Source organism: Lytechinus variegatus, chromosome 1, assembly GCF_018143015.1.
Source record: "Lytechinus variegatus isolate NC3 chromosome 1, Lvar_3.0, whole genome shotgun sequence".
Classification (NCBI taxonomy): domain Eukaryota; kingdom Metazoa; phylum Echinodermata; class Echinoidea; order Temnopleuroida; family Toxopneustidae; genus Lytechinus; species Lytechinus variegatus.
Window position 1 is genome coordinate 33,056,018 of NC_054740.1, and position 110,022 is coordinate 33,166,039.

General features: G+C 35.6%; 6 protein-coding genes and 1 pseudogene across 6 annotated transcripts; 3 read left to right on the forward strand and 4 right to left on the reverse strand.

The window, feature by feature from the left end:
* The first annotated feature begins 3,386 nt into the window (after positions 1-3,386).
* On the forward strand, positions 3,387-34,459 carry LOC121411837 (bifunctional epoxide hydrolase 2-like). The gene is made up of 19 exons (XM_041604711.1): positions 3,387-3,693; positions 10,126-10,210; positions 16,865-17,021; positions 18,014-18,207; positions 19,181-19,303; positions 21,044-21,112; positions 22,087-22,182; positions 22,721-22,799; positions 24,185-24,219; positions 24,679-24,705; positions 25,275-25,360; positions 26,905-27,019; positions 27,851-27,922; positions 28,214-28,256; positions 29,326-29,428; positions 30,018-30,087; positions 30,806-30,886; positions 31,812-31,870; positions 32,897-34,459. Exons 1-19 carry the CDS (start codon positions 3,455-3,457, stop codon positions 32,982-32,984), a joined length of 1,821 nt encoding a protein of 606 aa, XP_041460645.1. The 5' UTR covers positions 3,387-3,454; the 3' UTR covers positions 32,985-34,459.
* A 4,410-nt stretch (positions 34,460-38,869) lies between these two features.
* LOC121406417 (histamine H2 receptor-like) lies at positions 38,870-39,886 on the reverse strand. The gene has a single exon (XM_041597444.1). It carries the CDS (start codon positions 39,879-39,881, stop codon positions 38,886-38,888), a length of 996 nt encoding a protein of 331 aa, XP_041453378.1. The 5' UTR covers positions 39,882-39,886; the 3' UTR covers positions 38,870-38,885.
* Positions 39,887-42,862: 2,976 nt separating this feature from the next.
* Positions 42,863-48,412, reverse strand: LOC121430372 (annotated as a pseudogene).
* Positions 48,413-59,310: 10,898 nt separating this feature from the next.
* On the forward strand, positions 59,311-61,276 carry LOC121411852 (cannabinoid receptor 2-like). Its single transcript, XM_041604736.1, has 2 exons — positions 59,311-60,040; positions 60,669-61,276. The coding sequence occupies exons 1-2, from the start codon at positions 59,762-59,764 to the stop codon at positions 61,257-61,259; spliced, it is 870 nt and encodes a 289-aa protein (XP_041460670.1). The 5' UTR covers positions 59,311-59,761; the 3' UTR covers positions 61,260-61,276.
* Positions 61,277-62,490: 1,214 nt separating this feature from the next.
* LOC121411847 (histamine H2 receptor-like) lies at positions 62,491-64,138 on the reverse strand. The gene has a single exon (XM_041604722.1). The coding sequence runs from the start codon at positions 63,613-63,615 to the stop codon at positions 62,491-62,493; it is 1,125 nt and encodes a 374-aa protein (XP_041460656.1). The 5' UTR covers positions 63,616-64,138.
* A 3,442-nt stretch (positions 64,139-67,580) lies between these two features.
* LOC121411861 (protein YIPF6-like) lies at positions 67,581-85,720 on the reverse strand. Its single transcript, XM_041604747.1, has 7 exons — positions 85,677-85,720; positions 82,373-82,495; positions 81,060-81,138; positions 78,100-78,142; positions 74,844-74,975; positions 74,250-74,410; positions 67,581-71,855 (listed from the first exon to the last, which is right to left on the reverse strand). The coding sequence occupies exons 1-7, from the start codon at positions 85,707-85,709 to the stop codon at positions 71,725-71,727; spliced, it is 702 nt and encodes a 233-aa protein (XP_041460681.1). The 5' UTR covers positions 85,710-85,720; the 3' UTR covers positions 67,581-71,724.
* A 3,029-nt stretch (positions 85,721-88,749) lies between these two features.
* On the forward strand, positions 88,750-108,690 carry LOC121411871 (arylsulfatase-like). The gene is made up of 8 exons (XM_041604758.1): positions 88,750-89,004; positions 93,554-93,754; positions 95,021-95,170; positions 97,659-97,771; positions 103,546-103,768; positions 105,753-105,917; positions 106,262-106,565; positions 107,013-108,690. Exons 1-8 carry the CDS (start codon positions 88,812-88,814, stop codon positions 107,443-107,445), a joined length of 1,782 nt encoding a protein of 593 aa, XP_041460692.1. The 5' UTR covers positions 88,750-88,811; the 3' UTR covers positions 107,446-108,690.
* Positions 108,691-110,022: the final 1,332 nt, after the last annotated feature.

Genomic DNA, 110,022 nt, shown 5'->3' on the forward strand with positions numbered 1-110,022 from the left:
AATGTACATTAAAAGTATCTATGACTCTCAGAAGGGAGGGGGGCGGAAATCCCCCCCACACCCCCTGGATTCACCACTGGTCCCAAACCAGATACATAATTATACAGAGTGCGTGTGCAAATGCCCGGGGGGCCACTTACATTGACAAGTGGATACCATGCATTGATTCAATTATATCTAATGATATTGATTATATTGATTTAACCTAACATGTATGTTAATTCATATTTAAATTACTTTCAAATATGTATTTTTTTTCTTCCAATATTGAATTTTGTTCATGCTATTGTTTATTTAAATTGAATCAATCTATTATTTGTATCATTTTGAAGAATGAAAATAAATTTGAATTTGACCAAAAAAAAAAACACGTAAAAAGGATGTCTTTTTCACGATAGGGCACGTTACGTACGTAATAAACGTGATAAGGGTATCAAAAATACAAAAATAATGAAAAGAGGGTATCTATTTCGCTAGGAAAGTTACGTGTTTAGGGTCAAATTTGCGGAGATGATATAACAAAGTTAAAATATTTTATAAAGGATGTCCTTTTTGCCCCAGGGGGGGCCACTTCCATTCACGAGTGGATACCATGCGCGACCATGGGGTCTCGAAAACCCTATAAACACGTAATTTCCATATTCTGAAAATGCACCCCTTAACAAGTATTGGCGTGTGAAACCCTACCCTTAACAAGTATTGGAAACAAAACGATACTCTTAGCAAATATTCCCCGAAATGAACCCCTAAACAAGTACAGGAATGTTTTATTGTTACGGGTCCTTCGGTCTTTACCTTATTTGGTTTAGTACGATCCCATCTTCTACACCTCGCGCAAAACGGACTCTAAACACGAAGTGTTGGGGCAAAAAGGACATCCTTTATAAAACATTTTAATTTTGTTTTATCATCCCCGCAAATTCGACCCTAAACACGTAATTTTCCTAGCGAAATAGATACCCTTTTTTTCATTATTTTTGTGTTTTTGACACCCTTATCACGTTACGTACGTAACGTGCCCTATCGTGAAAAGGACATCCTTTTTACGTGTTTTTTTGGTCGCGCATGGTATCCACTCGTCAATGTAAGTGCCCCCCCCCCGGAAGTGGCCCCCGGGTGCAAATGTCCCATCAGTTTGCAGTTGTCTATTGTATGAACATACAATGTATTGACTATGTCGCTAACTGATAGAGATATTCCCCCACCCCGCTCACTTTGCTACCATTTTCTACGGATCTTTCCGGGATCTTTGCATGCATAACTGACTAAAAGACAATCTCCAGAATCTCAGTTGCGCCATGCACTAAGTGCATTGGGCGAAGAATGAAACAAATTATGAAAAGGATAAACTCGGTGAGCACTGCCAGAAATTCACCTAACCATCATTTCACACACAGACACACCCATATCACCTCACCCATTCACAAACAGCACACCACAACCACCCACACATATATATCCACACATTTTTGAGGGGCTCAACATTAGCAAGTAGGATCCATGACATTCGTAACTACTGCGCAAATAATTTTTCACTAACTTTTCAAAAGTAAGTGGTGCTCACTAAAGCGGAATTATCTTTTCGACAGTTATAATTATCGTCATTTGCTTTTAATAAATGGATCTGAACCAATGTTAAAATGTGGAAAATCGGCTGATACTGAGGAGTGCTTGAGAAACAGAGGGCAAAAATAAATGAAAAAAAAATCAAAACATGTTGCAATCGTTGATCTAAATTAAGGTTGAAGAAGTTAAAGGGATGGTCAGGGCTGGAAATATTTGTATTTTAATACATAAAGTAGAATTCACTGAGCAATTAATGCCAAAAATTTCATCAAAATCGATAGGATAACAAAAATTGAAATTCAAAGTTTAACAATATTTTGTGAAAACAGTCGTCATGAATATTCATTAGTGGCTAATGATGTCACATCCCCTCTTTCTGTTTTCTTATGTTATTACATATATAAAATCGTACTTTTTTTCATTATTTCATACTTGTGTGAATACTAATATGTCTCCCTTAGAATGAAATAAGTTGCAGCATTATATATCTAATGCACTAAATCAGTTGTCAATCCAATTTTTCTAGTTCCTGAAGAAATTGAATAAACCTATATTTCATATAATACAAAAGAACAAGTGGGGATGTGACATCATCAGCCCACCTATACTCATGACGACTGTTTTCAGAAAATATTGATAACCTTTAGAATTCAATAACTTTAGGCCTACTTGTTATCCGATTTTGATGAATTTCTGCATTTTGCTCAGTGAATTCTATTCTAGTTATTAAGCTATAAATATTTTCGAGGACCATCCCTTTAAGAAGAAGAACTCAGAAGAAGACATGCCTAGAACTGTTTCACCGGAATAATTCAATTTTTCAAAAATTTAATAAAGATCGTTATTTGTTATCCGATTTTGAACAAATTTTCAGCATTTTGCTCTGTGAAATTTACTCTATTTATATCATCTTCAGCCTGGACCATCTCTTTAAATTGAATAGGGGTTTATGAAGTTTTTCCAAGACGTATAGGCGGGTGAGTTGATGTTAGGGTGGATTGGGTGAATTGATGGTTAGGTGTTTTTTGTGTGTGTTACCCTTTTTCACACGTTGTTTGATTCTTCAGCAACTTGGTGAAACTGATATTTAACGACCTTCTGGAAAATTGTCTTGTAAACTCTTGTAGTAATGTAGTCAGTCATATAAATGCAAACTAAAAAGGTACCAAATTGAGTGGAAGCTAGGACTCAACTCTATATCATATCAATATCAGTCTGTTTCTGTTTAGGATAAGTCCCCGGTAAAACTCGGCAGGCCAGCATTTTTGCTGGTTAACGCAAAGCTGGTATACAACCAATTACCTAGGAAACATAAACGTCTATATATACAGTAGGTTAATCATAGTCATAGACCTTATATAGACGACATACATTACACATTTTTTTTAAATGAAAGTGGAGACAATATGGCATTTCCTCATAAATCTATGAAGAAATGTTCATACGTTTGACAAGACAACTTTATTCTAATGCCAATGGGACATTTTTGAGACTCACTCTGTAGTAGGTTCTACAAGCACCGGATTCTACATAAAAACAAAAAGCCCCGCCCCTCCATTTACTTTTGATATGGTACGCCAGTGGTACAATTACATTGGTTTTGAAGGTAATTGTTTATACCTCGTGTGCTAAACGAATGTAAAATTTTAAATGTTTAGATTTTTACTACATTTTACAAGAACATATATCACCAGGGAGTCTTTTTGTGATAGCATAGGACAATTTCAATATATCTACCCACTTCAGTGCCCTTATTTTTTGCCTATTGGCTTGCCGTAGATCGCTTGAGCAAACACGTGCATTTGTTTTCTTATTTGATTATCGGATGCGTCTTAGATTGACCTCTCACTTAGTTTTTTATGCGTTACAATAGGGATTTTGCGATGCCATGACTCTGCAAATTGCAAGGACTGTGCTTCTTTCCAAGGGCAAAAGTACGCGAGGTGTGCAATTCTTAGCAATAACACAAAAACACTGCTCATTTTGGACCGATAGACCGTTTTCATCAACGTCAAGAATGACACAAAATTCGAAGAAAAAGGCCGTGTTATTTGACCTGGGAGGTGTCCTGTTTGAGCCGCCGCAGAATGCCCTTCGAAAGTACGGAGAACAACTTGGATTGCCCGGGTGAGTATCGGGCTAGGTCCACGTCCAGCTAGCTGTTTTTCGCGAGTTAGCGATCTATTGCCAAAGTTCAGTGTTTGTGTTACTGTTTGCTCTAATAATTCGCCATGTCATGACCTAATAAGATAAATATATGTGTGAAAGTTCAATCAAATGAGATATGAGACAGTATTTTATAAAAATAAGACAACTTTGATGAGACAATTAACTTAGTTAAGTAGATCTAAACAGACGTACATTATTTGTTCTAATCTAAATTCTAGTTCAAGTTCGTCTTTAATTATTTATCCATATATTGGAAATTTGTTTTGTTCACAATTTTAAGTCAATTAACATATGTAATAATGCCGTATTAAACATATAAAACCATTAATACATTTATAAGAATTAAATCCTTGCATACACTGAGTCAGTGAGTGACTGAGTGCCGTTGATGGTAGCTCGAGCTAAAAAGTAAAGCCGGGGAAATAATAGCAGCGCCATGTATCCTCTGGCAAAAAAGTGCTTAAATCCAGCTATTATCATTATTATTATTATTAAAGAGTAGATAGACCTCTACCTGTTTACATAAAGACTAAAGCCAAAGGGAAAGCCAGAACTAACAATTTAATTCCAAAAAGTTACTGTACTGCCTCCAAAGAGGTTTCAAATAGCATGTGTATTATCAGCATTTCATTACAGTTTTAAAAATTCTTTCCGATAATAAGAGCATGAAGCATATTAAATCCTAGACAGCTGGCAGCCATCTGTTTAGAGGAGTTTTTTTATCATTTTTTAATTTTTTTTATTTTCTCCTTGTACACAGACAGCTGGCTAGCATGCCGCTGCCATTATGGGACTTACGATGCAAATTCTCCCGATGGGGCTCATCGATTTTTGTCTTTATTTCATACAAATATATAAAAAGAACTTTACCAAAATAATAGTTATTATTCCCTTTTGGCCTGAAATGCACCTAAACGGGGAAAAATAAACTTAAAAGGGGAAAAAACAGCGACTTACTTTGGCTGTCGCGCAACTTCACTTCCCTGTTTAATCAAAACTTAATTCATAAACATGTGGCCATTGAGTCCCTGTACAGATCGAGCTAGAACTTCGGTCTTTGTATTTGGCCAGTGGAGTTCAGCGGAACAACCAACATACAGAGACCGTAGCTTTTGGTCTAGTTAAATCCTAGACCAAAAGCTTCAGTCTCTGTATTTTGGTTGTTCCACTGAATTGCGTTGGCTCCACTCACCAATACATAGACTGAATAGTTGTCGGCCTGTTCGTATAGACAACATATCAGCATGTACACTCGGCGGAAACCTGATTTTCTTTTTTTTTTGTACATACATGCAAAATGTCACATAATAAAGAAATTACATCCAACTTGACAAGAAAATATATAAAATTCAGAAATATTGTAGGCCTACCTTAGACCGCAGTTACCGCTAATTCTTTTTAAATGATGATCAAAATATTGGTCATCCTTGACCCTTTTGATAGTCTTGTAAGTTGCCATCTTAGATGACGTCATCATCCTTCCAGACGTCTTTACCCGTTGCCATACATGTATATCATGATTCGTGCCGCTGCCTTGCGTTTGTCTATGTGTGTGCGTTTAGAACTTGTCGCTTGCATTGATTTGCCAGGATATCAAAAAATTCTTATCGGAAAGCCTTCATAAAAGCCTAAAGACGGCAATGAATTTTCAAACATAAGGAATAAATCATTGGGGGAAAAAAGAAAGGAAGGAAGGAAAAAGAAAGAAGGAAGGAAGGAAGCTCAAAATTAAAAAATCATCTAAACTGTTAATAACAAGAAGACTCAAAACGAGTGCTGACACAACCAGTTATGAAAACTAAAAAATTAGATCCTCCGATCACATCACCAAAGCAGTAATTTGAGAACAATTTCACTTTTTTGTGATTATTTTGGTGGAAAAACTACTTTTCATGTGAGATTGTTCACTCTGATTCATAGTTTGTTCACTCTGATTCATAGTTTGATGACTCACAATAAGTTAGAGAACATGAAGAAATAGGAAGTTGATTATTATCCATCCTTCATTAATAATTAAGATACATGTAGTACTTTATTAGCACAACTTGCCACAATCAGAATACTATAGCAGGCAGAATTAAAAATGAATTGTTCTTATTTATTATGCAGTGCATATCAAAAAAAAGTTTACACTTTGAAAAGATCTTTATACATTTGTAATATCCGGAAGATTGTTCCACATTTTAACATTGGTACAGGTCCATTAAAGCAAATGACGATATAACTGTCGAAAAATATTTCCGCTTAAGTGAGCACCACTTACTTTTGAAAAGTTAGTGAAAAATAATTTGCGCAGAAATTTGAAATAGTTATGCGAATAAAAGTAGACCTTAATCATAAAGAACACATGAAATTCAGCTAGTAAAAGTGATTTGAAGATATCTTCTACATTATTTGACTTGTTTCCTTGCCCAAAACACTTCGAAGAGTGCATTTTGCCCCACCCCACTCCCCCACACACCGAGGCAATCGTGACGATATTTGCTTTACACTGAGCTGTGATTTACATGGAATGGCTTAAGCTTGATTTTCATTTTGTTAGTCATTGCTAAGCTTGGGAAAAGTGTGGAGAAACAAGTATTAAATGAAAAATGAAATGTAAACCAACTTTCAATGATAAAAACTTAGTGAAAAAATGCTAGAGATGTCTGATATAAACTTTTGTTCAGATTCAGTTATGTCCTCAGATCCAGCTGGCACAAATAGGGTAAAGGTTGTGCTTATTGAGTGTTGAAATTTCAATTTGGGTGGCAAAATTGTCACAATATGCTTGAATGCATCCGTTTTATTCCAATTGACTAAAAGTGCAAGGGAAATGTATGATAAATCTTTCGTAGTGTCAATTTGATTTCGTCCTTTCGACTTGACACAGCAAGAAAACGAGCATTTCTGCGCGAACAGATTTCTGCGAGCTTTACAGAAATGGACAGTGCTCACTCAAGTGTAACATTCTGACAAAACTTTTACTTTCATTGGATAGATGAGACCCAAACCCAAGATTATATGTGAAAAAATTACCCACGTGTTGTGTATTTTTTAATTTCCAGGACTTTTTCAAAGTGTAAACTTTTTTTTGATACGCACTGTATAGTGAAGCCTTGTTGCGCATTTGAAACTAAACTAGTTCAAATGCACAACATGGCCAGTATGCAAGGAAGCTGATGATTTTACCCTCACCAAGTTTCGAAATATCTCTTGTTTTTCCTTTTGCAAACATGGTTTCACTTCTCTGTGGTCATAAATTTGCTATTCATTTGTTTCTTCTTTATCATCAAATCTTACTAACGGGAAAGATTTGAAAAGTCTATAAAATTTTTGTTTCAAATTATGATGTCTATTTTTTGGTGTTAATAGATGCTCTAAGGTCTTATCTTTCAAATGCTATTAAAAAAATTTTGTTTTGTTCATGCTTGAGCGAACACGGAATGTTTTTGTCTGGGGTTAAAAAGGAGGCTTGCGCCAAAATGGCATAAAATTATAAATATGATGATCGGACTTCTTGCTAATTAGCAGACTTCCTCTTATCCTTTTCATTATCTTTGCCATAATTTTCAAATCATGCGGTCAAAATTCATTTTCAGATCTATTGATTTACTTAAATTGTTCTGTTGTTGTTTCGTTTTTTAATATGCTCTTTGTTAGCTTTGAATATTCCTTCTTCAAGCTAAAACAATTTTCAACCGAAATATGGGAGAGCGTGGAATTTTTTCAAATCCTTTCATTGTGTGCTACAAAGGTTATGGTCCCTTTTGAACAGTGCCACACAGATGGGCGGGGGCTCGGGATGCCCCCCCCCCCCTCAATTAAAACAAAATCATGAGCAAGAAAAAAAGTGGACAGGAAATAAAAGGAAAGATAGAAAGTAAAATATGATATGATTTTCTGAATATTATGTCAAAATCTATCACAAAATTTGATATAATAAAAAAGTGGGAATATTTGCGTGCTCACTTCGCTCGCTCACAACTTTTTAATACATTTTACCCGACCTGCCATATCTAGCTCCTTCAAAATTGACTCAATACACCATTGTCATTGAAAGACATGAATCCCTTCCTGTGTTTCCTGTCAAGCAATTTAACGTGCCACTGGTCAAAGAATCAATGACCCCTTGAAAAATACATTCATGTCTTTTAAAGGTACATAACATAATTTGTTTCATATAATAATAGGATTTGAATAATCACAAGTTTTTCCAATTAATGCAAATCTTCTTGCTTGGGTTGACAAAAAAAATCTTATTTTCTCAGTTACTTATGAAGGAAAATTAAAAGGTAAGAGAAGTTTAAATGAGAAAACAAAATAATTCAAGTAATAATTCACGTAAATAAATAAATTTGTAAATAAAATTTGACAGCATAATTCAAAAATTGTGGCACAAATAATGAAAAGGTCCAGAGGAACTCTCCTGATTAGCAAGAAGTCTGATCATCATACAGTATTACTCATATTCTGCAATTCTGGCGCAAGCCTCTTTTTGAACCCCCAACAAAACGTCCCGTGTTCGCTCAAGCATGAACAAAACTCATTTTTTTAAATTGCATTTCAAAGATAAGACCTTAGAGCACCTATTAGCACCAAAATATAGACATCATAATTTGAAACAAAAATTTTATAGACTTTTCAAATCTGTCCCGTTTTTTTTATACGCACTGTACATACGATAGATAATTCTATGCATTTCCTTAAATGCAATAAATTTTGTTTATGTCATGGTACATGTACAGCGGTGCTTCAAAGTTAATGAACGTCTCAAGAAACGCTTTGATCTGCTACAATGAGCTGCAATTTTGGTGAAAAGCTGCCGCAGAGCGCTGTCTGACCATCGCCTCTGCGCGAGCGCACCCGGCGGAGGCCGCGCTAGCTGCAACATGCATGCATGCCCGTTCCATAGGGATGCATATTTACTCACTTGCTGGCGATCAGTTCCAAGGACCCCCGTTTTCACAAACATATGTAGTTCCGAAGCACATTGCGAGGACTCTCCTTTTTACAATAAGCCCGCTCCAGCCAAGTCCCTGTTTTTTGTCTTGCCCGTGGCACACCCCTACGACTTTTTTGGTCGAGTGCCCCCCTCGGTATATACTTAAGCTTGGTTTAGTGACAAACATTAAACATCATTAAATATTTTACATCATAAAATACAAGAGATGACATATGACATTAAAAACCTTGAATGTTATAACTTGAGTATTTTTTACATGCGACTCTATGGGATTATGGTATTGTAAGGATTGAACATAAATAACTTTGGTTTTCAGTGGGCTAAACCTTTGATTTTGGTCTCATTTTACAGGTAAGTACAACAGGTAAAACAAAATACTTCTATACACATCATATTACAATTGAATTAATTACAATTTCTTTGAAATTTAAGTAAAAAACTTTTAAAAAATGAAATTTTACTTATTCAAAATTTACGTAACTTTGCATATCAAAATGACTTTTATGAAATGAATGAATCCGTTTAAGTTATATATCATCTGGAAGAAAATTTCATGAGCAATCCAAATATGGTAAGTAATTAATGGTAGGGGCAATGAAAAAACAGTATGGATTTGAATTGAATTATATTCAGGGTCCTAAAAAGTCAAAATATTTGCTCATAAAATATGAGTTTGTCACCCTACCTCACTTTTAATGCCATTTTTGGAATCCTCATGAAAATTTCTTTCAGAAAAAGTATACTTTTGTTTGCATACAGTAAATATTATGTTATGACCATTTTTATGCTGATGGGTGAGCAATAATTGGATTTCAGCAATGTAAAACAAATGGGGCGAGTTCATGACGCATGGCCTTATACGTCTATTGTACATTGTATTCTGTGTAAAGATACTTAGAATGGATCATTATCTAGCCCATTCATGCACTGTGCTGTACTTAGCTTACAATTGCACATAATTTTCTGCTATAGGAAAAAAAAAATCAGTCACTACTCATTTATAAGGTTGTGCCTTATTGGATTATAGTCCAATGTTATTCAGATTTAATTTCTTTCCCCAAATATTCAAACAGGTATTTCAATTGTCTAGCATTCTTTTTGACCAATATTTACTTTATTGAAAGCTTGTTTGCATACTTACAATTAACCTTTCAACATATTTATCAAATATATGCTTTGGACCTACACAATGATGAGTTAAGGTTTCAGGTCAAGATCTGTGTGATCATATCTGAATACTGCATTAATAAGAACCATTTGATACATACAGTAAATTTTAGTAAAAAATAATTTGTAAATACAATGTATGATTACCGGTAGAATGTTTCCATCATAGATTGCCATGCACACTGTACATGTCCTACACAAAGGTGCTGTTCAAGTCTGCCTGATCATAATATAGACAAACTTTGGTTTTCTGTCATTATTTTGCCTTCTTTCAACAGTTCTTTTCTAGAGAAAGCCATGATTAGAGGAAGGCCTGATAATGCTTTCTGTCGGATGGAACGAGGGGAATCTACTGCAAGACAGGTAAATTTCAGGATATGCCGATCATATTGCAATGAAATGGATTTTTTAATAAAAAAATTGTGAATCAATGAAAGAAGTCAATAAATTCCAGATGTTATCCAAATTATCTTTCATGTAATTCACCCTTGAAGGTGTTTCACCAACATTGGTTGTCTGACTAGTTGTCATATCTGACAACTTTCCTTGGTTTTAATTTGCTAAGAAGCATAGTTGTCTGACATTGGCAATTGTTTGATAATCAGTTCTGACAACACTATGAAATGTTCCCTTGGAAAATAATCTTTAAAGTGCCAACTCTATTCAGTTTCTGTCCATTCAATGCATCTAGCCATTTACAATTAAAAGGATAATGTTGAAGAAAAATAAGTCAAGAAATCATCTCTGAATCTTTCTTTTTGATATCAAGATTAAAGGAAACTTAGGGTTATGGCAATATGGTAAAGATAATAATAAGTATAGACCTTGAATTTGTATGTTTGGTGTAATTTTTTTAGATTTTAATTAAAAAAGCCTGCTAAGAATTTTATGGCTATGTTAATTAATGTTAATTTTTTCATATTAATGTTTATGATTCAAAATTCTTGCAGCATCTCAGTCAGACTGCAGGTCCCAAGAAAGTGGCTTCTTTCATCCAAGCGATATTCATGACTTGAGATGTTTTCAATTTTTCAATTTCAATTTATTTCATTCATAAAAAACACATAAATATACAGTAATAAACAAAAATATCAAAATAAGAATGTGGAGACAGCTTAGAAGAACCAAGTCTTATACAGTGCTGCCACCAAAATGCAAGCGCAAACACATTTTAAAATGAACATTTTAACATAACTAGAAAATAAAGATGATAAATACAAATACAAATTATTAATATTCCAAGACAAACCCTACACGATACTTGAACAAACAAAGCCTGATAATCTTATACACTGTAAGTAATATTTGTGTTTAAATAATCGTTTGAAAGAATTGAGTGATACACTTAATTTAATGTCATCAGGTAATGCATTCCAAATTTTAGGACCCTTAAAGAATATAGAATTGATACCAATATTGGTTCTCTCAAATGGCAAGTGAAAATCTAATGGCTTTCGCATATTATACAAGTAAAAATCAGAATTCAATTTGAAAAATGTTGAAAGACTAGATGGTATGATTTTATTAAAAACTAAAAACATGAAAACTGCAATATTAAAGTCATTCATATCAAAAATATTCATTAACTTCAATTCTTTGAAAATTGGTTTAGAATGGGCAAGATAATTGGCATGAAAAACTATTCTTATGGCTTTCTTTTGTAAGAGAAATAATCTCATCATTGAATAATTTCTAGAATTGGCCCATACAATATTACAATAATTTAAATAAGGTGAGATTATAGCATTGTAAATCATCAATAAAATTTTACGTGGAAAATGCCTCAACCTATAAAGTACGCCAATGCATTTTGAAACTTTGTTACAAACTTGATTGATATACTCATGCCATAACAGTTTATTATCCACAATCACCCCAAGAAAATTTATAGATGTAGCAACATTTATTTTAGTACCATTCATTTCAATAATAATGTTATTGTAATCAATTTTCTTATTGGTGAATATCATACATTGAGTTTTATTTACATTTAAAATCAATTTATTTACAACAAGCCACTGAGATAGTTTGCACAACTCATGATTGAAGTTAACCATTAAATTATTAATATTTGCGTCAGACATAAAAACACTTGTATCATCAGCATACAAGATAAAATGTAATTTCTCAGAAATATTGCATACATCATTTATGTAAATAAGAAATAATAAAGGTCCCAGGATGGACCCCTGAGGCACTCCACATCCTACTGTATCTAATTCAGATTTAACATTATTAATAAAAACATATTGTTTACGATTAAATAAATAACTTTCAAATAAATCTAAGAGTACACCACGAATACCATAATTTTGTAACTTATTTAAAAGAATATTATGATCTAAAGTGTCAAATGCCTTACTCAAATCCAAAAACAACCCAAATAATATTTCTTTATAATTAAAAGCAGTTGACACTTTACAAACTAAATCAGCTAATGCAGAGGATGTGGAGTGCCCGGGACGGAATCCATACTGGGATTTAACAATAATGTTATATTTATCCAGAAAATATAAGAGTCGATTGTATATACATTTTTCAAGTATTTTTGAGAAAACAGGTAACACAGATATAGGTCTATAATTTGAGACATTAGCAGGAGATCCATTTTTAAAAACCGGAACAACTTTGCCAATCTTTAATTGATCCGGAAAAACACCAACAGATCAAACAGAGTTAAATATGTTGCACAGAGGATAGCAGATAATATGTATAACTTTTTTAACAATTGAAATATTTATTTCATCAAAACCTGCACTAGACTGATTGTCAAAGCTAGAAGTGATTTTTATTATTTCACCGGGGGTGATTGGATTAAAAAATGCAGTATGAATATTACATTTTAAGTACAGTGTAAAATTATTGCCAGAGGTATTGCACTGTATATTATTAGTTAATGAGGAGCCAATCTCAATAAAATATTTATTAAATGTTTGTGCTTTTATGAAATCATCAGTAATAATTTCATCATTAACATTGATATTTTCAATATTGTTCTCTTTACTTTTTTTACCCATAGCTTTGTTAATAATTTTCCAAGTTCTTTTTAAGTTCGTCTTTACTTCAAAAAATTGATTTTCAAAATATTCCCTTTTAACACGTTTTATTTCACTATTAACTTTATTACGGAAGGATTTATACGTCCGTTCTCTATACTCAGTTGGATTTCTAATATATTTTTTATATAATAGAAACCTTTTATGACACATTTTGCGCAAGTCTAGATTAAACCATGGCTTATCTTTCCTAGATTTATTTTTCATTTCGACCTTTGGAAAACATTCATTATAGACTTGCATAAATTGATGCAAAAAATTATTATAACTAATATTTGGATCCTCATCAACTGTGTGCCAGACGACATTTTCCAATTTATTTGTGAAATCAAGAATATTATGATCATTAACGACACGTTTAGTTAATTTGATTTTTTTATTAGGTATAATAACCTTTGAGTGTATACAAAATATGGGGAAATGGTCGCTAACATCAGCAAGGAAAATTCCACATGACACATCATTTAAATCATTAGTGAAGATATTGTCAATCAATGTTACAGATTGATCCGTAACTCTGGTTGGATAATGAATAGTGGGATAAACAGACTTTGTCATAAAAGCATCCAAAAAATCATTAACATTTGAGCAAGAATCGGCATTATACAAATTAAGATTGAAATCTCCAATAAAATATAATAATTTGTTTTCGCTATTTACATTTTCTAAAAGAATATTCAAGGATTCGATAAAATTAGGAAATGATGAATTTGGAGGTCTATAGATAACATTAAATAAAATATTCTTTGGGCAAGACTTTATTTCTATGCAAATACATTCAATAGATTCAGAAAAAATATTGTATTCGTTTCTATGTACAAAGTTAAAATCATTACGAATAAAAGCTCCCACACCACCCCCTCTACGTCCTGTGCGGGAAAGACCTATAAATGAATAACCGTCAATTTTGTAGTCAGAATCATTTTGTTTAAGCCAAGTTTCGGTGATACCAATAGCACAAAAATCTAAATCAATGCAATTTAAAAATGATGTTAAACCATCAATGTTTTTCTTTAAACTTCTACTATTTATATGCAAACATGAAAATCTATTTTTGAAATTAATAAAAGACTCGCAATCTTTTAGACATGTATTGAATTCCTTTGGCAAATAATAGTTTTGATTGGGGCCATTAAAAGAATCACTACCATCAATTGGAGACAACAAATCATTGATCCTTGATAAATCAATATCTTGTAAACATTGTTGATAAAAAATGTCAGGCATTAAGTTAAAAAACATAAAAAAACAACAAAACAAACAACAAATATAAATGAGTTAACACATATATAATTACCAATATAGTTGGGAGGTAAAAAACAACCGAAACCAAACCAAACCACCGGGGATCTGTTCAAAATAATTGTTTTGTCTAGAACAATTTATATCAAAATGTTTAAGTATAATTGAATAAATACAATTGAAGAGTCAATACGAGTTAAAAACAAACAAGTAATCAAACAAAAAACTCAGTCTCATTTAGCAAGAAGCAATCAGATTACAGTTTGTTCAGATCACTTTGTCTTCTAATAAGTTGTCTGTCAAGTTTTCCGCCCTCATTTTTGACAATGGCGAAGACACGACCATCAGATGTCCAGGAAGACGTGACTTTTGGGTGGCGAGAGGTCTGAGTTAGAAGATCGGCATTCTTCTTCGTCAAGTCTTCGACTACCACCACGCCGGACCCTTTCAGCCTTCTCCGATGTTTCATCATCTGTTGCTTTGATTTGAAAGATGTGAACTTGACGATGATGGCAGGAGACTTCGAGCTACTGTGCGATTCGTCCCTAGAATTCTGACGATTCGGGAGTCGGTGGGAACGGTCGATGTCGACGGCTTTCATCTGGACGCCAATCGTCTTCGCGATATCAACCACAACAGCATCGGTGTCCTCCTCGGGTTTCACCTTTACTCCGAGAATGCGTATGTTGTTTCGACGCGAGTATTGCTCGATGTGATCCAGCCTGTTTGAGAGTTCGTTCACCTTATCTGCACTGGCTTCAACCTTGGATTTGACGTCATGGAGCTCGTGAAGTTTGACGTCGATCGCCACTTCAAGATCGTGGAGAGCAGCGATCTTTTCATCCAGGGCAACACGCAAACGAGACTCCATTTTCAGAAGATCATCGCTGATTTTTTGCCGCTCAGTCGCCATGGCTGAAGCCACAGCCTTTTGAACTATCATCTCAAGATGATCTGGGCTAAGAGCTCGGTCAGTGTTTGACGACTTTCCGGGTGGTGTGAACGAGCGTTTCTTATTTGAAAACCCCGTTGTTACTGGGGAAACTGGCTGGGCTGAGTCCGATTTAACTCTAAATCGGGTATTGTGTCTTTTCACAGCATCGGTAGACATAATGAATGAGTTACGTAACGACACAAGTAAAACGTTGAACAGCTCTCACACAGACTAGTACAAATTGAGTCACATAAAAACGTCAATGTGGGACTAGAAAGGCAAGTAGACTCTTCTTCTTCTTCTTCTTCTGTGTAGTCTGCTTCCTTCAATCCTGAAGATTCTTGCAGAACTTGGTGAGGTGTGTGTCACAAGGACTCTCTGTATTACAAACTACAGTGAAGGTACAAACTGACTCACCAATATAAATTCACAATAATGCAAGTTCTCCCGGTGGTTAGGAACAGATATCAACACATATATTAGTCCATTTTAAGATCCACAGATGGATAGTCCAATAAAAATAAAACGATGCAGTAAAAAAGAGAAATATCTGGAGCTACTGTTTAAAATTTTAAGCAACGCTGTTCAAACCCGTCATGAGGTTGATGTGCATATTTAATGAGGTTGATGTGGACCAAAACAACTCTTTTCATTCGGTCATTGCTGCTCTAATTGTGCATTGAATTTCATGAATTTGGTAACATTGTAAAGAAAAAGAATCATTCTTTCAGGTCATGTGTTTGGATTTATTCAAATATTTTGTAATATAGGTTAAAACATTAATCTGAAATATGCTACAAAATAAATATTTTCACCTGACAAAAGCTGCTATTTTCACACTTTATTTTTGTTTGAGCCCAAATGATTTTTATATCATGATAAAGCTGAATATGTATGCTTTGAAATGATATAGGTTTCAAAATAAGAATTGGTTTAATCGGGTCAAGATCACACTTTTCATTTGCCAAGTACATAAAGCAGTTTGAAAACAAGAATACTGCACTCTGATTGGTCAAAGAGACCACACAATGGCAAATTCCAACGGTCCCAGTGCCTGGGTTCGTGGGAAGGTCACACTTCCCATGTGGTAATCTCCTCAAATACCCCACGCCTGTTGTTTTGTGAACCTTATCCAGCCAATCAGAACTCTGGATTTCATGCAAGTACAAAATTTCAGAAATCTCGTCTTGTACCTTGGTGGGAAAAGTGTGATCTTGACCCGATTAAAAGGTGCCGCATATCAAGAGTGGCATTGTGAGAAAGTACAGAAGTTCAGCTTTATGGTGATATAGATATCATCGAGGCTCAAAATAAAAAGTTTTGCACAATTTGCAAAAGAAAACAGAGGAAGAAAATTCAGTTTTGAGGCACATTTTCAGGCCAGAAATTTACTTATTTAATAAAATATTGTATACAAAATACATGACCAATATGAAAGAGTAACTTTTACTCTATCTGATGGTACAATAATGTTTCATTTAACTTGAGGTTAAAACAGGTAAATTCTTAGAGAAAGAAAATCTCACGAATCACGAGATTTCGCAAGGAGGAGGATTCAGCCACGAGATGATTTGGATGAATCTGGCCTTTTTGCTCATTAGTATAGGGACCTGCGGTCTGACTGATCTGCTCATTCGTATGTGCATTATAATCAACTTTTCAAAAAGAAATTTTCCACTATTCAATCTCATGACAGGTAATAACTTTATCTGTAATGAAAATTAATGTACCACAATGAAATGCAGTCTATCATATCATTTCTCTTATGATCATCTTCCAAACCAGTTTGCAGAAGAGTTCAACAAGGATTGTCAGGATCTGTCCAAGGAAGAAGGCCAGGAGCTTCCCAAAGAGTTCAATGCTAGCAGCATGTTTGATACCTTCATGAATATTAAGATGGTCCCACAAATGCTGAATGCTGTCACTGTCCTCAAGCAAAATGGTAATGCGGGCTTGAACCTTGCATCATGCATGTAATTTTGGTTGTCTCAAAGTGCATATTGTTGTTGCAAGTATTATTGAGAAGGGGGCGGGGAACTCAACTCTATTATTGTACACACGGCAACCTATGTTTAAAAAAAAAAAATTCTCACTAATTCTCTATTAATTTATTGGTCAACTATACCCTATTAATATAATTTCATGTTTTCTTTCGAATTCGACCATCTAAACAAAGTTAAAATTTTATTCCACTTCCAGAAATATGCCACTCTTTCTGTTTTTTTGTGTGTGTGCATTGAAACCCTTTCGTCACACACATATCTGGCGAGCATTTCCTGAAATGACTTGTAGGATGTTTTATCTAACAAGTTGTGTTTTATTCGACAGTATCCATAGTGACAGCTCTTCTTAGCCAATCAAAATCAATGAAAGTTGTCAGATCTGGCAATTTGTCAGATAACAAATATTGATAAATCTCTGCCCAGGCCTCAACCAGCAAAAAACTATGTTTGTACAAGAATATAGTTGAGTGGGCCTATTGGCAGGGCAGATTGAGAGAGAGTGTGTGTGTGTGTCTGTATGTATTAGGAGTAAGCATCTTAGGGAAGGGAAGACTTTTTGATTGGGGGGGGAGTGGTGTTTCAACCATTTTTATAACTGATTTCATTGTTTCTCCTTTAAGTTATATATGATTTATGCTTGTATCAAGTTAGTGAAAAAAGTCAAAATATGAAATGTAAAATATTATATTATGTGTTTTGAAATGTTAAATTGAAATGTTATATATTTTTGTTCATGGAATCAGAATAAAACAGTAAGGAAAAAAAAAATCTTAGATGGTTAGGAATTGTCAAAAAAATTTATTCAGTTTACTTGATTCATTTAAAATTTGTTATTGTTTTTGTTCATCACTTGTTTATTGCATCTACTTCAGACTGTTTTTGGACAGGGAAGGCAACATAATATTCAGTTCTCTTTTTAATCTTATATTAGGCATAAAAACAGCAGCAGTTACCAACAACTATATTGATGATCGAGAGAAGAACTCAGTAGGTGCTGGGGTCATGACGGCTCTTAGCTCCTTCTATTTTGATCACTTTGTTGAATCCTGTCGGTTTGGGAAACGTAAACCGGACCCAAGTATCTTCAATGAAGCTCTAAGGAAACTAGATGTTCAGGCACAAGAGGTTTGTGAAAAATTTGAAAAAAAAATTGACAGTGGTTGAGAAAGTTCATAAATTACAACAATTGTCTCATTATTATTATTATTGTTATCATTATTATTATTATTATTAATGTTGTTATACTTACTTACTTACTTGGATGTTGAGACGTAAAGCAATATGCTTATGTGCCCCTCGTTGATTTTCTTATCTTTGGTAAGGTCTGTACTTTTCGTTATCATTGTTATTATTATTGTTATTATCATTTTTTGTTTATTGTTTATTGTTTTTGTTTTATTTATTTATTTATTTATTCATTTATTTACTTGGCATAAGGAACATATACAAGCACTAGGTTAAGGAGAGTCACATGAATACTGGGAAAGGAAAAAGATGTATAACAGGTTTCCTGGGAAAGTGGAACAATGGATTTTAATAGCTTTGCCTTCAAGATATATTTTTGGATTTTGCTTCTAACAAAGAGAATGATACAAAGATCATTGGTTTTGTGGAAGCTGTAATTTTGATTCCATGCCTATATTAAAAATTCAGTAATATCCATATTTCACAAATTTCGGCTACAGATGCAAAGAGTTGTGTTTGGAATGACTGATGACTTAAAATCAAGTGTTTTGCTTTTCATGTGACACCTTGTATGACACTGACAAATAGGGATTCTGTAACTCAGCTGTTAGGAGAATTTTATAAAAAGATATATTGATTGTTTTAGCTGTCAAAATCAGTTATATCCAACATTCACCATATTAACAGTCTGACACCTGTGTCTCTCAGCCAATCAAAACAAGGGGAAATTATCAGATCTGACAACTTGTTAGATTCAACAACGTTCCATGATTTTGATCGGCCGAGAAGCACAGTTCCTATCATGACTGCCAGATAAAACATTCTTTGTGAGATCCTTTCATCAATCTTGTAATCACTTCCAAAATTGCAATGGCTTTTCAAGATACTCACAGTATTATCTGATGTCTTACAGACTGTGTTTCTGGATGACCTTGGACCTAATGTAAAAGCTGCAAGAGAAATGGGTATCTCAACCATCCTTGTGAAGGATCCGTCTGCTGCCCTCAAGGAACTACAGGAAGTCACCGGTATAGACGTAAGTCAGACGATAACAATAAAAATAATAATTTTACTCTATAGTAGGAAGTGGACATAAGATCAAATATTAAAAGTGATCAATGATGATAATGAAAGCTGGATTTGTAATTAGAGTGCCTTTTCCAGAGTTTTAATTTTAAATCAGTAAATTTTAAAACAGTAAATTGCCAAATTGTCTACTGCCAACTCGTCCACTCACCACATGATCTACTTTCATTTAGTCTAATGCCATTCCGTCCATCAACATTTCATCTAATAACCATTTGGTTCAATAACCATTTGATCCAATCATCACTTCGTATAATGACCATTTCGTTTCATAACCAGTTGGTCTACTATCCATTTCATATTCATTCATTTTTCACAATTTAACACTTCGTCCAATGAGACCTAATGATGTATGGACTAAATGGCTATTGGACCAACTGGTTATTAGATGGAATGGCTTAGAATTAATGAAAGTAGACCATGTGGTGAGTAGACGAACTTATGGTAGACCAAATGATAGTAGACGAGTTGGCAATTGGATTAATTGGCATGAGACAAATTGGAAATAAACCGTCTAATCATATACTATTACAGAAAGCACAAAAACATAACGTTCATGTGCGAAATACTACCATAACTACCCATCCAGAAAAAAAAAGTAGAACCTCTAATCCATCTTTAGGTCATATTCTGCCCAGGATGGACATATGCCTTGGGGCAATTTCATATCGCTGTTTGTAGGTTATACCCTTTTGTGCTAATTGAGATAACCTTAATTTTCCCTTCTTTTAACATTATGAGAATGTGTTTTCTGTGCCCCAAATTAAATTTTGAAAAATATTGAATTTTTAATGTAGACACTTTTTAGTAATGAGAATTTTAGTCTTCAAATATCTGATTTCAACTTCAGCTGATGGAAATCAAAATGATTAAGAATCTGATTAAAGACGCCCAAGAAAATGTTACTTGTCTGCTTTACACAGTAAAAATGCTGTTTAAATTTTTTATACAATGTTGTTTACTACATGAACCTTACAGTAGTTGTTTAAACATTTTGAATAACTATTAAATCTTAAACAACAAACTTTAAATTTGAGTGTTTAATTCTCTACAAATTAACCATGGTTGTTTAAAGTATTGAACAACTTTTTGTAAAGTTCATATAGTAAACTGTGGAGCGTTGTGGCCCAGTGGATTAGTCTTCGGACTTTGAAACAGAGGGTCTTGGGTTCGAATCCCAGCCATGGCGTAATTTCCTTCAGCAAGAAATTTGTCCACGTTGTGCTGCACTCGACCCAGGTGAGGTAAGTGGGTACCTGGCAGGAATTTATTCCTTGAAATGCCACCGCGCTGTAAAAGGCTGCGGGGCTAAAGCCAGGGTAATAATTTCCAATGGAGCGCATAGGGACGCATTTGGCAGTGATATGCGCTATATAAGCATGTTGGTATTATTATTATTATTAACAGTGTGGTATTAACACTTTTTATTTCATTTCATTTTTCATTTCATTCGTTTATTTCCATTTTCAACATTTACAGTTTCTTCTGTACATGTTGACATATATGAATAACAAAACATATTTCAAATATTCCTGTACAGAAAATTATATTCATGATTATTACAAATCAGGTTGGAAATGGAGGAGGCTGCTAAAAAGCGGAGCTTGTAGAGTGCAGCCTCCTAAACTGTGATAGTCACATCCCTTTGAAATAAAAACCCTCATTTATTTTTTTTATCTGCAACTTCTAGGTATTCCAAGAAGCCAAACCTATTTCTGTTCATCCGGACAGGGTTCCTCATTCTTATGCCACAACCAGGGTAAGTTTTGTGATTTATTCAGGATAGCAAATTATTTGAAGCTTTATTTATTCTGTTCTTTAAATTGGCAACAGTTCTATAATTGTTACTTAATATTCCTTTTTTCAATTTAGGTTGACATGTGTAACATATTTATATCTCACAGTCAGGTAGAGATTAATGAATAATGATTGTAGGAGTTTGATGTCAATCTTTGTAGAAAAAAATTGTGATGTTAAAATTTTCCACAATTTTGCTAATTTGAGGACATAAGTGATTATTTTTCTTGTTGATAAATATTTCATTTTAAAAGTTTTGAAAAAAGTTACTTGTGCAGTATACATGTAAGTGGGCATAGTATATGTTTTACTTTCATTTCTTTTCTATATTTCAATTTATTTTTCATGTAATCAAAGTATTTTTTTGCAGGAGTTTCTGCATTTTATTCATAAATCAACAAAGCAAAATATAATGATACAATAACAATGACATAAATGAGTACATTTTGTGTGACAATTGAAAATATAAATAATGAATAAGGCTGAAAAATACATAAATGAAGCATGTAAAATAGTAAAGTGGGTAAAAATGCAGGGGCCAGCTATAATAAGCAGGTAACTGCTTGAAACAATAGCAGCCATGAGGGAGAGCTACATGGGAACCGTAATAGTATAATCCATTAGATAATGATCAAGGACTTTGAAAATAACAATGGCGATTGTACAAACTTAGAAATGTAGAGGCATGTTCCAATTTTTATCATGCACTTTCTTCACTTGTCATATCTTTGATTATTGTACAGTAGTTACAATAATATAACTGAATGAATAAATATTAGGCCTATGTGATTAATCTCATATTGGTATACCCCTTTTTGCTAATTAAAAGAAAATGGATTTTTTTTCTTCCCAAAATTACATGTATTTTCATGTGGTAAATCATTGTGGACAATACAATGTAGATCTAAATTCAAATATATTAATGTTTTCCTTTAGAGTGGAGTAAAGTTCCATTATGTTGATGTTGGTAGCGGTCCACCAGTCATCTTTTGTCATGGGTTCCCCGAATCATGGTATGAATGGAAATCTCAGGTAAGAGGTGTCCTATGGCTGAGGTCACTTATTTACAGTTACATATCTCAGGTTTAAATCAGTTATTATTTTGTCATGTCTTGTCGTGATCTGATTTAAGTAGGAGTTGATATTATAACATGAATTTCACAATCATGATGGAGATTTCAGGACAAAACAAGTACACCTACAACCATACCATGTTGAATATATTGGTTCTTCTGATCACTGAAAATAATGCTAATGTGATGCTTTTTTGTAAATGGTCACGTTTTCAGCCCAGGATGTGAAATGGCAAAAATAATGAATTTAACTGAAAGAATATACTTTGGTTGCCAATAGTACATGAATGTTAGAAAGATTATTTTTATTTCCCAAGTTTTATTCATTATTGAATCTCCAACTTATTCTTCTCTTCCTAAAGAAATAACATCAAAATCAATGTGATAACAATCTTAGAATATGTTGATTCAGATAAAAGAAATAAAGAAAATATCTATTAAATATTTGAAGAAAAGTATTCATTGAAAAGAAAATGAATATGATGATGTTTTCTTAGATCCCTGCTGTAGCTGCTGCAGGTTTCCGTGTGATTGCTATGGACATGAAAGGATATGGAGAGAGTAGTAATCCACCAGGTATGAATGTTTGAACATTCATTTTGTTTTTGGACTATTTTTAATCACTCTTTGTAACAAAGAAATCCTATATATATATGAATGAAATATGCAATGGACTTATTTTGTACATGTATGTTGCAGGCTTTGATAGTTATACAGTGCGTCCCACAAAAAATGAAACTGAGATATATCGATGATTGGTTATATCTTAATCACAAATACAATAGAAAAATAAGCTATCATTGTAAAACGTAGAGTCTCCTCTTTCATCTGAAATAACCTAGATTATTCCTCATTCATGCATAAGTGAGTAAAAATAATTTGAAGAAAGGATACCAAAAAGTCACTTGGCGGGCAGTATCTGGGTTTCAAAAGGAAAATCATATTTGTAAAAACTTCAATATCTGGTCTTTAATTTGATACTTTAATTGCAGAAAATGGTCATGAAATGGCAAAGTTCTGTTTATGTGAAATAAGGTTTATATTTCAATAATTTCCTAAAATGAAGAGGTTTTCAAGGAGAGATCTCAGAATCACTTGACACTCCGCTTTGTTGACGATCAGCCAAACATAAAGTCTTGTTAACTGTGCGATAGCTTTAATAGGAAATCAATGAAAACATGTTTGTTTAATGAAATTGTTGAAATACAAGCGTTGTGTCAACAGAACAGAAATTTGTTATTTCTTGACTATTTTCTGTGATTGAGGTGTCATATTAAAGGGCAGATAATGAACTTTTTAGGCATGTGATTTTCTTTTTGAAATTCAGATACTCCCCACCAAATGACTTTTTAGAATCCTTTCTTCAAATTGTTCTTGCTCACTCATGCCTGAACAAGGAATAATCCAGTAAGTTATTTTAGATGAAAGAGGAGGTACTTAGCTTTACAATGATGGTTAATTTGTCTATTGTTTTTGTGGCTAAGGTATGATAAATCTTCGTTTCATGTTTTGTGGGATGCACTGTATTTTGCAGTAAATTGTGTGGAAGAGTTGTGGTGTAGTGGTGGTGTAGTGGTTCTGGCTCTGGCCTTGTAAACAGAAGGTCACATGATCGATCAAATTCCCCTCGTGGCCTAGCATCCTTTGTCACTGTCCTCCCAAGTCCTTAATGCATACCCTGTAAGATGTGAAAGTCATTGTAGCTTTTCCTGCATTGTATATGTCTCAATGGGGACTGGCTGGTCTACTTCCCAGGTTATTGAAGATGTGCACAAGTTCTGTGTTGGAATGACTGATTGAATCCGATGACCGGGGTAATATATCATTAAGTGCTTAGATGCATACAATGTATGCCATAAGTGCTTTATAAATAACCAAAATATTATATTTATAATTATTACGATAAAATCCTCTCTTTTCTTTTGTTATATTTTTTATTTTTTTGTTATATCTTTTTTCAGAAATTGAGGAGTACACAACAGAAAGGATGTGTAAGGTAAAGTCTTCTGAACAATTATTTTGATTTTACAAGAAAGCATTTTAATCTAATATGTCTACTGCTATTCTACAACCTCTACTCCACATTCTTGCCGGGTTTACTTTGCTGACTTCACCAACTTGAAACATTACATGTGCAGGAGGGAAGATGGGAGGGGGAATAACTACCAACTGTTACTGCTGGACACACTAATATTGGTCTATGTTGTACAATGTACTCCCGTTCTACTCTCATATCCCTACCCATCCTCTTATTAGGATTTCAAAATGTCTTCATTTGCACTTTTCACAAACCCATAGTTCCATTTGTTTTTCTGCTTTCCCTTCTCTCTTTCATTGTAAGTATGCCCTTTCCCAAAATTAAGAGTTGAAAGAGAAGGGGGGGGGGGTGTATTATGAAGAGAGATGACGTATATTGTAAATTTTAATATTTACAAATGGTTCACTTTTTTCTTAGGACATGGCTGAATTCTTGGATGTCTTGGTAAGTTTAATTAAAAGTTTATTCAAATCAATCAGAGATTATTCACAGAGAGTAGTGCATTCTTCAGCACCATTTTTATAGTGATATGGCATTGTGAAGCAAGTAATTCTGCTATGTAATTAAACATAAACATGTACTGCATGTGTTTAACTCTTAAAATTGCTATCTGAATATGCATGTACAAATTCTTGATAAATTTACCTATCATGATTCTGTTTATGCAACTTTGGGCAATGTTTAGTTCAAGGCCATGGTTTATTGAAATCAGACAAATAGTGCTACCAATCATAGCAAAACACATGAATTTAGCACCCTATAACAAAAACCTGCATTCAGGATGAGAAACTGCTAAACTTACCTGCTAAGTCAAGTACCCTCAATACACAAAAGCTTATTAACCATCGTTTCAAGACTACCTCCATGAATTTGAACATTGTTTACCAGTACCTCCAACAACCATTCTGTCATCTCTTTTAGACTTACAATATATTATTGTGTTATATTTTCTTATAAATGGTTATATATGTCCAATACTAATCATTATTTGTTGTTTTTTATATTCTTGGCAGTGCATCCCTCAAGCTACTTTCATTGGTCATGACTGGGGTGGTATGTTTGTATGGAACTTTGCTACTCACTATGCAGATAGAGTTAGGTAATACAAATACATTCCTTATGGTTTTTACTTTTCCCTGTATATCTCCCTTCCTTTTTAGGGTGGTATTCTGATAGCCATGGTTTAGTGAAACCATGCTATTATGGAGTGCCAGTTGTCAGCTTATTCACCAATTAAAAATTATTCTTATCCTGCTACAAAAAAGTTATCAAAAACTTGAGTCATTAAATGGGAAGAATACAAAAATACAAAAATATAATGAATTATTGAATTTCTTAACTGCCACAAATACGGAAGAGGTATTATGAAGCCAGCATTCCATAGGAGTGTGATTGAGAATTCTGGTGTAGACTAGGGTTAAACCTAGGTTTAATCATTAGAATACCACCCTCGCAGTTTAAATAATGATTATGTTGATAATAATAGCATTTATGAAATTCTGTTCACCTTTGTATTTTAGGTTTTTACATTGAACATATAAACTGAATATAATATTAGGTTACATTGACATAAAACAATAGACAAGCATGCATTATCAATAGATAAATAAAATCTCTTTTTTTTCCTAAAAGGAGCTGGGGGTACAGAAGTTCATAATTGCATGGTTCAATGACCTGTTAGAATTTCTTTTTTTACATCCCTCCCCTGTATGAAATACTTGTATATTTAAACAATAAATGCTTTTTATAATTGTATGGGTACATTTTGAAAGGCAAGATCCTTTAATACACTTAATTCTTTATCTCAAAATGAGAACAAGATAATTAGAATTAGTTCAATGACAAGCTGCCATATTTTGTACCGGTAACTATCGTAGGGAGGAGAGTTCTGTCACTAAAGCACTTAGTGATCTTGGTTGGGAATGTCTCCAGACAACTAAAAGAAACCTTAGACTGTGTATGCTATACAAAATGAACACTGGTCTCGTCAATATCAACATAAGTGATTTCTTTCAAAGGAACACAAGACATACAAGGGGGAATAACCAAAAATTCCTCCAGGTTCATCACAAGGCCAGGGTCTTTCAAGATTCCTTCTTTGCAGGCACAATAAAGGACTGGAATAACCTCCCCTCGATTGTAAATTCCCCCTCCCTGGAGTCATTTAAATTAAAACTAAAACAACTTCAATAAAGTCATTCCACACATGTTGTGCTACTCTCTTCACTAGGTTTGCGTGGATGTGTCTCCCAACGACATTTTGCTGACCCAACGATTCAGATTCAGATGAAATTTGATTATCAGTGCACTGGTGTAAACAGAATATTGCATACTGAAAATAGTCAAAATATTAATTCCAGTCAACCTCACCAAAGTTGAATTCAAAGATACTTTCAAAGATATTCTTAATACCCTTTATTTTATGACCTAGATTAATTCTTTAGCATTTTTTTTCTGCTACATTGAAGGTAAATTAAATGTGTTAAGGTTGCAGATATTTCATAAGTTTTCATAGAATTGGCTTTATCAAGTCTAAGTTTGACTGTGCAATATTATTTCTGTTTTGTTATACATAATCTTTATTATTTTGGGAGCTTAATGAAGAACACTAATACATTGCTATTTGAATCTTTCCCATGGCAGTGCTGTAGGTGGTATCTGCACCCCTTTCTTTCCTGCTCAAAACATTATGAACCCTGTAGAGAAGATGAAGAAAGATCCAGGATTGTATGACTATCAGCTTTACTTCAATCAAGTGGTATGACCCTCTCCTGAAGTTACCCCCTCCCCCACCCCTTAAAAAATGTATAGATGGGTGAATGGAAAGGTATTCAAAATTATTTAAGATAATAATAGTGATGAAGTGATAATGTAGGAATGATGATGATGCAGTCTATTGACAAATGGAAGCAACTCTGTGAAATGACATTCTTAGTAAATGAGGAAAATGTGTCATTGTTTTGTGTGGAAATGTACAGTTATTTGCTTTTGAAACATCTAAAATTCAGAAGTTGAGGGATATATGAATCCAATTTCTTTAGCACCACGTCGAGCATACAGAAAATATCCAGTCAAGAAAAAAGTCCATTTAAAAAAAAATCAAAGTTGCTTCCTTTTGTCATGGGATTGCAGAATGATTGTAATGATGATAACAATCATAGTAGTAACGGTATTGAGAGTGAATAAGGCTTGATTCATTAGAGGTAAATTAAATACCCATGTGCGCATAACTTGAAGTAGGTATAGGTTAGAGAAACAATGATACTGTTCATTCAAATAATCATAGTGTACAAAATAGTATAAGTGGTAGTTGAATAGAAACCAAAAGTGATTTGAAACTCTTTGTACATTCATGTACATGGAATTGATTTTGTTGACGATTGATTGAACATTCGGCGGTCAATAACATATATCTTAAGAAAGTGATTTGAAATTTGATTCCAAAAAAGTTTTCTTGATTGCTGTAAGGGGATTAATGCATTGCCAAGGGACACTGACTGGGTAGCTATTTATTTCACTCTGCTGCTGTTAGTGCTACACTTTTTATGTAGTCAAGTCATCATTCATTTACTGTTCGCATTATACGCAGGGAGTAGCTGAAGCCGAACTTGAAGCCAACATAGAGAAATTCATCAAAGCTTTCATAAGACGCCCTCTGGAGGTGAGTGATAGGATGTTTACAGAAAACTGTCAACCCTTTTCTTTTGTTATTGATTCTGATATTTTTTTGTAGCTGCATATTACTTGCATTGTACAAGAACAAGATGTACCTGTAGTGTGTAAAAAAGTAATTCCCTAATTATTTCTGTTGACAAATTTTTTTTTATAGATAATAGTCTACTTTTTGAAAGATTTTACCTATTTGATTATTCTGCATTTGTATGAACAATAAATTATAAAACAATGCATGATGTTAGATGCTTACTTTTAAATACATTTCTCTGTAATTTAGGCAAAAGAAATTGGATTCACTGTTGCTGGGGTGAGAGCAAAAGGTATGTCAAGGTTATGTTTTCAGGTTGTTTGAATTATGCAATACGGGGGGGTATTGCATAATTAACTGTCAGCCATCAACACCATAAATCATCTAGAAGTAATGTACATTGTTAGTCTCCAAAAATATCCTTAAAGCTTGCCACTGTTCTGGAGGTTGCTATGATGTTGCATATCATATACATATACCCCCCCCCCCCGATAAGAGAATTACACTGGCTTAAAGTAAAAGTCTCTAACTATCACATTTAAATGTCTCAATGAGCAAGCTCCACCATACCTGTCAGACCTCCTTACAGTTTGCCAATCAATGTATAATACTCGGTCATCATCACATATCCCTCTTCACTTCCCGCAGACATTCAAATTCAATAGGTGATAGGTCCTTTTCTGTGTTTGCCCCAAAGTATTGGAATACATTACCTCATAAACAGTACCCTTCTATCTGCTTCCTAACATTTCAAACCAGGCCAATAATATTCTGACTTTAATAGGGCTAATTATGTATTCATGTGGTCATATCTAAGGCCCCCATGGACCGATTCACTCCAAATTTTGGTAGTGGAGGTTTTTCATCATGCTCTACCAAAACATATTAAAAACGCTGAAATGCTAAAAAAGTTTTTTGTGACGTCATCACTTCGGTACTCTATAATACGAGCACTGACAAGCTTTTTAGAGAGGGTTCATCTTGTCAAAAATTGGATTCTCATGGACAAAAACAGTCAATCATGGAGGTTGAATGTGTTGACATTTGCCTCCTTGAGAATTTGTCAAACAAAAATTTCCAAGAACAGTAAATGTTTTGCTATTCGGGTTCGTTTAATTTAGTTCTTAATTTATTTATTTATTTTTTATTTGTTTTGGAAATTATTATTCTATTTATTTGATTTGTTTATTTTGTTCATTTGTGTTTTTTTTTAATTTCATTTTTTATTTATTTTTATACATTTTTTGGGAGGATTGCATCCCATAGTTGTATTGCCCTGTAATATTAATGTGTAAAAAATGTTCCATGCTGTGCTTCTTTCAATTTATGTTATTAATTTTTTTGATCCACCCACTTGGTAGGTGGTATCTTGGCCGGTATTGCGGATGACATCAAACTCAGTACTCTCCTTACAGAAGATGATCTCAAATACTATGTCAAACAATTCAAAACATGTGGACTCAGGTAAGCTCATACATAATAAATTCAAATATATTCGCTGGGCTGTTGACCTCTTGTATCAAAAATTAAAGAAAAAATTGCAGACAAATCAGAAAAAGGTTGCTTTTGAGAGTTTTGATGACATCGACCTTCTTTTGCGTAGAAGGTATTCTCTAAAGGAACTTTTTTTTCTGTTTTGAATATTTGTGTATTTGATTATTTGTCAAAATAATCTGGCATGCGTAAACTCCATAAGGGGAAAAGTAAGGGCACCTTGTATTCGCATAACACTGGTAATCTATAACTTGGCATGAAAATCCTCAAGACTACAGCATTTGAATAATCTAACTGTTATGTATCTATGGTATAAATTAAATATCTGATCAGTCTCCTGCATATTGACCAGTCTTCTCATTCCCGCCTGCTAGGCTTTCCATTCAGCAGGGATCGAATGAGTGATAATTATATAACCTAAATGATAATTGACATGATTTATTATAATGAATAAACATGTATTATATTTTTATTAAAAGGGTTGGTTTACATTTAAGTTATAACAGGCTCTCATTATATGTAAATGCATCTTTATATTGTTTTAACTTTTCTCTACCAGGAGCATGCTAAATTGGTATCGTGTAACAGAAGCTAACTGGAAATTTAATCACCGTGCAATTGGTCGAAAGGTTTGTTTTTTCCATTTCCAATGTTTTGGGTTACTTCTAATTCTATCAAATATTATTTTGATAATTGGTTTATAATTAGTTCCAAAAAGTGTGACAGGGTTGTGTAGAATTGGTTTCCATTTTCTATTTCAAATGTTATTTCTCCAGAAGTCATTAGCCAGCTAATTCAGTAATCCTTTCCCTCCCCAGTTTGAAATGTTTACCTTATGAATTAATTCTAGGTTATGCCAACATATTTTGGATTTACTGATATATTCAATGATGTGCTTTTAATTCTGATTATTTTTGTTTTATACACCTCTTTAACAGTTATCATAGACTTTGGTTAATGTTGACAGATATTTGACTTTGACCTTTGTATTGCGAGCCTTAAAGTCCATCTAAAGCTTTTTTATTTGATCAATAATATAAATTGTATTACATATATATATATGTTTCTGTAAAATTGGAAAATACTTCCACTAAAAGTTTTAAATTTTAACCACTTTTAGAACAATCCTCATAAAAAGTCCTAAAGAACTGGAACTTTTAGAAGATTTACCAAATATTAAGAGATGCTTTAAGATCTTAAACTTTTCTTGCAGTGAAGTTTTCATGACAACAAATTTGATTTAGGCATACAATTATAAATATTAAGACAGTGACCCTCCACAGTGGTTTCAAGTTGTACCTTCGATCCTAATGATAGTTCCACACTTATTTTTCCTTTTTCCCACAGTTGTACATGCCTGCCTTGATGGTTACCTGTGCCTGGGATAGGGTTCTCCCACCCTCAGCAAGCAAAGCCATGGATCCATTTGTAAGTAACAGTTACTCCCCCCCCCCCAAAAAAGAAAAATAATTATAATAATAATAATGATAATAATGAAATAAAATATAAAAATAATAATATTAATAGAATAGAATATAATAAAAAGAAAATAAAAAATAGATAAATAAACAATAAATAAATACATAAATAATAATTGATTAATTGAATGATTGATTGATTAATGAATAAAAACATATAGATAAATAAATAAATAAAAAATGAATAAATAGATAGATACATGCAGATGGATATATAGATAGATAGAGATTACTAAACAAGTTATTGATGTTTTCCATGGAAGGAGGGGATGGGCATTTTACAGATCAATATATTGATATTCTATAGCATGAGAATACATAAAGCTTTGTTCCTGTACAGCATTTAAAAATCTGTCTAGTATTGATACTTCCTGATATAGTCAGCTATCTAATAACGAACTGTAAATGACACTAGAATAGCATCAGTGCTGATGTTAAGGAGGAAGGGAATGGAGGCTATATCCCACAAATATCATAATTACTGGATTTTTATAGTCAAAATTTAATTTACAGGGCAAACAGTTGAGTGATCCTTCATATTATTACTTATTTGACCTATCATTATTTTTATTGTGATTATTGTCATCATAATCACCTTTATCACCAACATTATCATAAAATAATCTTCAGTGTCGTCAATATCACCATCATCCTTGATATCAACATCATCATTGGTATCACCATCATCATCATCACTGTGATCACTATCATCAAAATCATTATTGGTATCCTTAAATTTGTTCAATTATTCAGTTTACTCATTTATTCTTAGCTTTGGTTGTTGGATCAGTTTTCAACTGTCGTTAGTGTAACCATTTGTTTTGTTGCCATTGCTATTGTTGTTGTTACTATTATCATTATTATCATCATGACAGGTTGTAAATCTAACCAGAGCGCAGATCGAAGACAGTGGACATTGGGCAGCTCTAGAACAGTAAGTAAAGATAATCAAGATTGGACACAGTTATATCAACACACAACAATTATATACTACTTTTGACTAATTGTAGGGATTGTCATCAATATGAAACTCTGCCAAAGAGCACAGGTCTCAGGCATCAGATTTATTTGATTTCATTCATTCATAAATTAATATTTGGTTACACTTCGTAATTCCGAAGGTTCTTAATTCCGAAACACGTAAATTGCCTATACATCGATGTTCGTTAATCTGAAAACGTAAAAGGGTTCATTAATCCGAAGATTTGTGGCGTTATTCCGAAGGTTCGTTAGTCCGAAAACGAAATAAGGTTTGTTGTTCCAAAGGTTCGTTAATCCGAAAATGAAACAAGGTTTGTTTCCTAAGGTTGGTTAGTCCAAAAACGAAATAAGGTTCGTTAATCATTACGTTTTCGCACTAACTAAACTTCAGAATTACGAACCTCATTTCGTTTTCGGATTAACGAACCTTTTGAATTACGTACCTCACTTTGTTTTTTAACTAACGAACCTTCGGAATTACGAACCTCATTTCGTTTTCGGACTAACGAACCTTCGGATTTACGAACTTTCGGAAATACGAATCTTCGGAATAACAAATTTTCGGAATATCCGAACCTTTGGAATGACGAACCTTCGTAATATCCGAAGCTTCGGAATTACGAATATATGCGTAATATTTTGCCTACTTTGTTATTAAGTGAGCTTTATAATATACTTAAAGAGATATTTCTGTTTGCAATATTGGTGTTGGATGGATTCAATTAGTTATATGTCACAAGGTGCAAATGGCCTATTTTTCTTCTCTAAGGGATTTACTTTTGGGGCCAAAGCAGACCCCCTCTCTCCCAACATAACCACTATAATTCTTTGGTAAACACCTTAGTTAAAAGATATTTATAATTATGACATTAACTCCTTGCTCACCAAAATAAATATTTTCTTCATGCATTTCAGGCTTTCATCTTGATTTCAAGTGTAATTTATTCTTTCTTGTATTACCCTTTTCTATTTATTCCAGACCAAAGAAACTCAACAACATCCTTATTGATTGGCTAAGTAAGGTGCATAAAGATTCCAGCCGACCAATCTTCCCTTCTAGTCTGTAGAGATACAGGCATGATGTAAGCTTCCTTTTGATTGCCCAGTGAAACTGAAGGGGAGACCGTATGGACCAATCTTGGACATTATTAGAAAATATAAATTATATTACCTCAATTCATAGAGAAATAAAATGCTTATAGTTGCAGATTTTTGCCCTTATTATTGGTACAGTAAAAGATCATGTTATTTGACAGGGCTGTATAAATTATTTGTACATGAAGATATGTAAAGATAGAATAAGATTTTATACCATACTTTCATCGACCCTATCCTCTGTCTCTTGCTCTCTTCCAGCTTTTTAAAATCATTTTGTCTTAGCTGCTAGCCGTTTCAGTTGTATTACATAGAATAGGTTAATTGGGTAGGGAGGCACTCAACTGTACTGGTGTACATATGTACAACCAGATAAAAAAAATGAAATAAGGGTAGATTTTTCTGTTTAAGATGTGACACATGTGTTTATGTCAAGTTTGTCAAAATTGCCAAAGATTAGAAAAAAGGGATGCATTTTCATTCAAGATAAGATAATAATTTCTTCATTGCATTTGGGGTATCTTTTACCACATTCGATCTGGATTTGGGGAATCTAACTTCCCTTGATTAGCGGCATGTTTTCCACGGTTTGGAGAGTAAAACATACACAGAAAGCAAATGAAAGTGTGTGAATAGGGGTATATTTGAAAAATATGCCATAAAGATTAGTTTCTAACACTTTTAGCTGTGTGTGTACAGCAATATGATTCAGTGGCTACGCCTTGTGATAATCAAGTTTCATTTGATTTTTAATTTACATTTGTCTGCCATATTCTTCTGTAATAGACCCCAGGGTACATACTCCTGATTTCAATTCTGAACTCTGATTGAGCAACTCTGCTTTTTACCATGCATGCTATATGTTTGCTCCTTGTTGGTTGGTTGTGTCGTGTAATTTGATAGTGCAAGTAAGTACAGTTGAAACTTAGTACATGCTGATCATCAATGTCATCTAATAGGAAGGAATCATGTTGAAGCTTTGACAAGGAGGGTGTTTCATAGAGCTGTTTGAATGTTACGACTGACCTTATGCACAATTGGTGATCATTTCTTGTGCTAAATGATCCCTGTGTACCTGACTTAACACCAAAGAACATGTTCTAACTTAAAAAGAGCTTTATGAAACACTCACCAGATGGGTCTCTCATAAAGATGATTGTAATTTACAAATGATTTTATGCAGGACTGGGGATCCTTTCTCAAGCCAAATTATATATCCCTATGTAGCTGATTAAGTACGTAGGAACATATACCAGTCATGTGTAAAGTTTTGCATGAATTTACAAACAGCTTTGTGAAACACCCCCAGAATACTTTTATTGTTGAATCAGGTGAAGAGATCTCTATTCAATGGCCTGTATTCTGAAGTCAGGTTTAACTTAGACCATGGAGCTACCAACACGCTTAGAACATGGTCCAATTCTGTTCTGAAATTATGGTGAGCCAAGAACTAGAAAAATTCTGCTTATATTGTGTATTTCTTGTATTTACTATTTTGTTTCCCTTTGCTTTCACAATGAAGAAAATATTTCAGTTATCATTCTGAGACAGTGATCAATGATATGAATGTCATTAGAGTTAGTAAACTGAACATGTATACCCAGTTGTTGTGTATCCGGACGGGTTGTGTGTCCGGACGATCAATTTTAGAATGTCATTTGGAAAATTTACCAGTGAAGTTTCATCAATTTTTAGTACAAAATGTTAGGAAATATTATAAAGAACAAAATAGAAAATGATTACAAGTAATGGATTCATATTTTTAGTGTAATCCACAGACAAAAAAGAAGGCTTCAAAAAGATAAAGTGTCCGGACACCCGACCCCCCATCCTACTAAAAGAGAATTGTGCCCGAATTGGCTCTCCATATTTAAACTACAACTTTAAACCAAGGTTTGATTTAAATCTGAGTTCAGAATATGGGCCATTGAGTTTTGTCCATGATTGATTGATTGAAAATTACGTTTATTTCCTTCAAACAGATACAAAATAATATTTGACATAGTAACGAATACAGTATATATTTCGACACAATTTTGAAGAAGGCGAAAACCCGAAAAGCAGAGCTTGAGTTGGGGTCGCCAGATATTACCATGGTCCTTGGTATTATCATAGGCATAATTTGCCTGGATATCTGTTGAGTATTTATTAATGTGCTGTTATCCAAATACTGTCTTAATGTATTGTCATTATAATGATTTAGTCTTATATATTTGTTATTGAACATTTCAATAATATAGTAAAATAGTTCTTGGAAGAACTGAAATATTTTTGTAATTTTTATGATATATTTTATGGATATGTGATTTCATTATAATAGAAATATATGATAAAAATAAAGATATTCTTTGTCTATATTATTTGTTTTGTATTAGGGGAATCCAAGCATGATCACAAAGTTATTTGCCTGAGATAAACTACAAAGATATTGAAAGAGGAATAGAATATTGACAAGCTTAAAAGCGATTGGACAAGGAAAAGTCAGATGGGCAAAAGTGGAAAAGAAAAGGGCACTACAAGAAGTAGAGAAATAGGAGCACTGTATAAAAGGAATGCTGGGTCACTCTTGAAGGCATATGGTTATAGTTAGGATTGTAAGATAATTTTTGGTTCAGAACAATTTAGGTATAAGGATAAGCCTTAGGGTTTATTAGTTTCGGATGTTAGCTTTTATGTTTGGCTTAACGTGGAGAGTTTCCACCAGAGCAATTGTCGCTGGAGCAAATGTCATGGAATTTCTTGAAGAAGAAAAAACACATTTGCAAGTGAAAGACACATGTTTTTAAGAGATGGAACAATTGAAGGAAGTTAGAAGAACGGACGTAGGACTTACTATAAAACAGGGTTGAGTAGACTGCCCCCAACTTTCTGCACCAAGCATTACAAAAGGACTTTTTCTTATTCTCCTCCTCCACTTCTTCCTTCTTCTTTATTCTTCTTTTCCTCTTCTTTTTCTTGTCTTCTTCTTCTTCTCCTTATTCAGATAGATGGTTCGTACTTACAATTGACAAAAAAAAGAATGATGAATATAACATGACACATTCACTAGTTGAAAGCAGTAAAGATTTAGGCGTGATCATTTATACAAAGCTTACTTTTGAATAACACTTTCAGGCAACGATCAATGAAAGCGATAAATTACTGAATAGTAAGAAGAACATATGTTTATCTGCACCATGAAAACTTTACTGCCTATACCTAGATACCGCAACTGTCCCCAACCAAAGTACCAGGGACCGATTACATGAAAGGGCCTTTGAAGAACCGTCTTTCGTGTCGCGCATTATTATGCTGAAACGCATTTTGAATAACTTACCTTCAGACTTATTTTACAAAACAATCTAGGTGTAGATATTCATTTATATACATGAATATTTATTTCTACATGGTTAAAGTTACATGGTATAATCTTAAGCCAACAGCTTTAGTATTACTAAGCAGTAACAGAGATTTTTACACATTACAATCATTACAAAATAGATCATCCAGGGTGTGCTCACGTTTGAACTATTGAGCTAAATTTATTCAAATTTTAACAGGCTGAATAATTGAAAACACGACAAATATTAAAGAGTGAATACAATGAAGCAATATCCCAAAATACTTACAAATATTAGAAAGAACCATAATTCAATCAATCAATCATTCAAATCAACGATTGATTGTCTGACCGAACCTTAGTCCGATCTTCATACTAAATACTCTACGGTTCATGTATTTCACTTCTTGTTTGTTATGAATATTCTCAAGGAGGATCCACACTTCACAGGCATCATTGCTTTAGCATGTTTAGTGGACTCCCTCATTTTCATATGCTCTATTTTATACATCTTTCAGTTAACCCGTTAAGTTTTATCTGACTTGTATTATGTTTGAATGGAAATAAAAAAACAAGAATGTAAGATTTGAAGGATGATCTTGCAGTATCCCAGATTTCGACGGAATGTAATTCCCGGTCCCCCACCATCTTCCATGATATCGGCGATAAATATACATCTCCCTGAGAGTCCATCCGCAATGAGTCGACATTATATGAATTTTCATTTTCATTGTAGGTCCTAATGTTCTCATTGACCCCCCTTTTTTTTGGGGGGGGGGTTAATGAATCAAATGCTTTAAAACCAATAATAAAAAATCAAACATGACTTGAATTTCAACCAATTAGAACAGAACTACACTAGCTCAAAATTCTTTCTACAAATGCCTTATGAAAACATAGAGTTAGGGGCGTTGGACATTTTTTATATCAGAATACAAAACCAACAGCATACATAATTTTGGCCTTAAGAAAAAATTAATCTCGTTTTCATTAGGACTGCTTCATTTTCCACCCTGGTTTTGAGTTCTTGGAGCAGCTTAAGGGAGGGGTTGATTTTTTTACCGCCACCCCCAATATTGGACAATATTTTGACCAGCGCTTCGGGGGCAGGTTCATTTCGCAATCGTGTTTAAACAATGGATATGCATGTAAGATTTTAGAACTTAATTTATGTGGTCACATAAAATACTTTACATGGACGCACCCAACCTGGTAGTTTACAGGGAAGTTTACACTTTTTACACTTTACTCCATATATTGTGCACCAAATCCTTCAAAACCACTATCGGAAATGCAGAAGTACATTTGTAATCAGCTTGCATGGCCACTCTTCAAACAAATATAGGCCCACGTTTCTCATGACCCTATTACTTCCCTGAAAAAATCTGATTACTGCCCTTGATGCCGCAAAGAATTTGCGTCACCGGCCCCCTGGGATATGTTTGCCCTCCCCCAATCCGGAACATTATAGAAAGTCATTATTTTTAGCTCCCACGCGGATCGAGGTTTGGTCACTATCTTCCCCTTCAAAATTGTTCGGCTCATCAACCCCACCAAGTCAATAATAAGACAATAATAATAATAATAATAATAAGTCAATAATAAGGCATTGTTTTCTTTTTTTTGTATTCTCGTGGCGCCCATACATTTTCAACAATAATTTAAGTAGTGGCCGTCTGCATGTGAAAACTAATTAAGAAGAATGCATGCAGGCACACCGGCCAAACTTCATACATAGTCGTATTAACTTATCCAGCTTATACAACATTTTCAAATATTATTATAATAATGATGATAAATATTAATGTTAAAATATAACAGTGAAGAGATAAAGGCATGTCTTTATGACTAAGATCTAAATGTCACACTGGGTTATACTTGACAATCTGCTTTACCATATCATCACGGATATACATGTTCAGCCACCTCGTTTATTTTCTTGGATTCTTGGACCAAATCCATGGAAGTCCACGCCCAATATCTGACATCAGTGGTGTACCTAGGATTTTCCACAGGGGGAGGGGGGCAAATTCGTCCGCAAAAGCAAAAAAAAAAAAAAAAACCCAAAACCACAAATATAGGATTTCGTACCAGAAAAAAAAATTGACAGGCAAAAAACCAAAAGAGGTCTTCAAGCTCGTCAGGGGGGGGGGGGGGGCGGCAGGGATACGTCTCTTGCATGGGTTTTGACTCGTCAGGGGGCAGACTTCCCCTTCCCCCCCCCCCCGAGGTACGCTAGTGACTGACCATACCTGGCTTCTTTCCTGCCAACATGATGCAACTTGTAATCTTCCACTTTTTAAGATCGATACAAAATGCGTATAATCTGTCAGAGCTTATCGAACTGATACTGTTTGCATTGGCGTACTTACCCTGAAAAGTCACAACTGATCCCTTGCCCGCTCCTATGAACTCCTATGAGCTTGAATACCATTTTTTTATTATTTATTTATTTTTTGCTTGTCAATTTTTTTGGCGGACGAATTTGCTCCCCCCCCCCCGTGGAAAATCCTAGGTACGCCACGCCACTGTTCGTTTAATTGCCTATTAATTATTATATCTGAATATCCACTCGAAATCTTGTATTTTCCAGGAGTTTCAAAAGAGGTGGAAAGATTTTGCAAAACGTACGCCGAAAGAGGTTGTCTTTAAAGCAATATATTAATGGGTTTGCTGCAGAACTTAAAGTGGCAATATAAAAAGCAATGTCAAATAGAATGACCTGTCCGATATGGCTTATGGGAACTAAAACCCTTAGATAAAACCAAATGCTCGTAGGGAACCATCCGATGCAGAAAGTACCCACAACAAACACAGTTGTCTTTGCGGCTTTGTACTGCTGGTGACCTTGTCCACCTTGCCATGCTTGTCGTGGAGGGCCGATCGCATGCTGTTGCATCCGACGGAAATGGTTAAAGGCGATACGGAGAATCAAGAAATTCAACAGCATCAAGATGACGCTTGAAAACAGGATGTAGCTGGCACTTCCAACGAAGAAGTTCCTGGTTGATTCAGATGTGTATCTTTCTCCAGTGCAGAACTGCGTCAAGGTGTTGTCCTCCCGGTTTCCAGACTCAATCACAGAAACGATCCCATAGGTGATTCCTCCAGCCCAGACAAAGAAGACCACGATACGAACTCTTCGCGTCGTCACCAATGACGGATAGTGGAGTGGTTTCGTTAGCGAGATTAGACGATCCGCAGTAATAAGTACAATATGTACGATCGAAACATAGACTAGCATGTAGATCCAGGCCGTAAAGTATACCGACTTCGCAACAGAGCATGTGATCTTGTTTTGTATCATCCTGGTGTAGAGAACAAGTGGCGCTCCTATTAGCCCAATGCAGAGGTCAGAAACGGCTAGACTGGTGAAAATGATGTAACTTTGCGTTCGGAGCTTGCGTTCCTTGAGGGCAGCCACAATAACCATGATATTTCCGAAAGCAATTATGAATATGGTGAGGATAAACAAGATCATTACAAAAGCGTTATAAAATGGTGATATTTCCACTGCGTACTCGAGGACTTCAGATGAATTCATAGCCATTTCACTTTTAGTGATTGATAATGCAGAATTGACAAGTAATATAAAGCTGATATTTAAGATAATTATGTTCAGATGATGAGCAAGACTTACCGGTCTAAAAGAGGTACAAACGAATTTATTATCTGAACTAATAGATTAAACGACAGTGTAATCACAAGATTTATACCATGACAATTCGAGCAGAAGAAAACCTTACAAAAATTGTATCGAAACAAGAAAAGATTAGGTGCAGATTAAAACCAAAACCGCTCAGCAATGTGCAAGGTTGCCTCTTTTAGAGGTCACTTTTGCAAAGAACAAAGGCTGTTGTAGTAAAGGGGCGTCGACTTGTAGAGAACAGATTCATACAGATTAGATTCGAAGCAGAGTACATTCCCTTTGGATAACAGAATAGTTTTCAGAACAAAGACCACTTGACTTATCAATCCTCTCGACCGGTTACTTGTATGATGATCTTGTTTTTGGAATTCGGATAAACCCCCGAGCTTGAGCGTAAAAAGAACCTCTCCAATATGCAATCTAAGGTAGATATGGAAGTGTTCATGTAAACAAGCTGGGATGCATTCTGGGAAGCATGACCTTAGTTTGAAAACCCGTTTCAATCTGCCAAAAACCATGTTTCCATCTGATTAACGCGTTAAACGGAGTAAGTATGCAGGGAGGTATATAAATAGATTAAGTTTGCCTGGTTAAGAATGAGGTACCTGGATGTCAATTCCAGCTTGGGATGGGTGGGACAAAGAATAGCTACATGTATATACGAAATTCTGAAAAACCGTACAAAAAGCTGGTTTCTTTATTTGCATACCGGCTCAAAATGTTGTCAAATCGTGAACTTTAAAAAATTAATCAAAATAAAGCATGGAGTGTTTCATAGTGTAGACCGATGAACACGAGCGTTAGGTGACAAGAATCAAACGAATTACTAAGAATAGTTAATGAGACATTTAATAGAAAAGAAGATGGAATGATTGGAAAGAAAGCCAATCGAACCCAATGGAGTTATATTGACAGAACTTATTTTTTTTACCAATAATATAATTATTTGTTGACTGAACGCCGGTGCCCCCATAAATTCATATCACATTCAACATGGGGGGGGGGAGCTTCACAGATCACACCACCCCCCTTACATTAAACTCTCACTGTATATACACTTGTTTATCACTCATACGTGACTTAATTGCATACGTCGGGAAGCGCAAATTAAGTATGCGACCTGATAAATATAATTCTCTCAGTCGTTCTTTCCCTTGAATTAAGTGGGAGGTAGACATAATTGCTTCCATTATCCATCGTAAGCTGAGTGTTTTTTGTTTTTATAATGGATAGATCAATTTCTTAAATGACCCTGGCGTGTTTCGCGTTTTAGTGGCCTAATAGACAAGGTTGTGTTGGCGATTGAAAGCCTTTATGTAACATTTTCATTGTGTTATGTATGCTCATGAAGTTTTAGTAGAATATTTGAAAATTGTTTTCTAACTCTAAAAGAATATTGTCCCGACACACTGGTGTATTGGCTCAGTTGGTAGCGCGTCGGGAGTTCAAACCCCAGTCGCGTCAGGGCGTTAACAGATTGGAATTGCTGCTACCCCATGTGGCGTTCAACAATTCAAGTGATAGAGCTATGGGCCTACGATCAATTGGGCAAAAGAAAATTTTCAGAGGATTTTGTTCTGATTTCTGTAATGAACAAAAATATGGATGTAGTAGTATATTCACGGATTTCTATAAACACATTACTTTTTCCAGCAGTATGTTCTGACATAAAATGTAAACCGAATGTTTTATTATATCATGCTTATTTCAAAGGTTTAATTATATCCTCTAAAGGGCAGCATAATCTCTTATTTTCTTTATTAAGTACTCATTTTGTAGATATGTTAGTAATTATTGTCGATTACTATATTATATGTTACAATGATTAGAAATTATTATGATCGTGTAAAATATATGAGTAAGATTTGGTAATTGAAAAATAATGATTTACTTCTAAAACTCAAAATACTTCTATAATATCTTGAAAATAATATGCTGTGGATTCGTTTAGTGGGCGCTGGACTTTAAGAAGAGCGTAGCCTATACAGTCACCCAACGCCCCCCCATGCGATGATGGTAGACCATGCATAGAGATGTATCTCTATGTGGTAGACCCACCGATATATATTTAAAGGTCAAGTCCACCTCAGAAAAATGTTGATTTGAATTAATAGAGGAAAATCAGACAAGCACAATGCTGAAGATTTCATCAAAATTGGATGTAAAATAAGAAAGTTATGACATTTCAAAGTTTCGCTTATTTTTAACAAAATATAGTTATATGAACGAGCCAGTTACATCCAAATGAGAGAGTCGATGTCACTCACTCACTATTTCTTTTGTTTTTTTTTATTGTTTGAAGTATAAAATATTTCAATTTTTACGAATTTGACGATTAGGACCTCCTTGCTTGAAGCACAAAATGTTAAAATAATGGAATTCCACGTGTTCAGAAGGGAGGAAATATACTTCATTTCACATGGCAATGAGAAGAAAATCAAAATATTTCATATTTCAAACAATAAAAAACAAAAGAAATAGTGAGTGAGTGACATCATCAACTCTCTCATTTGGATGTAACTGGCTCGTTCATATAACTGTTTTTGTGAAATGAAGCGAAACTTTAGAATGTCATAACTTTCTTATTTTACATCCGATTTTGATGAAATTTTCAGTGTTATGCTTGTTGAATTTTTCTCTTTTTATTCAAATCAAGTTTTTGTTGGGGTGGACTTGTCCTTTAACAAAAAATGGATAGAGCTCGTCTCACACACGACCTTAAATGTACAGGAAAGGTGAATAACAACACGTAAGAAACAACGTGCAAACGCACAAGAGAGAAAAGGGAAAAAAGGGAACTTTGAGCACACTTGATGAAGGACGCGTTGTCGCTATATCCATTTTTCAATATATCGATGGGTAAACAACATATTGATTGTGAATTAGCGCTCTATAGCACATATCCGATAAGGTTGAGGAGGAATCGTAAGCCCCGGCTGACCTCTTAGACTAGGTGGAGGTTCATTTGATGGAAGCTTGAATTCGAACTGTTGGATAAAATTGGTGAAGAAAAGAAATGTCTCCATTCTAGCAAGCTGAATACCCAGACATTCACGACGACCTGTTCAAAAAAAAAATTGAGAAAAAAGTCGGGTGAATGCTGCTCGGAAGGGGGCGGGCGAAAGGAGGGGGGGGGGGGGGGGGTCAGTAATAATAATGCTCTTATCTCAGCATTGACCAACACGCAGTCTCAGATCAGCATATCAAGCAGTGCTGAGGGAATCTCTCAGCCACACAACTTGGGGTGACAGAGCCTTCTACATCTCTGGACCAAAGCTGTGGAATAGCCTTCCCCAATTTATCAGGAGAGCAGAGACCCAATCAACTTTTGAGTCTTACCTGAAGACCTTTCTGTTCCCCACTCCAACATTATTGCAAGAATAACTCAATTGTAGCATTACTAGGACAGTACTTGAACTGAATGATGATCCTAAGCACTGTTTGAAGACATTGAAATTTGTGAGATATTTCCTATTTTTGAGCAAGCGCCATGAGCGCCCAGCTGAGGCGGATACCGGCGCTACACAAGAACCCATCATCATCGTCATCAGTAATCATAGTAATAATATGCGTGAAAATCAATTTCGAAAAAAGCATCATTAAACTTTATAGACAAACTGAAATTACGATATTGAATACAAGAGTCCAACTTCTTAATTATAACAACTCTAGCATTTACTAAATATGTAGGGATTCCAGGACAGCGAAGAATGAGACAAACCTTTAATATTAGCTTCTGGAATGTGTAGCCAGTAGTCTGCCAACTGTGATTATGCACGATAAAGTTTAAGCATGCAACTGCGTGTATGTACACGGGTGTATTATAAGTGTCCTTTTAAACGTTTCTAACCCTTTTTAGATGGCGGTGTCGTCGTCGTCATAATGACTTCATTTTTTTAATCGATGTAAGTTTTTTGTTAGTTTCATTTCTATTGTTTTATATTGTTTGAAGTATTAAATCATTTATCAATGTATACGTTTATGCATTGTACACATAATAATTAATGTTTTTATAATTCATATAAATCACTATAATGCAATTTTGTCATAACATTTTTTTAATGATTATTTATACATTTCCCAAATTGATGTGATGTATTAATATTTAGGAACATATTTATATTTTGCTTATTCAAAATTGAAAAGAGCAAAGAGAAAACACTTATATGCTGTTGATGAAATCATGAAGAAAACAAAAACACAATAACGAAAACGTGTGTTGATGAATTTGCGGTTGTATGTACGTGTATGACGGTACGGTTGAAGCGGATTTGGTTCCACGACATTTTCTCCGGCGACAATTGCTCCGCTGCAAATTCCACACATTACCGGAATGACCAAATTTAACACTTGATTTAGCACTATAACATATTATACCCTAAACCTACACCGACATAGAAATGGGCTAGTACAACGTTACATATGGGTTAGTGTTATGTGATTTTGCGATGGTGTGGAGTCTAAGAGTGAATGATGTGCTTGGAATAAACCTGTGTGCTTATGACGCTGTCACACCTTGACGTTTTAGACAGCGTATACCCGACGTATGAGGAACTTGGCAAATACGCTGGCGTACGTCGAATACGTTGCGGGTAAGTTTTGCATACGTTAAGAGTACGCTAAAACACGCTGGTATACGTCGTCATACGGCGAGGTCGTCGAAATTTTTTTTTCGACGTATGCCAGCGTATGGCTCATACGTCCCGCATACGCTGGTCATAAGTTGTAGGCAAGTTACGCGATCGTTGATACACGTTGACACACGTTACTCGTAAGTTACTCATAAGTCGATGTACGTCGAGATAATGTCCAGCGTATCCTAAAACTTACTTCTAACCTATGAGTAACGTGCTTTGAACGTATGTGTAACTTAACTCCAACGTATATTGACGTATGAAGACGTGCTCCGGACGACCACAAAACTTACTGAACGTGTTTATAACTTACAGCTACCGTATAATGGCGTATTGACAACGTTTATAGGAATTGGTATATAAAGGTGGGGTTCACAGGAGTTTTCTTCGGCATGGCGGTGGTGTTGATACGGTCATGTATCGTGCGGTTATAATTTGAATAGTCGAGCGGCAGCCTTTTTATATACGACACGTGTTCGTCAGCGATACGCTGCCGCGTGCTATGCGTAAGTTAGGCTATCGTAGGGCATAAGTTGTGTACGCCAGCAATACGCTAATCATTCGTTGGAATACGTTACTTATAAGTTGACGAAGCGTTCGAAGTTACTAATACGTAATGTATACGTCCAACTCGTTATGAATACGCTAAGTATACGCCCAGAGTTGAAAAAAAAAATCAAAGTTCAGCGTATGCCGACGTCATAGATAAATTTTGATACGTCGGGCATACGCTGTCTAAAACGCCAAGGTGTGACACCACAGGCGCGTACGCAAGGGGGGGGGGTTTAGGGGGTTCAACCCCCCCCCCCCTTTTTAAAGGAGTTATCGGGCAAGCGCCTGATAACTCCTTGGTCTGGTTACATGGTTACGGACAGTTCCCCTACCCAATAATGTATATGACAGCAATAATGAACAGAATCTCATGTTTCCAACGAAAAACACAGAAAAAATTTCCGCTCGCTTCGCTCGCTCCATTTTATTATATCTTTTATTTCCGCATGTCGCCGACATGATCACGGTATCGCCATTAACAAGGCCATACATGATTATCATGATGTATACTTATGAATACAAGTGAACCAAGACAAAGACATACGTTTTCTTACAAAATATGTTTTACCAATATGAAAACCAAAATGACGGAAAACGTTAAAATGTCGGTTAGCTCGCTCCGCTCGCTCGTAATAATTTATGAAATTCCATAAGTATCTAGTCTCCTGTTCAAGGCCGTATTATGAGTGTTACGAATAGAAGGACATGTAGCATCGACTAATACTTGATTTACTAACAAACTATTGACAAGAAATGTATGTTTTGACGGGAAAACGCGAAAATTTCGGCTCGCTCACTCCGCTCGCTCGTAATCATTTATGAAATTTCTTAAGTTTCTAGTCTCTTGATCAAGGCCATATCATGAGACTTACGAGCAGAAGGACATGTATCATCAACTAATATGTAATTATTACCAACAAGCTATTGAGAAGAATTGTATGTTTTGACGGAAAAACGCAAATATTTCGGCTCGCTCGCTCCGCTCGCTCGTAATTATTCATGACATTTCTCAAGTTTCTAGTGTTCTGATCAAGGCCATATCATGAGTGCTACGATCCGAAGGACATGTAGCATCGACTATGATACCAACAAACTATTGACAAAAAGGTTATGTTTTCAACGCAAAAACGAGAACATTTCTGCTCGCTCGCGGGTCATGACCGCACTGTTACATACCCCATCCCCACTTAAATGTTATTGTCTTATTTGCAGCGCTGAAAAAAAAAGAAAGAAAAAAAAATCATCACCTCCCCCCCCCCCGCTCATCACTTTTTAGAGACTGGGCGGGAGATTTAAAAAAAAATCAGCTCGAAACCCCCCCCCCTTTCAAAAATCCTGCGTACGCGCCTGTGACACCACCATTACCAATTCCAAATGGGAGCCAAGATTCGATTTTCTGCACCCTTCGGCCATCAGCGCTAAGAAATCGATCAGGGTTAAACAGATGGGGCTTAGACCACGTCTTAGAGCAGTGGTGAACAGCCCAAATATTACTTATAACCACAGCGCCTTTTGGGATGAAAAAGCCTTTTATTGTTACATCGGCTGAAGCACCGGTCTGATACGCATAACTTCCATCAAGGCGGCATCACAGTACGGTAGATCTTGACGGTCCTCTTTAGTGGGTTGTCGACCACGTCCAACAACCCTATCCAACTCCATTTGTACCTAGATGATATTTAGATTAGACACATTAGAAATCACTATATACATAACTTAATCTTCAAACATCATAAATGCCATGTAAACACTGTCTATGGTCAAATGACATGAATGAAGCTAGACTGATAAGCACGTGAATAAGGGAACAGGCCTATGATTGAAAGAAAAAAAAAACACCCCCAAAAATGCTCCGAGGTGCTACATCATGCGCAATATTCTAAGCTCATATTTTATTCTTTTTGGACAGACGGAGAAAGCCATAATATTTTCCAACCTTTCTTTGTACTTCTGTGTGTAAAGCTAGGTAGAGTATGGCCCATGAAGTATTGATGTGGTCTCCGCGCCGGCTCCAAAAAATTCAAACGCAATCCTCCAGAACTCTTCCAACGTGTATTCCTTGGAGATATCATCAGGTAAGAATGCGTCGACATAGTTGTCTCTCTGAAATGTGTCTTGATGCCTGCAGAGCTGGGACATAATGACGCCTTTAGACCTGGAATAGGCAACACGATATTTCTTATACCATGGAGTATGAATTAGGAATTTCAAGAGTACAACAGGGTCAGTTTCAGGGATACTAGCAAAGACGTCTACCGTTGCCTTGCAGTGCCTCAATTTATTCAATATCATCGTATTCGTAACGCCGACCAAAAGACCAGTTGGAATATGACGTTTGCTGTTGCTTTATTCAATGTGGACATGAGGTCTGTCGGTTTACCTCGGAGACTCTCAGCAAGGTAATGAGCTTCCAGGTTGATCTGAGGCAATAAGCTCTTCTTACCACATCCAAATGATCGAAGGGCATGTAGAGAGAATCTACGTTGGTCTTCCCAAGGTTTGCCACTACTCCAGACAACAGAAGCTGATGAATGAAATAAGGTTGATGAAGATTACATAACGTGTTTTGATTCCAGCAACGGCATCGGAACACTCTGAACATGCAGTGAGCGAAATGAGGGGCAAGTTATTGTGGGTTCGTCTTCTCACTCCAACCATGGATTCTACTAGAACTAGTAGGATCCACGCTCTCACCCTTTGTTTGATGAGATTGTGACAGCGCCATCACAGTAAATAGGAAAAATTATTCCGGTAATTTTGAAAAACGGGCCGAGTTCTTTCTTCCCTTTTCTTCTTTGTATTCTGGTACATAAGGTAAAATATTGTAGATGACAGATTTAACGAATATTTCAATGTTATATAAGCTATTGTTAAAACTTCTGTACTAAAACTTAATTGGAAAAGTAAAGTACCCTCTAAAAAGACACCGATTTAAAAAAAAATATGTAGGCCTTATAGATGCATCATGTCATGTATCAAAGGTTCATACACAATGTTACAATTTAAAAGAGTAAGGGTGTTTATTATATTCATGGTCAGTCTTTTTGGCTACAAGTAACTTACCATTGTTGTTAATCTCTGGAATCGTCCATTGGATATGTCCAGGAACATATAACGACCTGGTAAACATTCTGCTGACTTCACCAAGGTTTGTCTGATAGCCGATATGTCATTCAATACAACAACAAGAAACGGCCCGGGTCGTAAGCTGAATTTTGTCACCTTATTTCCATTTTTTGATATCATTTCCTTTCTTACTCTAAAATAGTTTTTCCTATTATATTTATCACATTTTACTTTCCCATTTTTAAGATATTGTATATTCGTTCAGCCGAATGAATTTCCATATTTACTTAATTTGTATTGCTTTGTCTTGTCTTAAATGCTTTGTATAAATTATTTATTCAACTAGCTATAGGGGATCCACGCTCTACAAGCAATGCTTTTTTAGTGGATCCCCTCATTTCCATATACGCTTTTTTATACAAGCGTTTGTTATATAATTATGCTAAGTTAAAAATTATTCTGTATTCGTACTTTGATTTGTATTTGCATTCGATTTATATTTGTTTTGGAAATGAAATAAACTTCTTGAATCTTGAAAAAAAAAAAAATATTGGACCGTTTTTCTAAGCCATTTCCATGAAGGTTTCATGGATCAGACCTAGTTTAAATCTGTATCCAATGATAGGAAGTGACCATGGTCCCGGTGGAAGGTTTACCAGGACGTCTTACAAACCACATACAAACGAGGAACGTCAAAGCTCCAAGCAAGACTGAAAATACCGATACTGTTAACCCAAGCATGCTGGACGATCGGGACAGAATACCTCTTAAACAAATACCAAAAATTATTGTTAAAGAAGTGAGTCTCTATGTCTTATGTATTGTACCAGTTTTTGCAACCCAAACCTATCTGCGTTATTTAAACGGAAGGGTATGGGAGTGTTCCGTTGGACTTCTCCGATATATGGGTTTGTAATTATTTAGTCAATGGTACTATATATTCTAGCGTATTCATGAAACCACTGCCATCCCTTTGATCTATCTACAACAGGGATAGCCAAATGGTCCTTATCAAAGTTCAGTTACACTCTGTTTACGTTAAGATTGATAAAATTGATGAGATAAATTTCTTTCTTTTATGGTCAACAATTACTATTGGACCAAAAAACTTTGAAAGTTTTCACTAAATTGATAGATAAAGATTTTGATATGACATCTTACTCATAAAATCGTATATAAATATATATGATAACTTTATTATTTGGTATCTAATTTTGATGGAACTTTAGTGCTATGGATTTGATTTTCCCTATTTGATTAGGCTACATGTTCTTTTGGTTTTTGAACTTGGCTTTTGATGATATTTCATAAATTTGCCGGTCCCGAATAAATTTGACATGATATATTTCATTCCAGTGTAGCTTTTTGGAGCTGCAAGAGGAATTATCGCATCAAGTATCGAGCGTTATCATTCCTGACGTGGCCCCCAGGCTGGGGAAGAAGAAGTTGTAAAGAAAATAAAAGGAAACGATTCTTAACAATCCTACGCAATCTGAACAAAATTACAACGACCTAACCCAGGAAATGGACAAAATAACAAAGCACTTGTTTCTCATTCATGTCATTTGGTTGCCTAGGTAACGAAAGACAATCTGCGTTGACGGCATGCATGGGCTTCTAAAGTGTAATGTGTTGTCTAGTAGCCTGTATGTTTTTACAAAAGACAATCAATTATTAACCACGAAAAACAGTGAGACCTAGCAAGTTCTTTTTTGATAGGATTATTTTTGTTTTAAAGAAAAGAACTTAATCGATAAATAAATGAATTATATCATTCTCAATAGCATGTCGGATGGGGTGCAGTCACTGAGCGTGGCCTCGGATCAGAGCCACCACCCCCTGTCCTAAGAAATAAAATGTAGAAATTCAAACGACCGATCATAAGTTATGTACCACATAATACTCAGAAGAAAGATGCTATTCTGAACATTACCCAAACTAAGTAGGCGAGTTCGTCATTGTTGGCCTTTGTCTTTATAAAGGCCAGGCACCACACACCTTACGACTGGTCCACGATCAGATCGCATTTTGCCAATTTTCTGAAAATGTGAGTGAAAAGTCTCCTTTTAGTTGAGGTTCAAATTAATTGTAAACATACTGATACAACTATTTGGGATGATTACAGGCCTTTATTTTGGAGTAAAGATCAAATTAGTTTCAAATCGTAGCCGATCGTACAATTGATATGGCGTCGATACGACCAGATAGCATAGTCTATGGCCTTTAATCATACACAATTTTGTTTATTCTTTATGACGCCTTTAATGGTGATTAAGAAAATGGCGCCCGGTGTATATAACCGCGAAATTCGTGACCTTCACATCAAAGACTCTAGTAGAAATGACATCGATCATGGCATCTGTGTAGAATTGTTGTCAGTTGGGTTAAGGCGCTTGAACTGTATAAAAACTAAAGAAAGTCTGGAGCTTAACCTGGCGTTGGGTCGTGCGCCTGTAATCCAAGCTAAGTAGGAAGTAATAATAATGACGCAGAAGTTCGATCCTCGGTCATGTCTTTTTGATGGGTGTCGTTTAAGGTCGGTCCAAGACGTAAATAATGCTAGTTGATTTTGTTAAAACTCAATCACACAAACACACAGGATTTGTCGGTCACGGCAAATACATGACCCCGGCAATGTACTTCTCTTTTATTATGTTTACATTGAATAAATAAATATGCGATCAGTATAATTGGCACTTTTATGAGGTTTGAAAAGGGTTAATGAAGAAAATACCCGAAAAATAAAAGATCGGAATGAAAGCGGACCCCATGCATGCACGCTATATGCATGGACCTACCTACATCAAGCTTTGCGCTAAATTAATGGTGTTGTGATCCATAAATAATTATAGCAAAATCTCGAGAGCTGCCGGAGCTCCGTCCCAAACCTACCACAAGGAGCCTTAAATCGCCCAACCCTATATAGATACAACTCCACTGACCTGCAAATGTTGTCTCCTTGGCCACTGTATGTCAATATACACTCTAAATTCAAAGGACTTATAATAAATCCAGATCGGCTGTGAACAGTGACCAGCCGAATATTCGATTTAGTTTTAAACCTTGTAGATTTAAATATAAATCTAAAAGTTTTGAATTTAAATCTTTTGAGATTTGAAATTTAATTCTAAAGATTTAAAATAAATCAAACATTCGCCTGGTCACTATCCACAGCCGATCTGGATTTATTTAAATCCTTGGAATTTAGAGTATAGGTACATTGCTACCATACTCGCGAAGCCCCCCCACCCCACACACATAGTACAAGTTATATCCCATTTCTCCTTCATTGTTCGTTAAATCTGACTAACATTGCCTCTTGTGAAAAGTATAGGCATGTTTCTGGTTGTTAGCAAGATACCAATGCAGAAGTCGTACAAGCAAATAAGTTACCATTGAATTTTATAATTGACTGAAATCACATGACTAGATCACCGACAAATTGACTAGTTCTAATCATGGCTTATAAAATAATAAGATTCTCGTTACTATCTTTTAATGCACATAATTTAGCTCGGGCATTAAAAACTACCAACATTTCAAACAGTCCAAACGCACATTAATATGCCTCGAGTGTGTCAGAGCAGTTACAAATGTATCTCGTGTGTGCGTTTAATTATAGCAGTCGCCTCGATATATATATTTGTATATGATAACTAGGTTCATATCTACTCCTGATATCACAGACAAGTTATGTATGTTCATTTTGATGAATACTACATGCCTATACCTAATGGTATATCAAGCAAAACTACTTGTATTATTGAACATTGAACTAATTGAACTATCATAATTTTTTTTTTTCAAGGGGGTGGGCAAAATGATTACAGGTGTTCTCAAGACTCTGCTGCAGGAACTTCTTTTATTTTAAGGATAAATTTTCTAACAGTGCAGGGCACCTTAGCAACTGACCGGTAGATGAAGACATAACAACGATGGTAGTGGTTATCAACGAAAGGCACAGTGAAACTGATTTTTTTTTTTGGGGGGGGATTTCCACTTTGTAAGGGTGGTGACAAAGAGATCTAAAATGTTAATGTCCATGGACGGTATTCTGAAAGCTCAATTAGCGGTCAATTAGCGCTCAATTAGCATTTTGGTATTCTGAAAAGTCACTTAAGTGCCCTTTCCTTATTTGGCCAGGTTGCGTTGCGCGCACTTGCAATAGTACGCGTTTTGACCGCGCGAAGACTTAATTGAGTAGTTACGAGACTTTTGGTATTCTGAAAAGTCTCATAGCGCTCAATTAGCGGACTTTCCAGTGGGGGAAGATAATGGTGATAAGAGGTCCATTAAGTCTCATCATATCTTGATAAATGTGGCTTTCATTTCTTATAAATATCATCAAATCGGTTTAATACTAGGAGGAAGGAAGGAGGAAGGAAGAGAATAAAGGAGAGAGCTAAAAAGGGAAAAGAATAAAGGGGAAAAGGTGGTGTATAGAAACAAGTAAAATAAGGAATAGGGTCTTTGATTGAACCCCATACTTTCATGTGCCCAGTCAGGCTCCACCTTGACCACTTGGCCACGTCACCTCAGTTGATTGTCTTAAATGGGACTATATTTGGTAATAAATAAATTAGAAAAGGGGGAAAAAGGAGACAGAAATATTTGTGTACTTATAGGGAAAATATGACTATTATTTTTTCTATATTTTCTTTAATTATTAGCATCGTAAACTATTTTGTTTTGCACACTTTTTTTTGACAATAATGAAATTGCCAAATTACGATAGATGCAGCAATGTGCATGGTTGAATTAAACCTCGTTTCTGACAATGAAAAATAAGCATAGACCCCTCTAGTATTTAAACGAATATATAGAATAAAATACAAAAGAAAAATAGTGAGTGCTGCCATCGTTTTCCCCACCTATAAAAACCTATAAATGTCATAACGTTTCAACATCAAATATCAATAAAATTTCGGCTTTTTTTAATTATGCTTTTTTTATATTTAAAATATGTTTATTCAAATTTTGTTGGAGAATATTTCTCATATAAATGAAAAGTATGTAGTTTTTAAAATAAGTAGGAATTAAGTTAAAGAAGAACCCCCTCTACCATGGCCCCGAGACAGTGGCAAATAAAAATTATTGTAAAAAACAAGAAAAAGAAAAAGAAAGAAAGCTACAAATGGATTCAAATAGAGAGTTGTGAAAATCAGACCGCGTTCGAAAAAAAGAGAAAAGCACAAAGGTACATTAAATGAGAGAAAGGGAAAAGACAACAATTAATTTCAACAACATAACAAACCTCTAATCTCAGATGCAAATGCTTTAGCATTTCAGCAAAAAATATTTTTATCAAGATCGTGGTGCAGTGCACCTGCAGCAGCCGGGCGCTGCGCTGCGCTGCGAGGCAGCAAAGTGAAGAGACACTGCGCGCGCGCTAGGAAAAAAAATTACGTTGTAAGAGCGCATTTGATTGGCTAATTCGGCTCAGTAGGGGAGTGGCCTAAAGGGACTTAATTGAGCGCTAATAGAGTTTTCAGAATACGAATTTGGAGGTACATTAGCGCTCCATTAAATGGGTAACTTAAAAGGATATTTAAGTGGAAACTTACGAGACTTTTCAGAATACCCCCCATGTCAGTAAGCATGCAACGACGGGACGTGGTATCCTGATTGTGTTGAGAGCACCGAATGAATCAACCCTGATATCCATTCATCAAAACGATGCTTGAGAAGGGACACTGTGAAGGATGTTAATCCGATTGTGTCGAGAAGTTTCTCATACTGTAAAATAAGGAAAGGGGGCAGAACGTTATCGTCATTTATACTTTGTAATAATGAGCTGACCTAAGCATGTTAAAAAGTGATATAACGTAAAATAAATTGTTGGAAAGCTATTTCCACCCCCCCCCAAAAAAAAAAAAGATCAGAGAAAGTTAAGAGAGTGGAAAACGCTTGCCTACTAAAATCTAAGGTTGTTAGAAGCTGGAATGATTAAGAGCATACAAAACTGTTAGATCCAGGCTTTTTAAAAATCATGCTTTATTTTCATGAATAAAATGAATGAAACTTTATTGCATCCTGTACGCAGTTTAGAAAATATTCTCTTTGTTTTAACAATCTCTACATCACATCTTATGGCAATTTTTGCTTACCTCGGCGTTGTCTCATTTTGCTATTAAACCTACCAATAAAATACTCATGTGCACTACTACTAGATTTGCATACTCATAAACTCCCTCTCTTTCAAAGTCTTCGTCCCAACTTTAAGGAGAAAATAAGTAGGCTTATTAAATCTCTATTCAAACATTATCACGTTATACATAAAAAATGTCAAATACTATTTTACCTAACTTTAAAGGAAGTTCTTTATACATAAATTATGTTATACCCATCGATAACTGCATGCACAATCGCACCACACATGTCTGATGTGCTGTCGCTTATACGAAGTCAACGATGACCAGGAATAATGATATGTGTCGCTGTCATAATCAAGACAGCAAGACCCCCACACAACGCGTTTCGATGTTGGTGACAGTACAGACGAGCATGATGGACTTGATTCGATGTCGACATCGATCGACGTCGACGACGTGGTGGTATTAAGATACGGAGAATATGACGATGAATCTCTGCATGAAAGAGATCGCGATGTAAGCAAAAACTAGCACGTACGAGTCTAGCCTTGTGGAGTGCTTACTTTTGGGATCACTGCAAGAAAAAGATGTGACAAAAATTCCCCATTTAAAAATTGTATTTTTATTTACACACAATATCGGCACATACCACATATCGGCTGTGCCAATATAAAATAATGATCATCCATCTGAATGTGACTTATCTTTTGAATTGACAGGGATCCGGTTTTAGGGGATCTTTCTAGGGCGATGAGGGTTTGTATCTGGATTTTTAAAGAATACATTTCTACAGGATATCAATATGTGTAATATTAAGCACAATCTCACATTTGTTCAACTATACTTAATCAATACCTCTTCCTTTCTTTCTTTTTTTACATACAACACCTTTACACAAATCCTCTTGCAAACACAACTTTACATCTGAAATATTACATTTCGAATACTCTTATGTTGAAATACAATCTAAAAGCTTTTAGTGAATGCAAATATATGATATCAATTAGTATTTCTATGAGTAGCAATCATGGCACCCTTATCTGGAAAACCTCATTGGTCCACTTTATGTATGTATACACAGCCCTACTTACAAGATAAAACCGCTCTTCTCTTCTAAGACCACTTTGCCGGCGAAATTATTACCCTCAATTATATTATTGCGTTTGTGTGGTCAGGGATATTGCAAATAGCTTAATGAATCTAATGAAGAAAGTGGTCAAGCAAATTATCATGTTCATTTTATATAATACGACATTTTAGTGTTTGGTTCCGGGTTGTGGTGCTGATGGTCTGGGTTTATTGAGTTAACAGGGCAATGTAATTCAACCCGATATTATCTAATAAATACTTATTGTGTAAAGATCTCTGTCAATGAAGCAATGAAAACTTCAAGTTTAATGGACATTTCGTCCACCAATATGGTTCTTTCATTGAAAATTCCACTGAGCAACTCCTTCATTAAAATGGATAATCCCAAAAGCACTACACAAGTCTTGGCTGATAATGTGTATATGCTTCCCGGAAAACAATCATTCTGCATGATAATCTGATTCATGCAGGGATTCATCATCAAATTCTTGGTGACATGACTCTTGTCTCTTCGTTAAGAGTCAACATGATGATGATCACGGATTATCTTAATACCACTGCGTCGTCGACATCGGTCGATATCGACATTGAATCAAGTCCAATGTGCTCGTCTATATTATTCACCATGAAATTTGTGATGCTGGGACTTGCTCTCTTGATTATGTCAGCGACACTGGTCATTATCCCTATTCATCGTCATCTTCGTCGGCGACATCATATATTTCCATATAACTTGGTGCTATCCGATTTATGCAGCGCGATAGCATTCGTAGCTTTCGAAGGGACTTCTGTACCTTCTATAGAGGTGGGTAAATATAATCTGATATTGTGCGATAATGTATCGTTAAACATGACAATTTGTGATAAGTTCTATTTTCTCAATTTAGGCCGGACGAAGACTTTGAAATAAGGAGAGTTTATGGGTATTCAAATCAAGTAGTGTAGATAAGTGAAGTAGTACATCAATCTGATTGGTATATGGACATGAAAAAATGTTATTAAAAACAAAAGTTTACCAGGCAAAATTTTGTGATTGTCAAAATAGAACATTTCCCTAACTATGTAGCCTAGATAACATTCTCTCGAAAGAAAATATAGGGCGCAATAAGATTTTAAGCGATTTTATCGCTTATTTGAGGAGAGTGTTTCACAAATCTCTCATAAACACCTAAGCTAGTTTCCGACAAATTTTCTACAATTCATAGTTACTTAAGGGCAATATTATTTGAAATATTCAATTTTATTCCTACATTTTTGATTTTGTGTAAAGCATTGTTTGAACCAACATTAAGTTCTAAGTATGAGCTATTGCTTACTCCTGTTGACTTTTTCCAACCGGGTTATATATATTTTTTTTACCTTAATGTATTTTTCAATTATTTCAGTAATGAGTTTTATTAAAATATCCTTTTCTCCCCTCTCTCTCAATCATTTCATTCTCTCACAGTTTGTAAAGGTTCTGAAGATTATATCAGTAACATGTTTCATCGTGTCCCTACTAAGCATCGTTTTGGTGGCTGGATATCAATTCATTACTATCAGGGTTGATCCTTTCGGTGCCCTCAACATCATCACGACACCACGTCTCGTTGTTGCATGCTTTCTTACATGGATATTATCATTCTCTCTCTCTTTGACCACTGTTCTGACCAGTGAGAATACTACAATCTTTACACTGCTCTTGTGCATTTCGCTGATCACCACCACCATCACTGGTCTCTGTTACGTCTTTATCTACCGCTCCGTTGCGAAGGTACCCTGTGAAGGCAACATCACCGCCTCAAGGAAGGAGGAAAATCAGCGAGTGCTCCGTACGTTTGCTCTTGTCTACGGGACTACCGTCGTTTGTTGGATCTCCCCTTGGGTTAACTGGGTCTACCTTAGTATGGGAATTGAAGACAAGTGTCTATATGATGCCGACGATTTCATGGTTTGTGCTAATTGGATAGCAAACTGTGTAATCTACTGGTGGCGACTCAAAGAGTTTCGAATAATTTTCGAGTTCTGCAGTAAGGAACGAAGGCGTACTGTGGATGTGCAGATGATTCTGTAGGAAAGATCCACCTATGGTTAACCAAATGAGATAATTATGAATTTCGTAAAGTTACCATCAACGATCACCACCTTTCTTACATGCTGGTGGAACTCTTATAGACGTTCTTTGGTCGCACCCCATACCTTTTTAGCTATCGCCCTGGGTATCATCGGTAAATACAATACATGTCCGACTTTAGGACAAAATTCACTTCTAAATATATCAGATTATCAAGTATCAAGTGCAGTGCATGAGGAGTTAAAAGGAAATAAGGTCACCCATATCTAAGTTTACATTTAGATACCAAAAGTTATGGTAGTATTTTCCTTTATTTAATGTATTTTTAAAGAAGAGTGCTGTTCACTGTCTTTTAATTCTAACGGGCAGTGGCCGGGAATCGAAATCCAGTTTTTCATGTGTCCGCGATTAGGCGCCTAAGATCACTCGGAGAGGTTCTGTACCTTTACCCCGCAAACTTAGCTTGTGTTATCCCTTGACATATCTGAACATGCTGACGTAATTGATTGAGAACTCTGATTTTTTTCCTTCTGACTGAATCTTAAGCAATATGTATTCAGGTTGAGTGTACTCCTTTTAGATGATGTGTCTTCAGATGAGCCTAAATTGAGAATGTCAGGTATCCCGATCACACTTTATTACCTTTGAATGGTTATTCGAACTGATCCCTCAAATATATGTTTTTTTTATGAAACACGAATGAACACATCATGTACATAATGAACAACTGCCAAGGAAAGAATTTAAATTGACAGGGTCGGGTGCTAACATTTCCTATACGATTTTTTTAATCAACCCGATGTCAGAATAGTAGATATTCCTTCCGTCAGAATATATACACCACGTGAATCTCACCTACACTAAATACATGTTCAGATCATCAAATCAGTTTGCTTTTATTGGCTTACAAAGCACATTTAATTATCAACAATAATTGATGGTTTGAAATGGTACAAGTACATGTATAGGCAATGTTATAATAAATAGCACTCAATAACAACACATACTGTATGTACGTACATATCAACGTATGTACAGTACATGATAAATTCAAAATGGCCGCCAACCTGTCTATAGTGGCCACTTTTGCCGTTTTCCTTCGGTGGCCGCTATAGACAGGTTTGACTGTATGTAAAGAAAGAGGGTGAAGTATTGTTTTTTCTATGGGTTTGTTGATCAAGGGTGGCTAGCAATCACGCAGAGTGCACTCCAGTCCCCCAACCTCTCAAAAATGATAAATGTCTGCCGAAATAAAAACGCTATACCTCAAACGTGCTTCTCAGTTTTTATACATAATTATCCGTTCTTTGTTGAATCTAGATTTATCTATGTATGTCTATCTTGAAATATACTATGATGTGTGTGTTTTTATGGACCACTTCTTATGCAGTTGTGTCTGGAATAAAGTCGAAAAAAGTTGAAAATATTAAATATGATTATCATAATTTCATATCTAGATAATAACAATAAATAATAAATAAGATCGGAGTCATGCGGAATTTGAACACTCTCTCTCCCTCTCTCTGTCACACACACACACGCATACCCACTCACCCACCCATATGCACTCTCTCGCCCGCCAGCTCACTCTCACACCATCCCCAAACACACACATTACTATTAATATACCTTGAGAATTTTGTAATGTAATCTAAACGCTTTTAGTGAATGCAAATAAATGATATTAAAAAGTAGCAATTACGCGAGTCTTGTCCGGAAACCCCCATTGTATTCTATGCTGCTGTAAACAGAGGCAATGCATTCCTTTAAGAGGGATCCCCACAGGATTTTTCTAAAGCCCCTTCAAAATTGTCCTGTTATATTGATGCGTTGATGTGGTCAGGGATATTGTATAGAGCTCAACGAATTAAGAGAGTGGTCAAGCAAATCGGCACGTTCATTATAATCGGACTATTTAGTAATATTTCGGTTACCATGGTGATTGTGGTCTGGGTTATTGAGTAAACAAGACAATACAAACAAACCTGACATGTACAACATCCTACTTATCAATATATTTTGTGAAGATCTATTCAAGTGAGATTAAATGTGAATGAAAACTTCACTTTTGATTGAGATTTAGTACCATGATTTGGGTTCTTTCACTGATAATTCAAATGACCACCTCGTTCATTTATTCATTGATAATCACAAAAGCACATGCTACGTAAGTCTTGACTTGTGTTGATTATGCTGACAAGAAAACAGTCACCTTGCATGAAAATCTGTTCCGTTCAGGGATTCATCGTCATATTCTTGGTGACATCACTCTTGTCTCGCCGTATATGAGTCAACATGATGATAATAACGGATCGTCTGAATACAACAACGTCATCGACGTTGGTCGATGTCGACATCGAATCACGTCCACTATGCTGGTTTATTTTGCCTACAATGAAACATGGTATGCTGGGTCTTGCTATCTTCATTATGTCAGCTACACTGGTCATTATCCCTAGTCATCGCCGACTTCGTAAGCGACATCACATCTTTCCCTATAACTTGGTGCTATCCGATTTTTGTGGTGCAATTGTGTTTGCAGTCTTCGAAGGGACTGGAGAACTTCCTTTAGAGGTTGGTAAAATATAATCGTACAGTTTAGACTCTGTTTCAATAAATACGTGAAAATGTATGTTAAGCTTCTCCTTATAGCGGCGAAGACTTTGAAATAAAGATAGTTTATGAGTATGTAAATCAAGTAGTGTAGATAAATGAAGACATAAAATGGTATATTTAAATAAAAAACGTTGCTGACAGAGAAAGCTAACGATAAGAGGTACAATTTACTGATCTAATGATTCTTCAATTAAAGTGAGCTGTAAAGGGGTAATTTTTCTTTCTATGAAGAGTATAGGATATGTTTTTTTTTCTTTAAGGACTCTGTTAATGCACTTTCATTTGAAAAATTTCCTTGTTTTACTTTACTTTTCAACAAATTTAAGTTAAAAGAACAGATTAAACCAAATATGAAATCATCAAGCTTCTACCAACATGTGATTGTAAGCTACAAGGTTTTGTTTTCTTCTTTTGACTTTCTCAAGCAAATTTTTAAGAGGAGCGGTGTGGTTTATGAGTTAATGTCTTCCCATCTTTCGGTAGGCGTCACTATAATGTCTCAAATAATATTTATTAGCCAATTTCAGCTATGTTTTGTTTTTATGGTCTTTCTGCCTCTCTCTCACTTAATCATATCCTTACACAGTATGTAGAGGCTCTACAGACAATATCAGTAACATCATTCATAGTGTCCCTACTAAGCATCGTTCTGGTGGCTGGATATCAATTCATAACTATCAGGGTTGATCCTTTTGGCGCCCAAAACATCATCACGACGCCACGCCTTATCATTGCATGCTTATTAACATGGGCGTTTTCATTTTCGATCTCTGTGACTACTGTCCTAACGATCAGTGAGTATACCACAATCTTCACACTGCTCTTGTGCATTTCGCTGATCACCACCACCATCACTGGTTTCTGTTACGTCTTAATCTACCGCTCCGTTGCGAAGGTTCCCTGTGAAGGCAACATCACCGCCGCAAGGAAGGAGGAAAATCAGCGGGTGCTCCGTACGTTTGGTCTTGTATTTGGGACTACTGTGGTTTGCTGGATCTGTCCGTGGGTCCACTGGGCCTTCTTAAGCCTCGGATTTGAGTACATGTGTCTATTCAATGCTGGGGATATGATGATATGTGCTAACTGGATAGCGAACTGTGTCATCTACTGGTGGCGACTCAAAGAGTTTCGAGCAATTTTTTCGAGTTCTGCAGTAGGAATCGTAGACGTGCTGTAGATGTGCAAATGATTTGTAGGAATCTTAAGTGCACTGGTAATTAACCGAATGTTTTAATTATGGTGCGTGCATAGTCAAAACCTCGGAGCACAATCTTTGTGGTTGACTTTTGAAAGTTTACATGCAGAGCCTATAGATGTTTGTTACAGAGTAAATGTCTTCACACTATTTGTGGACTTGTACAAGATATTACACGTATATGTTGTTCATTACCATTTCTTTCTATTGTAATTGATGTTGTATGGGAACGATTTAATATACTTTTAAGGCTAAAAATAAGCGGCTCCCCAAGATTACTTATTGGAAGACGCGAGCTGGCGAGCAGTAATAACAGTCCGTAATAGTAAAATAATATATTTGACAATGTAGATTCAAACCAAACTCTATGTAATTTATTTTGCCCAAATTCTGCCCACTTATCACCCTCCACCACTTTTGGATTCATTCTCTACCCGCTCTTTCTTTAACATTACTGTCTGTTTTCCTTCTCAAATTGTTACACCGGAAACAGAGCGTAACCGGTCTCATCTATTAAGTTGAAGATAATTCATTTTTTAATGAAAAAAAAGACATGATGAAATAAATACATTAATTTTTACTAACTTTCTGCACAATGGTCGCTGAATTGAAAGCATATGATTTTAACGAAATTATAGGAAACGAAATTTAAAATGTCATCGGTTTGTTGTTGATATGTTTCCGTTAACATGAAAATTGGAGTATTATTGTGCACTTCTAGTTGATTGAATATGAAAACAATAAAGCAAAATGATACAAACTTAAAATTCGACTTCAAGTCCACATAATATAGTCTCATTTTACGTTCGTTGGTATTTTGGCTGTTTGCATATACACTTTTATGATGTATCTTACTTCCATCGCGTTTATTCGTCACTACATCGTTCGGAGACTGACCATTTATCAGTTGTCACATAGGCCTACACTAACCATCTTCAATTCAAAACAGAAATTGCAAATTTATTTCATAATTTCTTCTTCATAATTTCTTCCTTTTGCCTTGCCTAAGGTCTTTAAAAACAATAAGAATATCCATGATGCTTCTGGTTTCTCTCATGCAATTATTTTCCCTTCTTCGTCGTCTCATCTGTTACGCTAGTCACGAGAGAAGTTTTATCTCTATATGTTGAAGAGATTAAGTACTTTTAAACATATCTTAATCTTCTCAAGTGGACTGGGATAATCAAGTCAAAATAAGTTAATGTTGATAATTTTATTTCAATAAAATTGACCGTGAGTGAGGTCCGTCAGGTTTGGGGACCACAACATGGTTCATTTCAGCCCCATCTTTAAGTTCTATAAACGAATTCCTCTCGAAATCCCATCTAGACCTTTTCAAGACGTTTCCGAGAGGAGGAAAGATTTTACAAAACGTACGTCGATAGAGACTGTCTTTGAAGCAGTATATAAATGGGTTCACGGCAGAACTGAAATTAGCAATAAAAAAACTAAGCTCAAAGAGGATAATTTGTCCTACATGACTAATTGAAGCGTAGACCCTGAGATAAAACCAGATGCTAGTAGGGAACCATCCCATGCAAAACATACCAACAACCAATAAGGTGGTCTTTGTGGCTTTGAGCTGTTGCAGACCTATTCCTTGCCATGCTATTCGTGGATGTGGGGGCGGCGCCAATAAATTTTCATGAATCCGCCGCGAATGGTTGACGGCAATGCGGTGAATCCACATATTCAACGAAATCAAAATGATACCCAGAAACAGTATGGCACTAGCACTTCCCAAAAGAAAACATCGCGCGGACAAAGATGTGTATCTGACACCAGTGCAGAACTGCGTCAAGGTATCATCTTTACTGTATCCTAACTCAATCACTGAAACTATCCCGTAGCTGATTCCTCCAATCCAGACTACAGCAATTACGATACACACCCTTTTCGTCGTCACCAATGCTATGTAGCGGAGAGGCCTCTTCAATGCGATTAGACGATCAACAGTAATAAGAACAATATGCACGATCGAAACATAGACTAGAACGTACAGCCAGGCTGTAAAGTATCCCGATTTAGCAACAGAGCAAGTGATGTCATCCTGAACCACCCGAGAATAAAGTTCCAGTGGCGTAGCGATCAGACCAATGCATAGATCTGAAAGAGCTAGACTAGCAAGGATGATGTACCGTTGGGTTCGGAGTCTGGGTTCCTTGTAGGTAGCTACGATTACCAAGGCATTGCCGAAGATGATAATTAGTATTAGAGGAGTAAAGAATATCATCACGAGAGCTTGGTGTAGAGGTGAGTTGTTAAAGGCGTAATCGTTAACTTCCGGTGATCTCGTAGTCGACATGTCACTCATTTCAGATTGAAATGGCAGAATCATGGATCGAAAATGCTTTCAACTGTTTCATTCGTTTCATGAAAATGCTTTCAACTGTCATCGCGTTTGACCAGCAAATTACAATCGTTTTCAATGTCTTGTCGAATATTTACATGTATGAGTCCTTGAATTCGCGTAACATATTAGTAAGTATGGATCCAAGCACCAGCAGAATGAACACTATATGACTAATAATGATAATCAAATAAATTACAATGGACTAGCACTGAAAAAAGAGCGTTTGAAAAAAAAGGATCGATCCCATCCATGAAGACGGTTCTTCTCGTTGCACGGCGCAATGCCTAATAGTTATTATATAATCTTCCTTTGAAATTCACTCTCTTGTACAGTGTTTCTTAAAAATAAAAAAAAATGCAAGCAAATCTCTCTTATAATATCTATGGTAGATCTGAAACGACCTATCTGCAATAAAGAGAATATCATCTGCATCGGTTAGCCGATTCATTTGGTGTATGGCAAACCTATAATATGGGTCGGTCGGGGTATCGTCTATGTCATTATCAATGCCACCGTCAACGTCATTAACAAGATAGGGTCTACGTAACTCACATTAAATTTGGAATAGGGCAGGAGAGGGAGGAGGTGTGACACAGTTACTACTCATGTAAAAATACTGTTAGATAAAAAAAAATTATTTCCTATTTCATTTATTTTATTATCTATCTATTGGCATATGCACATAATTATATTGACCAGCAGCAGGGATGAATGGGTCAATTAACAATATCAATACTAAGTAAAAAAAAAAAAAAGCATAACAAGTACAGTCAATACAATTTTTTGGCTTAATGATTGAATGTGAGAGCATGCAGATAATAAATGATAATAAGTTCGGAATTAGAAAAAAAATCAACGAGTCATCTTTTGTGAAAGATTTTAAAAAGTCGGGTTTTCATGGCGGGAAAATCACGATGACTTCCCATTGGACTGCTGTCATTTATATGTAGAGCACTTCATAACAAACATGTGCCATTAAAATGAAAAATTATCGTACTTCACCCCAGTGAAGATTAAACACTCCGACCCATTAGTCCCATTAGGCAATTCGATACTTCATTATCACTCCCGAATGCAACGGAAGCAAGTAGATTAGTAGCTCCATTCAACCCATCTCGACATGAGCAGTTTTGAGATAATACTTGGTAGTACGTGCGTCTTTTCCTCCATTTGACTTCGTTTCATGGCCTAGCTTGCTATCGTGTTCAGATGAAATCCGATCCCAGGATTTGATTTCGACAAGTAGGCCTATATACGGATATTGAAGATGAAACATAAACTGGATGTACCCTCACCTACCAACTCTTATGCACATCCTCGCACATTTCCGCACGCACACACTCACGCATCCATCATTTCACATATATTTTTTTTAAAAATATATTAATTCAATGACTGTTAACAATTTGGTAAACCAACTCAAAATTATTCTTCAAAATTTGCTTTCCATTCTAGCCTAAAACTTACAGCCTTACAATTCCCTGTTTCTACCTCCTCTTTCACTTTCTATCTCCCTAACGTTCTACTCAATTTTCCTCTCCTCATTTGCTCTCTCTCTCTCCTTTTCTTTCATACAAGCAGTGTGTATTTCTGAAATTTATTATCATGTATATATTATTGTACTTGTAAAGATTCTGCAATTCAGCTTTTTGCTGTGAATGAGTTCTTTATTAACCATTACCATTTCCATATTGTCGGCCTTAATGAATATATACATAGCGCACGTTGTTTCTACACATTTTACCAACAGAATCCATGGAGTTAAAAACGTGAATGGAAATGGACAAAGGACCCCCCCCCCCCGGGACCATGAAGCAAATGGCATTTCGTTCCTATCTTGCTATCATATTCAATTCAATTCTTTATTCCATTTCCATTGAAAACATAATACAAACACTAGCGTACCTACGGGGGGGGGGGAGACTGCCCCCCTGACGAGTCACAACACATGCCCCTGCCCCCCGCCCCTGACGAGCAGTCAATGACCTTTTGTCTTGGACGAATTTGCCCCCTCGGGAAAATCCTAGGTACGCCACTGAATACAAAGTAATACAAATCAAGTAAAATTTTACAGAAGACCATTCTTACTTCGTTAAACAAAAAAAACCCAACAGTATAATATTGAGCAAAATTGGAAATGGGGGAGGGGGGGGGGTTCCACTAAAAATCTAAGCTTGTAAAGCGCGGATCCCCTTGGAAATAAAGAAAATATAATCAACTTATTCAAAAAAGCGTTTATATACAGGAAAGAAAAAAGAGTAGGATCAAACAGGTCGAAATCATATTGATGTAAACATAATTACAGAATAAATGCAAAGCTATTCACACTAAGAGGTCTTCGCTGTGAAGGATATGTTGCGCAATATATAGACAGAAGAAAAAGCAGGAGAGAGGGAATGAAAACAATGCATGTATCTCCCATAGCATAGATTTCAAACATAACACACTTTCATGATATTCACTTGTAATACTATCCGAATATATGATTAAAAAATATATATATTCTCGTCATGTGCATATCAATGATGTGGGGACACGCAAGCAATGATGAACCCTCTACCTGATTATCTTTCAATTTCAATGCAGTTTCAATTTATTTGTTCATGAATGCATTATTATTATTCACAAAAGGAAAAAAAAAACAACTGTAAATATGAGAGGGATAGTCTAAGAGGACATCCACATAGCTATGGAATTCTATGGCCATGGATCAATAAAAGCCATGGTGCCGAGTCACTACTATTTCATCCCTTGATGTGATCTTTAGATTTCTCTTTCATCCCATTACTTTTGTTTGTTCTCCTTGTCATCTATCTCTCGATCTCTCTCTCTCTCTTGCTTTTCCCGCTTTCCATCCTCCCCTCTCGTGCTACCGTTCTGTATATTGTTATCATTGTGTGTGTATATATATTTGTGTGGGGGGGGGGGGGTCTTTTTTGTACACATTCACACAGTCTCTTTAGCGATTGGGTAGTTTGACCCACCTTGCCTATAACGATTGATGTTCTTCCAACTATCCTACCACCAACACTACTTTCTTTGCATTCTTTATTCTTGTTTTCTCATGCTTGTCACGATTTGATATTTTCTCTATTATGTATTCCATCTCCAATATCGTTACTTTTCACTTTCAATATCTCTATTAATCATCCATTTTCTTTCTCATCTTTCTTCCCATTTCCTTTTTGAAATATAAAACCCTTCCTGCCTTGTCTCTGATGATTCTTCCATTCTTCTCTTGCTATTTTCCCCCACCCCCTCCACTTATTCAAACCCCAGGACACCACCTCACCCCCCCTTTCCCCCGTAATTTCTTAATACCTCCTAGCTCATGTCATTTTGTCTTGCACTTCTGTTTGATAAGAATTTATGCTGTATCTTTCCAGTTTTGTCAAGGTCCCCATTTCATAAACACCAAATAATGATCTTGGTCATTCTAATGTGATATTATTGTTTATACAATGGTTTGTAATGTGTCGGTGACATAACAAATTTTATGAAATGAGGTCCATACATGCTCAAACTCATCCAAATCAATCTAATGACCCATTGGCCCGTATTCTGAAGTCGGGTTCAACTTAGATCATGGTCTAACTCTGTTAAACTTATGGGAAGCCAGAAGTGTCAAAATTTTATTAAGTTGTATGTTTCTTATGTTTGCTGTGCTCTTTTCTGATTCATCGATGGTGAAAACAATCATCTTATTTAGACTTTGTAACATTTAAGAATGATTTGAGAGCCAAATGAGCTGAAATATGTTATCTCTACCGTTAGTGATTTAGGTAAGAATCGGTTATCCATACTTAAACACAACTTTAAACATGAGTTTAAGTTAAATCCGACTTCAGAATATGGGCCATTAAATCTAACTGTCACTATCTCTCAAGAAAATATCATACCTTTTTATCCTAACTTACACAACATACAGTAATCATATATGTACTCATCTGTGAAAGAAAAGAGAATAGATCAATGTTTATTGCACTGACAATCGATGAAAACTGAATATAAAACATATCTTCTTTCTGTCAATAGATGAATTAAATATACTTGTATAATAATGTTGATGATGAAAAAGTAAGAAACTCTATATGATAATGTCTACTAGTCTGTTACTTGCACATCTGTGAGAAAGCATATACAGTACTGGGCACTTTTATCACAGAAAAAAAAAAAAAATTTAGGATCACATTACTGTAAATCTAGATGTGTTACTATCCGGAAATACCACCTTACACAGACCTTGCATTTAACAATCAAGTTGTGTCAAAAAAATCAGAACATTATCACAGAAATGTATTTTTATTTGGAATACCAAAATTAACTGTTTACCTATGACCAGGGTAATAATAATCAAAATGTAAAACGCGTATAAAAGCATATATTTAGTATGAAGTGCCATATACATAAATATAACTATTATTATTTCTCCATCAATTTTATCCTCCTCTCAACTCAATACTGTTTTCCATCCATCCGTAGCAAACTAAATTTTATGATTTTAAGTTCAGTTTCAGTGTTGGTGTTGAGAGCACGAATAATGCTGCCCAAATTAGCTCCATTTTCGAATGTGGGGTTCCAAAACGATCACACAGTTGTGGGATGAATCTGTGAAGATAACAGTTGCAATGCAGTTTGATTTCAAGTTTGGTGCTGGTACATGTAGCTGGTGTGAAAATCCCCACAATCCAATACCAGCTATCAACATCAAAATCAAAAGCACCCAATGTGATTGAGGTAAATTCATGGTCAAGTCATTACTTTGAACTATCTCGTACATTATCAAATAGTATGGACAATGGAACTCGCCAGACTGTGACAAATATAAGTAAAATTAACACTTTTGATATTCTATATAATTTGATTTCGGATGAGCTAGTAATGATAAATATATGCTTGAATTAGCATGCATATTCATATGACAATATCTAGAGCTTACCCAATAACTTCATTTGTGTGAGTATCAATGAATTACCAATATTTCAATTTACAATAAATGCGTATTGTGTGTCAAATATCTTTACTTTATGACTTTTCATAATCATATAAAACATTAAAAAATCATTTATAAAAAAAAGTAATATAATTTGAGCACACAAATAAAGTTATTCAAATACCAACATGCAAGTGTAGGTATGACAGTTTTGTGTTTTAAGCCCTTCATTATATACAAGACTTGTCACTTAGTAGATTGTATACAGGATAAATTACTGAATAACCCATGATTTGGGGAATAAGACATTCATAAAAAAGACAACGCAGCTTTGAAATGTACGCTTCAGAACTAAACAATTCTTATTGGACACATCCATTCCACACTATAGAGTACCAAAGTGTAACGTCATCAATTTTCCAATTCAGCATTTTTTATGCCATACTTTGGAAGACCACGATCATGAATACTCCCACTACCAAAATCTGCTGCAAATCGGTCCATGGGGGCCCGAGATATGACCTAATGAATACATAATTAGCCCCATTGAAGTCAATGTATTATTGGGCTTGTTCCTAACGTTAAGAACCCGGTCAATAATAAATTGACTTCACTGGGGCTAATAATGTATTCATGAGGTCATATCTAAGGCCCCCATGGACCGATTCACTCCAAATTTAGTAGTGCCAAATTTAGTAGTGGAGGTATTTCATCATGCTGTACCAAAATATGGTATCAAAAACACTGACATGCAAAAAGTGTTTTGTGACGTCATCACTTCGGTACTCGGTACGTATATATTTACAAAAAGGGTTAAACACACCTTTTCAACAAACCTAACACAGCTAAAACACATACATTTAGTTTTATCAGACAAAATACATTCATTTTTTTAAATACAGATGTACACAGATGGAAGATATTGGCTATGAAATCAAGACATCATATTCATTAACATTCATGTATCTAATCTAGAACAGGTTTGGAATTATTTTGTTTTCCAAAGATTGGAAAATATTAAAGTAATTTACAACAGATATTCAAGTGTGGTTCAGCTTGTATTCCAGAAAATAAATTCAGTGTTTAGAACTTAGAACAAGTACATGATAAACTGTGCTGAAGATGGCGGGGGGGGGGGGGGGATTAACTGCAAAGTATTGTTGATTTCAAATTATCTCCTCTATACTATACAATGTACTGCAAAAAATTCCAAAGCTGTTTTTTTTTAATCATTCTTTGGTTCTCAAATACATCTGTCTTGAATTATTAAGCACATTTCTAATAATGAATGATAAACCTCTGAGACAATCTTCTCAAACCAACCTTGGCAAATAAATTTTCTATTATTTAAGATTCAATAGCTTGCAATGGCAGCAATCAACTTGTCAAGAACAAATTTCCTCATATAATAATTATTATTACATGAATAAAGGCATTTTTGAGACGAGATATAAACTAGTTCAAGTTCACGAAAAAAACCTGAAAGGAGAAGTACCAACAGGCAAACAGACATAAAATGAAAGAAATAATTGCTTGAATTTTTACATAATGCAAGGTGTAGGCCGGTAATAATAATATTGAATGGCTTTAAATTTTCTGTAGATACCACATTATGTTTCTCTCAGTAGATGCACATGGCCCTCATCTAGACTCGGACAATATAAGACTACTTCAGGAAATATATATATATATATATAAATATATATACATGTTTATGGTATCTCCCTATGTCACAACACTGACTGCGAACCAATACCTGAAGCAAACACACAGCAAAGGGTCATTTTAAACAGCAAGTTAACTAGGTTATATCTGATAATACACATATATGTATTACCTATATAGGTTTCAAATAAGTGTGATGCTGTATATGGCGAATCTCTTGGGATCACAGAAGTCTATTTAACTTCAAACTTAATTCTACATGTACTTAGAAGATGCAATGTCTTGCACAATCTGGCCTGAAATCCTATGTCCACTGGAGCAAATATTTGATTGAAAGAATGTTGATTTACATAGACTCTGCAGACTGTTCACCATTACTTCTACAAGTCATGTTTAACAAAATATACTTTCCATCCAATATGGTTCTTGATACACAAATAGAATTCATCACACTGAACACAAGACGCATGAGCAGTCATTACATTTTCTGATACAGTATTTAACTTAGTGGTTATAACACAGGCCCTTGTAGTATGCAGTATGTACGTTCAAAGATGGTGTAGGCAACCGGTAAAGAAATTCTTTACGCAATAGAACAAAATCTATGTGCATCAAGAATGCAATGTAATAGAATCTTAGCAGGAATGTGATTAATACAGTGAACTATTTCTTAGGTTTACATATAGTGTTAAAGACTGGAATTTCAGAAGTGATCTAGTATTAATTTGAGAGGAATGTGCTGCAATCGATTTTAAATTATTACAGCTTGTCTGAACGAAGACGTCTTTCATAAGGGTGAGTGATGAATGTGAAATTGTTGGTAAAATGAATGAGTCAACTGACATCAAATGCATCATTATAGGATTACTAATCAGTAAAAAAGTTGATTCAACCTTTAGTCTTCAATTCAAGTATAATCTTCTGCTTGAAAAATTGATACAATAATACCTCCCTTTCATATACCAAGATCTCATACTAGTTGAAAATCATCAATAATTCCATTGATGCAATCACATAGTTGGAATGTTGATAATCTGGGATAAAATGATCTTATCAAGATGGATGTCCTTGAAACAAACGAGTGTCAATGCAAGATGCCTGTCCTGGAATACGCACATATCAATAGGCGGTGCTGCACCATCCCGAGTTTGCTCAATCTCGAGATTCAAGAAACCCCGTCTCCACCGTCGCAAGAAGAGCGATTCCTACTCGAGCGAGGCATCGATGCATTGTGGTCTGACACCATGAATAAATAATCCCAAGTGCGTCTGCACCTAAGAATTAGCGCGATAATTCGTAAAATAGCGCGCTATTTTGCAAATAATCCATGACTTGTGATTGCAATCTCAAGATTAATCCTACGAACTAGCGCGATAATTGCGTCTCCATTGCAAATAATCTCGAGATCGGGATAATTTACTTGATCAGAAATAGCGCGCTAATTTGAAAACTCAGGATGGTGCAGACGGCCCTATTGGTGCCAATGACATACATCCTCATGGTGTTAACACAGGTACTGTCTGAGAAATGATCATCCATCCAATTACAAAGTAGAAGAGACATATTGGATACATGGCCAGGGCTTTTCTGTGAGAAGGCTGACTGTCTGCTAGGAATGCCATAGAAGCTGTAGAAAAAAATAAAGCACAAAATGTTTCAGGAGAGTTGTCAGAACTAACAAGTTGTTATTTTCTGATATTAATGTCGGAAAGTGGAATTTTCATTTAGTTACCCGAGAAGAATGTGCCTAATTTGCATAGTATTTTCGTACAGGTGTTTGGAATTTTCTTGATCGGCCGGATCACTAGATATGGTTAGGATGATCGATGTATGTACGCTCGAAAAATATAATTCTAGTTATTTTTCGAATCCTTGTTATGTAATTTACAGATTTTAAGGATTTGATTTCTCGTAATATTGAGTGAAACATTATATATATACTTCAATCCTTTTCATATTGGCCATTTCAAAGTTTAAGAAATCTTTAGCGGAATGATATTTTCTCGGTGGTTCCGCGACTCCACTGCTTGTTGGAATTTTACGTTAGGTAGATTATTGCACGTCCTGGTTCTGGTGCAGGTCGGACTGCAATCGAAGCAGGCTCGGGAAAGGGCTGATGTAAGTGTCGTTTATCTTATTCTTGCATAGAATTATAGCAAAGTGTAATTATTTATTAATTAATTGTTTCTGTACTATCATGGACAAGATTATGTGAAAAGAATGACTTGTTTTAAGATTGAATTTAGTCACTTTTACTTTCATGACTTTGGCAAAGCAAGTGTATCTCGGTCAAGTTCAAAGATAAGTTGTAACTTACGAAATATGAGGATATTTACTGGTTTACTTTTCATGCTAGACATTGTTGGGAAGAATGAATATAAGTAATACTTGATATTTGAAAGGTCAGAAATGTGGGATTACTTGTTGAATTGAAGCGAAAGTTTTAGTTGATTACTTAAAAGATAACATAGAGGGCGTTCTATAGTAAACATTGTATTCCAAAATGGCGGCGCCCATAGTAAGGTATGCTTCTAGCTTGACTCGTTATATTATACGTGATGATTTCTGATTATGGTTCTGAACAAAGAAGTAAGATCTATGACTTTGCTTACTGAGCATACACCGATTGTTTGTCGACTTAAATTACTCTTTTAATTGCAGTATCAGATGAGTAAACTAATGTATTAGAGAATGGTTGTGTTGAGCTCAATAGACAGAAATATGCAGTTTGACTCCGTTCGATAACTTTGGAATTAATGAACATAGTTTCTACTATTTTGGTTATTCATGCTTGCAAAAGACAACACTAGATATTTGTGAGTTGATATCACTACCAATGATTATCCATACTGAAAATAGTAGAATTGTCTGAGAAATATGATATGTTTGAATATTAATTTAGGGAATTCTAAGCAATTTTATCATGATAACCTTGGAGTTAGGATTATCTTCTGGTTACGATTGTTACTTTTTTTTAATTATAGCGGGTCCGACTCATTTGATCCTCATCGAGTCTGAGTCTTGAGGGTTTGCATAATGTAGAAGCTGCTACTCCTTTGTGGTATCCTGGGTGATGTAGGTGGTGTGCAACCACCAGTAGCCTCTGACTTTGGGTAGGCATTAATTACATAGACTCTCTATTTTTGTGTACAAATGATTAATTTTAATAGAATATTGTGATTTATACAGAGTATGATGTATTCTTATGCCATCTGCCTAAATCTGAGTAAAATGCTGATTACAACTACTAAATAGTCTTGAGATAGCTACAATGATATTTACAAGCTGTTTTTGAGGAATGCATGTATTTTATCATTACAGTAAATGATAGAGATGAATACACCCCACTTTCAATATGAATATTTTGCCATGTATTCGATATCTGCAGTCTATTATGTACATTGTGTGATGCAAGTGCTAATAACATGTATTTGAAATGGTGTTATTGATAATCTTATTTCATTTCTGTCATTGCAGGGTTGTTGTTTTTGTTACTCCTCTCATTACGTTGGTTTTGCTAAACCTCAATAAAGTCGAAGAAGCTCAGATCTGGTGTCCCGCAGCATTTGTAAAGCCTTAATTGGCTAACCCAACCCACCCCCGACATTAATAGTCAGGAATCTTTGCTTATCTGCCAGTCAAAACAAGCAAAAGATCCAACAACTTGTTAAACAGATCAGACAAGGCTTATTTTTTATTTTGTTTTCAGGGGCTAATTCATACAAATTACTGCCTAAATCTGCAACATAGCAAAAGCTTTAATATTGCAAAGAATGGGGATTATTTTTGTTCACAGGGGTCTTATTAGCATTTGCTTTTTTAGTTGATGTTTGTATTTTCTTTTTTCTTTTCTTTACTTTTTTAAAGGGGGGGGGTATTCCAGCTTTGTTCATTATATTGTAATCTTACTCTCTATTAAAAATTAATTCCTGCAAATAATAGGGAAAATAATTTTATATGCCCATGGACAATGATATACTGAATTTTTCCCATGTGTTTTGAAATTAATAGGATGACTTACCTAATGTAGACCAGATGAATGAAACAAAAACCAGGATTATCCTAACAGCAAAGAGCAGAGTGACATGACCAGATGGAATCATTAAGAGACGACACACACACAGGCTTATAACAAGGGGAAGTAGACAATACCCAAGCACACAGACACTCTGAAAGAAAGAGCTGTGAAAGTAAATATAAAAATACATGTAGTTAATAGCCATTAATTTGAGCAACATGAAAAGAACTAGGGAAACTCCAAAAGATGCTTGAGTTGTAATGCAGGAAGGGGTCTATGGAACATGAGTGTTATCAGCCTGTCTTGAAACAACAAGAAATAACAAATAAACTGGAGTATAACTTTATCATTATATTTCTAATTGACAAAAAGTTAGCATCTCTAACAAATTGTTTGTAGGCCATACCTAATCTTGAACTAGGTTTCATTAATGAATGGAATAAAATGCACACTTCAATTCAGCTTCAGTAATGAATGGAATAAAGTGCACAATGAAAAGAAAGTGCCTCTTTATACCTTTAAAAGACATTAAGAGATTCATAAGAAATATAATAATAGAAAGATGAATATGTATTAAACAACATTGCTTATACATACATATTGCCTTTGAGCAATCTTGAATTTAATGCCACCACTACAGCTCCGAATGAGATAAGAGCAAAGACCTCGGCAAACTGAAGATGTGCTGCTTCTGTTTTATCATCTGTTGATGTTGCTTCATGGAGAAGACTACAAAGTATAAAACATTCAGTCAACAGATTGTCAATTATTTCAATAGCCTTCAAGTTGTGTATCATCATGAAACCTGAAGACTATGGCCGGTACTCTGATGTCCGGTTTAACTTAGACTAATATAAGTTCAACTTAAATCAGTGTTTAATTATAAGAAGAAAAAAACTGCATTCTTATGTGTATTGCATTCATTCACCACGCCTTAATATTATTCACACAAGGTTGTAAATATTTAGAGTGCAAACGATTTTTTTTTTGACACTTTTGGCTTCCCATAATTTTTTTTTTGAGTGCAAACAATGATGATAAATGAGCTGTATTCTCAGAGACTTGTGTCCCATTTTGCTAGCCATAGTTAAACTTCATCTGCAGACCAGACTTTGAATGAAACCAAAGTTCAGAATACAGTCCAATATATGTCAATAGCTTAGGCAAGAACATGAGTGGTAACACTCGCCAGATTCAAGAATTCAGAACAATAACCTGCTTTCCATCCAGTCTGTCAGTTCTCAGTGACTTGTTACCTTTTAATAACATCAACACTTCAACATCAGCATTGCTTTGCAATTCACATGAGTCTACCTATAATAAATCTGTTGATTGCAAAGACATCTGTTCCACTTTAATAGAAGAAATTATATTTTGAAGAGGTAAATAGCACATGATGATTTGGATTAAAAAGTAGTTTGGGGGTGTTTTATAAAGAGTTAAGTACGACTACAATAAAATCTCACTTTAAATGTCCAGTTACCCGCATAAAAAGCCTCACCGGATTGGTCAATTCATGCTATAAAGAGGGAACACACTGCTGTATATTAATTAATAATGTTGCATGTTAAGTTTTAAGTGCACATCAGCTCTAAGCAATGACTCTATACAGTGAAACTGAATTCTTTGTGAAACACCTCCCAGGGCTGAAAATTAAAGGTCAAGTTCACCCCAGAAAAATGTTGATTTGAATAAATAGAGAAAAATCAAACTAGCATAATGCTGAAAATTTCATCAAAATCGGATGTAAAATAAGAAAGTTATGGTATTTAAAATTTTGATAGTTTTCACAAAACAGTGATATGCACAACTCAGTGACATGCAAATGAGTCAGTTGATGATGTCCATCACTCACTATTTTTTTTTGTTTTTAGTGTTTTGAATTATACAATATTTTATTTTTTATGGACAAACTTGACCTAACCATATACCATTGTATTAAATAATGCTAATTCCACAGGTTCAGGGAGGAATGGATCATTGTTTCACTTGACAATGAGGAGGAAATTAGAATATATCATAATAATATACAAAATAAATAGTGAGTGGATGACTTCATACATACCGACCAGGATGTACATATCACTATTTTGTGAAATTAAGCGCAATTTTAACTTTCTTATTTTACATGTACATCTGATTTTGATGAATTTTTGCAGCGTTATGCTTGTTGGATTTTTCTCTTTTTATTCAAACCAAGTTTAATATGGAATGCTGACTAATACACACCTAATCTGTTATTACATAATCCATTATTTAGGATCCTAGCAGTTCAGTTAAATCACACTAGCCTACATGTACATGTAGCTATTTTAATCATTTATTTCTCTGGATGCAAAAAAATAAACTGTTCACATTCTCCTGTCTGGACATAGAATATTTCAAGGTGAAAACTAGGACAGTTATTTCCCTTGCGATGACATCCTTGCAAAAGATATAAAAATGACCTAAATTAATGTTAACCAACCTGTAAAAATTACCATATGGTCAAAACAACTACGTATCACTTATCTGTTTGAGTAATTGAGTCTCTCTTGTAATCTATTTTACATTTTACGCTCGGATACAATATGCCGGCAATTATGGCATCTTCTATCTGATACATCTCAACCTTCCAGAGACCATAAGGTATTCTAGTTTTGACTGATCAGTGATTGAGGGTCTCATCAAATTACACAATCCTTGAGTTTACCTTGACACAGTTCAAAGAATATAAAAAAGTTGCGGGGAGGTCAAGGGTCAAGAGATCTCGGAAGGAGACAATATGTCTCGCTTCTGCTAGGCAGGCGAAATAAAAGCCATGAAGTTTTAGCTTTTGCTGGTGGTGCGTTATCCTTGAACATGTCATTCAAACAGTTTTGTGCATTTAGATCTGACATGAAAAGTACATTTGTAAACTTCTTCAGAACACGAATGACACTTTTTAGCAGATCACTCTTATTCATTTTTTGATTTCATGGTCTTCATAGAAGTTTTCCAACCATTTCACATTTGTGTGCTGAACTACACAACTGATTAATATAATTATATATTGGGTTTATTTAGGAGAGGGTGGGGTCTTTTTCTACCTTTCCCCTTTCCTATGTTACTCTAAACTTTCTGCCAGTGTTATTTTACTGTGATTATATTTGATGTTATCATTGTATGATTTTTGTCATCTTGAAATATGTAATAAAATTAATGGAATTTTTCAAATAAATGTGTAGATTCAACTTACTTTGTTTTTAGTATACTTTTATTTAAAAAAACATTTTATATATGCTTGTGATGTGTACTTGAGCTCATTTAAGGACATTTCACAGGCACAGCTGAAATAAAATACATGTTGTTTTCAACAAATTTTACACTGAGCTACGTCTTTAGCTCATCTCATTATTCCAAGATGCAAACAAAATGAAATGAGGTCATGCGCTTGATTTTTTTTTCTTGCTACTGAGCATTGAAATTCACCTCGTGAAAGTTCTAGAGAATGTTAAATATGCACAAATCAAGATGCACACAAATACAACTGTGGAACATTCTCTACATGTCAATCAACCTTTGTTGAATACTTTAAATTTCATTTTAAAAAATGAAGGAAGAAAACCTTAACATTTTGATTTGGGCTTGTGACGGGTACTGGACTCCTTAAACATGTTATTCATATGGTAGAGTGCTTCTAAATTTCATTTGAAAAGTAAACTTGATCTTCTGTAGTAAAATGAGCTTGTGGATCACAATTACAAATCTGGATGTGTTTCACAGGTTGGAAAATTATCAGTAAAAAACTATAAGGCATCTTGTAAGAATTCATTTTACATTTAATAATTATGTGTGAAATAGCACTGATTATGTTGAACAAATAATATCTTACCTTCCTAACAATGTGCACATCACAAGTGGGCCCCATAGGTCCCCTATAATAAAAAAAGAAAATATACAAAGAGTTAATTAATATTTGATTAACTTCAGCAAACATTCTACCATAACTTAAATTGTTGATATTCCAATAGTTGATATATCAGAAAAAAAATTGAATGTATTTTTTTTGTTCAAGATATTGCTGTTTGTATATTTTGTATTTTAATACATCCATCATTTCTTACTTCACTAATCATTTTTTGTCTTTTTGGGGGGTGTCATGTCTTTTTCTGTTCCTCTTAAGATACCTTCTACTTTCTTCACATTCCATGTTTCTGAGACACAAACCATTGCTCTTCTGATACCATCATCTACATTGTAATCTATTTTAAGGCATTCAAGATCTGACTACTGCAAGTTTCTTTGTATACATTGCCTCCATGAAGATTGAAAAACACAAACTTGAGTAATCGAAAATCAACAGCTTACTTAAGATGAAAAGTACATCATTCAATCATACAGCTTACTTATACAAGACAATATCTGTTTCTATGGTTTTAAGATCTAAGATGAACCCATAAATTCATATTGTTCAATAAACCATCATGTGAAAATCGCTTTTTATGATCAAAATTTCCTGAATCAAAGCTGAAAATCATTTTTTTTCTGATTGTTGCTACTTTATTTTTCATGATTCAATCATTTTACTGCACATTAAAAGCAAATATTTAAATTATTTTTATATCTAAGTGTTATCAAAGACGTCTTAAATTTCATGTACGGCCTTACCCTGCAAAGTATTGTGTCAATAATGAATAGAAGGAAAAAATAAATAACAGAAAATATTAACAAATCTTCCACATTTAACATGCACTTTTGTATATTTGAGCCGTTTTAAACAAAAATTATAAAGAAATAAATCGCAAAGATGTTTCCCCAAGGACTGTATGCCAGTAAAGCAGTATTTTGTTTCAGCAGTGATTGAATAGAAGGAAGAAACAAAATCACAATCTTTTCATAACATCTACATGTACCAGCATTATGTACTTAAATCAACTTTGTTACAAGTAATTTTAGTCATATCCTGAAAGTTGACTAAAGAGAAACAATTTGAAAGCCTTTGAACTCTGAAAGCATACCGGTACTACCAAGATATAACCTTGAACTGAAGAAAACTTAAAAGAAAAGATGGAAAGATGGGGGGGGGGGGGTATATGGGATGAACCCTTTATCACTGGCTGTCACAGTATATCAAGTAGATGAAAAAAAAACATCTTACAACACTGATCAAGATTCAATTGTACAGTATTTTAAAGAATATTTTTGTTATTATATCCAGTTCTAAGTGTATAAGCTAAAAAAATTGAGGGAGTCAGACAGGGCATAAAACATTAACATCGGCAAGAAAGCAAGCAAAATTTTGACCATTTTAATACAGAAATCTAGTTTTGTGATCAGAAAAAATATATTTCACCCCTTTTCCTCTTATTTCTGTTTTTCCTTTTTATTTCTCTGATCATGATATATATCAAGGCTCGACATTAGCGGTGGCCCGGTGGCCCGGGGCCACCAAAAATTCATCTCGGGCAACCATTATTGAAAAAATGTTAAGTTTTGGTGGCCCGAATCGGGCAACCAATAATTTTCAAAGTAGCGCAATTTTTCTCCCGATTTTGCATGCATTTATCAACCTTCTACAGTTAAAATTGCAAGCCAATTCGTCATGCGCCTTTTTTGTTAATCTACACACAAATACACACACACAAAGAGTGCATAGTCATGACAGTATGTAGGCCTACCGCTAGCATACAGTAACTATTATTCAGCCGGCCGTGCCGGCTGTCTCGCTGAGCTTTGCATGCATGAAACCAATGTAGCTAGCTAGCTAGCTAGCTGTGCACGAGCACACTATTCAGACCCAGGGAGCTGCGATACAAATGTTACTGCTAAGAAATCTTCCCCAGAACTTTGGAAATCTACGTCAAAGTCACATTTTACACCAATGAAATGCCCTTCTACAGTCCATATTACTGAAACCTGATTAATTGAAAGCATTAAAAGGAGGAATTATGACCTCTCGTTTGACTCAAAAAGACCGATTCCCAAATGCATTAATACACATAGGTGAGTACATCACAGTCCCATATGTGCATTTGTATGTATGTTGATATTTGGTTTATTTCGAAGCTGTGTCTCTTTGAGCCAAAAATAAATAGGCCGCTCTTTCTTTCTTGTTTACAAATGACTTCTTAAACCACTCTTAAGGAAGAAAATACTTTGGGAAGGCATTTCATTGATATGACATGTGATTTTTTTTCCATCATTTTGTCAAATATAGGGAAGGAATTGTCTCACTGTTTTTTCCAGATAACTTTTGCCATTTTATTTTTTTCTTTCATTTTTTTCAGTGATTAAACCATTTATACCCCTTCCCATTGAAAATACCTGATTAAAGAACATGTTTCTACTGAATAATAATAATTTTCCCCATTTTTTGATAATTTTGTTTTATTTATTTTTCTTAAATTTTCTTTTGTTTTTCTCAAAATTTTTTTTATGACCTGTTCTTTGTTTTTTCTTTCTTTATTTTTTCTTTTGTTTTATGCAAAGTAAAATAACAGCAAGCACGATTTATATACAAGATGTACAAAGAATAGTGGTACGTGTTAGTGATTGCAGAATACTTCAGTTTGTTTTATTCATTTTTAATTAATGTTTTTCTTTATATTTTTCGGGCCACCAAACTTTATTAGTGGGCCACCAAAAAAAATTATTTGAAGGTTTTGGTGGCCCGAACGGGCCACCACCAAAAAAAGTTAATGTGGAGCCTTGTATATATATATACTGTATATATCTATATATATATATATATATATTTTTTTTTTTTGGGGGGGGGGTGCGGTCATGGCCCCTAAGGCTCCCCCCCCATCTGCATAACAATAACACAATAATTATAGAGTATGGTGTACTTACAATCTCTGAGGAGAGCTTTGCTTTGTTTTGGGTAGAGAGCATGACCAAACTTAACACCAATGGCACGGAGGTCCCGCATCTGAGAACAATAATAAATACAAGACCTTTTTAAAGTAATACCTTAAAACATTTCCAGACACATGATATAGGCCTCCCGTTTATCTTGTTATCCTTCCCCTTGTATTTTAAGGGAAATAGCAGGATATTGGAAATTGAAAAGGTAAAGGGGGAGTTGTACATGTACATAGTTGTGAAGTATCATTTTGACTGTACGAGATGAAATGGAAAATAACACGATGGGGCTTCTGGATCTTTCCTGTTCAGGCAATTTGACAAGAGACATGACCCGTTAATAAAGTTCTTCGGAAGAATGAAAGCCAGATAAATAAGGTTGCACTTTATGTGCAATGCCCTTATCATAAATCATCTTTACACCTGAAACAAGTGTATACATGAATGGCATGATGGTTAATATACAAGTACTAGTACCTATTATAAATTAAAATATTGGAGAAATTGATAATTACACAAAAATAATTCCCCCCCCCCCATTTTTTTTCCATCAATCAATATTGATACACAGATTTGTGTGTGCATTGTTAGAATCAGTGAGCATGAGGTAACTACGGGAATTAGTCTTAAGCCGCGAGGCGAGTTCCACAATTAACCTTATGCTCCCATAAACCTGCCAATGCACTCCCACTTTTGTTAGAGAAAAATGCCCGGGGGGGGGGGGGGGCAGTCAAATATATTGCTGTACACATGCGTTACCGAAAAAGGTGTCTAAAGGGGTGTTTTTTTTCAGTTTTGGACATGGGCCGTGCGTGCAGTCATTAAGGGTATCAAAAACACTGATTTTCAAGAAAAAGGGAGGTTTTGAAAGATTGGCCAATGGTGGGCACAAACATACTTAAGGTTATCTTTTTTTTAAGACCAGCCCAACGTGTTTAGGGTATGTTTTTCCCCCAAGCTTTTTCCCGGGGTCATGTTCTGGCGACAAGTTGGTTTGGGGCCAAAATGTGTAAATACAGCCAACAAAAAACTTGTTTAGGGGATTATTTTGAAAACAGAGAAAAAAACTTGTTAAGGAAGTGTTTGGAAATAATATGGTCACGCATGACTACAGCAATACATTTCTTGACTGTTTTGAAATAACTCTACATATCAACCCAAATATGTATTAAACAGCACCACCCTTTTTTGGTAGGTGACTTCATGACAAACGGCAATGTAGAATTGTGTTCGGTAGAGCAACTTGGAAAGAGAAAGGAAAAGAGAGAATTATTACAAAGCTAGAAATTAGAAATGCTCACCAAAGTGTCCCTGATGGGTTCATCGAGAGTAGATGGTTCTAAATCTTCCTCCAGCGCTCCAGGGACTGTAATATCGCCCTCTACAGGGTGCTGGAGCTCCAGTTCAGTAAACTTTGCCTCAAACTGAAAATAAGAAAAAGGAATATAACATATGTCACAGTTCAGAGAAAGAGTTCTTTGAGCATCATTACCTCAAACCCTTGTTGCAGAATTCGCTGCCACAGCTAATGGTTTTGCTACGGTCCTATACCCCCATAACAAAATCCCTGTTGGAAGAACCAAGATATTTCATTCCCAAGCGCTATCAACCCTGAATCGCCCGATAATCCTTTTTATGTAACTTTTTTTCATCCGCAGGCGCAAGCCTAGGGTTGAACACCTGTGATATTACGTAAGAGCAGCTCTGCCTGTAGACAGAGTAGTGGGCCTTTTGGAATCAAATTATTGTATTTGATATCTAATCAAGGTTTAAAAGCATATAGGAATTTGTATTAAGAAATCCAACGTTAATTTGTTTTCAATTTCGAACGAAGAAAATCGACCCAGAAAAAAGGAGACTACAAAGAATAAACAAGTGGAATGCCTCTGGCTGTCTCACCTGCATCACGCGGTTCAATATAGCAGCAGTGCTGACTTTGAATACTACTCTAACTCGCACAAGATGTTCAGTGATACATGGTTACTCTATGTCCACTTTTTATGAACTAGACCAATAAACTTAGAGATATGATGGTTATTCAACAAAAAACCCCAACATGGCCAAAGTTCATTGACCTTACATGACCTTTGACCTTGATCATGTGACCTGAAACTCGAACAGGATGTTCAGTGATACTTGATTACTCTTATGTACAAGTTTCATGAATCAGATCCATAAACTTTCAAAGTTATGATGGTAATTCAACAGATACACCCAATTCGGCCAAAGTTCATTGACCTTTGACCTTGGTCATGTGACCTGAAACGCGCACAGGATGTTCAGTGATACTTGATTACTCTAATGTCCAAGTTTAATGAACTAGACCAATAAACTTTCAAAGTTATGATGGGAATTCAACAATTCATCCCCAATTCGGCCAAAGTTCATTGACCCTAAATGACCTTTGACCTTGGTCATGTGACGTGAAACTCATGCAGGATGTTCAGTGATACTTGATTAACCTCATGTCCAAGTTTCATGAACTAGGTCCATATATTTTCTAAGTTATGACATTTCAAAAACTTAACCTCAGGTTAAGATTTCGAGGTTGATTCCTCCAACATGGTCTAAGTTCATTGACCCTAAATGACCTTTGACCTTGGTCATGTGACATGAAACTCTAATAGGATGTTTAGTAATACTTGATTAACCTTATGGCCAAGTTTTATTTACTAGGTCCATATACTTTCTAAGTTATGACGTCATTTCAAAAACTTAACCTCAGGTTAAGATTTGATGTGACGCCGCCGCCGGAAAAGTGGCGCCTATAGTCTCACTTTGCTTCGCAGGTGAGACAAAAAGGATGGAATATGCAGTACTTTCACGTGTACTCACAGAACACCATGACAGGCCCATAGACAATGCATGCACTAAACTTGTATGTATACAAACATCCAGTTCATATGCCGTACACAATGATTGACATCGCGCATGGCCCCAGGACTGTGCATGGCTGAGTTCGGACCGAGGTCAAGAAACAGAAGTTTAGATAATCAACAAACTTGCTGGGGGGGAGTTGGATTTGGCAAGCCTCGAGAAGAGAACTGGTGGGTATCTAAAGGGGGTTAGAAGACTACCAACAGATATTTTCATCATGATGAGGATGCAAAAAAAATCATCCGTTGACTATATCTCGACTTGACCATGTTGACCTGTTGACCAAATAAACATGCATCCTCCAAAACAGTTTTTCTGTTTTGATTGGTCAATTTAAAAGTTCGAGCCTAAATTTGCAAGAACGTTCACGAATTTGGAAGAAAACCATTGTTCATTATTCGGCGACCCTGCTTCTTGAATTTTAGGACTTAGCTAAGCCGCTGCATGCTCTGGAAATATGGCGCAGGTTCTGCATTTTTAAGGGCAAAATTTGATTTTTTTTTTTAAATCAAGACTTTAAGTGAATTTTGGAGTTGAAATCAGGACTTTCATGGGGTGAGTGATAGTGCCTTTGTATAAACATTGTGTTTGGTGTGTGTTGTCACTGTTGTGGTGACTGGCTGTGCTGTGTCATTTGTGAAATGAGTTTTCAAATGTGGAATTCTGGGAACGTGTTACAATTATACTCAGGCCTTTGTAACGTTAGAGTCTGTTAGAAAAACTCAAGAAGACCATATGATTAGTCTACGTGTAAGTCATGTCAGCAAGGTGACGAGACTTCCTGTATTTCCCCAGATTGTCCCGTATATTGCACCTTTATTCCAGCGTCCCGAAAAACCCTTCCCAAGTCTTGTGTTCGATGCGACCTTAAAATGGGATGGGAGAGATGACTGTGTATGATGCCGCAATGTTTCATCTAATTTTCTAAGTTCGACAATGTTTCACTTTCACTTTGATATTTTATTCATTTCTAAGACATCTAAGTTTTTTTTATTTTAAAAATATATTTAAAAACACCAAGTATCATTATAATTTTTGTTTATAGATCGTTTTTTTTTTGTTTGCTTGAAGTTTGAACTTTTTTCCTCTGTCTTCATCCTTTTATCCTTCCTGTTTGCCCTTTTTTGTTTGTTCCATTCCATCTATCTTCATTCCCATCTTTCTTTCCTGATCCTTTCTCTCTCTCTTTGTTCATCTTTTTTCTTTCCTTCTTTTTTTTCATTCTTTCTTTCCTTTATATTTTCTTTGCTTCCTTCTCCCTTCCTCTTCTTTTCATTCTTTTCTCTCCTTCCATTATTTTTTTTTCATTTTCTTCCTTCATAATTCTTTCCATCCTCTTTCATTTTTTCCTTCTAATTTTCCCCTTATTCTTTCTTTCCCTTTCCGTCAGCGAGCTCCGGCGCCAGCAGAGCTCCCAGATTTAGGGATGGCTACACAAGTCATACAACCGAGACACAACGCCGAAAAAAGAAAACAAAAAAATCTAGGCCATGTAAAATACATGTAAAGTACTATCAGCAAATGCTATACGTGGGACCGAAGATAAGAAACCCCAGGCCAAGAAAGCATTGAAGCTCCAGTCTCAAGATTTTCAAATCATTTGCTAAACTTCATTGATCTAAATGGATTTAAAATCACTTAGAATAGTAGAAGAGTTGTATAATTCATTGACAATAAATTCGGAATTAGAAAAAGTGGGAAAATATGGCACATATCTAAGTACGTTACCTGTTGTCTGTCTGCTTCTGCCACGTCTGCCATTTTGAATTTGACACAACAAAAAAAAAGATACAGAATTTCGTACGTACGTACGTAGGGAGAGCTCGGCAGGGGGCCCAATTAAATTTGACCTGATTTTGGCGCTCCTGTGTACTTTTCGAAAAAAAATTGCGCCCCTCCCTTCCCGCCAGGCACACATAAGTGCCTTAAATGCATGTTGAATTATCTTATTACATAATCACATTAAAGATTGTCAATTGTAGACCACCCTTTACGTGTTCATGAAAAAAAATCCACGAATATATATATATATATATGTATCGTAATATTTCTTTTAATTGTATGTTTTCTGTATTAAGCATTTGGGGTTCAATTTAGTTTAACTCTCTCACCAGAGTAGGCCCTACTAGAATATTGTGTGAGAGGGAGCTGTAATTTATTTTTTAGTTGATTTACAATAGCCTTCATTGATAGCCTCTTGTCTTGTGAATAATGCAACCTCGAAGGCAATCGTCTTAAATCTCCTCATCAGTGGCGAAGCTGAGATATACTCTATTCAATTAAATTTGTTTTCTTTCATTTTTAACAGAACGAAGTAAAGTGATCAAAATATTACATGACATTTGCAAATTGAAACTTGTACAAGCAATATAAATTGAGGTATGTACAATACTGTTTTTCCATAATTTAAAACAAAACAAAGTATATTCATAAGTAAATCATCATAAAAACATATATAGAGATCTGAGGAAATGGAGGGATCCACTATATAAAGCAAATACAGCATGCAGGGTCGCACTGAGAGGGGGGGGGGTGCTTGTAGTGAACTCCCAGAAGGAAAAACCAGTAAGACCAGTAAACTGGTTTCCAGTATATGTTTATTGGATCAGTTGATTTTTAACTGGACCAGTAAAAATCAACTGGAGACCAGTTAAAAAAATTGCATTCCAGTTGAAGCAAAGTAGTAGTACCAGTTAATATATTAAATTGTTTTTCATCAAACTGGTGTACCCGGCCCAATAAATAATGATTTTATTTCAAGTCAGATCATTTGACGAATTATGGAAAATGAATCGTGCAATTCAGAGAAAGTTATTATCGTTATCATTGTTATCATCATTCTTCTAATAATTATTATGATCATTGTTGTTATCATTAAATGGTAAAAATTGAATGAGTCAGATATTGTGGTTGTGCCATATTGAAGACCCATTGCATAACCCCTAAGGCAACACATTCCTTTCGACGTGGAAACAAACAAATATAATATTTCAGAGGGAAAATGCAAATTTCAATCCAAAAAAAGTGTGAAATACAGTTTAAAAAACTGCATTGTTAAAACTGACACCAATTGGTGTTAATAGAGGCCCACGCCCTAAGGTGTTAAAATTACACCCTACAGATTAAACATAACACCAAAGAGTGTCAATGTAACAACCTAAGGTGTTGTAATAACACCTACAGGTGTAAAACTAACACCACCAATTTAACACCAGTGTAAAATAACTGGTGTGGTCCTCTATGTACATTGGTTAACACCACAGTTGGTGCTGTGTAGATAAGAGCTTGTTTACCCACACGCATCTTTGAATATAATATAGACATAACAGCAATTGTTAGTTCAGGGCCTCGTCTTACAAAGAGTTACAATTGGTCGATCGTAACTCTATTGAAATCCATCCGTGTCATGTTTTTTTTCTACAGAAAATTTGCAATACATGAATTTAATTTGCATGGCGTTCCATGGTTGCGATTGATCGGATCAATCGGATCAATATAAGCTATATCATGAAAAAAAGAACAAAAATATGGCTCAACTTACCCCTTCTTCCTTTATACCGCATAGGCCTATCGACAAATACACAAATTATTAGAATTTCTATTTTATTTATTTTCATTAATCTATTTATTTACCACTCGGGGATGGAACGCCGTATATATCAGCCACTGTTTTTCACAGGGGTCCAGAATTTCTAGGTTTTAATTTGTGACGTCATATAAAAAACAAGCAGTTGTCCGTATGTTATGTCATGTAAATGTTTAAATTTCATTTTTAATGGTCTTTATTTGATGATGGCTTATTTTTTGTTTTCTTATTTTAGGCGCGGGTGTGAAATTATCGACTTCGGTCGTCACTATCGCCATTGACATCTGTGTAGTACTAAAGGTACAATAAAAATCATTTTCAATTTTCTGCAAAAAATGACATTTCATTCATTTTTACCATATAAACGTTGGAAAGCTGCTCGCATATGACGTCACAAATCAAATAATTAAGATTTTGATAACTTGTTTACATCATTGAATTCGACCGACAAGCTACCTAGACCCGCGGGCTGGGGGGGGGAGGGGGTACGATTATATGTCTATTGAAGGGTCGGTTCTAAGGGCATGCATGCTCACCCCTTCTTTTATTTATTCATTCTTATTTAATCAACAAATATAGCTACTTTTGTATTTGTTTCCCTGGCGCAATTAGACAAATATGCTGGGTATTATAGATTCAGAAATATGGGGAAAAGTCATAGAGATGTATACTAATTATATATATCTCTATGGGAAAAGTTCGAAATGAGAATAGTCATGATCATGAGCGAGCAAAGCGAGGAAGCAAAAAATTATAACTTTTTATAATTCAAATTCTGTATTTTAAAAGTGATATGAGACATCATCACAAATTCTTGGTCATGACATATGAAGGGCTATGTAATAGCATCAGATTATGAAACTATACGGTTTTATTTCAATATAAACATTTTTTTACTAGACGTTATTTACGATTTAAAGACGGCATGATAATAGTTGTAGGAAAATCAACAAGGTTGGTATATAATTTAAGCAATTATTGTTATAACCCATCGATTATTTCTTTTTTATTGTCAATGTAACTGGAATTCAGAGGGTTTAGTTTCGGGATGTCCGGAGTGGAAGTATCATGACCAGTGGCACGTTTCATGTCTACCAGCAAATCACCAACAATTAAAGCCATTATACTCGAATTATATCTACTAATCCGTCAATCAGGCTTCCATGTATGTTATCCACGAATACATAATAGACAACGCAACCTGACTTTATATTATTTTGTCATTTCCATTGACTTAGGTTGCATTAATTGTACGCTGTTTTGAGAGTGTCCGAACAATGCTACACTTGTCACATATCTTGATCTGTCTAGTACTTATGTATAAGTGTTGGAGTCCTGTCGAAGCAGATGATGATAAAGATGGCGGGATCGATCAAAGAGATAGATGTAGTAACCATGATCATGACGACGATGACGACAGTGATGGAAGACATGCATGGGGCGACGACGCAGACACGAAATGTAAAAGCAGTGAGTAATTTCATTAGACTGTTAGATATGCCATGTATACGCTGCTTGTATTATATTCATTAAATAATTTGTAACCAGTTCAACATTATTTTGTTGTCCAGGATACTACATTAAAAAAGGAATATAATGTAGCACTGTGTGTTTTTTTTTTATATATTCATAATGTTATTGTGACTTATTGATTAATTTTCTTTCGGAAAATTTGACCCCCCTCGGAATAAAAATTCAAATTGAATTTTGTAGTTGATTTTGTAATTTAAAAAAGATTGAGTGGAAAATAAGGGCGGATGCAAAGTCATTGTCAGGCACGGCAGCCATTTATATCACTCATGAAATAACAACATTTATGGCACAGCAAAAAAAATATACCCCAATAAAATAAAGCCAATTCTAGGAAATATCTTTTTTTTTAATAAGTTATCATAATCTTAAAGCTTATCTTTAACTTTGAAAAACTGCCCCAAAATCCTACCGTCCTAGTTTATAACTAAAATATTAAAGTGCATTCCATTAAACATAATGATTCGGAGATTATGAAATATAGATGTATTTTGCAGGATGAATATTGCAATTTTACATTAAATTTAATCGGATCAGGCACCCGATCAATGTAATAAAATAAAACATTATTTTGTGAATATTTTAAATTTTCATTTCATTCATTTCTGTACATTTTCAACAGATTAAAAATTATCATAAAAAATGCCGTTGTTATAAACAAACAAAATATAAATAAGTTTCATAGAAAGCAACTTTAACCTCAACTTTAATCTCAAAGTAATTTCATGACTTACATTTGAAAATGGAGAGGAATGCTCAGAAGCAAAGCATGCAGTTTTGCATTCCATGTTTACTTTGCTCTAGGGTCATGATGAAAGCTAACATTTTTTGAGGGAGCAGAACCAACATTGTTTATACGTAATAAATAAAAGTGTTAGTTAGCTAAAGCAACAAGCGAGCGAAAATGTTGTTTTCCCTTGTTTATCACAAAATAATGATAATAACATGCGTTTTAGTTCAGGACACCCAGAAAATAGTATATACATGTACATGGCCATGAATTGTGTTTGGTGTACGATTTTTTTCCCTCGTGTAAGAGGTTCTTTATTCATTCAATTTCCAACATGTAACATCCAGGGTCTTAGAGACAACATCCGAGATGTTGTCTACAAGAATTTCATATTCAAACACATTCCATGTAGAATAACTGTTGTCATGGTTGTGTGGTTTACTCTTAAAATGATTAATGATATACATCAAATAGATTGGATATTGAGCATACCCAAGGACTGTGTTTGAATCTACTGTTTTTTTCATGTGTGAAATCAGAACTAACTATTAATAATTTTTCGTTTAATATATTTTTTTCTTTAAACATTAAATTAATCAAATCCACAATATGTTTCCAGAAAGCTTATACGCTTGGGCATTCTAAAACAACATGAACAAAAGATTCTGTTGTTTTACAGAAAATACATAAGTTGTCTGTTACAATTTTCCACCTCCACAAGTTGTATCTATACGGTAAAATCCTATGAAGAGTTTTGAAGTTGAGTTGCTTTATTTTATCGTTTTTCATTGTCTTAAACTTAAATTTCAATGTGTCTTTCCAGTAAAATCAATTGCAAGGTTCGGTTTGCCTTTCCAGAATGTTAAAACATCCGGTTTTTTTTCTCAAATTCACACAATAAACTATAGAAATTGGTGTACGATAGTTGGTGGCGTTTCTGGCACCCGGGGTAAGCTTAAATCGTGCGAAGGAGCAAAGCGATCGAGCTAAAAATATATTTTACGCCATCAAATTAAGCTCAATGTCTGGTGCATTCATCTTGTTTATCATAAAGATTCATTATGCAATCATTTCCCCCTATATCTTTTGCGTTTTCAGCGCCACCTCGAATTGCCGCCATAAAACACGTCAGTGGTTACAATAATTTCTTATAATGTTTAATCTTTACAATGCTGCGAACTTATGAAAACGGAGTTTCAGAAATATTAGAAGGGCACTAAATTAAGCAACTCTGAAAAGAATCAAACTATAGGGAGCTAAGCGACCGAGTTACAAAAACAAATCTTCAAAGCCACAAAGGACAGTTTTAATACACATTAACCTTTGAATGAGGGGGGAGGATACTGTCATTTATATTTTATTTCATTTTGTGGGCCTCAAACTATCTGCTTATCAATCGCGTTTCATTATGTATCTTCATACAGGCGCGTATCGAGAATTTGCACCCGGGGGCCCGACCTAATTTTGGCGCCCCTGTAAACTTTTCAGAAAATAGCGCCCCCCCGCCAGGCAATCATAAGTGCCTTAAATGCATGTTGAATTATGGTATTTCATTATCACGTGAAAAAAGTGTAATCGTAGACCACTTTTGTTTTATGTGTTCATGAAAAAATCATGAATATGTTGCAATACCACTTTTTAAAAAGAATAAATGCAACTAGAAAGCATAGGATTTTAAACACTTTTTGGTTTCAATTTAGTTTATCTTCTCATCAGAGTGGTAGTCCCTTCTGAAACTTTGAAAATCCAATAAGTACTCTTGGTAATTAGCAATAGGATGGGTATCTATTTCAATATTTTATGCGAGCGCGAAGCGCGAGCTGACCATTTTTTAATTTCCGACCAAAAATTTGACATTCTAAGCACTTTTTGTTACCATGGTATCTATATTAATAATCGATGCGAGCGCGAAGCGCGAGCTGAAAATTTTTGATCATTCGACTCAGTCGTTGGACAGTTGTTGGAAAGTCTGAGCGGGATCGTCACCTTACTAAAAATAATTAATGCGAGCATGAAGAGCGAGAAGAAAATTTTTGATATTCTGGCCTAAAATTTGCACTTTTGGTAATCATGAACAGGATGGGCATCTAACTATGATCATTTGATGCGAGCAAACATGAGTTTGGCCTCCCCATGTAAAACATGAATTTGGCGCCCCGGTCAAACATCTAATTGGCGCTCCAAAATTCGAATATGAATTTGGCATCACCTCTTTAGATTGATCATGAATTTAGCGCGAGAGGACAAACATCAAATTGGCGCTCCTATGACATGTCGAACTTCAATTCGGCGCCCCTAGGTCGAACATCAATTCGGCGCCCCTAGGTCGACATAAATTCGGCGCCCCCTATATCGAACTTCAATTTGGCGCCCCCCTCCCCTAGGTTGAAAATAATTCGGTGTCCCTATTACGAATTTCAATTCGGCGTGCCGTTAGCGAAATTATTTTTTCCCCACTGCAGTTCTGGACCAACATATGAATATTCATGACTTGCGTCGTCGGAATACGAGTATGCATGCGCGTGGACTTGATCTTCATCTTTGCCTCGATCAATGGCGATCGTTAGCATTCATGTTGCATGTCCAGAATGAATTAGCATCCTCAAATTACCGGTACCCTTACATATTTACCTATATAGGCTTTATAGGCTTAGATCTATATCTATATCCAATTCTTAAACACTTATCAAACTAGCTGCCATTAATGACAAGACAAAATGCTAGGCTAGGGCTAGCGCATTAACTTTACCTCAAATATGGACCTGTCTTATCCCTAATACTAGGAGCCGACTAATGCAATGGTTAACTTCGAACTGGTTAATCCAGAACTTTACGTTTAATTAGGTTAGACCAATATCAGCTTATTTACCATGGACGTTATGCCGAACATAAATTCGACGCATTCTATGTCGAATATCATTTCGGCGCCCCTAAGTAAAACATCAATTCGACGCCCCCTTCCCTCTTCTTTTTTTCCCTTCTCTCTTTTTACCCCCTTTTTTACCTTTTCTTTTCACCTCTTAATATGCACCATAAAGAAAACTGAAGGTGAATATTTCCTTTTATGAACAGGAAATGGTGTTTATAACATGTATAAGTCGAATTGAATTGAATTTTCGTCAAGACTCAACTCGTCAATTTTTCTGTCACTCCCATTTTCCTCTCCACGCAAGCGACACGCCCCGCGACATGCGCACGCATAATATTCGTCAGAGATTTTGCCAATCATCTACTTCAATTTCAATACCGGATACAATGATGTATAAGTAGGAAGATCGGGTATACCATCAATATCATTACTCATATCACACCCGAGGTCAAGTAGCATTTTCAGGCGATGCATGATGAAAGGCAAATTCTGAACTGAAACCTGTTGAGAATGAAACTATATAAATATATTGAAACTGCTGAGAGATATTTCAGTCAAATCACTGACTTGGCAGCATTCTGAAAATTTCCAGTTGAAATTCAGGAATTTTGATTAAACTGAGAAAGCATTCTAAAACGCCATGAGATATTTATCACTGGGGGCCCTGCTGATTATCGCCCTGGTCGCTTTCGACCGTGTGGAAGGGCACAGATGGTTCGGAATGGGACGCCCTACTCATCATCATGGCGGTCATCATGGTGGTCATCATGGTGGTCATCATGGCGGTCATCACGGTGGTCACCACGGTGGTCACCACGGTGGTCACCACGGTGGTCATCATGGTGGTCATCATGGCGGTCATCATGGATGGCATCGTCCTCCCAAAACAGGTACAAATCGGGTTCCCCTCGACAAACCCAATGTCATCCTGATGGTTGCCGACGACATGGGTGTTGGAGATCTGACGTCGTATGGCCACCCTACCCAGGAGCCAGGCTTCATTGACCACATGGCAGCCAATGGCTTGAGGTTCACCAACGGATACGTGGGAGATTCTGTCTGTACTCCAAGCAGATCGGCTATTATGACAGGTAAGATGGGTCCTGAGGCAAATTAGGGGAAAATATGGCGGTCCATAGGGGAGAGGGCACTCAACCATAAAGGGCCTACTGCTTTACGCACTATATAAGGGCATGCAGGTTTCTGTTTATTTCGTAAGAATTACCCTACTTTATCAGCAGAATATATACCCTATTCGTGTATGTCTGTCTTTTTAATATCATTCTACAGTGCGTATCAAAAAAGTTTAAACTTAGAAATAATCCTCTAGTATTATATATTTGTATTATCCTGAAGCTCTTTTCACATTTAAAAATTAGTACAGATGTCCTTAAGCAAAAATTAATGACTATAACTGTTGAAAAATCTTTACGCTTGACTGAGCACCACTTCCTTTTGAAAATTTCGCGAAAAATGATTTAAGCAGAACTTGGAAATAATTATATGAATAAAAGTGGACTTTAATCATGTAGAAGTACGGACTTTAGCTTAGAAGATTGATTTGAAGATATCTTACCCTTTTATCTTGTTTCCTTGCCCAAAACTCTTCCTATAGCGCCACTGCGCCCCACCGTCCCAACACACTGAGGCCATCGTGATGATATCTGCTTTACACGGAGCTGTGATTCACATGAATTGGCTTAGGCTTGAATTTCCTTCTGTTAATCACTGTCAATCTTTTTAAAAGTGTTGAGAAACAAGTATTAAATGAAATATGATATGTAAACCCACTTTGAATGATTAAAAAAATCAGTAAACAACATGCTGGAGATGACTGAAATAAACTTTACATTCAGTTATGTCCTCAGATCCAACTGGCACAAAATAGGTTAAGGTTGTGCGTACCTAGGGTTGAAATGTTAATTTGGTTGGCAAACATGGCAAAGTTGTTACAAAATGTTTGAATGTATCTGTTTTATGTCAACTGGCTAAAAATGCAAAAGAATTCTTTGCGAAATGTACCGCACGGTCAGTTTTTTGTTCGCCTCTTTTCTTTGACACAGCGTGAAAATATGCATTTCTGCGGGCTTTGCAAGAATGGACAGTGCCCACTCAAGTGTAATATTCTGTCAATTTGTTTCGATTTTATTTGATAGATTAGACCCAGACCCAAGAATATATGTGAACAAAATTATTCCCATGTTGTATATTTTTCAATTCCCAGGACTTTTTCAAAATGTTAGCTTTTTATTGATACGCACTGTATAATACAGTATAATATAGAATACATATCATGCATGCATGCATATCAATATCATTCCATATTTAATGTACGATATTTATATTTAAAATCGCAGGTCGTCTCCCAATTCGAATCGGCACTTACGGCAACACTCGTGTCTTTCTGCCATGGACGACCACCGGTCTACCAAAGAGTGAGGTTACCATCGCTGAGGCGATGCAAGCTGCTGGATACGCCACTGGGATGGTCGGGAAATGGCATCTTGGTAAGTGATGAATGATGGTGATGGATGGTGGTGACGGTGGTGACGACGATGGTGATGATGGTGATGATGATGATGATAATGATGATGGTGGTGGTGGTGGTGATGATGATGATGATGATGATGGTGGTGGTGATGATGATGATGATGGTGATGATGATGATGATGATGGTGATGATGATGATGTTGTTGATGTTGATGATGATGATGATGGTGGTGGTGGTGATGATGATGATGGTGGTGGTGGTGGTAGTGATGATGATGATGGTGGTGGTGGTAGTGATGATGATGTTGGTGGTGGTGGTAGTAGTGATATGATGATTATGATGACAATTTCAAACCTAGCTGTACAATATTTTTAGAAAGAGCTGTCTTCTATTTTTTTCTTCTTGTGGACCAAACGGTAGGCCTGATAATCATACTTCCAGAGAATATTTGACCAGCAAAGAAACATTTACTAGAGAATCAGTCATTAATCAGTTTCCTCTTGTGAAAATTGGCAAGCCAAAAAAAAACCCCAACAACAACAACAAGAGAATGTTAAGATTAGATTAACATTTATTTGGTATCAGATAAAAATCAAATTACAATAATATAATGTATATAAACAACGTAGTACATAAAATACCAGGATTGCTAAAAAACAGTTAAAAACTTGTAAACAAGCAACCCTCGACATATGAAAAAAATAATCAAATACAATGAGAATACAATTACATTAGATACAAAAAATATACATAAAATAAATAACGATATAAATATAACAAGAAAGTCATTCGAAAACTTAAGAATTAACTAACATTAAAGAAATAATAAGAATCATTCAGCATAATTTGAATATATCAATAAGTGGCAAGTATTGTCACCTTGTATACCTGCCCCCTTCCTCCCGTTTAAACGACCCTGAATATTTATGTTAAAGGGATCATTCTTATACTGGCAGAGTTCATCTTTTTTTTTACTTTCAACTCTCAGGATGGCGGCCTGTTTACTGGCTTTCTGTATAATGACGCCCTCTCTCGCGCCTGCACTAACCTGGTCAGAACTCAATCGGACTGTATTCACGAGAGAAGCAATTAATCAGGAAAACGACAGCAAAGTCCCAAGTTTTCTTTTTGTCGAATACCTTGCAACAATAAAATTGTTAACGATTCTTGCAAAGTTTAGGCGAAATTTTTACAAAATCTGTGCGAATTACGTGCAAAGAACAGGTGGCTTTAAAGCAGACGACGTGGGTTGTGCAAGTCGTCTGTAGGAGGCCCCGGGCTATAGGGGCTTGGGTCGCTTGTCTCCCTACCCCCCCCCAAAAAAAAAAAAATCACGACCAAAAAAGAGCAATGAAAAGAAAATGAAAAGAAAAGGTGAAATATGATATTATTTTCTGAATATTATGTAAAAATCTATCACAAAAATTGGATTTGTTAATAATATCAACATTTTTGCTCGCTCGCAACTTTTTAACAATTTTGCCCGATACGATTTTTGAAGTAGTGAGAAAAAAAGAGAAAAGAGCAAAACAGAGGGAGATAAGGGAAGAAGAAGGAAAATGGGTATACAGAGAGGTACGGATCCAGAGTCGGACTTTTACATGGTACTATTTTTTTTTTTTAATGACAAGGTTAAAAAGGGTCATCCCTAATCGCTTTTTAAATCATTTTACGGAGTGCGCAATGAAAGCATTCTACGCACCGTCCTTCCGACCCCCTACCTCCCCAGGATCTTTAAATGAAATAGTCATGTACTTCAACCAAGTCATGCTATCCAACTGAGTAAGGCGTCATATAAAGTTTGCCCCCCCCCCCTGTACGATCCCTCCCCCATCATTAACTCCTGGTGCCGCCTATGTGCGCATATTAATATTTTAGAGATAAGTATGTGAACCACGTAATGAATAAGTGCGGGATGTGTGTTCCCAAAATATTTGTGTCAAATTCCCGCTTACCTGGAAACAACTCCTGCGAGCAATATGGACAGGGACTCCGACCCCTGCGATCGTTTGACTTTTTACTTTTATCAATTCCCTTATATCGAATTCGAAGCCTTTGCCGATCATCCGTTAGCCCGTGAAAACTGCACTTTATATGTCTTAAAAAATGTGGATTATTATAGTTTTAGTCATAAATGTCATTAGTCATATACATGCAGTCTTCAATACTTTTGAATCGTCATATTACACGAATCTATTTTCAAGTGGAATAGTGAGACAGGCCTATTTATCATTCTTTATGCAATGATGGAATTAGGTGATCCAAAGCGCCGTTTTATAATGTTTACTAATGTTTAGTGGTCCTCAAGTATGTCGGGTCCATTTCTGATGACTCTTCCTATATAGGCCTAGACTGCTTATTCAAAACTGTCTAATAATTTTCTTTAAGTATAATAACACAATAAAAATAAAATGATTGAATATCGCGGTCAGGTCAACCGAGATGCAGCTGTGTTTGTATATGAGTATATACACCACTTCTATTTTTTTTTTTTTGTACTTCAGGAATCAATGAGCACACTTCATCCGATGGGGCCCATCTTCCTTACAATCATGGTTTTGAATTCGTGGGTCATAATCTCCCCTTCACCAATAGCTGGAAGTGTGACGATACCGGGGTAAGTCAGTCGTAGAGGGAGTCTTCAATGTTCCTTCACTGTTCCTTTTGTAAATGATTTTTAAAGAAAGTAAATGTGTCATAGCTAAATCTAGAGACATCCACGAACAACAATCCTCGTTGGTCAGACTTGGGTATTCTTTTCACTGTGGAGAATGTCATTAATTAAGATGAAAAGAAAGTCATTGTGTTTCTCCCCTGCGAAGACTGCACTGGACAACTCTACTTCTCCTGACAAAGATATAAAGAGTTTTTACCATGTTCACCTTAAAGTTTGCCATGATGTCGATTTCATCTTTTCTTGCCCAAACTATACTGACACATCTTTTTGTGGTCCATTGATTTTGAGCTTCGAATTTATCAAGTCTATAGCATTTTGAGAGACATCTCAGCTTTAAAAAAAGTCTTAAAATCTAAAAATAAAAGAATAGATAAGTTTCGTTATAGCAAATTTCTAATTTGCGTGTGTGATTTAGTGTTCCTGGGCCAGATGGGTGGGCGATTTAATTTTTTTACCCACCATGTACTGTATGTAAAATTGAAATAACCGGTTTTGCAAAATAATATGTAACAATAAGAAATCAATATTTCTACATATCGAGTTTAATATTCATGATGAAAACGTCCCTGATGGCAGTTCTGGGAACAAAGTTGAAATTGGCAGGGTCATTATGTATTGTGACTCTGACTCCAAAGGCCCGTTTATTGTAAGTTTGTCATTAACTATTACTACCATGGATACCTTGATTGTGATTGGCTGCTGAACCATGTTTTTACCGTGGTAGCTGTCATAGTGGCAGAGTAACCATATAGTTATAACCCCTTATGAAATAGGCCCCCGTCAGGATTAAGGCACCAAATAGGGTGCACATATGTCATTGTTTTTACTGTAAGATCCAGACCGGACCCGAAAATGAAATTGACAAATCATATACCAATTTAAAGCTTATAAGCTAATATACAGCAATGTATACGCTTTATGCATTTTCACCGCTTCCCAGCTGAGTATTTTGCTTAAGAATATTCCAATTATCGGGCTTCGAACCCCGCTTAGAAAATAATAGGCTTTAATGTGCTTTTCACCTGCCTCGAGACCGTGACGTCACGTTGTGTAAGAAGTGTCCTGATTCCATAGGTTTGTACATAGAAAAACTGTGTGATTTTTTGCTTTTGCAGATAACGCATTTCATTCTCTTCAGTCCTATCACAGAGGGATATCACATATTTTTTTTCTCACAAGCTTGAATTTATGAAATCTACAGTTTTGAAGTAGTTTTTGCCATATTTTATTTCCTGCTTATTTGGCGCAGATTTCAATTCTATCTGCATTTAGATTATGTATAACAACTAACTTTTCCTGACATAGCAATTTAGGCCCAATAAGAGCCAAACAAAGAAATCACAAAAAAGGTAGTGAATAGTTGTAGGTTTACAACAATTTGAACAGTGAATAATTTTGAGTGCCATTTTCATCTGAAAACGAAAAAAAAATGGATTCCTAACATGGAAATGGAAGAAAATACCCAATGCTTTTGTACACAAACCTATGGCATCACAACCCTCCAGACACAACGTGACGTCATCATTTCCAGGCGACATGGGGGTGCTCAATCGAAGCGTACTTTGGAGGAGCAGTTTCTTTGATTTTTATTTAATACTTTTAATTATTGGAAGGAGATATATGTAATATTTTTTGGTATATTTGTATTGTATGAATCATTACCTTTATTTTGATGTACGATTGTTTTTACACCGGTCAGGGTCTTGAATTATGCAAAATTTTATAACTTCCTAATTTTACTTGCAATCTTTATGAAAATTTCAGCCTTATGCTTGTTTTATTATTTCTTCACATTTAAAAGAAATGTTTGTTGTTTGTTTGCATATATTTCCATATGAAAATAATAAAATAGATATATGTTCAAATTTATCAAATCTTATGTAGATAATATGAAATATGGTGGATGGCCCATTTCAGCGGTATTAACAAAATACCTCTGTTCTTCTATGGTGTCCTTTAAAATCTTTTTAGATTGGATGGAATAGGCCTTTACAAAGTCATATAAAAAGATAACAAACTTCTATTCTTTTCTAAGGGATTACATTAGAGTAGATTGTATCCTCTACATGGTTGAGCAGACATAGCTTTCAATTCACCAAGCAAAGTGAATAGACTTTTTATATTTAACCAGTTACGCTAGACTTTATTCAAACGATTACAAGACAGTACCAAAAGGTGGGTCACAGTTCATAATTCCGGAGGTTCGAATACTTAGAAGGGTCGATATTATTCAGTAAAATTGGGTTCATTGATCGAATTAAAGTTTGTTTTTCCGAAAATGAAATAAGGTTCGCATGTTATTCTTATGAGATTAATTTTTATATAAATGTATACCTTTTATATTCAGGCTGTCGAACCGTACTTCATTCTCGCAACTGGGTCTCGCACTAGTGACGAATATTCTGAATAACGAACCTTATTTCACTGTCGATTAATAAATCTTCGGAATAACAAACCGTATTTTCTTTTCGCTTTGATCAACGAAAATTGCTTTACGAACAAACATCTTGGTAGGGGCCTTTATGCAATTTGCATATTTCTGATTTACGAACCTTCGAAACAAACGTCACGTCAAAATGTGCGTCCACAGATTTTCCTGATATTTTTTACACTAAAAATATGATCATACGGGGACTGGAAGTATCTTCACATTTCTGTCAATTGCTATTCATTTGGTCATTAGAACATTTCTTACGAAGCGGAAAATCCCAGCAGATATAAAGTCGATTTGATCGACCCAAGTTTATTCAACCATGCAGGGGCGGATCCAGCTTTTTATAAAGGGGGGTTGGGGTGGTATGCGAGGGAGCGTAGCGACCGAGTCCAAGCGAGCGGAGCGAGGGGGGAGGGTGTGGGAGGGGTGTCCCCCCTCCCACAGTAGGGAACATTTTTGAAAATCTGTGTGTGAAAATGGCGTTTTCTTGCATCTAAAACACCACTATTTTTGGTATAAAGGTCGTTGCCAAATTAACCCCCATGAAAATTTGTAAAATTAAGTTGCATTTTCCTGCAATGTAAGGCCAGTTAACAACACAGATATAAAGAATTGAATACCTTGGAATGAGCACTGTTAGCCTAATACTGCCAAATTTTGACAGAAAATCCCCAAATTCGTTTTTCATAAAACTCAATATTATTTTCATTCCCAAATATTTATTTTTCATCCCCAAAGACTTCAACAATCTCCCAATTTTTTTTTTTTAATGTGGGGATTATGGGGATGAGAATCGGCAACGCTGGCCTAGCTTGTTATTTGGGGGTGGCCCGTGTCCTCAAAAAAGCTGATGGTGGGGGGGGGGGCAAGGGACTCTGTGACATTATTGTTCGCCCAACCCCCCCCCCCCAAAAAAAAAAAAAAAAAACCAATAATAATGATAATAATAATAATAAAAAATGAAATAAATACATAGAAATAGAATGAAATAAAATTACAAGTTTAAAAAAAAGATAAGATTAAAAAAATGGTCCCCGGATTTTTTTTTTTTTTGGGGGGGGAGGGTTGCAATCCCCCAACCCCCCCCCCTCTTCTGCCATGCATGGATGTAATTCAATGCTTAGTTCAGTTCTGAGGATTTCAATCAACCTATTGTAATCTGCTTTGCTCTCTTTCCTCAATTTTAATTGATACACAGTAAACTCTCGGTGGAATGGCACATGGAAAGTCCGGGGTTCGATCCCCGGCCACGGCACCTATACCCGTGAGCAAGGCATTTATTCTACAATGCTCTTTTATCCTGCTTTAAAATAAATGGAAACGCTATATACATTATTGATTACTAGGTGTGCACTTGTTTTAAAAAAAAAATCATAACTACAAGGGTCTTGATTAATCTGTGTAGATTTCAGACCTAAATACGGGACATTCTAAGCACTTTTCTAATCATGAACAGGATAGGTAATGCACGAGCACAAAAATTTTGATATTCTGATCTAAAACTTAATAATTTAAGCACGTTTTAAATAATAAAAAAAGCTGCGTATCTGAATAAACATGCGTGCGCGAGTTCAGATTTAGACCTAGAATAGGGCATTATAATTCCTTTTTTTTATTTTGAAAATCAATAACGCGAGCGCGAAGCGCGAGCTGAAAATATTTGATATTCCGATCTGAAGCGGGTGAATTTAAGCACTATTTCAAGCACTGTGTATAGGACAATTATGAAGAGGGGTCGGGGTTTTTACAAAACGTCGTTCGTTTTCATTATATTTCTGTCATTCGTCATACCTACCAGATTACCAGGGGGTGCTGCCTATGTAAAATAACACACGCAGCACCCAAAAGATAGATTTTGGGGTGCTGTAGCACCACTGCTTCCTAGGGCCACGCATACCAACAATTCTTAAGTATAAAAAATGTTTAGAAAGCGTGTAATATTCAGTGACTATGATTACTGCCTGACATAGCAACGGAATTCTTCTTACTTACATATTTGTGAATGTGACTATTTTTTCGAATCCCCTACCCTGTTAAATAAAATAAATTTATGTTGGACATTCGATCTCTATTGGGGGATGTTAACAGCGTATAACTTCCAAATTACAAAACAAATTTCGCTTTATTGGAAAAATAAAGAGGTGCCACTTTTTCCTGGCATGTTGGCTCGCCAGTAGAGTGCCGGCTTCAGAACGGGAAGTCGTGGATTCGAATCCCAAGTGATAATAAAGACTTTCTAATACAGGCCTACATTATACAATTTTGCATTTTCGGCAATGTATACAATGTTCGATTCTTCTCGTATCACTATGACAGTGGTATTTGCTTTATAGTCTCCGACCCTCTTCTCCATTTCATTAAACGAAGGAAGCCGACAGGTATGCACATCTTCAAGCAATGTTTTAATTGATATTTTAAAACGTTGATATGGCTTGACAATATTATACACAGACTGCTCCTAATGCCTTCAATTTCATTTATCCCATTTTATTTATCTTTTTTTAGTTTTGTTTTTATCTTGGACCCCCTTGATTTATCTCGACCCTCTTATTATCTTGACCCTTACACATTCTGCTCTAGCATTTTTTTTTCTCTCTCTTCTGGCATGCGTCCTCCTCGTCCCCCTCTCTTTCTTTCCCCTCTCTCAATTCCTCTATTCCACACATACTATCCTGTCACCCCGGGGGGGGGGGGCACTTCCATTGACGAGTGGATACCATGCGCGACCATCGGGTCTCGAAAAGCACCGTAAACACGTAATTTCCATATTCTGAAAATGCACCCCTTAACAAGTATTGGCGTGTGAAACCCTACCCTTAACAAGTCTTGGAAACAAAACGATACACTTGGCAAATATTCCCTGAAACGAACCCCTAAACAAGTTTATTGTTACGGGTCCTTCGGTCGTCGGCTTTAACTTATTTGGTTTGGTATGACCCCACCTTCTACACCTTGCGCAAATCGGACTCTAAACACGAAGTGTTGGGGCAAACAGGACATCCTTTATAAAACATTTTAATTTTGTTTTATCATCCCCACAAATTCGACCCTAAACACGTAATTTTCCTAGCGAAATAGATACCCTTTTTCATTATTTTTGTGTTTTTGACACCTTTATCACGTTTCGTACGTAACGTGCCCTATCGTAAAAAAGACATCCTTTTTACGTGTTTTTTTGGTCGCGCATGGTATCCACTCGTCAATGTAAGTGGGCCTGTCACCATCTTCTCCAGCTCCCTGTCCATCCACTCTGAGCATCTTATCTTTCTGTCTATTTCAGCTCCACTTGGACTTTCCGAACACCCAAGCCTGCTACTTGTACTACAATGCCACCCTCAAGGCTCAACCGTATCAGCATCGCGGTCTGACGCAACTCTTTACGAATGACGCTGTTCATTTCATCAATCGAAAGAAACGGGAACCGTTCTTCCTCTATGTTGCCTTTGCTCACATGCACACCAGCCTCTTCTCCCATCCGGACTTCGCCTGTACTTCCCGCCGCGGTAAATATTACTTCTCATACTGTTTTTAATATAGCCTTCCGTCATAGGCGGCGGAAGCAGAGGGGGGGGGGGGGGGGGGGTCTGCCCCCCCTAAATTCGTGGTGGGGGAAGCCCCCCCTAAATTCTTTGTCGGAAACTTTTTTTTGCTCGTCAATTTTTTTTTACCTGTGTCCATCCCAAACTTTCAGGTGGACCCCCCCCCCTAATTTGTTTGGCTTCCGCCGTCAATGCCTTCTGTCCATTTGTCCTTAAAGGTCAAGTCCACCTCAGAAAAATGTTGATTTGAATCGATAGAGAAAAATCAAACAAACACAATGCTGAAAATTTCATCAAAATCGGATGTAAAATAAAAAAGTTATGACATTTCAAACTTTCGCTTATTTTCAACAAAATAGTTATATGAACGAGCCAGTTACATCCAAATGAGAGAGTCGATGATGTCACTCACTCACTATTTCTTTTGTTTTTATTGTTTGAATTATACAATATTTCAATTTTTACGAATTTGACGATTAGGACCTCCTTGCCTGAAGCACAAAATGTTAAAATAATGGAATTCCATATGTTCAGGGAGGAATAAAACTTCATTTCACATGACAATGACGAGAAAATAAAAATATTTCTTATTTCATATAATAAAATACAAAAGAAATAGTGAGTGGGTGATGTCATCAACTCTCTCATTTGGATGTAACTGGTTCGTTCATATAACTATTTCGTTGAAAATAAGCGAAACTTTAAAATGCCATAACTTTCTTATTTTACATCCGATCTTGATGAAATTTTCAGTGTTATGCTTGTTGAATTTTTCTCTTTTTATTCAAATCAAGTTTTTGTTGGGGTAGACTTGTCCTTTAACAGTGGGCGATGTACACAATGTTTAATTTGATAAATATCTGCTTCGCCTATATTCTAATCAAACTAGTATGTCAATGTGGCTAGGCTGTGCGCTTGAACTCAGTCAACTCACTTTTCAATTAATTAATAAAGCGATTTTTAAGTAGCACCCGTCTCATACGAATGGGCAGCGGAAAACTGAAAATATTAGTTGCATAAAGCCGTGGTCGCAAGCCGCCATATACTTGCAAGTGCGTGGTGTTTACTTGCAAAAACGTTGGTAAAATTTGGCGATCCGTACTTGGTGAATATATTCTCTATACTGATTTCAGAACAAAATGAAGCAGACACGCCGTAGCATGGTCGCTACAGATTCACCCCAGTATTGGTGACGCGTGTACCCTGTACAAGAGCACACCGAGTGAGAAAGGACAACGTACATGAGTCGCACGCGTAGGTACGGCCTCTGTTAGTACCCTAACATGGAAATCACACGGACATTGTACGTTGTAACATGGACCTATCACAGGTCCATGGTTGTAAGCATGTTTTAGCACACGCATGCAGCTCACTTCCAATCTCATGCCCAAAGGACATAATATGATGTGATGCCGACACCACATACAAAGATTTCCTTTTAATCTTTCTTAATATTATTAAGAAAGATTAAAAGGAAATCTTTGTATGTGGTGTCGGCATCACCTCAAACTTGAAGTAAAAAGTCCACTACCGCTTTGGCACTTACAGAGGCGTCATCGTGATAACTTTTGAGACTCTTGGAGATATGGAGCAAATTGAGGACTTAGTAAAGAAAGTATCAAAGAGCAAGTTGAAAATTAAACAGCGTCTGACCCACTTTAATGCGGATCGAGGTAACTGGTATTATCCCTTATTGAGCTTATCAGGGACTGTGTAAAAAGGTGACGTCATAGCCAAATTTGCAAATTGGGATTATCTGACAGAAACTAACATGACTAATGTGGCACCAAATACAATATACAGACATTTTCATACTTCAAATATTTTTGTTTATATTCTGAACCCCACATTTTCCCCCAAGATGAATGGGAATTGAAAATTTCATTGTTTTCCTCTTTTCTCCTTCTCCCCCCCCCCTCTCTCTCTCCCTCCCCCTCTCTCTATATAGGTCGCTATGGTGACAATCTCTTGGAGATGCATCAAGCTGTTAAGAACATCACCGATGCTCTAGAAGACAACAAAATCTTGGACAATACTGTGATTTTCTTCATCTCTGACCACGGTCCACACCGAGAGTACTGTGAGGAGGGCGGGGATGCCAACGTGTTTAGAGGTATTGTAGAATGAACTGTCTTTACATCTTATTTTTGCAGTTGATATGACGACATCTTGCTTGTGATTATTAAAAGAAATCTGAAAATATTCGACTCCGGTGAAAGGAAAGCTGAATTAATGTATGCAAGTCATTCTGAATACAGTGAGCAAAATAGACACAATTTGTCAATTTGTCGAAGTTTTTCAAAGGGTTACATGATAGATACAAACAGATATAGGGGTGGTGCCTTCAACAGGACTATGAAATGGCTAGTTGCTCATTGTGGAACTACTTTATTCAAACTCAGATTTATTAAGGAACCCTGGGAAAACAACTTTAAAACTCATAAACTTGTCTTTTAGGTGGTAAATCGCTCTCGTGGGAGGGTGGTCATCGGATCCCCTACATCGTCTATTGGCCGGGGACAGTCAAACCCGGTATCTCGAACGAACTGGTCACATCCATGGACATCATCAAAACCGCTGCTGATCTCGGTGGGGCGCCCTCTGGCACATTTCCAGAAGGTCGGGTGGTAGACGGTAAGAGTATCAAGGGTCTGATCCTCGATCCAAAGACACATAAGTCGCCCCATACTGAAGGATTCTTCTTTTACTGTAAGAACAACCTAATGGCTGCTCGACTTGGACAATACAAGGCACATTACAGGTGAGTTTACAGATCTTGATAAGTCAAGGACAGATGATTCGAGTGTTTTTTGGAGAAAAAAAAAACAACGTGAAAATTGTTTTGCTCTGTGTTTTTTTAAAGATAGTACCCTTTTTGTAATTTGCTGGCAACTCTGTTCTCATCATGACTACCACATCAATTGATTTTGATCACATGTAAAGTAAACAAAATTAATTCTTAGGTGTTTGCTCGAAAAAAATAGGTTTATCTTATTTGTAAATTGTATTGGATTTGCAGACCAGTACCTTCAAATTAGACCAGGAAACGTAGGCCTACCGTACTTTTCGTTTGTTTAAAGAAGTCCATAATTGTACATCAGATAAATATGATAATCAGTATGCTGTTCATTGTAGTCCTTTGTGTGCTTTGAATTTCATTTTTGCGATAAACATTAGCCCAATGAAGATAAACGATTGATTTCAACAGAACCCAACGTGTACTCGATCAGCCCACGTACGGTGAGCGCTGCGATGGCGGTTTCCCGATCGAAGACTACTTCGACTGCAACGAGTGCGAAGGCGAATGCGTGAAATTCCACGACCCACCCCTCCTTTTCGATCTCTTCCAAGACCCCGGCGAGGCCTACCCGCTCAACGTGGATCAGTTCGCCGATGAATTGGCCCAGATCCAGGAAGCCGTCAGGGTACACAACGCTTCGTTGGTAGCGGGAGCGCCGCTTCTGGACTCCTTCGACATGTCGATCGTACCCTGTTGCAATCGCGACACAGACTGCATCTGTAACTACACTCAGGATCCTCAGATACCAGAGTGCTACGAGTATCTTATTGAAGTATCCAACAGACACAAGAACCCGACGACGCCCGCTGTGGTTGGCCCGCCTGTAGTTCCTCCAGCTTAAGAAGTTCCTTAAAGAACACCCGAAGAAAAAGTTGATTAAAAAATGAGAAAAAAAATCCAACAAGAATAACACTAAATCTTTCATCAAAATCGGATGTAAAATAAGAAAGTTAAGATTTTTTTAGTTTCGCTTAATTTCTATTCACATCCTGTTCGGTATAATGAGGGAACTGTTGACATCACTCACTATTTCTTTTGTATGCCATTGTCCTGTGAAACAAAGTTTTATTCCTCCATGGCCCTGAGATATTACCATTGTTTTAATATTTTATGGTTCAATCTAGTTGGTCCTTATTGTATTATGTAAAAATGAAATATTGTATAATTCAAACAATAAAATACAAAAGAAATAGTGATTGCAAGGACATTATCGACTCTCACATTTGCATGTCACTGAATTGTGCATAAAACTGTTTTGTGAAAAATAAGCGAAATTTTAAATATTGTCGTAACTTTCTTATTTTACATTCGATTTTGATGAAATTTTCAGCGCCATGCTTGTTTGATTTTTCTCTATTGATTTAAATCAACATTTTTCTGGGGTGGACTTGACCTTTAAAGTAGACCCTAAAAAGTAATCATCCGTCTACATCACAAAAGGTCTCATAGTCCGTCTCATTTTTTTCATACCCACCCCCTCCGTAATTCCTAGTAAATTATATTTTCATGATAAAGTAACACGTTTCCAGAGTAAATATTTATATATACGCTATTTTCTGGATTTGGTAATTTGATACCCTTTTTACTTCTTATACGTGAGCGCATCATAACACCTTTAACGCGTTGACAACATTATAAATGTTGATCCCCACCATATCCCATATTGCAGAGATCGTAGTATTGAAGGAGAAAACCCATATACTTAGCTAGGATCATCATTATTTGCGGGTCAAGATGTTGCTCATCTTAGCATTCTTATACGTAATTTAATTACTATTGCATTTCTTGCGTCTCGTCTTTATATATTTCAGTACATAAAAAAAGAGTATTATACGGTATATCTTCCAATTAAAAGTCTATGAGAAACTCTTGTGGCCCTATCTTCCATTCATGGTGGAAATTTTCTTCCCTACAAGCCCACATGGTAATTCAGGTACTAGATTTTCATTTCTATTCTTGACCAATTCGATTCGTGTCTTATGGCTGTGTTGCTCTCATGATGAAAAATAGGCCTCAAAACATTTCTTTGCTATCCTTTCTTCTGAGAATAATAAAGAATCCGGAAGATTAGAAAACTTTGACCACACATACCAGTCTCGTATGCTTTACTTCCCTCGTGTAGCCTGCATTATATAGAGAGAATAAAATGACGGTTTGGGAGAAAATGAATAATCTGTCGGGGGGGGGGATTCAGAGAAATCTTTATTGTGAACAATCCATACAAAAAGCCACAACATCAATTTGATTTTGATAAGTTAAATAACCCAAACACACAATAAAAATAGAAATTTAGAAATTAAGAGTGTGTGACGTAATAGTCTCTCTATTTTGCGTATATACCACCCGTGTTATGCTCGAATCTTAGTGAGATTGTGTGAGATTATTATAACTTTATTTTCATATCAGCTCTCAGGGACGGCGGGGAAATATGTAGGGGAGGACGTTTCAAATGTGATGTCATCGATTTTTTTTTCAATGGAATACGGATTGGCCAACGTATTATTCTATGAGGAATTCTTTTGTGAAATTATTTTTCCCTTTTAACAAATGTTATTGTTTTAATTAGCGTAATTAGCATAATGCGCTAATTAATTTATGAGCAATATTTACATATAACATATATTCCTTTGTCATCAAGAATGCCCGAAAACATGAATAGTACAGCTATCCTATGATTTCCTATGACTAGGAATTCATTTATGACATTATTTTTACCAATGCAATTTTCGTAATTAGCATAATGCGCTAATTAACATAATATGTGCAATACATATATATTCCTTTGTCATTTTATATTGAGAAAGCTTGAAAACATAAATAATTACAGCTATCCTATGGTTTTCTAGGATGAAGAATTCTTTTGTGACATTATTTTCCCCGTTTAACAAATGTTATTCTGTAATTAGCGTTATCAGTATACTGCGCTAATTAACACAATTAACAATATAATTACATATAAATATATATTCCTTTGTCATTCTATATTTAAAAAATGCCCGAAAACATGAATAATACAGCTATTTCATAGTTTTCTATGACGAGGAATTCATTTATGATATCATATTTCAATTTACACTATGTTAATGCTGTAATTAGCTTAATTAGCATGAGCTAATCAAAGTGGAACGCCTCTGGCAGTCTCGCGTGCATTACGCGATTTGATATAGCAGCACTTTTGACTTTGAAAACAGCAATTGCATAAAATATTCACATAAGAAAGATTCATATGATGTCCATTTATCCAAAATGGCCTTTGACCATGGTCAAATGACCTAACACGTGTGCAAAACATTCCTTATCCTTGATTACCCATATGTTTATGTTTCATGAACTAGATCCATAAACTTATGATGCCAAGTTAAAAAATACCACTAACATGGCCAAAGTTCATTGACCTTACATTACCTGTGATCTTGGT

Excerpts from the sequence above, each read along its gene's own strand:
- LOC121406417 (XM_041597444.1), bottom strand. The coding sequence starts at position 39,881 with ATGGCTATGAATTCATCTGAAGTCCTCGAGTACGCAGTGGAAATATCA.
- LOC121411837 (XM_041604711.1), top strand. The coding sequence starts at position 3,455 with ATGACTCTGCAAATTGCAAGGACTGTGCTTCTTTCCAAGGGCAAAAGT. Across the intron at positions 27,923-28,213 it reads TCATAAGACGCCCTCTGGAG|GCAAAAGAAATTGGATTCAC; the intron begins GTGAGTGATAGG and ends TCTGTAATTTAG. Across the intron at positions 30,887-31,811 it reads GCAAAGCCATGGATCCATTT|GTTGTAAATCTAACCAGAGC; the intron begins GTAAGTAACAGT and ends TCATCATGACAG.
- LOC121411847 (XM_041604722.1), bottom strand. The coding sequence starts at position 63,615 with ATGATTCTGCCATTTCAATCTGAAATGAGTGACATGTCGACTACGAGA.
- LOC121411861 (XM_041604747.1), bottom strand. The coding sequence starts at position 85,709 with ATGGCAGACGTGGCAGAAGCAGACAGACAACAG. Across the intron at positions 81,139-82,372 it reads AACCCATCAGGGACACTTTG|ATGCGGGACCTCCGTGCCAT; the intron begins GTGAGCATTTCT and ends TATTGTTCTCAG. Across the intron at positions 78,143-81,059 it reads CAAAGCTCTCCTCAGAGATT|GGGACCTATGGGGCCCACTT; the intron begins GTAAGTACACCA and ends TTTTTATTATAG.
- LOC121411871 (XM_041604758.1), top strand. The coding sequence starts at position 88,812 with ATGCTACACTTGTCACATATCTTGATCTGTCTAGTACTTATGTATAAG. Across the intron at positions 93,755-95,020 it reads CAGATCGGCTATTATGACAG|GTCGTCTCCCAATTCGAATC; the intron begins GTAAGATGGGTC and ends TTAAAATCGCAG. Across the intron at positions 97,772-103,545 it reads GGAAGTGTGACGATACCGGG|CTCCACTTGGACTTTCCGAA; the intron begins GTAAGTCAGTCG and ends TGTCTATTTCAG.
- LOC121411852 (XM_041604736.1), top strand. The coding sequence starts at position 59,762 with ATGATGATAATAACGGATCGTCTGAATACAACAACGTCATCGACGTTG. Across the intron at positions 60,041-60,668 it reads CTGGAGAACTTCCTTTAGAG|TATGTAGAGGCTCTACAGAC; the intron begins GTTGGTAAAATA and ends ATCCTTACACAG.